The sequence below is a fragment of the Acomys minous genome (genome assembly GCF_964271855.1).
Source record: "Acomys minous genome assembly, chromosome: 2".
Taxonomy (NCBI): domain Eukaryota; kingdom Metazoa; phylum Chordata; class Mammalia; order Rodentia; family Muridae; genus Acomys; species Acomys minous.
Window position 1 is genome coordinate 122,800,465 of NC_140484.1, and position 119,249 is coordinate 122,919,713.

Consider the following 119,249-nt stretch of genomic DNA (forward strand, 5'->3'; position numbering starts at 1 on the left):
AGATCCTACCTTAATGTCTGTACATATATAAAGTTTGTGAAAGCGGAAATAGACTATAAAAGTAGATAGAGGACCTTGTAGTGGGGGAAAGGAGTAATAACAGGGGATGAGGAGGACATGGATAAGATGAAGGTGGAAAACAGGCTACTGTGGATGCACAAGCACAGGGAAAGGGGGCAAGAAGAGAAAACAAGGGTTTGGAAAATGAATAAAACCTAATTGTAAGCTAATACTTTAAATAGTATGAGTAGACAGCCTGTATTATCTATGAATCTCCTTTCAGGATAATAATGAGTCATTGTGAAAAATTTTTTTTATACAAAAGAAGCTCAGAACTAAGTTTTGAGTTTATATTAGTTTTTCAGAAAAATAATTTCCCTTTTTAATCTCTACTTTCCAGTCCAACTTTTGTAAGTCTGTTCATAGTGTTTGGTTGCAAAATACTTAGATATTTTTGAGGAGCTGAGGTGACAAGTATCTATAATTCCAGTATGAGAAGCCGAGATAAACAAAAGTCCAAGGCTAGCTTCAGCTATCTAACAAGTTCAAGGCCAGCCTGGGCTACACTACATCCCATCTCAAAGGTGACAACAAGAGGAGTCCTTTGAAGAAACAAATAAAATATTGGAAGTTTTTGTCTTTGGTTTTTGGTTATTGGAGACAGGGTTTCTCTGTGTAGCCTTGGCTGTCCTGGACTCACTTTGTAGACCAGGCTGGCCTCAAACTCACAGTAATCTGCTGCCTCTGCTTTCCAAGTGCTGGGATTAAAGGTGTGCGCCACCACACCTGGCTTGGAGATTATTTTCAACCATACTTTGTTTTATGTGTCGCAATATGATCTACATACTAAATAACACTATGTAGAATGACTTGATACACTTTTAAACATAAAAAAGAATAATGTGTCCAATACTGAATGGTCATCCCTGAAAACATATATACAAGTAGTATTTGATAGACTGAACAGGTTGTATTTATGTGTTTAGGAATACATACACACACATGTATGTAACAGAAATTAAGGAAAAAAGAACCCAGGCCAGGCATGGTGGCATATGCCTTTAATCCTAGAGCTCAGGAGACACAGTCAGGCAGATCTCTATGAGTTCGAGGCCAGCCTGGTCTACAAAGTGAGTTCAGGACAGCCAGGTTACATAGAGAAACCCTATCCTCCATATCAGTCAGGACTATTACACAGAGAACCTTGTCCTGTCTCGAAAAAATTAAAAAAAAAAAAACCTCAAGTATTTAATGATTCATTTTCTTTCAGTTTTAGACTCCAGTTAACATAAGTTAATTGCAATGCACTTCATTTGAATGTCACATTCAAAGCATAAAGATAGTAGACTCTAAGAAGGCAGGAGGAAGGGCCAAGCATGATGGCACACGCCTGTAGTACAAGCACTCAAGAGGCAGAGGCAGGGCTATCTCTATGAATCTGAGGCCAGTCTGATCTGTAGAGAGATTTCCAGGCCAGCCAGAGCTACATAAGAAGATCCTGTCTCAAAAATAAATAAGTAAATAAATAAAAATAGACTATGTCAAAGAAGCAACACCATTGTCACCGTTCTCCTGTACCCTCTGCTGAAAATCATACAATAGGACTTTGTTATGTATAACAAATGTGGTTTTGATTAATAATAAATATGATAATGATACTCTTATATATAACAGTATCCACTTATAAACAGGAGGGAAAATCAATATTTAATCTCTAGACCTGACCTGCTCCTCTAACCATCTCCACCCGTCTTCTGTTTCATATATGCTACAGTAAGGAACCTGGCATTCAAAGGCCTGCGTGCAAGCTTATAATTAATATAAGAGGGTTTATATGACTAGATAATGTCAATGTTTCTGAGCCCCAAATCCCCTTTTTGTCCACAGCTTTACGACAAGCAATGTTATAAAAGGAGCCATACATCCAGATAAAGAGGTGATAGGGCAGGGTCCTGAAGGGCCTCGCAGGCTGGCGCTTCTGTCTCCAGCAGGGAGGTAGAATGCGCCATCTGTTATAGCTTGGATGTAAAACGTCCCCACAGGCTTGTGTGTTCATATGTGCACTTGGTCCTCAGGTAGAGACACTATTTCATGGGGTGGAACCTAGCTATAGGAAGTGGGTCACTGGAGCAGGGGTCCGAACTTGAGGTCTGGAGCTTGACCCAGCTAAGCTTCCTGTTCCTTTCCCCTGAGGCTTATTGAGCAGTTAACACAGCTGATGGCACGGCTAAGAGACACGCAGGCTGGCACTTCCCTGACATTAGGAACTATACCCTTGAGCTATGAACCAAAACACACCTCTCCTCCTGTCTATTAGCTTCATGTCAGACATATGACCACAGTGGGGAGAAAGCCAACTCCCATCTCATTGCTTTGACGTGCAAATGGTATGTTTGCCAACCCAAAGGCTTCTTGCACCTCTTCCTCTAGGATATCATGGAGGTTTCAATTCATAGAAATGAGCCAGATGTGGTGGCGCACGCCTTTAATCCCAGAAGTTGGGAGGCAGAGGCAGGCGGATCTCTGTGAGTTCAAGGCCAGCCTGGTCTACAGAGAGAGTTCCAGGGCAGCTAGGATCTCCACGGGGGGCGCATATGAGATATTTACCTTATGTTTTATAACAGTGGCAAGTTTACAGTTATGAAGTAGTGATGGAATAATTTTATGAATGGGGGTCACCACATCCTGAAGAAATGTATTAAAAGGTCACAGGAATAGTATAGTTAGAGGCAAAAAAAAAAAAAAAAAAAAAGCCACAGTGGTCCTCAGGAGTTCATTATCTGAGGCCGAACAATCTTTTGAGAGAATATTTTCTATTATTTTGCCCACTCTTATTTTCTTCCACTTCCCTCCCCATTTTGTGACATCCTAAATCTTCCATCCTTTGCTCCTGCAATTTAGTTGTCGGCTGGTAGAAACATGCTGCCTTGCGTTGACAATGTTCTGGCTCCTTAAAAACATTCAGGCAGCCTTTTGGAGCTCACACATCCGTGATGTGCAGGATGTTGGTGGGACATATTTCCCGGTGTCCACGCTGCGTTCCAGAAGCTGAAGGGAACAGACCTGGCCCTCCCTGACTCAACAGGACCAAGGGCCAGGCATGTGACCAACCGAAGCTCAAGAGAGAAGCTGGCTCAGGGGTTCAGACACAGACAGCAGGAATATCTGGGAGGAGGCAGCCATACAGAGATGGCATGCTTTCCTCTCTACCTGGATTAAAGAGAATTGTTAGGGTTCATAACACCCACCTTTCACAGCTCTTTCCATTCCTGGTGTCTGACTCTCGCAGCTCCCATCACTGAGTAGCCTTGCCCGTGGACTTCCAATAACTCCCTTGAATTAACTCAAGTCAACATCTGTTGTGGGACTTTTCTGGGCAGAGGTCTGAGTCAGCAATTCTGGAAAAGCAAGTCTTACCTGTCTCCAGAGAGTAACCATAAAATCCTATTTGGCAAAAAGGTGTGACAATCCTGGTTCCCTTCAGTAAGACACTTCAAAGATGCCCCCGAATTAACAGGAGGATCCACTCCCGAAGCAGGCCCTCGGGGATATCCTTGGGTATGTCTCCTGCAATCTACAACCCAGGGCTTAAAAAACCCGGGGTCCGGCCTCCCGAGTGGGGAGGGCCTTTTTGTCCCCTTTATCTTCTCGGCCCCGAGCCTTTTGTCCTTTCCTCCGTTTTCTTAGGCTTCTCTCTCTTTTTTTTTTATTTAATTAATTTATTCTTGTTACATCTCAATGGTTATCCCATCCCTTGTATCCTCCCATTCTTCCCTCCCTCCCATTTCCCTTATTCCCCTCCCCTTTATCTTTCCTTTTCTCAACTTAGCTCGGACTCTATGCCAGACTTAATATATGAATTAAAACCTAGTTCTTTGTTTCTCCGCTGTCTTATTTTTGTCCAGGCGCGCTCCGCTACCCTGCACTTCCTCAAGCCCCGGGCTCCCTTTCCCCGCAGAGAGCATAGAACCTGGCTCCCCTCTGCGCCGCACAGGCGCCCACATTCACCCCCAACGATTCTCAATCCTCTCTGTGACCTGGTGGAGAAAAAACAAGCCTTCGCCCAGCCAGCTCCACCGGAGCGCTGGAGGAGTTGAGGCTGAAAGAAAACGCCGCTAGGGGGCGCGATGCAACAATCTGTGACTTTGTTGCTTACAAATTTATAAAAAAAACAACTGCTAGACTAGTGTAGTGGCATCAAAGGAGGCCAGCTATCTAAACGATCAGATTTAAAAGGCCGACTTAAATCCTAGCTTAAGTTTCCCATGTGGTTCCAGCGGAACTGCGTCCTGTTAACATGATGATCCTTAAAAAAAAAAAACAGAGAAAGAACAAATGCACAAAGGAAGATTAAACTTCCTAATGTAGATGTAATTCCTAATGCCTAATGCCTAATGTAATTAGAGTGTGTGGTCCTCGGATAGAAATTAATCCACCTAACAGCACATGAAATCATTTACTTTAGGAGAAAAAGCTCTGCAGCTGGGAAGAACTCCTCAGCTTGCTCCTATTGTCCCCGAGTCCCTCCCACCCCCATCCCTACCCTCCCCATCCCCTACTCCTACCCCCACCCAGACTCTGCACAAAGATCCTCTTCCTTAGAGGAGCAAACAAACACAGCAGATGGGTGTGCATGAACACAGCCAATGGATACATCCGGGCAAGAGAGTTTATGAAATACAAAGGGGCTGAAACTTGGTTCTGGCGCCGAGGAATAGCTTGCAGAAAGGGAAGAGAAGCAGGATTTGTTCTTGAGATGCTTGGCGCCTGAGCACGCAGTCTTACCTGGCTCTCACACACGCTGAAGATCAGTTGGAGCCAAATGCTGCTTTCTGCCTTGCTAAAGAGCATCTCCTGGGTTCTAGTAAGGGCTAGCTGATGCTTAAAGAACTTGGAGCAGAGAGGTGGCTCAGGGAGTAAAGCACACTTGCTGTGCAAACATGACAACCATAATTCAGATCCCTAGCCCTCAAATAAAAAGTCAGGTAAGGCCCAGCATAGCTCTAACTCCAGGGGAGAAACAGGAGAAGCCCTGGGGCTTATTGCTGACCAGTCTAGCTGAAAGCATGACCTCCAGGTTCAATGAGAGACCTGGTCTCAAGGGAATAAGAAAGAGAATGATGAAGCAGAGCACCCCTACATTACTGGGGAGATCCCAAAAAGGGATTCTCATTTAGGGTTCTTAGTCCTTTTTTTGTGGGGAGGGGGGCAGTTCTGCTACTTTATTTGACATTCAGCAGGTTGGTTCTCACCCACATTGAGCACCTGTAGATTTTTGAATGTGGTAACAGGCATGTAAGTTACCAACGCGTAGAGCTTGTCTGGTGAATCCTCATCTTCATTATGTTTTCTGGACAAACATACTCATATGTGATATGGAACATTCCTTATTCCTTTGGCCCAGACAGCGTTATTGAGCATGGTATCTACGTGCACATCTGGAGTGTACATCTGTTGTTGTTGTTGTTGTTGTTTGCTTTGGTTTGTTCTGTTTTTTTGGAGACAGGGTTTCTCTGTGTAGCCTTGATTATCCTGGACTCACTTTGTAAACCAGGCTGGCCTTGAACTCACATCGATCCACCTGCCTCTGCCTCCCGAGTGCTGGGATTAAAGGTGTGCACCACCACACCCGGCTCTGGAATGTGCATCTTAATGGCAAATTTCTAAATTTTTTGGAGTGCCCTAGGAGCACGCTTTTGGAAGCCCATTCCATGGACGGGCTTGTGAATGTTGATGGCATGGTCTTGGGTCACCACCTTGTTGGTGGAGGAACAGCCCTCCCTCTCCCCCTCTTCTTTGCCAGAGCCATTCTGCCTGGACCAAAGCTGGAAAGGGGGTTCTTAGTCTTGTTAATAAAAACATTCAGAAATGGACTCAGAAAGAAGTTAATTTCATTAGTCTAAGAGAAAAATAAGGGCAACAAACTATTGATCTCTGCAGTTTACAGGAGTTAAAAGATCTAGAAAAAGAAAAAAAAAGCTATGCCCTTTGAAGTCAGGTCCTGCGAAGTTGGCATGACTTAGCAATGGAGGTCAGCAAGCAGGCACATGACAGACCAAAGGAGTAGGGGAGCTCAAAGGACAACTGAGAAAGCCCAGAATGCTGGGAAAGCGTGACTGGGCTTTGGCCACTATCTGAAAGAAAAGAGACAGAAGGAAAGGAGAAAGCTATGTTCTCCTGAGTTTGGCGTCAGAAAGTGGACAAGCGCTTCTCAGTGTCTTCACGGAGAAACTTCTAGGGAAGACAAGTGTGGATCTCATTAGGGAAACAATATGCCGGGATCCTTAGCACTTCCACAGATAAATCAGCTTTCCTAGGGGGGTGGGCTCCTGGCCAGGTGATTGACAGGCCCAACTGGGTTAACCTCTTTTTCTTTTTCTTTTTTTAAAGTTTTTCGAGACAGGGTTTCTCTGTGGAACAGCCCTAGGTGTCCTGGACTCACTTTGTAGACCAGTCTGGCCTTGAACTCACAGAGATCCACCCAGCTCTGCCTCCCAAGTGCTAGGATTACAGTCATGTGCCACCATACCCTGCTCTGGGTTAACTCTTAAGGAAGTAGACAACAGTATGTAATGTTTTAATCTTTGGAACAAATCAAAGTGTCGTGTTCTACCCAAGCCAGAGACAACCCATTCTTTTGGCCAGGAGTTATGTTCCCCTCTTTAGTGTTACCAGGGCCCTAGGAGGTAGGGTCCAAAGCTGACCATCAGGGACAGATTTATCCTCTGTGGCCTCTAAGGCTGCTGTTCCCTGTTATACTCGGCACTGAAGTCCTCTTGACTCTACCTTCCCAGTGCCGGGGTCCCAGGCAGACACTCGCACACCTGGTGTTTTGGTTTCTTTTCTTTTTGCTGTCTTGACAATAGCAACTTCAAAGAAAGAGCATTTATTTGAGACCAAAGTTGGGGTACTGTCCACCACAGCAGGGAAGTCAAGGCAGGAGCAGACGCAGCTGCTCACATTATGTTGGCCGAGAAGAGACAACGAGAACAGTGCTGCCCAGCTCCCTCCACCCACTTATGCAGTCCAGGAAACGGCACTACCCACAGTGGGAAGGTCTTCCCGCCTCGATCAGGGCAACCAGGATAAGCCCCACAGGTGCGCCAAACGTCCGTCTCCCAGGTGCTTCTGGATTCTGTCGGGTAGACAGCTATGGTATCCTATTTTCCATGTGGGTGCTGGGAACTAAACTCAGGTTCTTGGGCTTGCATGGCAAGCCCCTTACAGACAGCCATCTCCACAGCCCCAGAAATAAAACCTGTAAACTAGCCGGGCAATGGTGGCACACCTCTATAATCTCAGCACTTGGGAGGCAGAGGCAAGGTCAAGCCTGGTCTACAGAGCAAGTTCCAGGACAGGGAAACCCTGTCTCAAAAAAAATATATATATACATGCATATAAGCTAGTGTGTGCCAGTAGAGCTGCCTGTGACCACATTTTCCTGTGGACCTTGTCCATTTCTTTAGCATCTTAACACTCATATCAACATCTGCTTTCCATACCACAGGAGCGCATAGGGAAGAATTTTGTCTTATTTATTTCATCTTTGTTTCCTTATCACCATACCACAACTGGGGTATGAAACATAATCAAATGCAGACTGTACTTCTTTTAGTGAAAGGTGACGGGTGGTCTGTCATATCGTGTAAATGTAAACATCACATAAGATTATTTTGAATTCTTGCTATAATCCTTTGAAACTTTTCATTAACAGTTTCATTTCCAGGTCTTATTTCAGAACCATCCACATGAAACTTTCTAAGTGGCAGTTCTTTCTGAGGGAGGCCTTTAGTGGTGTCTCTACCACTGCTCCTCACAGATTTAACGTTTACAGTGTTGGCAATTGTAAAGGCGGGTTTTTATCGTCAGGCCTTCCCACGTTGCGTATGGAAAAGCAAATATCTAAAGAAGCCAGCACCGCTCTTCTCACTATCTGAGTTCTCAAACAACCACCTAACAACAGCAGCAGCAGCTACTCCCGACGTCCTCGTTCCCTGGGCTTAATAAGTACATGTTGGTGTAACCAAAAGAATGAAGCAGATGGGTAAATAAATAAACCCTGACAAAAGTTCAATAAAAGTGCCAGGAGCTCTGTAACTCCGAGGCCAGTCTGGTGTACAAAGTGAGTCTAGGACAGCCAAGGATATTACAGAGAAATCCTGTCTCAAAGAAAAAGAGAGTTCAATTTAAAAAACTAGAATATGCATATCCTTTTAGGAGAGATGTCTGTCTTAAATAGGTCTCTAGCTATTTTAATTTTAAAATCAATTATTTTCAGTGATGAAAAGGTATCAGAAATATACCAATTTGAGTGACTGAGGTACCAGGATGTAAACCCCAGCGGGCTGAGGGTAGAGCTGGTGCTAGAGTGCTTGCGTGTGTTTTCCCTCCCATATGTCTCAGTTAATTTTCTATCACTGTGATAAAACACCATGATCAAGGTAACTACAGAAGAAAGAGTAGTTTGTTTGGGCAAACAAGCCCAGAGAAACAAGTTGGTCATGGCAGCAAACATGGTGGCAGAAACAGCTAAGTGGGAATGGTACAAGCCTCTTAAAACCTCAGAGACAGCCCGCTCCAGTGCAATTTCCACTGGTTTTGAACACTATCCAGAGACAGACAAGCCTGGTGAAATGACTGTTCACCAGGATGGGAGAGCATCTCCCTGGTGAAATAAAAAACTGACTGTGACTGGTATAGTGAGAGCCTGTGTCTGGTCTGTGGGGCCTATGATCAGCCTGTTATTTAAGGCTTGTCAAGGATGGAATTAACTAGCTATATGTAGCAGATTACATACCATGTAAACAAGCATGATATATACGACCCACCAGGCTATCTAAGCAATGTATTTCCCTTGCTTTTCAGGTCAGTCTATAGAAGACTTCTCTCTGTCTATTACTCTTAGTATGCCAATAGCATACTAAAATAAAGGGCATTTTCAAAAGGATCTTGCCCAGTCTTCATCACCATAGTGGTTTAAGCTCGTTGCACAAAGAACAAAAAAGAAAGAACAGGCGCACCCAGCAGCTACAAGAAAGGAGCTGGAGTTACCCAGACTGCCCGTGGCAGAAATTAGACAGCTAAGACTACAGAAGGGACTAAAAAACAACCAAAGGTGAGACTCACAAGCCCCAGTCACTGGAAGATGTCCCGAGAGCCACCATGGCTTGAGAGTTGAAGAATATGACATCCCAACTGTAGGAGCTTCAACTCCAGCTACTGGGTGCTAGCAGGGCTACTGGCACTCAAAGCCCATAGCAGTGAGCCTCTGCCTTGAGCACTGAGAGCTGCTTGCAGCTTTGAAGATCAGAACAATACTAACCCAGTTCTTGAGGCCATGAGCCACAGCCTCTGGCCCGTGTTTGGCCTGAGTAGCTGGAGCTGTAAGTCCCTGGCTTTTAAGACCAAAGCTACAAGTTCTAGTTCCCAGGGCCTTGAACTATAAAACTCTGGGGTTTTAGTTTGGCCTATAAGCACCACATGTTTAAGTTCAGGTGAGTCTCATTTAAAAAACAAAAAACAAAAACAAACAATAAAAGAACAGCCCTCAGTGAGCTAAAATTCCTTCCCTAGAAAGACTCAACCATCTACTTCTTTTCTGAAGGTCACAATGATAAACCAAGGTATCATTTCACCGAAGTCCATTTCTGGAAGATCCACTGAGTCATTAGGCTTACATACATAGTAATGGGGAAAGGAGGTGAGCATAAAAGATTGGGTGGCCTTAGAGCAGTCATACTGGAAGATGTACACCCAGTTTAGCAAGCAGGCAGGCAAAGCTGAGCTCATGAAGATGGTGGCAGCTTGGCTCAGAAGACAGTCGCTGTTTGTAATATTAATAAATCCAACTTGCTTGTTGCTTTGGGAAGAAGTTATCCACTTTCCACTGCCATCTTCATGTGAAGAGCCTGATCAGCTGAGTATTCCTAAGAACACTGGCCCAAATTCTGTTAGGAGCGGTTGTCTGGCCACCCAGAAAAGATACTTGTCATTTAGTTGAAAACACGGGCCCAAAAATTTGTCATCTTGGAGCTTTATTGCCAGGCTAGATGTTAAACAGCATCAATTAAGCTAGTTTCCCTTAACGGCTGTTTTTCTGTCTCTTCTAGGAGACCTTATTTCCTATGTTAACTGAGGCCATTACAGAAAACAATGCTGTTTTTGTTTGTAGCTTGGGGTGGAATCTACTAATCCCACTACTGAGGTACAACTTATTGTAATGATTATCATGAGCACACTATTGACAGTGAAAACTCTCAATGTGTCCCATGACTTTATTAGTATGTTGTAAGATGGGGAGGGGGTTGTGGGTAGAGTTGGTTCTCTCCCATGGGTCCTAGGGCTCAAACTCGGGTTGTCAGGGTTATGTAGGAAGAGCCTCCACATGCCTAGCCACCTCACTGAATCTAGAGTTCCCCATTTTAAGCTGGATTTTAAAGTTATGCATCCTAAAGTTGTTTTTGGAATACCTAAAATCTGAAAAATTCCAAGCTAACCCTCAAGTCTTCTCAGATCTTTCATCCACAAGTCAAAGAACCCCAGTGAGCTCAGGCATACAGACATCCCTGAAATTAGGGAAAACAGATTAGTCACAAGGACAGGAGAAACACTTAAGTCAAAATGTCTGAAGGGCCAAAAGACAGTCTCAGTCACTATTTGCATTCAGCACACTAGAAAAAAGTTAAGAGCTATTTAACATCTGTCTCAGAGACTAATTTTTAAAACTGTGAAGCCACTTTAAAAATATCTTATGGTTAGGCATAGAAGCACATGCCTTTAGTTCCAGCAGTTAGCTGAGATGGACAGATCTCTGTGAGTTCAAGGCCAGCCTAGTCGACATCATGAGTTCCAGAACAGCCAAGAGCCACATAATGAAACCCTATCCTAGTTAGAGAAAATTGCCAGAGAAAAAAATAAATGGGCATATAAAAATTTTTGCTAGCCATTTTAACTGATGATATATAAATGATGTTTTCTATATGGTCATAGCTTCTGACATAGATACCCAATATAAACAGGTTATCATGCATGGACACAGAACAAGGCTGTGTTAACTTCTACCACTGGCACAAAACCATCAGCTTAAAAGAAGGAAAATTATTTTGGTTCCCAGTTTCTGAGGCTTCATTACATGGTGGCTTGGCCCTGTTACTTTTAGGCCTGAAGAAAGGATGCACCATCATGGAGGCACACAGAGAAAGTTTGCTCACCTCATGGCAGTTGAGTAGCAAGGAGAGACGGGAAAAGAAGAGAGCCCCAACATCCTCTTCAAGGCCACACCCCAGATGACTCTGTGGCCCTCTACTTGGCTCCACTTCCCCCAGCAGTACCCGTGCTGGCAACTGAGCCAGGGCACACGGGCAACTGGAGAGCACTCGAGACCTATAAACGCTGTCTAACAGTCTACTTGCCGTTCCCTCTCGTTCTTGCAAAGCAATCAAGAGTTCTTTTATTTCTGTAGCATCTGTTTTTCCATGACCTCTGTGTACATATTTATTTCAGCATTTGCCTTAGTTTTTTAAAGCGCTTTAAGACATAACCTACATACAACTCCCTACTGAACGTGAACAGTGCTTTTATTATGCTCAGGGCTGTGCCAGCAGTATCACAAGTCTGACTTCAGAACATCACTTTCTGTTTTGTAATTTTGTTTGTTTTTCAAAACAAGGTTTCTCTGTGCAGCCTTTGTTGTCCTGGACTCTCTTTCTAAACTAGGCTGGCCTTGAACTCATAGCAATCCACCTGCCTCTGCTTCCCGAGTGCTGGGATTAACAGCGTGCACCAGCAGCAGCAGCAGCAGCAGCAGCAGCAGACCCACCACCACCACCAATAATTTTTATCTTTTTATTCTGGAACACTTCCATCCTCCCCCAAAGCCTCAGATCCAGTAACAGTTAATCTTATCCTCTGGCCTGCAATAGCCCTAAGCCCTAAGTGTCTAGATATTTTATGTAAATTAAATAAGCGTGTGAGCTTTTCATATTGGCTTCCTTCACTTATCATGTTTTCAAAATTGTCCATGCCATAGCCATGTCTAGTTCTTCATTGTTTTTTATTGCAAATAAAATATGCCATTTTGAAGACACAGTACCCCACATCTAGTCTCGGTGGATGGACAACTAGGTTGTTTCCCTGTTTTTAGGCTACTAAGAATAATGCTATTGATATCTACATTCTATTTTTTTATAGGAATATTTTTCTTAAAAAAAAATTGAGCCAATCAGTGGTAGCACACACCTTTGATCTCAGTACTCAGGAGGCAGAGGCAGGCAGATCTCTGTGAGCTCAAGGCTACCCTAGTCTACAGAGCAAGCTCCAAAGCAGCCATGGCTACATAGAGAAGCCCTGTTTCAAAAAAAAAAAAAAAATCAAAACAACAAAAAGATTTGTTATTTTAAAATATGTGTCTGTGTATATGGCTACAGAGGCCAGAGGTGTTAGGTCCCTTGAAGCTGGAGATACAGGTGATGCTCAGCCACTCAACATAGGTGCTGAAAATTAGCCCTGAGTCCTTTGCAAGGGCAATCTGAACTTGTAACCACTTTGTCATCTCTCCAGCCCACTACTTTTATTTCTCCTGGGTTCTTCCGTAGTCAGCACGAACTACTCTAAAGTAGTAATTAGACTAAAAGACCAAAAATAATTAATGTTCCCATTATTTTCTGTACCATTAGAAATTACTTATGTCAGGGCTAGAGGGATGGCTCAGCAGTTAAGCGCACGGTCTGCCCTTCCAGAGGTCCTGAGATCACTTCCCAGCAAGCACATGGTGGCTCACAACCATTGATAATGTGATCTAATGCACTCTTCTGACATACAGGTGTACATGTAAATAGAGCACTCATATACAATAACTAAAATATTTTTTAAATTACTTATTTCAAAACCAGGTTTATATATGCATCCTACACAAAAATCCATCTTGTGTATATAAAGTAAGTTTTGTAATCATTCAGATACTTAACTTTCTTCTTTCTTGTTTCCCTGGGAATAACTCTGCATTTCCAACATGCCAGGAATATATGCCACATCTGAGAGTTCTTGGAAGAGTGAAAACTAACTCACTTTGTTCATGCTATGCAAAATGCTATCGCAAGAGCAAGAACAACTCAGCAAGGTCATGCAAAATTTAACTCTTACCATCTAGTCTGGAAGCCAAACTAGTTTAAATGTATTGACCCAATACTGTCATACAGTCTATGTCCCCTTAGCAAGTCAAGGAAGTTTGTGTTAAACAACTTGTACCTGATCTACCAAGTCACTGAATAGGCAGAACAGATGTTTTCTTTGTTTTGGTTTTTAAGATTATTTACTTCTGCTTTGTGTATATGGACATTTTGCTTGCACGTATGTCTGTGTGCAGCATGCATGTCTGGCATTCGTGGGGGACAGAAGTGTCAGACTCCCTGTTGCTGGAGTTACAGATCATTGTGGGCCACTGTGTGGGTGCTGGGAACCAAACCCAGATCCTCTGAAAAAGCAGCAAGCGCTCTTAATGCCTGAACTGTTTCTCCAGCCCCAGAACTGATTTTGACTAGGTAAAAACAAGTGGCTGCACGGCCAGATTTAGTAGAGCTCTGAATCACAGTTTTACAGTTAGGGTTTGGCGATCTAGAGTTCTGGTTATACATACACTGTGAGAATAATCACTCTGGTTATGCCAGTTATATTGAAACTGGCCAATGCTTTTGTCTTGAGGAATAAAAGCTGTTGTATACTCACTGTCAAGGTAAATGACTGAACAACAATCACTTATAAACAAGAAGGATTGAGCGTAATATATGTGCACAATCATAACCTAATAACCTAGGCTTCTGGAGGAAGAAGGACAGAGAATTGAGAAGAATTTGGAGAAAAAGTCACATCACATGCAAAGTCTACCAAACTCTGACAATTCAAGAAATTTACAAAGGGCAAGGTTGGGGGTACAGCTCAACTAGCTCCTTGTTTCAACAAAATATGGCAAACTGATCCAACTGATAAGTCTGCACAGGTACATATATTTAAAAGACATTGTTAATACTCTGGATTCTTTCAATTTTCTCGATGTTGGTGATGAAGGGACAACAGCAGCTGAGATCCTACAATTAATCTTATACCTTTGAAGACAAAATACACTGTACCTATTTCCCAATGACCTATTTCCCAATTGGCAGAATTATCTGCCAAAACAGCACAAAATTAACTCAAGGCTCTGAAACTATTAAGTTCCCTTCCTATATAGGGGCCTGTGGCTCCTCTGTTGTACATACTCCTTGGTTAAGGAGTATAATATATTCATCTTTGATTAAGATGAGATCTTGGTGGTCGTCAGGCAATATGCTTCACCAGCATGAGTCCTTTTTAAATGAGACAAAAAGCTGTCTTCATATGCAAAGGTGCTACCTCCTACATTCTATACACAACTGCCCCCTAATGTTAACAACAGTATACAAAAAAGTTCACAGGTATTAAACATAGAAATTTTATTAAATAAAAGTATATCAATTAGCAGATATAAAAACTCACAACCAATCTTTCTTGGTTGAAAACCAACTAGCTAATCTTAAGAATTACTCCCTGAGCACTGGGCATGGTGGCACAAGCCTTTAATCCCAGCACTTGGGAGGCAGAGGCAGGTGGATTGCAGTGAGTTCAAGACCAGTCTGGTCTACAAAGCAAGTCCAGGACAGCCAAGGCTACCTTCAAAAAAGCAAAAACAAAAAAGGAAGAAAGAAAGAAAGAAAGAAAGACAGACTTCCTGAAACCAAATGTAGTGGTATTTGTATATCCTGTAATGCCAGCACTCAAGAAGCAGGGCTGAGCATCAGGAACAAGGGCATTCTTAGCTACAGAGGGAGTTTGAGACTAGCCTGGGCCACATGAGACTCTGTCTCAAAACCAACACCATCCACTCCCTAACAAAAAAGAGGAAAGAAAAGAAAAACTTCCTCAAGATAATGTTCCCATCTTAAAACACAAATTCAACATGTTTTAAAAAAGTTCCCCAATTATGAAATATTGGATTTAAAGTTAACTATTCTAAGCAGAACGTGGTAGATCAAGCCTGTAAGCACAGCACTTCGCTACACAGTGAATCACTGGCTGTCCTGGCCACACACAGCCCTTCAAACTAAACAACAAAGACAATTAACTACTTTAGCAAAGTAGTACATAAGCAAAAAGGTTACACATGCAATGGTATTTCAAATACTACTACCGTGAGTAGGATTTATTTTAAGAAATGAATGACAGACAATACAAAATGTTTGCCTCTGAGAAGTACTTCACTCTTACAAGGGAAAAAGTAATTAATACTGAACATTCCTTGTTCAATGTTTCTAATTTTTGTAAGGGTTTTAAGTAAGTTTCATAGTCAGTAAGCAGTTTTGAAAGGTAGGCTTCATGACCCTTTTGACTTCGTGCTTTTACATGACATGACAAATTATTTTATTCAAATTATGTTTTCCAAAAGAGAGGGTTCTGTGCTAGTCGTCTTTGAAAGTTTTCATACCTAGAAAAGAAAACCCAGATTTATATAAGAATGTTTCAATTACAGTTTCATAACCTACCAAATAACTTTTATCAACAATAATTTTATGACATTTCCAAAAAAACTACAATAAAAAAGGGAGAAAGCAACTCAGGAAGGTTCCACTACAAGAGCAAAAATAGTGACCTAAAGTGAGATGGGACTGGCAGCTCCGGGCAGACAGCAACAACCGCTCAACCTCCGCAAGCAGGCAGAGCCTATGGTAGAACATCAAGGAAAGACTGTGGACCCCTGAAAGCAGCTCGCTCAGACTCACAGCAGCACTGGGACAAAGCGCAAACCCAGTGTATTCTGGTGCCATTGCTACAGCAAAGTACCCCTTCCTACAAAGCTTCCTAAGCATCTCCCCACTGGGACATTTAAAGTAAAAAGAAACGCCTGCAAAACACAGGAAGTCAGAGAAAAGTGATAGTCATATGTTCAAGATGCAGTGCAAGCCACAGGATGCCCAGTGTGCTGACTTTCAATTTTGTTAATGTTATTTTTATTTGACGTGTAGGAGCAATTTGTCTGCATGCATGTTATGTGCACTGTGTGTGTGTGTGTGTGTGTGTGTGTGTGTGTGTGTGTGTGTGTGTGTGTGTTATCCTCTAGGGCCAGAAGAGGCCATCAGTTCCTTCCTCTGGAGTTACAGACAGTTCTAGGTGCTGGGAACTGAATTTTAAGAGCAGTAAGTGTCCTTAATCACTAAGTCATCTCTCTAGCCCCAGGGAGAAATGTTTTGAGCCACTGCTCAAGTGTCAATATAGTACATCTGACTCAACATACAAAATGTATCATCCCTAATAATGTTCCCCTAAACACAGAACAACTATGTTTCCATGTCTTTATGAATTTCTAATGACTACTATATAATAGGATGTTTATACGGTATGAACTATTCCAGATCTGAATGCTACAAACATACATTATTAGCCTGCAACATATAAACATAAACATTGATATCCACAATAAAAGACTATGTTTAGCGCTCAAAGAAGAAATCCATTCACAAACAAAATATATTAATACTAGAGATCAGAATTCCTCCTACCATTTCAGAACCACATTTGCTGGGATGAACATTTCAGATGGATTTGGTGTCATCTGGGCCTGAGAGAGAGCAAATGATGAAGCAAAATTGTAGAAGTTGTCCAACATCTTCTGTGTGAACTGAAAAGTTAATAGTTGGTGTTAGTGTGTTACATTAAATAAGCAGGTTACACCTCAATGCTTTTACTCACACGCACATGCATGTAACACATACATACACACACACAATAATAATGATAAATGTAAAACAAACGATCTTCCCAGCATTACTTTCCTAAAATACAAAACCAGCTCTGAAAGTCCCTAATGCATCGTTTCCCCAAAAGGAATTACCTCATTGAGGTTTAAAATCCGCTTATTTAGCTGGGAGCAGTGGTGCATGGCTGTAATCCCTGCATTCTGGGAGGCAAAGGTGGATGGATCTCTGTGAGTTTGAGGCCAGTCTTGTCTACAAAGTGAGTCCAAGACAGCCAAGGCTACACAGAGGAAACTCTGTCTTGGAAAAAACAAACAACAACAAAATCTACTCATTTAATGAGTTGGAAGTAATACAATTCAAAGAGCTACCAATATGAAATCCTTAATAGGGCGGAGAGATAGCTCAGATGTTAAGAGCACTGTCTGCTCTTCCAGTGGTCCTGAGTTCAATTCCCAGCAACTATATAGTACCTCACAATCATCTATAATATGATGTGATGCCCTCTTCTGGGATGCAGGTGTACATGCAGATACAGCACTCATGTACATAAAATAAATAAATAAATCTTTTTTGTTCTTTAAGGTATCATTAATATCTGCTGAGGGCTAGAGAGATGTCTCAGAGGTTAAGAATACTGACTGCTCTTCCAGAGGTCCTGAGTTCAATTCCCAGCAACCACATGATGGCTCACAACCATCTGATGCCCTTTTCTGGTGTGTAGGTGTAAATGCAGGTAGAACACAATACATGATAAATAAATAAATCTTTAAAAAAAAAAAAAAGAGCCATGCATGGTGGCGCACGCCTTTAATTCCAGCACTCAGGAGGCAAAGACAGGCGGATCCCTGTGAGTTCGAGGCCAGCCTGGTCTACAAAGTGAGTCTAGGACAGCCAAGGCTACACAGAGAAACCCTGTCTGGGGAGGGGGGGATGGACGGATGGGGGGAGAGGGGGACGGGGCAGGGGGGGGGAGACGGGGAGATGGTCACTAACAATGTTAGAAACTAAGTTCGCAGCAACCCTCCATATTAGTAACAAGACTTTTTAAATTTCTTTCCTTTTCTGACACAGATAGGTAGACAATGTGTAAAGAAAGGTAGCCAGCTGAGCGAGGTGGCACACACCTTTAATCCCAGCAATCTGGAGCAAAGGTAGGAAGATCTGTGAGTTTGAGCCCAGCCTGGTCTACAAAGTGAGTCCAGGACAGCCAGAGCTACACAAAGAAACCCTGTTTCAAAAAACCAAAAAGGAAAAAGAAAGGAAGAAAGAATGAAAAGAAAGGTAGCCAAGTCTCCCCAAATTAAACACAGCTCGTCAGGCGTGATGGCGCACGCCTTTAATCCCAGCACTTGGGAGGCAGAGGCTGGTTGATCGCTGTGAGTTCGAGGCCAGCCTGGTCTACAAATTGAGTCTAGGACAGCCAAGGCTACACAGAGAGACCCTGTCTCAAAAAACCAAAAATAAATATATATATATCATTGCTACTTTCAAAAAATTCTAATGAAATGTTTCACTATATTTGACAAGGTAGTACAACGTGATTAAAAGTATTTGGAAGAATACCTAGGTCTGTTCTGATGAGAAGAAACTTTTACTACTTACTAGACATTAAGACCTAACCGGCACCCAGTAGTGGTGGTGGTGGTGGCTGTCTCAAAGGACCAAAATTAAATAAATAACCAGCAGGTGGGCAGTGGTGGTGTACACCTTTAATAGCTACATTCAGGAGGCAGAGTCAAGTGGATATCTGTAGTTCAAAGCCAACCTGGTCTATATAATGAATCAGGCCAGCCAGAGCTATATAATGAGCCCTTTTCTCAAAATAGCAAAAAAGAATCTTTTTTTTTTTTTTAAGATTTAACTGGCAAAGAGGCAGGCAAATAAACTACCTGAGTAAAAGAATCCAAAATATAATTGAATATATGTGGCATGATACGTGACAAAGATGTTATTTACTCTAGGGTAGGAGGCTAAGTATTAAAACAATGTGCCAGGAAGAGTAAAAAACAAACAAAAAATACAAATAAATAAAACAAAAATAAAGGAATCCAATGCAAAAGAAGAATAAAGAAACTTCTATACTAATAGTAAAAGAAAACAATCCAAGCAGATTATGTATGCTACCCAAATAACCAATTCACAGTAGGGGGGAAAAAAAAAAGAAAAAAACAAAAACAAAAACAAACCCACTCTGGGGCGTATACCTGAAAGATGTTCTACCATACAAGGACATTTGCTCAACTATGTTCATAGCAGTTTTATGTGTAATAGCCAGCATCTGGAAACAACCTAGATGTCTCTCAACCAAAGAATGGATAAAGAAACTGTGGTACATACAATGAAATACTATTCAGCTATCAAAAACAAGGAAATATTGAAATTTGCAGGCAAATGGATAGAACTAGAGATGATCATCCTGAGTGAGGTAACCCAGACCCAAAAAGACATGCATGGTATATACTCACTTATAACTGGATATTAGCCCAACAGATGTCCTCTGAGAGACTCCACCCAGTGGGGGATCAGGACAGATACTAGGACTCTTAGCAGGACTCTGGGCAAAGAGCTGCGAGTTGTATGGAAGAGTTGGGGGATGGAAGGACGGGGAGGAGGTTGTCAGGAGCTCCACAAGGAGAAAGGAGACTATCAAGGCTGGCAGATCTGGATCTAGGGGGGCCTGCACAAACTGATGCAGCAACCAAGGTCATTGCAAGCAGAGAACCTGGACTCCCTATTCAGATGTAAGCAGTGGACAGGTCATTCTCCACATGGGGAAGTGGGAGGACGGGTACAGTGGGGAACTGACTCTGACACAAACTCTGGTGCCTGTGATTTGATCAATTTGATCACTGCCTCTTGGCGGAGAGGCCCTGTGGGAGAGGATGCAGGCTATCCAGATGAGACCTGACAGGTTGTGGTCAGATGGTGGGGAAAGTGGTCCCTACCTGTCAGAGGTCTAGGGGAGGGGAAGGGGTGGGAGGGGAGAGAGGGTGGGAACAGGAAGATAGAGCGAGGAGATTATAATCGAGATATAATGTGAATAAGTTATAATTTAAAAGAGAGCTGGAAGAGGAATGGCTCCAGAAGAAAGTCAAAGAGGTATAACTTATACATGCAGACTCTGGGTGTAAATTAAACCCAGAAACAAACAAGATATAAAAGAGAAGGAAGGAATCCCGAAATAGGCAGATGTGAGAGAATATAACAAACTGGAGGAGCGGGCTCTTCTATCTACAAGGACAGGTGTTATTTATTTTGTCTACTTCTTTGTAATTATCTGTGCTTTTAAAATCCTTGACACAGAGTAAGTACACAATAAAAATCTGTGGGATACCTAACTTTTTCTCTGTACTTTATATACTTAAAATATTTCGCTAGGCATTGGTGGCACACACCTTTAGTCCCAGCACTCGGGAAGCAGAGGCAGGCGGATCTCTGTGAGTTCAAAGCAAGCCTGGTCTACAAAACTAGCCCAGGACAGCCAGGGCTACAGAGAAACACTGTCTCAAAAAACCAAAACCAAAATATTTCATAATAAAATGCTCAATAAAAGTACAAGTGCTTTATTTAAAAGCTCAAAAAAATTATAAGCTCACAGAAGCAGACAGGAGAAGGGTGGATGTAAATGGTTAAGGGAAATGTGGAGGAATTGATCAAAGAGTGCCAGTGTGTATGTATGGCAGAAGATTATATGTTGAAAGTATATTTGAGGGGCCAGAGAGGTGGCTCAGAGGTTAAGAGCACTGTGTGCTCTTCCAAAGGTCCTGAGTTCAATTCCCAGGAACCACATGGTAGCTCACGACCATCTATAATGAGATCTAGTGCCCTCTTCTGGCCTGCAGGCACACATGCAGACAGAATACTTACTGTTGAAATAATAAATAAATAATTTTTTTTTAAAAAGAGAGTATATTTGAGACATGCTAAGACATCAGACCTTCAATGTACTTACACAAGGAAGAATGCAGTATCATGGACATGTTACCTAGCTTTAGTTACTTCACAAAATAGACATGTATTGAAACATTTTTTTCTCTTTGTTTTCTTTTGTTTTTGTTTTTGTTCTTCGAGACAGGGTATCTTGGACTCACTTTGTAGACCAGGCTAGCCTTGAACTTACAGAGATCCACCTGCCTCTGCCTCCTGAGTGCTGGGATTACAGGCGTGCACCATGGTGCCTGGCTTCAAAGCACTACCTTAAACACTACAGAAATATACAATGTGAGATATACCGCAATGGGGAAGGGGGCAAAAAGTTGAAATGTGTATGCATTACCTGGGTAAAGGAGTCAACAGAGGATACAGCAGCACTGCCTACAGGAGTCTGCTGAGCCAGACTGTCCAATAATTCCACTGAGATTCCAATCTGCGCAACAGATGGGGTTCGCACAATATTCATGGCTCCAAATGGGTGTTGGCTTCCTTCTCCTGAAAGAAATGTACAGGTGCTACAAATCTCAAAATAACTTGTTCTCATGCAAACTCCTCTGTAAATGAGGAGTCTCCCCTGATCTAACATATTGCAAAGTGTGACATTTACCTTTATGATTCTGCTAACTGAAGGATGTCTCTCCTCAGGGTCCCTTTCTACTGTCTATGGCAGTTGCTCTGGACCTGAAGGCCTGCTCCCCATCTCGGGTCCTGCTGCTCTAATTCTCCTGATGAAGCTCCCCTGAAAGGAAACTCACCCCAGCTGCCCTTTGCTATGAATCTGCAGCTCCCTCTAACCTACAAGTCTCCCCAGGAAAGTCACACAACATAGAATAAATATGTCCATCTTACAGATCCCATCACCACACACAAAAGTAAAACAGGATGTAAATCTTGTAAACCAGATCTCTAATGGTCTGTTTACGGTCATATCTTCATCTTTTCATGCACATGCAGTCATACACAGTACCTCAAAGCTTGGAATCTGAAGCCTTTAGTGGTTCATCATTTTTTAAGTGAGGAAGATCATCTTCTCTAGCCATAATATGCAAACATTCTCATTTTTACATTTATAAACTTTTAAGAATGACCAACTATAGGGCCAGTGAGATGGCTCAGCAGGTAAAGGTGCTTGCTGCCAAGGCTGCTGACTTGAATTTGATCCCTGAGACCCACATCGTGGAAGAAGATAACCAACCCCTACAAATTGTCCTCTGACTTCCACATACACCCTTTGGAGCACTCACACAGGCAGACAATAAGTAAATACATAAAAGTTAAATAAGAAGCCAGGCACGGTGGCACACACCTGTAATCCCAGCACTCAAGAGGGAGGCAGAAGCAGGTGGATCTCTGTGAGTTCGAGGCCAGCCTGGTCTACAAAGCAAGTCCAGGACAGCCAAGGCTACATAGAGAAATCTTGTCTCGAAAAAAAACGAAACCAACAAATAAAAATTAAATAAGAGAACTAGTGAGATGGTTCAGAAGGTGGAAGCACTTGCCACAAAGTCTAGCGATCTGAGTTGTAGCTTCAGGACTCCGGTCAAAGGAGACCACTGGCTCCTACAGGCTGTCCTCCAACATGCTATGGCACACATACACACAGGACAACATTTAAATATAAAAAATCAAATTAAGTGCTAGGTGTGGTGGCGCACGCCTTTAATCCCAGTACTCGGGAGGCAGAGGCAGGCGAATCACTGTGAGTTCAAGGCCAGCCTGGTCTACAAAGCGAGTCTAAGACAGCCAAGACTATACAGAGAAATCCTGTCTTGAAAAACCAAACAAAAACAAAACAAAAATTCAAATTAAACAACTCTTCAAGAATGACCAGTTTATGGTAGTAACCCTGATGTCAGCTGGCAGAACCAAGAGACAAGCACACATGCGTGTGAGGGATTATCTAGACTGGGTTAACTGAGGTGGGAAGGCCCGTGGCTCCAGTTTTCTTCTGCTGCTGTGAAAAAACACTCCAACCAAAAGCAACTTTGGGAAGGAAAAGGAAGGTTTAGTTGGCTTCCAGGTTACAGTCCATTCATTACAGGATGTTATGGCAGGAACTCAGGAAACAGCTTGAAGCAAAAACCACAGAGAAACACTGCTTGCTGATTTGCTTTCAGGTGTAACTTAGCATTCTTACACAGCCGGGACCTCATGCCTCAGAATGGTGCCATGGTGGACTAGGCTCTCCTGCACCAGCTAATAATCCACACAATTCCTCACAGACATATCCCAGACCAACTTATCTAGGACGTTGTGTCAACTGAAGATGGCTAAGGCTAGCCAAGGCACACACACCCCTCCCCAGCCTGACTGTGGTAGTATTAGTCAACAGGCGGGACTCCTGGACCACATTAAGAAAGGGCTGAGCACAAGTATTCAACTCTTTCGTTTGGTTTTGGAGACAGGGTTTCTCTATGTGGCCCTGGCTGTACTGAACTTGCTCTGTAGACCAGGCTGGCCTCAATCTCAAGAGATCCACCTGCCTCTGCCTCCTGAGCACTGGGATTACAGGCGTGTGCCACCACTGGCTGGCCAGTCATCAATTCTGATTGACTGTGGATATGATGTGATCAGCTCTCAAGCCCCTGCCACCATGACTTCCCATGATAACCCTTCCTCCCTTACGCTGCTTACCCCAGGTGTTTTGTCATAGCAAGTGGTCGAGTAACTAACACAACCCAATGATGTTTTCCTTTGGTTTTTGTTCTATTTCACTTCAATTTTCTTTACACATAAACCCATATTCAGGATATTTTCATTAGATACTCAAGATGTTACCAACTACTGAAAGCTAAACTCTTCTTAAATGACTAAGTAAAACACCGTATTTCCTTGTGGTCCTTAGAAACAGTTCACTCAGCTGAGGAGACTGCCATCTAAAGGCTCGGCATATCAGCCTTTGCTAACATGAGCATCCTCACTACCGTTCTTGAACGCATTTCTCTGTTGTCTCCCTGTGCATTTCTCTCCCTATAAAACTTCCTCTGTCCATTTCTTTCCTTACCATCATGAACAAAGTCGGAAAAGTGTAGATTCCAGATTCTGTTTAATAAAGCTAAACAAAGGCCATAAAAATCATGTCTCCAATTTCCTTTTATGTATTTTTTTAAAGATGGCATAACTGGAGCTGGGCATGGTGGCTGGCACATGCCTTTAATCCCAATATGTGAGGTGCAGATTTAGATGGATGTCTGTGAGTCTGAAACCAGCCAGAGTGAGATAGAGAATTCATCTCAAAAAAACCAAATCAAATATAAGACAGCATAACTGAAAAGTGTCCGTGAAGATTACGTGTCAGTGCAATGGCAAATCTGACTCACAGCCCATTTTTATATGACTGAGACCTAAGAATGCAGCTTATAATGTTTAGAGTTGTTTAAAGAGCAATAGGCTGTGGAGACCACCTAGAAAGACTAAAATATATACTATAGGACCCTTTGCCAAAAACACAGCCAACCTCTGCCATGAGCAATCCCATCATTCCCCCAGCTTTCTTATTATATGTCAACCCCTTTTCTCTTAGTATAGTTAAAAATTAGTGATGTGTTGAAAGTAAAATAATTTGATTGAAAGTCAGTGTATGAGATACTAGAATCCTAAGACACAGCCCCAGATACACCTTGGATTTCTAAAATGACCCACAGAACTTCTGTAATTGCAAGATAAAAATCAGCTCTTAGCCAAAAACAATGTATTAAGTAAAGGGGTTGAGAGGATAGCTCAACTGAGAAATTGCTTGCCTCACAACAACAAGGACCTGAGTTTAACCCGCAACGTGCTCACACAGAGCCACGTGTGATAGTTCACTCTTGTCATCCCAGTACTGGCCAGCTAACCTATCACAGTTGGTGAGACACAGGCTGCAGTGGAAGAGCCTGTCTCAAAAGCCAAGGTGGACATATCCTAGGAGCCACACCCAAAGTTGTTTATGTAAAGGTTCCCTCTGTACTTTGGAAGACTTGGATAAAAGAATAAAATCACAAAATATAATTCGTCTAATTAAGTGTTCAAGGGAAAAACTAAAAAGCTACAAGTCCAGTCTCAGATACTGTATGTACACACAGCAGCCAAGGAAGAAAACTGAAAATGCTTATGACAAAGGAAAGCAGTTGCCACATAGTAACATCTGAATATGACAATGTATGCTGCAGAGCTACATGAAAACATCTTAACAATATTGAACAGAAAGAGTAGAAATCAAATAAATATCTATATATGTACATAAAGATATATGTATATTTTAAATCTCTTTGTTCCATATTTATTAATAAGATAACAAGTATGAAAATACATTTTTCGGGGCTGGAGAGATGGCTCAGAGGTTAAGAGAACTGTCTGCTCTTCCAGAGGTTCAGAGTTCAATTCCCAGCAACCACATGGTGGCTTACAACCATCTATAATGTGATATAATGCCCTCTTCTGGCATGCAAGCATACATGCAGGCAGAGTACTGTATACATAATAAGTAAATAAATCTTTCTTTAAAGATACATTTTTCATTAACACAGTTTCAAAAGTATATTTTAAAACTTTATTGTCAGTAAATGTAAACTTAAATCATGATAACATACTTTCTGAGTTTTGAGATCAATTTGGGCAGTATAGCAACATCCCTTGACAGCTGAGCATGGCAGTATGTACCTATAATCCTAGTCCTTGGAAGGTAGAAGCAGGAGTTTAGGGACAGCCTGGGCTATATAAGACCATGTCTCAAAAAAACAAAAAACAAACAAAAAAACCCAAATGGCCAGGCATGGTGGCGCACACCTTTAATTCCAGCACTCAGGAGGCAGAGGCAGGCAGATCTCTGTGTGTTCCAGGTCAGCCTGGTCAACAAAGCAAATCCAGGACAGCCAGGGCACAGAGAAATCCTGTCTCAAAAAAGCAAAAAAAAAAAAAAAAAAAAAAGGAAAAGAAAACAACCAACCAACAAAAACTATGAAACTGGGGATACGACTCAAAGAAGAGAGATCTGAACTAGACCTAAGGTTTTATGTGCCTATAACCGCAACATGGCGTTGGGGGCATAATGTACAGAGATCCCTGGGGCTCTCTAGCAGGTGGTATTTCAAGTTCAGTAAGAGACCCAGCCCCTCAAGAATAAGGAAGAATGGGAGAAAGGACTGGCACCCCAAGTCCTACTCTGGCCTCACAAGTACATGCACAGGCAAGTGCACACACACCATACACAAACAACAACAACAACAAAGGGGGGGGTGGGACAGAGCCCAGGTCAGAAAAGAATGCACACACCAGGTAGTGGTGGTGCATGCCTTTAATCCCAGTACTCAGCAGGCAGAGACAGATGATTCTCTGCAAGTTGGAAGTCAGCCTGGTCTACAGGATAGGCAGGGCTACACAATGAAAATAAATAAATATATAAAAGGATGCACGCCCATTCTAGCTCATTATTCTACCTTCTACCAATTCCCATCAAATTCTTTGCTAAGAACCCTAATCCATTTTTAATCCTTACTTGATAATAAAACCACTCAGTGAAGTGAATGAAAAAGCATGGGAAGATGCAAGGTTCCCACTCTGGCTCACCAACACCACCCACCCATGAACACAAACAACAGTGCCATCTTGAGCTGGTTTCTGTCCCTTCTAATCCTCTTAACAAACTCAACTCAATTTTAAAACACTAGCCAGAGTTAGTGTAAGTGTTACTTTTCGCAACTGAACTGAACAAGACAGCATTAAAGCTACATATAGGGAAAGCTAAAAATAATGTCATTAAAAAACAGCAACAAGGCCAGAAGGAAAAGAATATAATTATAAAGAAGTAATTCAAGGCCAGATGTGATGTGCACACCTTTAATCCTAGCACTAGGCTTAGGCTCAAGGATCCGTGAGCTGGAGACCAGCCAGGGCTACACAATGAGACTGAGATCATGTCTCAAAAACATCAAAAGGGAGCCAAGCATGATGGTGCACATCTTTAATCCCAGCACTCAGGGAGGCAGAAGCAGGCGGATAGATGGGAGTTCCAGGCCAGCCTGGTCTACAAAGCGAGCCCAGGACATCCAAGGCTAACACAGAGAGACCCTGTCTCAAAAAAACAAAAAACAAAAAAAAAAGAAAAAAGAAAAAAGAAAAAATGGTAGAGGGGCAAAGGTGGGGAGGAAGAACAATAGTAAGTCAAATGAAGATTTATAAAGACAAACTTCAATATTTTCTAAACTTCCTTGATGACAGTCTTTTTTCATAGGTAGTAAATTATGTTACTACTAACTATGTTAATGTTACTGTTACAAAAGGCAAAGAAAAGTTAATTGTAGCAGATCAGAGGCTTGAGGTATAACACAGCAATGCATGATCTGCTTAGATCTTAGAATAAGGCTGACAGAACTGATATAAAAGGCTTTTGGGGACAAATGACAAAAACTAAGGCAGGCTACAAATCAGATGAGAGTACTGTGTTTACATAATATGAATTTGGTTATACTGTGTTTCTACTGGCAAGATCATGCCATGGGTCTACAAAATATAAGCTTACACATTCAGCAGTAAAAGAGAACGGTAAGTATAATATAGTTCTCAAAATGATCAGAAGAAAAACAAATTTATGTAGGGCCAGTGAGGTGGCTCAGCAGGTAAATACATTTCATTCTGTGCCTGACAAACTGACTTCAATCACACAGAACCATCTACATGTAGGAGCAGAGACACAATCCCCAGCTCCCACGCGTGTGCCATGGCACACACGCACATACACAACACACATTTAAAAAAGGAATAAATGTACCTAGATAATGACAAATATGGCAAAAATGATAAATGTGTGAAAAGAGCATAAGGAATCTTTGTACAATTCTTTTATTCTCCGTTAATTTCTTGTTCCAAAATAAAGTTGTAAATCTCTGGTGCAGGATTAAGAATGTCACTCAGGCCGGGCGTGGTGGCGCACGCCTTTAATTTTAGCACTTGGGAGGCAGAGGCAGGTGAATCGCTTTGAGTTCAAGGCCAGCCTAGTCTACAAAGTGAGTCCAGGACAGCCAAGGCTAACACAGAGAGACCCTGTCTCGAAAAACCAAAAAAAAAAAAAAAGAATGTCACTCAGTGGTAGAGCCTTATTTGCCTCACATTCATATCACACACACAATACCAAAAAAAAAAAAAAAAAAACCCAGTGCCTGCCTGTATATGTGTAAGTGCCTGCACGTCTGTATATTATGTGTGTGCATGGAGCCCATGGAGGCCATGGAGGCTAGGGCAGGCAGGCAGGGTGCTAGATCTTCCAGAACTAGAATTATCAACAGATTGTGAGCCGCCATGTGGGTGCTGGGAACTGAACCCAGGTTCTCTGCAAGATCAGAAACTGCTCTTAACCACTGAGCCATCTCTCCGGCCTTGAGAGCTGCTATTTTAAAAAGCTAAATTTCAAACTAGTAGTATCTCCGAATTGGGCTTTCATCAAAACAGTATAAAGGAAAATTCAACTACAAGGTACCTAATTTACTCTAAACGATTGAAACACAAAAACATAATCCTTTACTAGTAACAAGGTGTGCAGTTTACAAAACCCCACTACAGTACTTATTTGCACACTTATTGTCTCTTATGCCACAGGCAATTTGAGCAACTATTTCTTATTATTCTATTAAGTATAATCACACATTAAAAGTGCTGCAAACACAATGAAAACTTTGTCAGGCTTTATGTAAGTGTTCTTATATCTAACCTAAGGTCTACTCCCCCACCTGCTCTTCCAATCTTGGCCTCTTCTGTTTCCCATTCTCCACTGTAGATGGCACTGGGATGCTCCCTGACTGACGCATTGCGCTATTTCCTCCTTGTCTCTTGAAACACTTTACAAATAGTTAACCTACAGAGAAAAGGAAGGTTTGAAATTGAACTTTGTGTGTATGAAGGGTATGTGCATGTGGCTTTAACAAACTCTTCAAATGGTATATAAACTCTGCAAACACTTATCTTTGACAGACAAATGCACATAAATATACAGACATACATTGTTTATATTTTTTCTAAGTACTTACTTATTTTTGGCAAGAGAAACTGCTTTCTACTTCCAAATTCAGAATCAATATCTTAACCGCATAATTTTTAAAAACCATACCCATATTCCTGATCACAAATCAAAACATTTCATGATATTTCATTTTTTTCATAGCTGTTACAGGTGTTAAGACTTTTAACTTGGGGCTGGAGAGATGGCTCAGAGGTTAAGAGAACTGATTGCTCTTCCAAAGGTCCTGAGTTCAATTCCCAGAAACCACATGGTAGTTCCCACCCATTTGTAATGAGATCTGGTGTCCTCTTCTGGAGAGTAGGAAGAACACTGTACACATAATAAATAAATAAATCTTAAAAAAAAAAAAGACTTTTAACTTGAAACCTGTTTTCAGTTGACCTCTGAATACTGAAAGCAGTATCAAGTTTTCTAGAGATTCTTAAAAGTAATACCACAAAAGATAAATGCCACTTTTAGAACTCAGATATGACATTTAAAGAAGCAACTGGAAAAATCAGTAGTCAGTGTTAATATAACACGAGAGATGCACTAAGTATATGTGGAAACGGTTTTGAATTTTTTTTGGTTGGTTTTTTGTTTGTCTTGTTTTGTTTTTGAGACACAGCTTCACTGTATAGCTGTGGCTGTTCTAGAACGCCCTCTGTACACCACCAGGCTGGCCTCGAACTCATGGAGATCCAACTGCCTCTGCCTCCCTGAGTGCTAGGATTACAGGTATGCACCACAGATTTTAAATTCTTAGAGTACTTTTTATGTTAATAAGACAAAAACCAGTAAAAGGACTTTATTAGGAAAATTAAAGATGTAGTCAACTAAGACAATTCTCAGGACACCTGGAAATGAAATGCTTTGCTGGACCAAAGTAAGTCAAAACAAAAGTAACCAAATGGCCTTTTCGCCTCTTATTTGACTCTGGGAAATGTGGGAACTCCAAACTTTGGAGAAAATAGGCAAAGTACCTTAACAGAGAGAGCATCTGGCATCTCACTGCCTGACTTCCTTGATGCCTATAGAGAATGCCAATGTTGGCAGGGTACGGTGACACATGCCTTTAGTACAAGAGAGGCAGAGGCAGGCGCATCTCTGTGTGTTCAAGACCAGCATGGTCTACAGAGTGAGTTCCAGGACAGCCAAAAGTACACACAGAGAAACCCTGACTCAAAAAACAAAAACAATAGTAAGAATTGAGGCAAATATTTTTAATTCAAAATAATCAAAAATGTTTTGTCCTAAATTTGTCATTGCATTCAAAATTTTACTTCTTTTTGTTTGTTTGGTTGGTTTGTTTTGTTTGGACACAGCATGTCTCTCTGAAACCCTGGCTGCCCTGCAACTCATACTGGCTTGAGTACTTTAAAGTTTATCCATAAGCTATATTTCTTTACATTTTTTTAGTTTGTCCTACAGATTATAATTTACTTTTGCAACATTCCATGAATTTTTAAAATTTATTTATTATTATGTATATAGTACTCTGCCTGAGCATACACCTGCAGGCCAAAAGAGGCACCAGATCTCATTATAGATGGTTGTAAGCCACCACGTGATTGCTGGGAACTGAATTCAGGACCTCTAGAAGAGCAAACGGTGCTCTTAACCACTGAGCCACCTCTCCAGCCCAACATTCCATGAATTAATATTATAGAAGTAAACATCTATATATGTTGACAACTATGAAGTAAAATTTGGTAAATTTTATAACATCTTATCATTAGTTATTCTTGGGCATTTTGGTTTTTTTGTTTTGTATTATTTTTTTGGTTCATTTAGTAAAATTCTGAGCTGGACAGTGGTAGTGCATGCCATTAATCCCAGCACTCAGAGAGACAGAGGTAAGTGGATCTCTGTGAGTTCGAGCCCAGCCTAGTCGTCAAAGTGAGTCCAGGACAGCCAGGGTTACACAGAGAAACCCTGTCTTAAAAAAAAAAAAAAAGTAATAGACAGGAGGAAAATAATCAAAATAAAAAGGTAAAAGCAAAGCACATAAACACTAAACCTGAGCTGACCTAAATACCTTACTAGAAAGCTGACAGTTCTAATAATAAAAATGCCACAGCTACCTGATGCTACTTTAGGAAATCTCCTCCAGCCCTGATGAGTTTGGTTAGTTTTAGTCAACCTAATCAAGCTTAAAGACTCTGGGCATGAAGTAGTATCTCAAAGATTAAAAAAGTGGGCTGGAGAGATAGCTCAGAAGTTAAGAGCACGAACTGCTCTTCCAGAGGTCCTGAGTTCAATTCCCAGCAACTACATGGTGGTTCACAACATAATGTAATCTAATGTACACTGTATACATAATAAATCTTTTATGAATCTATTACAAAGATGATTCCAAGCTTCAGCTGACACAATGCTATGAGTCTGAGTATAAAATAAGCCAGCAAAATTCTGGTTTTGAGTTGCTACACAATTCAACCTACAATTTTATACTTAAGGCTCTGCTATCACGTCACACAGGCTTCTCAACTCCAAACCAGAAGTATTCTTCTTCCCATAGTTCATTGTTCTTCCTCCTACACTGCTTATTACTACAAATACAAACCAATATGTATTAAATCTTTCTCCATCATTTTTCAATTAAGGTTCTATTGTTTAAAAAACACAATAAAAATATCTATTTCACAGGGTGGCGGTGCACGCCTTTAATCCTAGCACTTGGGAGGCAGAGGCAGGTGGATCTCAGTGAGTTCGAGGCCAGCCTGGTCTACAAAGTGAGCTCAAGGACAGCCAGAGCTGTTACACAGAGAAACCTTATTTAAAAACAAAAAACAAAAACAACAACAACAAACTATTTCCGCATTATTTCTATCCTTTTAATCTAAATATAGTACAGTGAGATGGCTCAGTAGGCAAAGGTACCTACTAGCAGGCCTGACAACCCAAGTCCTATAACTTGTATCCATATGGTGAGAGAACCAATTCCCAAGAGTTGCCCTCTGGCCTCAGCATGTTTGTGCCCACACATATACATGTACATTACTTTTTAGTTGAAAATGTATCCTGAATAGTAATATATGTTTATATTATCCTTTAAAACACAGCACTGAGAACTCCCAAATGAATACCAAGCGAATGTGCTCAATGGCAGGACATTGCGCTCCTGACTGTCTCTTTTAACATTGGCTGGAATGCAGAGGAATGTTAATGCAGAACATGGCTGTCCTGGCAAGAAAATCCCATCCAAAGACCTTCTAGGTCTGTGTGATATGGCTGGAATTCAAACACGACTTTAATCCAGGAGACAGAGGCAAACGGATCTGAGTTCAAGGCCAGCCTGGTATAGAGCAAGTAGCAGGTAAAGAAAAGCTTTGGTTCAGGCATGGTGGTACATGCCTTTATTCCCAAATAAAGGTAAAGTTAGTTTGTGGAAGAAAGAATCCATGTTTGAAAGTGATGTTTAATTGAGTGGTAGGAAAGGTGAGAAATAAGAGAAGATTTGACAGAATAGGATACACCCAACTCTCAAGAGAAGAGAGAGGAAAGGGAAGCTACATAAGAGGCAGTTTTACAGAGAGAGGAGGCTGTTTACCAGGACAATAATAGAGAGATGGGTTGCAGAGAGAGAACTCAGGTGAGAATGGAATGAGCCAGAAACTGAGAAGAAACGAGAAGACTAGAGCAGATTGCTGAGTTAGTTTGAGGCCAGGCAGAGCAATTCCAGGCCAAGAGAGAAGCCAGATTAAATAAGTCAGCTGGGAGAAGAGTTTGAGCCAGAACAGCTAAATTGAACCAGCCAGCCCAGAACTCAGAAAGAACAAGTAAGGGTGAGCTTATTAGGCAGTAAGTCTCAGAACCTGAAAACATTCTAGGCCTAGGCATAGGCTACCAGACAAGCAGTAAACCTCCCACACAACAATTGAGCCAGGAAAATAAATGTTTCTTTTACACTGGAACTACTGGATATCCATTTCCCAAGAATTAAAGAAAAAAGAAAAAGAAAAAAAAAAGGACCTTCAAAACATACCTTGAGCTAGACAGAAACCAGAAACATAATCCATATAGACTATACCAAAACATAAACTTCTATTAACTAAATATACCACAAAAAAAAAAAAACTAAGGCATTTTCAGATCATGAATCTGATAAAGAACTCATGTGGACAACGCTCAAAATTCTCATTTCTAGAAGTAACAGAATATCCTGTAATCCAGCACCTGGGAGGTGTAGAAAAGATGAAAGTCTAACACCTTCTTAAACTATATGACAAGTTCTTCTGACTATGGAGGAAAGTGAGAGAGAGCAAAGGAGAGAAAGAGAGAGGAGAAAGCCTGCTTGAGAAAAAAAAAAGCAAAGCATTTGAGCACTCATCAAGTTATAGACCTCAAAAAGGCACATGAAAGAGTCGGTATAAGGGTGCTCAACAGAGGCCAACCTCGTCTACAAAGCAAGTTTTCAGGATAGCTAAGGCTACACAGAGAACTCTTATCTTTAAGAAGGGAAAAAAAGGCACATGAAGAATTCTCAGTATCATAAGACATTAGTAAAATTGTCATTAAAACTACAATGAGAAGCCAGGCAGTGGTGCTGCACGCCTTTAATCCCAGCCCTCAGAAGGCAGAGGCAGGCAAATCTCTGTGAGTTTGAGGCCTGCCTGATCTACAGAGCAGCAAGTTTCCAGGACAGCCAGAGCTGTTATACAGAAAAACCCTGTCTCAAACAAATAAGCAAACAAAACTAAACCCCCAGAAAATAAACTAACAATGCTGGAGACAGATCATACCAAGGGTTGGCAAAGACAATAGTTCCTTCAACTGCAAGGTACCCAGTCACTGCACTCCTCAGTGCTTCCCCAGAAGTAGATGTAAACGCCATAGAAAAGTTCATATACACGCTTACAAAACCAGTAGTTTTCATTTATTCCACAGTATAGGTGTGGAGGTCAGAGGACACCTTGCAGGAGTCAGTTCTCTAATCCCACTATGTGAGTCCTAGAGACTGAATGATTAGAATCATCAGGCTTGAAGGCAAGCGCTTTTATCTCCTAAGCAACTGTATGACCCAACTATCTAGAAATATCCCAACTGGGCAAGGCATGGTGGCGCACGCCTTTAAGCCCAGCACTGGGAGACATAGGCAGGCAGATCGCTGTGAGTTTGAGGCCAATCTAGTCTACAAAGTGAGTTCAGGATAGCCAAGGCTACACAGAGAAACCCTGTCTCAAAAAACCAAAAAACAAAACAAAACAAAACAAAAACCTTGTAATCCAACAACAGAAAAGCATGAACTAGTGATAGTGATACACACTGTAATATAGATGATTCCAAAATTAATTGTGGTCAACTGAAGAAGCTACCTCGAGGAAAAAGTACATATTATATGACATCATTTATGTGATTCTAGAAAATACAAATTATTTTATATCAAAAGAGAGGTCAGCAGTTGCCTACACTTGGGGAGAAGATAAACAGAATGGGTTACAAAGGAGAGCAGGACCTGCAGGGGGAGGCAGCAGCAGGGGGAGGCAGCAGCAGGGGGAGACAGTGAATAACAAGGGAGCCTGGACAAGCTAGGTCATCGAGAAAGACCGAAGAGCTTCAGAAACCACAAGGAGACAGGATGGATGAAAAGAACAAGAAACATGAAAAAGAAAGAATATGCAGTGGAAAGGAGTAGAGTGTGGGCACAAGGGAACAGCTCACCCAACAGGTCTCCTAGGTCTGCCGAGCCCTTCCCAAGAGCAATGACACGTCTCTTCCGGGGCCTCCTCCAAGCACCTGGAGCACACGACTCTCCTACTCTTCTCAGCGCTCTTTACAGTCACAACTACTCTTTACTTTTTCCTTTTTTTAACAGACTGAATTGTCTAAGCCCTTTTTCTCCCTGAGGAGTGTGTGTATATGGGAACCAGGGATCGAACTAATGCTGTCAGGCTTGCAGTTAGTGCTTTCACTGACAGAGTCATGTGGCCAGCTCTACAGAACTGTCTGCCTCTGTAAGAATATAAATGTTACTACAGACAAGAACGTAATTGTTGGGGCTGGAAAGATGGCTCAGTGGTTAAGAGCAGGCAGAGCATTGTATACATAATAAATAAATAAGTCTTAAAAAATAAAAAGAACTTAATTGCTATCTTTAAACATCCAGAGCAGCCACCTATGAAGTACCTATGTTCAGTATGTAAACATGTTATTGACATTGCCTGAATCAGCTTTTGCTTGGCCTCCATATGTAATCTCTGTAAGAAATGTATTTAAGTTTCTATACACTTCTATCTAGACTTAGGAGAAACAAGGATTCTGCAGCAGCAAACGGTATCCAATCTCAGCTTATTTTCAAATTTTAAGTGAAGATAATGCCCCTCGCTGTTAACAAAAGCAAAACAAGAACACTAGAGATCAGACATAAGAGTTGAAAACAGCTGTGTGTACATGCATGTTCCATGTGTGTGTGCAATGGGTGTGAATATTTACATAGGCAGGTATGTGCATACATGAAAAAGCATGTTTCATTCAAGTGTACATGTTCAAGTACGTGTGTGAATGCACACATATGTTTGTAGAAGCCAAAACTTAATCTTAGGTGTTACTCCTTGAGTCTGTCCATCTTGGTTTTTGCCACAGATTTCTCTTTGGCCTGGAGCTCGCCATTTTGGCTAGGCTGGCTGCCCAGCAAGCCTCCAGGATACAGCTGTCTCTGCCTCGCTAGTGCTGAGATTACAAACACATACCACCATGTGTGACTTTTTACATGTTTGCACGGCAAGCACTACCACCTGAGCCATATAGAAGTTCACATTTTTCATGAAGAATTCCAGTTTTATTTCCTATACAGTTGTATTTGTATCGATTTGTGTGTAAAACACAAACATGCATATACTATAAAATGTGAAGAAGAAGAAGAAGAAGAAGAAGAAGAAGAAGAAGAAGAAGAAGAAGAAGAAGAAGAAGAAGAAAAAAACCAGCTTCTTTCTTTATTAAAATAATCAGGAACTCAGACACGTTCAAAGTTAACGTGAGCATTTCCTTCAGGGCCAGAAGACAAGCACCTAGGAAGCTTTCACTTGCTGCTTGTCAAACATTTGCTGTATCTGTTCTTACTCAGAACACATGGCGGCACCTGGGTTACGCTGTTTACGAGAACACTATGACTATTGACAATATTTGAATATTACTCTTACCAGACTTAAGACCTGATATTTTGAAGATGGCACTTGGCTTCCCATTCGTGACAAATCCTAGGAGCTGCCACACTGGCACACCATTTGAATCAGGATAGGAAAAGTAGACAGATCCTCCCATCCCCTCAGGAAATGGGATTGTTCCCAGCATAAAAACCACAACATGGTTGATATTTTCATAATCAGGCAAGTCAAAAACAAACTTATCCTCTGCCACTTGCTGTGCAGCTGTTTGCACCTAGAAAATAAGAAACCAGTCTTAGTTTGAGAGTTTGATAAGTTATCATAACCTTTAGTACTGCAACAGTCACCAGTATAGTCTACTACGGTCATTACACTTACTATAATGCTTTTAGCCTAATATTATAATTACAAAACGACCAAATAAATGTATCAAAAAATAAAATCCAAACCCACATATTTAGCCCTAAAAGCTCATTTTAAAATATTGCTACATTCTCTCAAAAGTTCTCTGAATGGATTTTCACCTACAAAAACAAGTAACTATGATTTAAGAACATTGTAAACCTCTTGCCCACGGGAGACTTCTACAATCTGCTCTGAGGAGGACAGCAGACAGCATGGACTTCTCCAACCTTTCCCTAAGCCTCTGAATAAAGCTGTTCTAACAATTAAAATTTTTTAAAAAATTGTAAAAATGACCATGGTGGCACATGCCTATAATCCCAGGACTTTGGGGTGTAGGGGGGGGGGGTTCATTCTCAGCTACATAGCAAGTTTGAGGCTGCCTGGACTACATGAGACTCCACCTCAAATACAAAAGCCTTGTAAAAATGAAAAGTGTGAGGGACTAGAGCACCAGCCTGGGAGCCTGGATGGGACTGACCTAGGCCCTTTGCACATGTTAAAGTTATACAGCTTGGCCTTCTCGTAGGACTCCTAACAGTGGGAGCAGGAGCTGTCTCTGACTGTTGCCTGCTTCTGAGACACTTTCCTCCTACTAGGATGGATGCCTCATCCAGCCTTAATAGAAGAGGTCCTAGTCTTGCTGAAACTTGATATGCCATGGCTGGTTGATATACATGGGAGGCCTGCCCTTTTCTGAAGAGAAACAGGAGTGGATTGGAGAGGCAGCAGGTGCTAGAAGAACGAGAAACTACACTCAGGATAGAAAAACAAATAAATAAATGAAAAAAGAAAGTGTTCAAGTTAACACTATCAGGATTTTATCCTCAATCTGAAGGCTAGAGGGTCAGATAATTAAAATGGGTACTCAATTATTCTAAGATTCTGGGTTTGCTAATTCAGCCACTAAAATTTATTTATAACTCAAAGGCAAGGCCTGCAGGATTTCTTCCATCATACATTAACAGTCTCAGGGCAGAACAGCAACAAAATACTTAAGTTGCCTTACAAAATCATTTCCAGAAGGGTGTGGTGGCACACGCCTTTAATCCCAGTACTCGGGAGGCAGAGGCAAATGGATTGCTGTGAGTTCGAGGCCAGGACAGCCAAGGCTAACACAGAGAGACCCTGCCTCGAAAAAACAAAAAAAAAAAAAAAGAAAGAAAGAAAGAAAGAAAGAAAGAAAAAGAAAAAAGAAAGAAAAAAATCATTTCCAGCTAAAACGGAACAAGGCTGTGCTGTGCCTTCCTGTTTCAGCCTCCATGCTATATGCAAATGTCCTTTTTACAATCTATTTAGTGCCATGGTTTCCACTTTGTACTTTTGTGATTTTGATATTTAAAATGGTCACACTTTATAAAGTGCTTCTAGTGTTTCTACTTTTCTACTTGCAAGATGACTATGAAATGCCTCCATGGAAAAATACAGTTAGCCGGGCGTGGTGGCACACGCCTTTAATCCCAGCACTCAGGAGGCAGAGGCGGGCGGATCACTGTGAGTTCGAGGCCAGCCTGGTCCACAAAGTGAGTCCAGGACAGTCAAGGCTAACACAGAGAGACCTTGTCTCGAAAAACCAAAAAAAAAAATATATATATATACAGTTATACTTTTCTTCCAGTATGAAGTACAGTGGTGTTAGGCCAGGAGTTGAATATTAATCAGTCAACAATGTTTTTTGTTGGAAATAGGATATTGCTATGTAACCTTGGCTTGCCTGGTATTGGCTTATGTAAACCTCCCACACCTCTTCTGCTATCCTAGAACTCACAGTAACTCTCCAGCCTGAAGTGTTAAGATTACAGTTGTATACTATCACTCTTGGCTCACTAATACATATGTCTTTAAAGACAAACACATGGCCGGGAGTGGTGGCACTCACCTTTAATCCCAGCCTCGGGAGGCAGAGGCAGGAAGATTGCTGTGAGTTCAAGGCCAGCCAGGTCTACAAAGCAAGTCCAGGACAGCCAGGGCTACACAGAGAAACCCTGTCTTGAAAAACCAAAACAAACAAACAAAAAGACAAATACATAGGAAACAAAGTAATGACATGATATTTTTTAAAATGCTGTTGGGGGGAGAGGAATGGAGGAGAAGAGGGGAAACTCTGGTTGGATGTAAATTAATTAATTGCAAATTTAAGAAAAATAAAAGTAATTTTTTTTAAATGCTGAAACCAAAAGTTCTCAAGAACCTAATCCTGCTGTTCAACTAGTTGCAATGATTAGCATTTATCATTTAGTCTTCAAGGTAAAGAAAATGTTACTTTTAGGAAGAACAAGAGTTAGTGGTAAGGCAGGCATTGTGGCACATATATCTTGGAAGTAGAGTCAGGAGACTCAGGAGATCATGGCCAACCTTGGCTACACAGCAAGTTGGAAGTCTCCATGAGTTCCTGTGTGATGGGGTGGGGCTGCTGCTTGTACATAAAAATCTATCTTTGTTATGTATTGATGTTACTGAATCCATATACATCATGAAAAAGAAATAGCAATTCTGAGAGGACTCGGGTAAATTTTAGCTTATACAAGATTGAAAAAAATTTTTTTAATTTTATCTTTCTGGTTTTGTTGTAACTGCTATTCATCAAAAGAACAAATCCACATCACTACAACTATTCTTAAGTCTAAACACTGAATTGAACTGATTGATATGCAATCAGTTTTCTGTGCCCAGTATTTGCTGCTACTTAAATGCTTACTTTTTCTTCTCTATAATTTTCTATCCTATCAATACAAGAAGCCTTAAAAACCAGATTACTACTTAACTCCATCCATAAACTAAACTAAATCCCAAGATGTCAAGGCTGAATGTCAGGATCTCACACTGCTCACACCAGCCTCAAACTCACAACACAACAGAGAATGACCTTCGTCTCCTGCTCAGTCTGCTTCAGTAACAGGTGTCAGACTTAAACGTGCATGTCACCGTAAGCATCTGGGACTGAGTGTTAAGGTCAAGTTGTGATTACCTTTTATAAAATTTACTGACCCAACTTAAAATTTTGCACCATTAAAATATATACTTCCTGTAGTGCTAAATTCAACTACACCAAGTTTTAGCACATATATTTCTTAAGATCTATTTATTTTATGTATGTGAATGCTCTATCTGCCTATACACCTACATGTCAGAAGAGGGCATCAGATCACATTACAGACGGTTGTGAGCAACCATGTGGTTGCTAGGAATTGGACTCAGGGCCTCTGGAAGAGCAGACAGTACTCTTAACCACTGAGCCATCTCTTTAACCCCTTGTTTTTGTTTTTTCCAAAACAGAGTTTCTCTGTGTAGCCTTGGCTAGTCTAGACTCGCTTTCAGCACATGTATTTCTTGTCAGGCATGAGAAACTATGGTATTCACAAGTCTGGAAATAACCATAAGGCAAAGTAAGTATTTGTTTCAATTTTTATTGCACAGGCAAGAGACATTGTGTAAATCTGTACCCACATTCCAATCCCTCCTTTTAAGGATAGAATTTTATGTATGTGGCCCAAATTGGCCTGGAGTGAGCTATGTGGTCAAGACTGGCGCACGCCTTTAATCCCAGCACTCGGGAGGCAGAGGCAGGTGAATCTTTGTGAGTTCGAGGACAGCCTGGTCTACAAAGTGAGTCCAGGACAGGCAAGACTACACAGAGAAACTTTAAAAATTCTACCACTGACCTATATTCCCAATACCCCTTTTTTGAGACAGAGTCTAGCCTTCCAACTGCGCTCCTCCTCCTTTGGAACGGCTGGAATTACAGGTGTACCTGGCTGTGCTTATTAATGACAGGCATCTGAGAGTCACGTTCATCTCAAATGGTTTCTTTCATCTTCCAACTCCAGAGCTGGGATTTTCCAAGACTAGCTCACCAGTAGCTCACCTCCACAGGAACCTCTCAGTAGCCGGAGACAGAAAATAAGCTTTCTATCGCTAGTAGTCTGCGGTTTCTTGGAACCACGTGGTTTCTTAAGGGCAATACATTATCAAAAGCTGGTGAAAACGTATTGAGAGCAGTAGAACGCTCGCCTACCACGCATGAGGCAAAATTTAACAAAGAGGTTGCAATATTTAACAAAGCAAAGAGAAACAAAACAAAGAGATAGGAACCAGGTTTCAAGCCGTAAATGTAGGTGGTTTCTAAAGGAGCAAACGAGAGTCACTCTAGATTATTTCTCAACAATTCCTGGCACTCAGTTCATTACGTTCTACCTCTCTGGCTAAGCAAGTCTCTTTTGACCAATGAGGAAGCATTTCACCCGAATCCTTCTCTAGTTATCACAGATATGGCTCACACCTAAATTTCAGTCATTTCTACTAATCAACTTCCAATTATTTTAAGCATAACTTTCCACAGAGTGGAAATTTTTAAACCGGGTCAGTAAACTTCATAAAAAGGGCCTTTCAAAGACATCAACGGAAACTCATTGCCCGGGCACTTTAAACTCTTTGAAAAACTCTTAGCTTTAGATTGCAAATCTCAGCTTTTCTTCTAAGTGACATTATATATTTCAGCGAGTGTCTACACTATCTATTATTGAGTGTAAGTTCCTGACCTGCAAAGAGAGAATGAGCATCTCGCAAGTTAACCGCGGTTAGGGCGCAATGCCAGGATGAACGCCTCACCAAAAGCTTAAATAACGAGCAATTACAGCCCTCCGCCCAGTAGGCGGAACAAAATGCGCACTCGATGATAATGCAGTAATGTCTTGACAACCATTCAAACACGTCTAAGAGTTGGGCAAGCGTCCCACTCCCCATCGCACATGACCAGGCACATGATCAAAAGACAATGAGTGGGCTCCGCCGCGTTCCTAGCACCGTGCCACCACCCGGCTATCCGTCACCGACCCCATCCTGCCACCGCCCGGGCCATCCTCACCAGCCTCCCCGCCACCAGGCAGCCAAACATGGCAGCGCCCACGGCGCCTCCGCTCGGCCAGCGGGCACCTCAGGCCGGAGAACAGGAATTCCGCAGCCACTGTCCTAATTGAACTCAAGAACCTTCCAGGATTTGCAGGAGGGAACGCGCCTTTACACTACATAGCAACTCGGGAACGCATTCTGGCCCAGGCGACCTCTGACCCTCCCTTCCTAACCTGCACGCCTCTCAGGGACGAGTACTTCCGGGTCTTTCACTCATTTCCTCCTTCTAAGGCAATAAGGAAGAGCTAGCGTCTCCCCCCCTCCAAGACTACAAATCCCATCGTGCCATGCGCCGGCCTCCGGGAAGGCGAGCCCGGAGAATTTGAATGGTTTCCGTGCTTGTGTGAACGAAACTTTCTAAATGCGGTGCTGGGTGAAGGTGTTTCTGAGCGTTATGTAACGTTTTAGGAGTAACTGCGCCTTTGCCAGAATCGCTTCACCTAGCGACTTCCCTACAAAATCCGTATGGGGTAAATCTCTCCATTTTATATGTGAAGGAAATTGAAGTTTAGAGTGACCTAAAACTTGACAAAGCTGTGAATTTTGAAGTGTGAATTCAAGTCATCATCCAATTCTTGCGCTCTTTTGCCAAAAGCTATCTCAGAAGAACCTCTGTATTTTTATCTCATTATTTTTATGGCAGGCTCTCATGTAGCCCACATTGACCTCCAACTTGTGAACCTCCTTTCTCGGTCTCCAGCTTGCTGGAATTAACGTCTACAGGACGCCAGGGAGGGCCAGAAGTACTTATTTGTTTCCCCATAAGTACTAATGTTAACAAGCAGTTGTGTTTTTGTTTATATTTCTTGTAGCACTTTCCAGCTTCACTTTTGCCCCCCACCCACCCACCCACTAATGTTATGAAAAAGTGTGGACAAGCTTTGTAACAGCTTCTTCAGTTATTCATTTGCAAAATGAAAATGGTAGTTATCTTTTGGGGTTGCTGGGAGGAGTAAATGATAAATTAATTGCTAACTGCCTCTGAGAATAGCATCTAGTGCTGCTTAATTAATGGGACTTTTTTTTGAAGTGGCCCCCCCTTTTTTATCTTAGTTTGCCCCACTTTTGAGGAGCCAGTTTTTCGATACAGGGTTTCTCTATGTAGGCCTGGCTGTCCTGGAACGCTACAGACCACGCTGGCCTTGAACTCAGAGATCTGCTTGCCCCTGCCTACTGAGTGCTGGGATTAAAGATGTGTGTCACTACCACCCAGCTTTTTAGTTTTTTGTTTGTTTGAACGCTTGATTGCTTGTTGGTTTTCATTTTATTTTATTGAGACATGGTTTTGCATAATCTAGGCTGGCCTGGAACTTGCTCTGTAGTCATGATGATCTCACCCTCTCCAACCCCTAGACAGGGTTTCTTTGTGTATCCTTGGATGTCCTGGACTCACTTTATAGACCAGGCTGGCCTCGAACTCATAGTAATCCTCCTGTCTATGCTGGAAGTACAGGCATGTGCCACCACACACAGCTGTAATGGATGACCTATTTATTTATTTATTTGGGGGGGGGGGTTGTTGTTGTTGGTTTTTTGGTTTGTTTGGTTTGGGTTTTTTTTTTTTTTTTTTTTTTTTTTTTTTTTTTGGTTTTTTGAGACAGGGTTTCTCTGTGTATCCTTGGCTGTCCTAGACTCCCTTTGTAGACCAGGCTGGCTTCGAACTCACAGCAATCCGCCTGCCTCTGCCTCCCGAGTGCTGGGACTAAAGGCATGCAGCACCACACCCTGCATCATGGATGACCTTGAACTCCTGTTCCTTCTCACACCACCTCCCAAGTGCTGGGATTATGCATACCATCATACCTGGCCTAAATGTCTTTTTTTTTTTCCTTCTTTTCTCTGCATTTCCACAAAAGGCTCATAGGAAAGACAAAACAATAAGTAAAGGAAGTAGCATCAAGGATCTACAGCAGTTGATACTCATTCTCCTTTTCTCAGCTTTAATCAACCTTTGCCTTTTGCATAGAAAGGAAGGCAGGGTCTTTGCCCAGCTTGATCTATGGGAGCATAGGCCACCAGCCAGCCATAGCAGGGCTCTCTTCCCAAGAGCAAGATTTATATAGGGTGCCAGAGATCCCTTGAGATAGCTGAGCCAAAAGTGAAGACATAGGAAAAGATCTTTCTACTGGAGCCTCTAATTTCTTTACCAAACAAATCCCCGAACTTGTAGAATAGAAAGGCTGTATATAATACAACCATTGGCAGTCATACTACTGTTCAAAATTCATTCCACCAGTTACTGGGTGCATTAACAGACTGATTACCCTAACATTCCTGTGTGTCTTTCTCACCATCTTTAAAATGGAATATCTGAATTTACCTAATACGGTCGTTCGATGAAGTCTTACATATGACCTACTACAGTGGTTAGATATCCACTCAGTATCAGTGCTTTACACTGTAGCACACAGTGCACACACTGTCCAATGCCCGGTGTTTCTGCCATACCCACCTTAGAGTCTGTGCATGTGTTTGACTTTAGGAGCAACTCATACTTTTTGACTTGCATGTGCTTAGGCAACATTTTCATCTGTCCATAACATGTATGTGATAGTCAATCCTTTCTTTATATGACACTTATTAATCTATAGCCGCTGTTTATCATCTTAGTCCGTCTGTATCATGTATGACTTATTTATTCACCATTTTCTCCTCCCTCCCTCCCTCTCTGGCGTTTTTGAGACAGGGTTTCTCTTGTGTAGCTTTAGCTGTCTGGACTTGCTTTGTAAACCAGGCTGGCCTGGAACTCAGAGATGCACTTGCCTCTGCCTCCCTGAGTGCTGGGATTACAGGCATGTGACCCCTTGCCCAGCTTTATCCACCATTTCTGATAGATAATTTTAGTTCTAGACTGGACAGAGGATTATAAACAATAATTTACATGTAGAGAGATGGCTCAGAGCTTAGGAGCACTAGCTGTTCTTCCAGAGGCCCTGAGTTCAATTCCTAGCAACCACATGGTGTCTCACAACCATCTGTAAGAACTGGTGCCCTCTTCTGGCCTGCAGGCACACATGCAAGCAGAACATTGTATAATATATAGTATATATAATACATAAAATTATACAATATATGTATATGTAATTTTTTTTTTTTTTTTGGTTTTTCGACAGGGTTTCTCTGTGTAGCCTTGGCTGTCCTGGACTCACTTTGTAGACCAGGCTGGCCTCGAACTCACAGCGATCCGCCTGTCTCTGCCTCCCGAGTGCTGGGATTAAAGGTATGCGCCACCACACCCGGCTATGTATATATAATCTTTTAAAAAGAAATAATTTAATAACCTTTCTCTAGCCTGTTGAAAGCTAGTCTTCTGTTCACGTATCGTATCATATATTCTTTGTAACTTCTAAGGCCAGAACTAGATAAAGTGTATAGAAGAAAAAAGCCAGGCAGTGATGGCATACACCTTTAATCTCAGCACTCAGCGAGGCAGATCTGGCAGAAGCAAGCCTGGTCTACAAAGCAAGTCCAGGACAGCCAAGGCTACACACAGAGAAACCCTGTCTCAGAAAACAAAACAAAAAACAAACAAACAAACAAACAAACAAAAAAGGAAGAAAGTCTCTTTTTTGTTTTTTGTTTGTTTGTTTGTTTTAGGTTTTTTGAAATAGGGTTTCTCTATGTAACCTTGGCTATCCTGGACTCACTTTGTAGACCAGACTGGCCTCGAACTCAGATCTGCCTGCCTCTGCCTCCCCAGTGCTGGAATTACAAGCCTGCACCACTGGACACAGCTAACTGCTTTCTTTTTTTCTAAGAGTTGTCTTAGGCACACGTCTTTATTCCCAGCACTCGGGAGGCAGAGGCAGACGGATTGCTGTGAGTTTGAGGCCAGCCTGGTCTACAAAGACTGAGTCTAGGATACTCAAGGCTACACAGAGAAACCCTGTCTCAAAAAAAAAAAAAAAAGAGAGAGAGAGTTGCCTTGATCATATGTCTCTTCATGACCAGGAAAAGTGACGAAGACAATATCCACATCTACATGGTAGCAGAACCAAGGTTTAAGTTTAGTTTAGGTATACAATTTACACTGTAGAGTCCATAGTAAATAAACAGCTTTCTCCAGTTAAAGTAATCGTTACAGAAAGATATTGTATAACTTTATTTCTTCCATCTTGTTTTTAATCACAATAAAAATAACACAGCTTTACAAAAATAAATTTTTATTAAAAGCAGTAACGTCTGAGCAGGGAAGACAGTACAAAGAATGTAAACAATGTAAACATCACTACATTCAGCTCAGCCTGATTGAATGCTGAAAAACAAGTCTAATTGCTCTATTGTGCCCTTACTAGCAAGATACATTAACTCTAGTGTACACAGACAACATAGTCTAACTTTTACTAGGAAAAAATAGTTTATCGAAGTCGATCCCAACGCCAGATGCTGGCATCATCACAGACAGCTATGAGGATGCTGCTATCCCTGCTAAAACTTGTTTGTCGAATAGCAGCTCCACATTTATGATGAGTCAATGTTGTACATCTAGGGAAAAACATGACAAGAGGTTAAGTAACACACATAACAATATTTACCTTAAAGAGCAAATGAAAAAAAATGTAGTTTAAGACTAGCCTATCTTCATTAAGAATTCATCTCAAACTTCATCAGGTTTCATCACCGTTATAACAGTTAACTGAAACATTAATTATAAGTTAATTGAAATACTTTTTAAAAATACTTTAACTCTGAAACTTGTGTTGAATGATTGGGCCCAGCATGTATAAGGCCCTGAGTTTGATCCCCAGCACCACAAAAATTAATGATTCAAGTCAGGCATAGAACATTTCAGAAATTTCTATACTTACTTGGCTTTATGAGGATCTTCTACTTCTAAATCCCAAACATAAAGTTTGCCAACCTGATTGCCCAATGCAAGCATCTGTGTAAATATAGTAGAAAACACAAAATCAATACTGCACCAGGCTCTAAGGCAGTCCAGCAATCCTAGACAACTTCTTTGCTTAGAGAAGCCTCAGGGCAGACTTGATGGCCCACTTGACTAGTTTTTGCATCTATGTTGCTGATTTGTAAGTAGAATAAGAACAATTAATATTTCCTTGGCATCTTGAGAAAATAAGGCTCTCGTCTGCAACATTTCGTGGCTGGCGTAAGTTTGACCACAGGTATGGGACTCTTCTTCTACCGTAAGAGTTACCAGTGTGATGCTCTTCCAGAGCTCTGTTAAACATTCAGTTAATCTGCCTAACAAAATCACAGCAGCGGAGTCCTCTAACATTTTAGATAATAGTTATTTTACCTTCCATGCTAATGTTTCTGTTTTTATAGAAAAGGGCTATGTGAGATGATAAATACATTAAAATATTGTACCTTGGGAACAAGTTTTAGGAACACTTAACTGCTCATTTCTTTTATAATACTGCAGATAATGTGCAAGGACCCAGGAAGGCAGCCAAAGCAATTGACACAGGTCAGAACCACCACCAGTGTGAGAGGAGGAGCATCAAGACAGAACAGAAAAGGCTAGAACTACAGTGTTTTACAAGACAATCCCAAATGTAAAAGTATGTGCTACCTTTTGCCAGAAATCCATAGAAAACCTCATGTACCAAATGTCACACTGGCTGTAATCAAATCGCCCAAGAATAGTCACATTAGACTCACTAGGTTTAATTTTATCTATATCATCCTCCATTTTGCCAGGTTTCCAGCATACAATGGCATTTTCACAAGACTGAAAGAGAAATAAGAGATACATATTAGAACTGAATTTCAAAAATAAAAATAAAATTTTACTATTTTAGAATAGCAAGAAGTCTGCTTTCCAAGACTATAAACTGACTGTTTACCAAGTCCAGTTCTACATCCAAAGACAAGAAATTTCACTAGCAATAGAATTAAACAAAACAGAAGAACTGTACTGCTTGAAATAGTTTCTCTTCCAGTTCCTTTCTAAACATATTGCTCCCCAGACTTGAAGAGTTGCTATAAAAAATTAGGAAAAGATGGGTGTGGTGGTTCACACCTTTAATCCCAGCACTTAGGAGGCAGAGGCAGAGAAAGGCAGGCAGATCTCTGTGAGTTTGAGGCCAGCCTGGCCTACAGAGTCCAGGACAGCCAAGGCTACACAAAGAAACCCTGTCTCAAAAAACAAAAAACAAAAAATAAGAGGCTTTTCAAATCTGGCCACTGGGGTTCGCTCATATTTCCTGTTTCCCAATCCACATGTAACCAGGAGTGTCTCCCTGTACCTAGTTAACTACTAAAGCTTCACCCAGTGTGGGATCCACATGGTGGATGCGTAGAAGTCAGCATAGGAAACTGATTAGTTCACTGAATGAACTGTATGTTTGTTTTTTGTTTTTGTTTTTTTCAGACAGGGTTTCTAAGAACCATGTTTTAAAGTACCTCAAGACGTGGGGAAAGGAATAGGCCATGTATTATACAATCTCCCTGTGGCCATTATTTCAACCACTTCTACAGTGTTCCATACACCAAATGTTTGGCAATGTGTGTGCCCTCTACTTGACAGAAGTCAGCGATGCTGCTAAACTTCTCATTAACAACCTCTCCTCCTAGCCGGGTGTGGTGGGGCTCATGCATTTAATCCCAGCACTTGGAAGGGAGAGGCAGGTGGACCTCTGTGAGTTCAAGGCCAGCCTGGTCTACAAAGTGAGTTCAGAACAGCTAGACAAGAGAAACTGTCTCAAAAAACCAAAAACCAAGCCCCCCAAAACAAAAACAAACAAACAAACAAACAAAACAATAAAACTCCCAAAACCCATCTCTCCTCCAAGCCTGGGCAACCTCAACAGCACCTAGAGATCTTCATTTAGGGCAGTCTACGCAGTCACAGATGGCAGCCTATAGGGTCTTTGCATTTAAACAGTTTAACCATAAGCCAACAGAAAGATTAACATGGGAAGAGCACAATTTTCTTCTTTACTTTCTTCAGACTTGAAAATCCTAATGCTAAGTGACATTTGAACCTGCTTTTGAGAAACCATTGCTTAAGTCTTAACAAGTAGATTCCTGCCTCTCTTTATCCTCTGTAGTAATGTGCTAACTCACTGGCCTGGCTAGTACCAGAGGACGACTGGCAGCAAGCACATCACAGCAGAGGCCACTAGGCAAGCAGTGACAAGGCATTCCCCTCACCTCCTTTAAGGTGGTATCAGATGAGGTGTAGAGGAAAGCCTGACCGCCTACCTTCACCTGGCAACCTGCAAGGCCGTGCTGCAATGTTCCCTTCCACAACTGAGAAGAAAGTAAACAAAGCCTGCTAACAAGAGAGGACCCCAAGAAGATCCTGGGGCTGGCTTCAAAGCAGATTGCTTGCCTAGCAGGTGTGAGGTCCTGGGTTTGATATTCATCAGATGACAAATGATAAAACAAATTAATGGCTGGGTGAATGACAAAACGAAGTGTCTCCAGAGTCTTCTGATATTCAAAACATTCAGGTCCCAGTAAAAATATTACAGATGTGATGTCTAATCCTGATTATCAACTTCTTGGGACTTAGAATTGTCATGGAAACAAATGCCCTTACACAAGCCTGGTGTGGTGGAGCATCCACTTGTAATCCCCGCACAGGGGCAGGTAAATCTCTTTGAGTTCGAGGCCAACCTGGTCTACAAATCAGTCCAGGACAGCCAAGGCTACACAGAGAAACCATCTTGAAAAACCAAAAGAAAAAAAAAGAGCCCAATGTGGTAAGGGTTTTCCACACTGGGTGACTGAGGTGTCGCCCCTCCGCCAGTATGTGGCGCACCATCCCATGGGCTGGAAGCCGGGAGCTGAATAAAAAGCAAAAAGTGAAATGAGCAGCAGAATTCACTACTCTTTCTGAACAAGGATGCATGAAACCAGCTGCCTCACACTCCTGCTACAGGCCTTCTGCAGCCAAAATGAGCCCTTTCTTCCTTAAATTATTTTGTCAGGCTTTTTAAAAAACAACTTTAAAAAAAGATTTATTTATTTATGTATTTATTTATTTATTTTTAAAGATTTATTTATTATGTATACAGTGTTGTCTGCTTGTAGGCCAGAAGAAGGCATCAGGTTACATTATAGATGGTTGTGACCCACCATGTGGTTGCTGGGAATTGAACTCAGGACCTTTGGAAGAGCAGGCGGCACTCTTAACCACTGAGCCATCTCTCCAGCTCCCATGTATTTATTTATTAAGTATACAGTGTTTTGACTGCACGTAGGCTGCACGACAGAAGAGGGCACCAGATCTCATCACCGATGGTTGTGAGTCACCCCGTGGTTGCTGGGAATTGAATTCAAGACCTTTGGAAGAATAAGCAGCGCTCTTAACCTCTGAGCCATCTCTCCAGTCCTTGTCAGGCATTTTGTAGCACCAACAAGCAACTAATGCAGTAAACAGAATTAAAATTTAACTGATGTGCTCAACAAGAGAGACGAGAATCAAAAATTGTAAAGACAACCCAGTAGAGTATTATCTAACAAAAAAGGAAACAGATGAAGGAAGGAAGAAAGACAGTCATTTCAGGGGCCAAACAACAAGAAAAACCTAGTGCTAGAGTATGGACAACATAAGATCAGCACTGTGGGGTATGTGTAAAAAATATCTATTATAGTCGGGCGTAGTGGCCCACGCCTTTAATCCCAGCACTTGGGAGGCAGAGGCAGGCAGATCACTGTTGAGTTCGAGGCCAGCCTGGTCTGCAAAGTGAGTCTAGGACAGCCAAGGCTAACATAGAGAGACCCTGTCTCGGAAAAACAAAAAAACAAAAAAACAAAAAAACTATTATATTAATATAATAATAATGAAAGTTAGTGTCTCAAAATGGGAACAGATGAGGGCTGAAAAAAATCTGAATCATTAGTCATGTAGTCCAAAGTATGAGATAAAATATATAAATCTGCTACAGATTCAAGACTAATGAACTACAAATAAGGTAAATTAAAGAAAGTCCCATCTAGCCAAATCATACTCAGACTTCAAACTAAAGTCCTAGTCAATCTGAAAACTAAAGGAAAAGGAAAACTTTAAGACCTTTTTGCCCCTTAGACAGGGTTTCTCTGTGTAGCCTTGGCAGTCCTTGAACTCACAGAGATCCACCTTCCTCTGCCTCCCAAGTGCTGGGACTACAGTCTTACGCCACCACATCTGGCTAAAAGGGAAAACTTCGCAAGCAGTTAGGACGGAAGAACATAGATACAGTTAATACAGAAAGCGGGGAGGAGTAATGACAGAATATTTCATATCAGAAGCCATGGAAGCCAGAGAAAAGGCAAATATATTTTTTCTCCAAGCACTGGGTGAGAAGGCTCAGAACTCAACACTAAAAGTAAAACAAAACACTGATCCAACTAGAAAAGCAGTTAAAGATTCAAAGAGATCCCCAAAAGGATATGGGTGGTGTGATGGCTGTTCTTGGGAGTCAGCTTGACTTCATCTGGAGTTAACCAAAACCAGAATGGCTGGGCACAGCTGTGAGGGAACCCCTTAAATCATGTCAAGTAGAAAGACTCACTTCTACTCTGCCCCTGAGCTGGAAAGATCCACCTTTAATCTGGGCCACATCGTCAGCTGGCAGCCTACATAAAGGGCATGGAAGGAAGCTTTCTCACGGGGTTCTCTTGCTAGCAGGCTCATCCCTTCACTGGCGCTCTTTGGGGTTCTGCTGTATACTTAAGACCAGCTGAGATCTCTAGCCTGGTAGACTGAACAATTACTGGATTCTTGAACCTTCCAGTCATAGGCAGCCATTGTTGGGTTAGCTAAATCACAGCCTGAAGACATGCTAATAAATCCCATATATACATACATATTCATTCTATACGGCCTGTTCCTTTAGAGAAACCTAATAAAGGTATAAATAAAAGCACATGAAAAAATGCTCAACAAAATCACTAGCAGTGAATGCAAACCAAGACCATGATGAAGTTTCACTACACATCTACTGGAAAATGTAAAAATAATGGTAATACTAAATTCTGGCAATGATAGAAGAGACCTGGAACTCTCAAACATTGCTGGTTAGAGTATAAAATGGCACTCTGAAAAATAGTTTGATAGTTTCTTTAAAACTTAACCATTCATGGGGCTAGAGAGATAGCTCAGTGGTTAAGGGTGCCGCCTATTCTTCCAGAGGTTCTGAGTTCAATTCTCAGTAACCACGCAGTGGCTCACAACCATCTATAATGTTATCTGATGCCCTCTTCTACAGATAAAGCACTCATAAACAATAAATCTTAAAAAAAAAAAAAAACAGAAAAAAAAAACCTTTTAACCATTCATTACCCAACAACTGCTCTAAACAATAAAGTCCACACCAAATCCCGTACACCCCAAACTGAAAACAAATACAGCCAGTAATACTGTATTAAAGTAACTGTGATGAATCTTGATTTTTTTTCCTTTTTTAATTAATTTATTCAAATTACATCTAAATTTTTATCCCCTTGCTTATATCTTCCTGTTCCTCCCTCCCTTCCTCCCTCTTTTACCCTGTTCCCATTCCCCTAGGTCTGTGACAGAAGGTGACCTCTTCTCCCACCCTATGGTCACAGCCTACCAAGTCTCATCTTGGTAGCCTTCCTATTCTTTCTCTGCGTGCTACCAGGCCTCCCCACCAAGGGGAAGTGGTCAAATATGGGGCATCAGAGTTGATGTCAGAGTCAGTCCACACTCTCCACATGGCTGTGAATAATGTCCTGTCCCTTGGCTAGATCTGAGTAGGGGTTCAGTATTTACTGCATGTATTGTCTTTGGTTGGTGCAGTATCTTCAACAGACTCCCCTGGCTCCATATCCGACCAACATGATGTCTTTCTTGTAGGTTTCTAGGACCCTCTGGATCCTTCTATTTCCCTATTCTCCCGTATTTTTCTCACCTAGAGTCCCAATAGGAGGTCCCCGTACCTATTCCAATCTCCTGGTAAGTGAAGACGTTCAGGGGACATCCCTGTTGGGCTAGTGTCCAATTATAAGTGAGTATACGAATCTTGAGCATGGTGGCCCACACCTTCAATCCCAGCACTCGGGAGGCAGAGGCAGACAAGAGTTTGAGGCCAGCCTGGTCTACCCAGCAAATTTCAGGCCAGCCAAGGCTTCATAGACTCTACCCCAAATAAATAAACAAATACATAAAAATTAACTGATTAATAGTGATTAACAGCAATACCATTGGATACTTCTTAGCAGTGGAAAATAGGAACTACTTTACAGGCAGCAACTTGGATGGATTCCCAGTGAATCCTATCGAATAAAATAAAAAACAACCCCCAACTGTATGTAGCATTATTGAAATGACAAAGTTCATGTGACAAAATGACAGGGAACTAAACACAGCATGTCAATATTCTTGTTTCCACACATATACACATGTACACAGATACATGCAAACAAAAACCTATACATAAAAATTTAAAAATATATAATAAAAATGTAACTACTGAGAGAAGTAGGTGATGGTCATACTGAACCTTTAAAACTTCCTGTTAGTCTACTTCAAGATTAAAAGTTGTTTTGAGGAGGGAAAAATGGAACCAACAACAGTAAACCTCGACCCAAAAAGAAATGAGAAGGGGGGAGAAAAAAATCAAACTAGGCTGGTTCTACCTAAGAAAATATGAAACACTCTGGCATGTACATTAAGAAGCCAGGCAGGATCTCTCCAACTCTGACAAGCCTACAAGCTCAGGTAGCATCACCAATGACGCCTCTAGATGATCAATTACAAAAGGCCAAACTAAGCACAGCAAGGCATAAAGAACTGCTGCAGACACGGAAGGCTCAAGGACCTTACTGCAATAGATACTGTGTGTGCCACGTCTTCCATACTTTCAACTCTATGTTTATGAAACCCAGTGCAATGCACATGTATATTGTAGCTGCATTGTGGTGAATGACAAGAAAATTCTTTGCACATTTTCAGTACAGATGAAACACTTTTGTTCACATATTTCTGACCACCACAGACTGAATTAGGAGATGTGGATGCAGAGAACTGTGTGTCTGTATCCACCGAGGTAGAGAATATGTGAGCAAACTGTAGCCTGTAAGCAACGAACTCCAGCCACCTGTTCTTGCGAATAAGGATTTACTGAAGAAAACACAAAAGCATTGCTCTTGGCTTTAGTTATTATTTTCAGCATCGCTGATTCTCAGACAGCCGCACCTTCCAGGCTTGCTTTTCTTCTTACTAGAGCATAAAGAACTACATTCTACTGAGCTTCTTTTTCCTTAAATGGGTCTGCAGATCTGCCAAAGTATAAGACTTTACACGTATACTATTTGCTATTGATTTTAACTGTTTCCTGCAGAGTTCAGACACACACACAATGCAAGTACAACTTAATTCTAGTTTTCCGTACCTTGGAAAGTATCAAATCGCCTAACCATCGCACACAATCCACATAATTTCTATGTATGTCTCTGGTAGAAAAGTCAGGAAAGTGGATTTTCTGGGAAATAAATGGCCTGAAAGAATGGAAATGTAAAAGTTAAAAGAAAAAACTGTAGTAGGATCATATTGCTTTTCTCGGTTTGGAATTATAAACTTTTTAGTGCTCAGGCTCAAACCTTCACACATCAGGCAAGCAGTCTGCCAATTGAGCTCCATTTTCCAGTTCAATTTTTAAAACTCTGTAACCTAAAATATAACTACTGATTTCTCTATGTTCCTAAATAAAGTATACAACTTAATCTGCTTTTTAGATCTAAAGTATCCATTTTTCACTTTTATTTTCTTTCATATTCTTTTTCCAATACGTTTTACTTTCCTTTTTAAACTTGGGGTGGGTGAGATGGAAAAGCACTTACTACACAAGCCTGACCTGAGCTCAATGTCTGGAACCCACGTGAGGGTAAAAGATGAGAAATGACTTGTCCTCTGACCTCCTTTTGTTTGTTTGTTTTTTCAAGACAGGGTTTCTCTGTGTAGACTTGACTGTCCTAGACTCACTTTGTAGACCAGGCTGGCCTCGAACTCAAAGCGATCCACCTGCCTCTGCCTCCCGAGTGCTGGGATTAAAGGCGTGCACCACCACCGCCCAGCCTGACCTCCATTTTTGCTAACATAATTGTGAGAAATTAATAAAAAAAAAAGATATTCTGGAGGTGGTAAATTAAAAGCACACCTAAAACTTCTAAACTAGTAAGTGATTCTATGGCCTAGGTGTTTTTTTTTTCTTTTGTTAAGGGGACCACCTCCCACAGCATCACACTTGCTGGACAAATGTTCAACCAAAGCCCCACCCACCCCTGTTATTCACCTTTTATATTAATTATAAAACAGTGATTGTGATTAATTATCTGAGGCGACCATGTTTTCCTTTCCCCTTTCCCTCATGTATAAAAAAGCAGGTTAAGCTCATCTTCTAAAACTAATTCAAAGTCTAGATGTCTTGTTAAGATGGTAAAATCCTATCAATGACTGGACACAAACACGTGTGTACACCTGTGCCCATGAATGTGCATGTACAGGCCAGAGGAGGACCACAGGCGGCTTCCTATATCGCTCTCCACCTTTAACTGAAGCTGAAGTTAGTAACTTCCTAGGCTTCCAGGCTAGCAATCTCCACTCCCTAGGCCTGGGTTTACAGGGAGGTCAAAACCACACCAGGCTTTTACATGGTTGCTGGGGATTTGAACTCAGGTCATTTCCCTTTTACAGCAAGTGCTCGCACCCATCTCATCAATCCATCTTGACTTTTTTTTTTAAATAAAGGTTTTTCAAGGCAGGTTTCTCTGTGTATCCTTGGCTGTCCTGGACTCACTTTGTAGACCAGGCTGGCCTCGAACTCACACTGATCCGCCTGCCTCTGCCTCCCAAGTGCTGGGATTAAAGGCATGTGCCACTACGCCCGGCTTTGAGATGAATTCTTAACTATTACAACTTCAATTGCTTTTTAGTCAAATGCAAATTATAAATTAGAACCCTTTCAAAAAGACCGGGGCAACTCTGTGAAATATAATTTGTACCTGATGTTGACAGGTTGAAATTGTATTAATTCTTAAAAGCCAATGTATGTTAAATATGTTTCATTGTTTACGAAAGCTTGCAAAATTAACCTATTAATCTGACTTAAAACCCTGAAAATAAACTCTTTGCTAAAATAAAATTAAAAGATAACATATTTAATATGATGCTTATGGTCAAAGTATAACACATGTAAACATGTTTATAGTGAAAGTGTTACTGACAACCCAGTAGGTACTAAGAAGGCAGTTCTGTAAAACCTGAAATGCTTCAAGAGAAACAACTGAAGCATGTCAATAATACACATTCTCTAGCCCGTGGTATTATGGAACAAGACTCCACAACTTGAATTTTCTCTATTTAGTGAAGGAAGCATTATTTATAGGAAAATAATATCCATTATGTAGATCTCATTATGTACATAGTCCTAAGTGGCCTGAAACTTGCTCTGTAGACCAGGCTAGCATCCACTCTTCCAACTGACAGAAATGCCCTTGCCTCTGCCTCCTCAGTGCCGGGATTAAAAGCGCACACCACTATGCCCAGCAGGAAAGGATTTTAGTCTTGGTTTTTCCGAGATAGGGTTTCTCTGTGTAGCCCTAGCTACACAGGGCTTATTTTGTAGACCAGGCTGGCCTCGAACTAAGCGATCCTCCTGCCTCTGCTTCCCTGAGTCCTGGGATTAAAGGCGTGCACCACCACACCCAGGCTGTTCAATTTTAAACTTTTATACTTTCAACATAATGAGTTAAGAACATGCATACATAAATCAAAAACAGGTGAAATGTGCCACCAAATTAGATAAAAACAACTCAAATAAGACTGAAAACATTTTAAATAAGGATTCCATTTCAAAGAGGTGAATCTGATGGCAGGAAAATGATATGGGGAGGTTAGAGTAAGGGCTTCTAAAGCAACAGTGAGGAGAGGAAAGCACACTTTCTCAGCAACACAAAGCATTAGAACTGTCACCTGTTAGTTTTATTTGGGTTATAGTCATAAGACTCCTTAATCGCATTCATCATTCTCTTTGAGTTGATTCTCCAAAGTTTAAGAGAGTGATCCATACCACAGGACATTATTTTTTCACCCAAGAGATCATAATCCTAGAAATGAAACAGAACAGTGCCAATAAGTAAGTTACAGCCTTAAATGCTACCTGGGTTTCACGTCGGTACATCCTAGGTCACAGATTCTAGTATATTCCATTTAAAGGTTTAATTACTTTGTCACCACCAGAGTGTAAAACAAAAAGCAAAAGTATTTCGGTTCATGTATTAAGAGTACATCTACTACATGCACTTTACTAAATCCCAGCATGGCTCAGTGACGATGGGCATGAAGTCCCTCTCCTGGTGGAGGAGCTACTGGCACCTGCCTGCTTTGGGGAGGAGTCAGTTCTTCGGTGGTGTAACACCTGGTGTATTCACCACACTTCCGTGCAGGCTCCATGTCTAGGAGTAGTCAGCTAACACAAACTGTACTGGATTCTCATGCCGAGGGAGGAAAAGATGGATGTGGAGAGGTGGGGAAGGCTCTAGGAGGAGTTGGGGGAAAGGGGTGAATATGAACAAGATACAACATAAAATATCACATTAAAACATCTAGTGGGGGGGACTGGAGAGATGGCTCAGCGGTTAGGAGCACTGTCTGCTTTTCCAGAGGGCCTGAGTTCAATTCCCTGCAACCACATGGTGGCTCATAACCGTCTATAGTGAGATCTGGTGCCCTCTTCTGGTGTGCAGGTGTACATGCAGGATACTGTATACATAATAAATAAAATCTTTAAAAAACAAATCATCTAGCCAGGCATGGTGGCACATGCCTTTAATCCCAGCACTCAGGGAAGCAGAGGCAGGCAGATGGCTGTGAGTTTGAGGCCAGCCTGCTCTACAAAGCAAGCCAAGGCTACACAGAGAAACCATGTCTCAAAAAAAAAAAAAAAAAAAACCCAACCCAAACCAACCAACCAGCCAACCCCAAACATCAACTATTGGTCTTGCAGGCTACCCAGGGAACAAGCACTCCAAAATACAAGAATAAGCACTTCATAAGACTTCCTCAAAATGAATACTTCATTTCAACTTCAAATAAAAAATTGAAATTAAAAGGTGATTTTAAATTAAAAGGAAAAAAGTTGGATTCGGTGGAGCATCCTTGTAATCCCAGCAACTCAGGAAGCTGAGCCTGAACGATGGAGATCAACACCAGCCTGAACTATGTGGTAAAACGCTATCTCCAAACCCCGACCCCTACCACCACCCCTACCCCCACTCAAAGGAATGACTCTGTAGTATTCTTCCTCGATAATCACGGCACTCATATAAAATCCGAGTCATTTTTATAAAACTGAAACTGGCAGGCCACACTTGCACTATCCCTTTATGTGCAGTGTTAGTCTTTATGCTAAGCGGATGAAATGACTGCCTGGTAGCTGCATGAAGCAGACACATATGCCTACAAAGACAATAGTTCAACGAAGACAATAGTTCAACAGGAGATAATCACACTATGTAAACTGAGGTCATCACCCCAGCTTCAACTTACAGCACTCAGGACTTCATCTCTGTGCCCTTCCACACCTCCGAATATTGCCACAAGCGTGTCCGTTTGGATATTCCATAATCGTAAAGCATGATCTGGTATAAACACAAAAAAGTTAAGATAAATGTATTACTCATCTACCGCAAACTTTTAGTAGGTAAACTTGAATATGTAAAAGCTACAAAAATTTAGATTATGTGCAATAATGACAGATAACAACTTAAAGTACATCACATGTAGAATACTAATGTTAAGTTCCAACCTACACATTGAGACTGCTTCAAAAACAAACAAAAACTGCAGCAGACACTGAGGATGTTGCTCAGAACACTTACCTAGCCTGCCTAAAGCCTGAGGTTCAAGCTTCGGCACTGAGGAAAGCAAAATCCCCCTCCCCTTACACCTGTAACCTCAGCACTCTTGGGGAGGGTGACCAAGCAAGAGGACTACCTAGACTTCAAGGCCAACGTAGGCTAGAGAGAGATCCTGTCTCAAACAAACAACAAAAATATAATGGACAGAAGAATGGCACAGCAATTAAGAGCAGTTGGGCTGTTCCAGAGGAGCCAAGTTCAGTTCCCAGAATCTACAGCAAACAGCTCACAATGGTCTCTAACTCCAGCTCCAGGCGCTCTCTGGTCTCTGTAGCCATCTGCCTTCATATGCAGATGCCCACATGCAAACATACACGTCTACAAAGTTAAAAATAAGTGAAATATTTTTTAAAGTACAGACTTAAAAGAAGTAGAAATAATAATAATAAAAAAAGTAGAAATATAAAGAGATGAGGTAGTAGTGTAGAATAAATTTTAGAAAGCTAAGAAATGGCTTACAACAGCCAAGAGGGGGTAAAGAAATGGTTATGCAGTTAAGAACACAGGCTGATCTTCCAGAGGACCCAGTACTAACAAGGCAGATAACTTTAACTCCAGTTTCAGGAGATCTAACTCTCTTCTGGTCTCCCTGGGCACCAAGTACACATGTAGTGCAGACTGCAGACAAAAGATCCATACACAGTAAAATGCAGGCAAAAGATCCATACACAGTAAAACAAAACAAGAAAAGCTGCAAAATCTTTCCAAGCCCAGGTAAACTTTTAACAGCAGTGGATGCACAAGGAGTGATGCCATGCTTTTTTTTTTTTTAAAGATTATTATTATGTGTATAGCACTCCGCCTGAATGTACACCTGCACACCAGAAGAGGGCATCAGATCACATTATAGATGGTTGTGAGCCATCATGTAATTGCTGGGAATTGAACTCGGGACCTCAGGAGGAGTAGTCAGTGCCCTTAACCTCTGAGCTACCTCTCTAGCCTGCTTTCTATTTTTATTTTTATTTTTATTTTTTTTTTAAAAAAATCTGGAAGTATTTCAGAGTTCATGCCTGAGAACATAGCCATTCAAGGAATGTTAACTGGGTGCAGTGGCTCACACCTGTAACCTCAGCACTGAGAAGGCTGGGATTCAAGGCTCTATGTGGATTTGTGGCTACTCTGGGATACAGAATAAGAAATTGTCTCAAAAACCAAAAAACAAGGCAGGGCGTGTATGAAAGAATTTTATAGATTCAAAAACAAAATCTCTTAAAAATAACAGCATGGCTCTTCGCTGCAGTGCTCCCATTATGTGTGTGTGTGTTTGGGCACGTGGGTGCCATGGCATGCATGTGGAGGCAGGTCTCTCCTCCCACCTTCACGGGTTCCACGCACAGTCAGGCTTTACTGACTACTGTGCCACCTCATCAGGCCCCTTTTCAAAAAGTTAACATGCAGCATTTCTTTAACATTATTGGAGAGACTGGTGGGAAGTGAACTATTATAACTTTTTAAAAATTCTACTTTGGTGACATGTCATTCAGTACTGATAAAGCAACATAACTATTCACACAAGGATAAGGTCCTAGAACTACCACAGTGCAGTAAGTGACTAGGACGGCACATCCCATTGTGTCCGGAATCAATAGGCAGAGGCTTATGTTTGAAGTCTTGGTTTGTGAAATGCTAATACAGGCTTTTTCTTTTTACCACTAAAACTTTTTGTTCCTCTTTTAATTTTGATTATTTTTCCTTAGAACCCAACTTGTCTCTTTCAAACAATTATTCCAAAACAAACTAAACTAGGGGAACATTTGCTTCTTGTAAGCTTACCTTTACTTACTGACAGGAGGAGGTTTGGGTCTCGTGGGTGGAATTTCAGCTCATTGATAGCATTTCCATGGCCAACATAGTGCTATAATAAATTTAAAACATTTTGTTTCATCTCAAAAGCTAGTAAGTTAGTCAGGCGGTGGTGGCACATGCCTTTAATCCTAGCACTCAGGAGGCAGAGGCAGGTGGATTGCTGTGAGTTCGAGGCCAGCCTGGTCTACAAAGTGAGTACAGGACGGCCAAGACTAAACAGAGAAACCATGACTCGAAAAAACAAAAACAAACAAATAAACAAACAAACAAAAAGCCAGTAAGTTCTCTTTCATAAACCTTAAAAGAAACATAAGGCTGGGGTAAGATTTAGTGGTAGACCACTAGCCTAGCAAGGCCCAAGGTTCTAAATTTTTTGTTTTGTCTTGTCTTTTGAGACAGGGTTTCTCTGTGTAGCCTTGGCTGTCCTGGACTCACTTTGTAGACCAGGCTGGCCTCAAACTCACAGCGACCTGCCTGCCTCTGCCTCCCGAGTGCTGGGATTAAAGGCGTGCGCCACCACGCCCGGGGCCCAAGATTCTATATGCAGCCATGCTGCCCTCTGCCCCCAAAACAAACAAATCCACCTAAAGTAGTTCTCAATCTCGCCTACACTTCAAAATCACCAACAAGCTTAAGGAAAAGAAAATGGGACCAGTTAGCCAAGACTCAGCTAACAGCACTGGTTTTGAGATGCAATGAGCCCTGGGTTAAAAACAGCAACTGTAAAGCCTGCCTTCCTATTAGCGTTCTTGGCTTTGCCTTCCTGTTCCTTACAAGGCGCCCTGGAACCCACAACTCTTAGTTTGGGTCCCTTGGAGAAAGCTGTTACTTTTCTGTTAAAGACTCTCAAAGCAAGGGAAAGAGAGAAAGAAGTTAAAAAACAAAACAAAGGCAGGCACAGTGGTGCACGCCTTTAATCCTAGCACTACGGAGGCAGAGGCAGGCGGAATGCTGTGAGTTCGAGGCCAGCCTGCTCTACAAAGTGAGCCCAGGACAGCCAAGGCTACACAGAGATAGCCCGTCCCGAAAAACCCAAAACAAAACTAAAACACCAAAAAGTGTGTGGATATCAACCTTTCCTACATACTCTTTAATTTACATTATCCAATTTTCCCAGGAGGTTCAAAGGGCTAATCTAAATGGAGTACGGGGACTGGCAAGACGGCTCAGCATGTAAAGGTGCTGGCATGCCTGAAAGCTGAGCTGGATCCCCATGACCCACTTGCAAGAAGGGAAGCAACACCTGACCTCCATAAACATACACTCATTATACACCTGCTCCACACACCCAAAAGTGAATAAATGTAATAAAAAAAGAAAATAAGCAAGGTACATTCAAATTAAGTATTTAATATTGATTGCATTTGTTTTAAAGTCGTTTTATGAAGTTTTACCAGATGTGTATTCAAAAGCAGAAAATCTACATTTTGACCAGAAGACGCACCTTTATGCACTGCATTGTTATGGGATTAATTATCCTTATTATGCCTCTAGATCCAGCAACTGCTAGCAGAGGATGGCTGGTGTTGCTATCATAGGTCCATGCACAAGTATAAAAGTTTTCATCTGCCTAAGAAAGCCAGTTAAGAAATATAATTTATTTTGAAAAATAAACATATCCTTGTTTACAACAAAAATGAACCTTCCAAACAACTGCTAAAGTTTTGGATATTAAGTGCTTATTTTTTTTAATACAGAAATTGCACAATGATAGCCAGGTGTCCCAGACTCAAGAGGCAGAAGCAGCAGGATGTTCATAAATTAAAGGCCAGCAAGGCCCAATTCTCAAAAAGAAATATTTACAGTGTCACTTTTAGGTTAAAATCCATACCAAATGAGCTCCCTCCTTGTATTTCACTCCACTATACCTCTCTTTTGCCTGCAACTACTCCACTGGCGGAGTGCCAAAACAGCAGTTGAACACATAGGCTTGACTGTTCTCCAATACAACTTGATTTACAAAGCTAAGTGGTTAGTCTAAAGGCTTTCCTTTGCTGACCCTCTATCCTGACACTGCTATGAACCTACAGTTGGCTCATTTCCATCTTCCTAACCTGGCCACAGTTCACCTATTCCTGTGTCATCTACAGAGTCAGTCACTTGCCATATTTCTTCAAATGGATCTGGAAGAAACATCTTATCAATCAGCTTTTAAAAACTCCTATGAGGGAAGATGGGAGGGAGGGAAGAATGGGAGGATACAAGGGATACATTGAGATGTAACAAGAATAAATTAATAAAGGAGAAAAAAAAACCTCCTATGCGCTATCTTCTGGCTTTTAAGTTAAGACCTTACTTTTTTTCATAACTCACTTTCCAATATTTTATTTCCTAAATTACACTTAATTTTTTCCAAATACTTAGAATGACTGCCAGCTAAGTTAAGTACTAAAACTATACTAAAATTATAAAGCTCTAAGCATGTTCAATAAGCAAGAGGTTTTGGGTTGGTCTTTTTTTGTTTTGTTTTGTTTTTGAAGACAAGGTTTTTCTGTCTCTATAGCCTTGACTGTCCTGGACTTACTTTGTAGACCAAGCTGAGAACTCACAGGGATCCACCTGCCTCTGCCTCCCAAGTGCTGGGATTAAAGGCGTGCGCCACTATTGCCCAGTGAAAGGTTTAACAGGTCTCTGTTAGTAACTGCTAACACGGACTTCTAATGCTCCCGCTTTCATTCATTTTGCACCCACCCACCGCACCCACCTCATGACAAAGTCAAAATCAGGGAGACACTAGGATCCCCCACTGACAACACGCTTAGCTAAAGAAGGATGGCAGCAACTTTATGGAATTAGTTTTTATAAGTTTTAGTGTACTTATCAAAATAACTGTTTTCCAGAGATACAAAAACCCTCAGAAAAGGATACATCAGCGTCCACATAGGACTGCAATAACCGGATTTCCCCTTGTGAATGGCATTCATATAAGGTAACCTAAAGAAGTAAAAACATGCATATCATCCCAGATAAAGAAACATCCTCTTTGTCTCTTAAATAACTTCACAGCATTACAAAAACTGCTTTATACAGCTCTGTATGCTTACCAAAGCCATTGAAAATCCTCACACATCTTATGTAATACTAGACTATATTTAATAGCCTAGTAATAATAGTTTCTATTTTCAAGCACTTAAATATACATTTCATCCATTTAAATCACAACTTTTCAAAATGAGTTAAAGTTAAAAACCTTAAAATAATTATGGCTTATCCTCTTTTAAATTTGTAACAAAACATCTTTGGTAACATGAAACAATGACTAATTAAAGAACTTCAAGTAATATATACATGTACTGAAACATCATCTGATACCCCATAAATATGTACAATTTCTTATGATTTAGTATAATGAACACTGTCAATTAACAATCCTCTGTAACTCCAATTCCAGAGAATCTGATACCCCGTCTGCCTGCCCTGCAAGCACATGGTGCACAGACATACATGCAGGCAGTCCACTGATACACATAAAGTGAAACTTTAAAAATAAAGGTAAAGAGCTAGAGAGAGGGCTCGGTGGTTAAGAAAACTGGCTGCTCATCCAAAGGTCCAGAGTTCAATTCCCAGCAACCACATGGTGGTTCTCAAGCATCTATAGTGGAATCTGATGCCCTCTTCTAGCCTACAGGTGTACCAGCAGGCAGAGCATTGTATACATAGTAAATAAATAAATCTTTAAAAATAAAGAAATAAATAAAATAAAGGTACAGGCTTCTTTCTTATTTGAATGATAAACAGTCAATTCTTTTGCCACTCAACTTATTTATAAAGGAAACTATAAAATCTGCTTCATAACAAATGTAAATAAAGATGTATTTTCTAATCATTAGTGCTAACCCTGTCCACTTTTCAAAAGCTTCACTCTTATGTAGAGTTAACATCTGTTAACCCACCTATCCAGAATTTATTTTCAAATCATTGCATTTCAATACTGTAAATGTAACAGATGCAAAATCATCACTATTGACAACCTGCCCATTCGACGCTCACCCTGTTGCTCCCCACGGTTGCAAACACCAGAGGATCCCCTTCTTTACTGTGCCAGTTAAACTGAACTCCAAACAACGGCTGGTTATGATCTTCCTGTAAGGTAACCATGAAATAAGAAAAATTTTAACATATTTTTGAAAACAAAAAAACTTAGCAAACTAACCTTTACTTCACCTTCTTTGGTTTTTCCAGACAAGACTTCTCTGTGTAGCCTTGGCTATCCTAGAACTCACAGGGATCCTCCTGCCTCTACCTCCTGAGTGCTGGGATTTAAGGTATACACCACCACACCCAGCTTCCTTCACCTTCATCTGCCCCAAATTCATCCCATTCCCTATTTTACATACTGTGGTGGTTTTAATAAGAATGGCCCCCACAGGCTCATATATTTGAATGCTTAGAGAGTGGCATGGCACTATTTGAAAGGACCAGGAGGTGTGGCCTTCTTGGAGGCACTGTGTCCCTGGGTTGGGCCTTGAGGTTTCAGACGCTCATGCCAGGCCTAGGCTCTCTCTTCCTCCTACCTATGGATCCAGATGTAAACTCTCAGCTACCTCTCCAACATCATGTCTGTCTGCATTCCGCCTTGCTTCCAGCTATAAGGGGCTAAACTTCTAAAACTGTAAGTCCCAGTTGATGCTCTCTTTTACAAGAAGTGCCATGCTCAGGGTATCCTTATAGCAAGAGAAGACTGTCTAAGACACGTATCATACACACAATGACTTCTGACATTAAAACTACACAAGCTTACAGCCGGGTGTGGTGGCGCACGCCTTTAATCCCAGCACTCGGGAGGCAGAGGCAGGTGGATCGCTGTGAGTTCGAGGCCAGCCTGGTCTACAAAGCGAGTCCAGGACAGCCAAGGCTACACAGAGAAACCCTGTCTCAAAAAACAAAAGAACATAAAAAAAAAAAAAAAAACTACACAAGCTTCCACATCTTGAGATGCGTGATTGTTTTCTAACGAACACTTACATCACAAGTTAGGAAACAGCTATGTACCCTGAGAACAGCCTGGTATCTGCCTGATTTCTACCCAACCTTCTTTTTTTTTTTTTTTTTTTTGAATCATAATAAAATTGAGATCCTTTGTTAGATTCATTTTAAACTCTTGAGCCCAGAGGGCATGGTATTTCTCTGTCCCCTTGCTCTTTTTTTGGGCTTTTTTTTTTTTTTGGTGTGTGTGTTTGTTTTTCAAGAGAAGGTTTCTCTGTTTAACTGCTCTGGCTGTCCTGGACTCTCTTTGAAAACCAGGCTGTCCTCGAACTCACAGAGATGCACCTGCCTCTGCCTTCTGAGGTTATTTCTCTTATATAAGACAAGCAAAAGGCTATGGATTTTATTAGGCTTAACTTTTGTCTTAGAAAATGGGCCACATCACCCTCCATATCTGCCACTACCTTTTTTTTTTTTTTTTTAGTTTTTTTTTTTTTTAGTTTTTTGAAACAGGGTTTCTTTGTGTTGTCTTGGCTGACCTAGACTCACTTTGTAAGACCAGGCTGGCTTCAAACTCACAGTGATCCCCTGCCTCTGCCTCTCAAGTGCTAGAGTTATGGGCGCGTACCACCATGCCCGACTCTGCCCCTACTTTTATTAGTCTTATACAGACAAGTTTAAGTTATCTTAAGAAATCTTTAAACTTAGGATGGATTTGGATCACTGTAGGAAAATATCACCCCCTCAAGACTATCTGGATAGTGTAAAAACTGTCCTCCATCATCTGACTGGTCAGTAAAGAGCTCAACAGCCTATACTGGGAAGGACAGTTGAGGCAGGACTTGGAATCCCAGGAAGAGAGTCCCAGGTGGAGCAGAGAGAGGAGAGAGAGGAGGTGGCCGAGAAGGTCACTATGAGAGTCTCTGGAGGACAAAGATGGAGCAGGCAGAGTGTGACTAGACGGCCAGGCTAGCACAGACAGATTAGACTAGATGAGAACATGTCCAGCTGTAGTGCTTAAGGCCTTTTATAATAATGGACCGCAGACTCATTTATTTGGGAGCTAGAACGGGCACATAGAAAGACCATACTGCTGATCTCTCTGAGTTCCAGGCCAGCCCAGTCTACAAATCGAGTCCAGGAGAGCCAAGGCTACACAGAGAAACCTTGTCTTGAAAAAACCAAAAGACCATACAATTAATTTTACATGGATGGTCCGACTTCATCTTTTGAATTGTGTCATTTTACTACCTGTTTACTGACTATATTTGGGTTGGGTTTTTTTGGGGGGAGGGTTAATTTTTTAAGATAATTGTATATTATAGCTATTAATTCCCAGTCAAATATATAGCAAACAAAGTTCTTCTCACAAAGTTAAACCTAAATTTATGTAAGATTATATATACATATATGTACATATACATGTATTTTTTTTTCCTCAAAGGGAAAAAAAGCCCACAGAATTTAGAAAACAGTAAATGGATGTATTTAAACCATGTAAACACCAAAAGTCCTTACCACCAGCGGTCTCTTTTTTGTAAATTAATTAAAATGCTGTTGAAAATACAGTAATTTAACTCCTACTTCTTGTTTCCCCCTACTGCATATTTAAGTAGTTAAACTGGGCACAGAGCTCACAGCTACAATCACAACGCACACAAGACTGAGCTATAACTAGCTTGAGGCCAGCCTGGGTTACATAGTCTTTGTGTTTTATTTGAACATGCCCACAATAAACTTCCTGGTGAAAGACTCCCCCAAGTCTGATCCAGGATGACCAAGTCAATCTGCACTGAAGTTTCCATTCTCATCTCTTCATGCAGTTGCTTCTGTCTGACACCTGCAGGAACCCCCTCACCATATGACAGATCACAACTGTTTGTAATTTCATCTGCAGGGGATCTGACACCCTCACACAGACCAACATGCCTGCAAAACACAAATACCTATAAAATACAAATAAATAAAAATATTTTGTATTTGTGTGTGTATATGTATAAAGGCTCACTTACCAGGCACACTATCAGAGAACAACTTTAGAAATCAATTCTCTTGTTCCACCATCTGGGTTCCAAGCATTAAACTCAGTTGTGAGGTTTGGCAGCAAACACCCTTACCCACTGAGCCATTTGGCTGGCCCACACCCAAAAGTTTTTAAAACGTCATATTGTTTTCTTTTCTTTCTTTTTTCCCCGGTTTTTCGAGACAGGGTCTCTCAATTGTAGCCTTGGCTGTCCTGGACTCCCTTTGTAGACCAGGCTGACCTCGAACTCACAGTGATCTATCTGTCTGCCTCTGCCTCCCAAGTGCTGGTACTAAAGGTGTGCGCCACCACGCCTGGCTATATTGTTTTCTTATAAGACAATTACAAGCAAAAGTTTAGAATGTTTTTAAAACTATAAAAAATAAGATGTGTTGAAGTTTACTAGAGTCCAGTTAACAGATCACACTTGGAAGATTTTAGTAACTAATGCCAGGTATGGCTTTGGTTAAAGTTGTCTGGAATATAAAGAGTAACATTTCTTTCTTCTTCTTTTTTTTTTTCACCTTTTCTTTTTTGAACAGAGTTTCTCTGTGCAACATCCTTGGCTGTCCTAGACTCACTTTGTAGACAAGGCTGGCCTCAAACTCAGAGATCCGCCTGCCTCTGCCTCCCAAGTGCTGGGATTACAGGCACGCACCACCACGTACAGCATTTCTTAAAGCTTAAACAAATAAAGCAACATCAGCCTGAAACTCAAGTATTATACATTTAAAGAAAAGAACAACAAGAACTAAAGTTCACATGGCTAAATATACGATAGATCACAGCACTCAGCATAAACACACAGAAACTCCTTTAAAACACATGTCCCTGAGAAGTCTACAGCCTAGTGCCTCCTGTACATACCTTGAGGCTGTTCACACATTTGAAAGAATATTTGCATTTCTTCGACTTCCATTTTCCCTTTCCCCAGCTTTTCCTTCCAGGTGCATTCGGGGTATTTGTAGGTGTGTCAGGGCGTTCAGTGTTTGTGCCACTCTCGATACTGACAGCATCGTCCTGTGAGCAGGGAACCAGGGTCAACGTCATTAAACAGAAACGCGCATGGAAAGAGAATGATTGGGCTGGAGAGACAGCTCAGAGGTTAAGAGCACTGGCTGCTCTTCCAGAGGTCGCGAGTTCAATTCTCAGTAACCACATGGTGACTCAGAATCATCTAGATGAGATCTCGTGCCCTCTTCTGGTGGGCAGACTAACATGCAGGCAGAGCACTGTATATATACTAAATAAATAAATCCTTATTTAAAAAAAAAAAAAAAGGCCGGGCATGGTAGCCCACTCCTTTACTCCCAGCACTCAGGGAGGCAGAGGCAAGTGGATCAATGTGAGTTTGAGCCCAGCCTGATCTACAAAGTGAGTCCAGGACACTCAAAGCTAATGACTGAATTAAAAGTGCGCAAAAAGAGAAAAAGGGAGGCATGTACTTGGCTAAAGTTGGGAATGTTAGGAAATAAAGTCCAGTTATACATTAGAACACCTGTGGATACTTTACACTAGAGAAAGTGGGGGGAAAAAACTACTGGGAAAGATAAGTGAAGCAATTTTGGCTTTAAGTTAGACTTTAAGTGACACTAATACAATGCATCATGCACTCTTACACAGCTCTGTGCGGAAGCCACCATCAGACAAGGAAATGCTGAGAAAAACTAACTGCTTTCTTGCTGCTAAAGAGCTGCTAGGACTCAATAGTTCACTAACGCATAATTCAACACAACTGATCGTGTTTGTAATTTGTTTAAGTGCTACTCAAGTTGAAGCAAAGGCACATGGCCATTAGGAGCAGCTGGTAGTTTAGTTTTTTCGAGACAGGGTTTCTCTTTGTAACCTTGGCTGTCCTGGACTCGCTTTTGTAAACCAAGCTGTTCTCAAACTCAGAGATCTGCCTGCCTCTGCTGGGATTATACTTGTGTATCACTGTGAGCAGCTAAGACCTCTTATTTTAGATGTAGTTCTGAAAAACTTCTGTTAGGCACATTCTACTTAATTAACACACAAGCCACTTAGAATTTTTTAAAAGTCCTACAAGTGTCCATATTATGTATAAACACATTTCACCTCATACTTTGAGGACGACTACAAACATATTTGAACTCTGTACACTATAATCTGTCCAACTGTAGATATAGCTGCAGGAAATATTGAAAGTCATCTAACTTCTTATCTTTAGCTCAGAACCCTACTTAAGTCTTCTTTGGAACCAAACATTTCCATCTATTACCCTGGGGCAGTAGTCCCCAAATCCATTCCAGGGGAACCATTTTGTCAGAGTGAGTCACACTGAAGTCCATGAAGTCTACACTCCCTTTGTGGTCTTACTGCTTCCTAAAGTTGGTATATAATAAAAGGTTAAAAATAAATTGAAGTGTCAAACAGTATTTAAACATCACTAATCCATCTAAAAACATTAGTTCTTAATGTTTTTCAATCTTCACAATGGTACAAAATTAAATGCCTTTTATGAAAATACAATATTCTATACTATACTATGGTGCCTCACTCCTATAATCCCAGTACTTGGAATGCTGAGGCAGGAGACTAGCCACGAGTCCGAGGGCAGCCTGTGATACGCACACACACAAAAGGTGGCTTATAATGTTTGGATTGCAATTTAATGTAAATGTACACAATTCATTTTTATGGAAATTTAAATGTTACATGTTTAAAATCGGGCTCCAAAACTGAAATCAATTTAGCCAGGCATCTGTTTGCCTAGCAATTGGGGGGGTAGGGGTGAAGGCAAAAGGATCTTACCAGGATGGGCATAAGACCCCAATTTAAAAGGGGGGAAAAATCACATTTTATCTGTTTCTCCTTACATCAATTGTTCTTTATATAAAAAGTTCTGATTATTTTGGATTTTCAGGTAAAGAATTTCATCCTGTGCTACAATTACTGCAGATCTTGAAAAATCTGTGCTTTACTAATGAGCTTTATGCCTCCAGACTTTAATACATACATACATACATACATACATACATACATACACAGGTTTTATACTGATCTTGTTTGTAATCTTATACACTTCATCTGTATATCCACAGTATTCTGCAGGGCATGGTGGTGAAGGAATGCACTTTAGGTACTGGGTAAAGGTAAAACGACAAGAGGTGTAAGGGCAGCCTGGGATACATAGGGAGATTCTAACTCAAAAAAGGAAGTTTTATTTCCAGAGGCCCCTAAAAGGTTCAATAATGTGTCAAGGAACACACACCAAAACGTATCGTTCCTATTTGAAAGGACCAAAAAGCTAAACCAATTATTCAGTTATGGATAGCTAGAGAAAGCATCAAAAAATATACCTTGGGAGTCTGCTAAATTAAAATGAGCTTTCTCTTAATTTTTTTACCCTGACAATTCCCTCATTCTAAACAAATCTGACATTTTCATTAAATTCTGAGTAGTTATTAATCATGGGAAAAGAGCAAAGCTGCACCTCTACATTACGCAACCACAATATAAGTAAATAATTACCACAGCACGTGCACGGTACCTTTCACAACACTTGTATAGTACTTTTTTACGGGGCAGCATTTCTCTAAGCACTGTGACTTCACTTAATCGCCACACTTGCTCAAATAAATCAGACTTTTACCACGGCTGCCTGAAATCTTCCAATCCCTTTACATTAAGTAATAAAAACTTTCAAATCGTCTCCTCCCTTGTGCCTTAATCAAAGGTGGCTCCCCTCCACGACCTTCTCGAGTCTGATCCTTCCACAGTAAAATCGACATGAAGGCAGGACCCATTTCCACGGAAAAGAGCATCCATAACCCCAGTCACGTAAACCCAACCCAAAAAAATCTGTACTTTCCATCCTGAAGATTCCGTACTGCTGCTCTACAGTGACACAGCCCCTTGAATCCTTCAGGAGGACCTAACCGACGGCCCCTTCCCACCAACTTTCCTTGGAAAACAGCATCTCTTACCTGGAGCATGCCTTTTAAACTAGTACAATCTCAGAGGCGCAATCACCGTCGAGTCCCCAAAGGCACACTCCCCGTCCCACGCAACCTCGAAGACCCTTGGGAACCTTAACCCGCTCCTTCGTCAACTTTCTGCCAGTTGGAACCCCTCAGACAAATTGGACTTCCTCACACGCCCGCGTTTTCCCGAGCGCCAGGTGACACCTTTTCCCTTCCCCCCCCCTCCCCACCCCGCACGGCCGCCCGCCCGCCCGCCCCGCGCGCAGTTTCCAAAGAACCCGAAACTTCCACTCCACGGTCCCGGGACAGTCAGGACTGCACTCACATTCTCGTCTCCCGAGAGGTCCGGGTTGCTGTTCTCGTCACTGCTCAACTTCTGCTTCTTGGCTGCAGGCATGTCGGTTCCCGCCGGCGCTGTCGACACTTCCCTCTCAGACATATTCCTCCGCCTCCCTCCAGGTTCCTGCCGCCTTGGGCGGGGCCTCCGCCACACCGCCGTCAAGCAAGCCCGGCCGGAGCCTGCCGCAAAGCTACCGGCTCCGCCACCTCCGCCGCTCCCCCCACTGTCGCAAATCGCGCCCAGCCGCCGAGGCGGGCGTGCGTGCGACCCCGCCACACTGCTGAAAAAGGGGCGCGCGCGCGCGCGCCCTCCCGCACGGCTTCCTGGCTGCTTCCCGTCCCCTGCTCCGGACGGGCGGTTTTCCCGCCGTCCTCTCGGCACTTTGCACCGAGGCGTCGGATCTGCTGGCTCAGAGGGCAGGATGTCTTACGTTTCCCCTTCCCCCACCAGCACCTAAAGAAGAGGCGGAACTCAAAGGGCTGCTCCCTCACCCCCTGCCTTGTAAAGACGTTTCGTCCGCATTTGGCTCAATCCTTCGATCTCCGACCCGCTGCTAGCGAGCGAAAGTGTGTGGCCCGGGCCAGACCACCACTATCCCAGGGGGAGGGGGAAGGAACGAGGAGTCACCTCTTGTTTTAGGTGTCTATGCCAAGGGTCCCTGGTGCTGGGTCTGGAGGACGACATTGCGGTAATGTTTACGCAACTCCTCACAGCCTAGGCTCCTCTTCAAAGTTAGAAATTCAAAATCTAGAGGCAGTTTTGTGCTCTCCACCCCCATCTGGCACATGGAAGGCGCCCACCCGGAAGTGCGCATGCGCTGAGGCGTATTCTCGCGCTGGGTTACGGAGACGGGCCTCCTCCTGCTGGCCCCTCCTCTGCTCCGTTCTTGTTTGCTGAACCAGGTGGTCCTTCTACCGGTTTCTAAAGCCCTGGGGAGGATTTCGAAAAGGCACCAAATCAGTGTCTCAGGACACGCCTAAATTCTGGGCAGATGTTTTATCTAATGAATATTTATTACAATGAATGATTATCTTCAACCAGTTGGTGCCACTATTGGCTTGAGTAAAGCTATATTTTAAATTACACGTTTAGATTTAAGTAAAAATACTTTGCGATTCATGATGCATGCCAGTAGTCCAACATCTGAGAGGTAACAGCAGGAGTATTGTCTGATCGCCTCAATCTCTACATCATCCCGGTCTGTGTAGCAAGTTCTGAGGCAACCAAGAGCTATTTATTAAAAAACCTGTACGAAAAGCAATCTTAAAATTTTATGGTTCATGGAGGCGCACCCCTTAAATCCCAGCACTTGGGGAGGCAGAGGCAGGCGGAACGCTGTGAGTTTGAAGCCAGCCTGGTCTACAAAGCGAGTCCAGGAGTGCCAAGGCTACACGGAGAAACCCTGTCTCCCCAAAACAAACAAAAAAGTATATATGGTTCGGACAGATAATGATGGCTCATGCCTTTCATCCCAGCACTAGGGTGATAGAGGCAAGTGGATTGTAATGAGTTAGAGGTCAATTTGGTCTACACAAGGAGTTCTAGGACAACCGGGCCTTGATAATAGGTCCTGTTTCCAAAAATAAAATTACACAGTTCTAAGTTGCCATGATTTGTGGTCAAAATGTTGTTATTAGCTGTTGAAAACGGAGGGAGGCTCTAGGAAACTGACATGGCCTATAAATCAATGTAAGCAACTGAATGAAATTGTGAGACTTGGGCAAAAGGCGATTTTTCATATAGAAAAAGGTAACTGAACTACTAGTTGACTGTATGTGTCTGTGTTATATAAAACCTTTGTTAAAGTAACTTTTATTCTAGCTCAATTTTTGTCCGGAAGGCATCCTGCTTCCTGCTGGCCTAGGCCTAGTACTGGAAACGTTTAGCCTTCATACAATCTAATCTGGGCCTGGAGTGTTTTCAGCCTCTGAGACTTACTGCTTTTTTTTTTTTAAGACTTATTTATTTATTATTATGTATACAATATTGTACCTGCATGCACACCTGCAGGCCAGAAGAGGGCCTGCCTCACAGATGGTTGTAAGCCGCCATGTGGTTGCTGGGAATTGAACTCAGGACCTCTGGAAGAGCAGCCAGTGCTCTTAACCTCTGAGCCATCTCTCCAGCCCAAGACTTACTGCTTAATAAGCTCACAAGCCCCCTCAGATATAGTCTTGACGGACAAGTGACAACAGATTTGTGAGCCTTGTGGATTTGGTGGGTGCATCATTAAGCCACATGAGTGACTGAATGAGGAGCTTCCTCAGTTTTAGGACAGAATTATTTCTGTATCATCATCTGTAGAAGACGTAGAAACAAGTCATTTGCTAGTACCCTCCTATTAATGGGTGGGTGTTATTTTCTCTTAGACCTTGGTGTGTCTCACGATGGAATGTCCCATCCATTACATACCAACTTACTTGAAGATTTCAACATTTTTACAGTGAACACATCAGTTTTATTATCTGCAGGACTCTTCCTTTTTCTTTTCTTTTTTCTTTTTTTAGTTTTTTGAGGCAGGGTTTTTCTGTGTTAGCCTCGGCTGTCCTGAACTCATTTTGTAGACCAGGCTGGCCTCAAACTCACAGCGATCCACCTGCCTCTGCCTCCCAAGTGCTGGGATTAAAGGCGTGCGCCACCACGCCGGGCAGGACTCTACCTTTTTGAAATGAGAACTCTTGGCTGATCTGTATGAGAAAAAGAACCATGACACGTAGGAGGCTCAGCCAATTGGAGTCACTGCCTGGCAACTTTTACTGCTGATGTAACCTGGGAGAGGGGCTTATGACTTGTGTTCCAGGAGCTTCAGGAGCCTTCTATATTTCCATTGATTGCTGGCGTTTTATAAGTGTTTTATAAATGCAAATCCCAAATGTTCTGTTTTACCTATAAAGACTCAGGAGCCAGTTGCTGGAGTGAATACCTGCTAGCTCAGAGAGGCACAGAAATCGCCCAGCTGACTTTCCTACTCAGCTCACGTCCCAAAGGAAAAGGCCCAAGAGGCTCACAGGTTCAGCTGACAGCCCAGGAGGAAAAGCTCAAAAAACCCAAAGCCAAGGGCTTGCCAGCTCAAAGCTCAAAAAGTCAAAGGCCAAGGAGCTAAAGTGTTAAAGGCTAAGTGCCCAAGAGCTAAGGCGCTAAAGAGCCCTTCTACTTCTACACGCTGTCTTTAAAGACCCTTCAACTCAAATTCCTTCCTATTCTTTAATCCCTATCAGCTGGTTTCCAGCTCTGCCTCTTGACCTAGGACTAACTTTATTAAATCATGTGTACAAAAAGCTCTTGGACTAAAGGTGTGTGTTAGGGCTCAACCACACCAAGCAATGAAGGAACCAGCCTCCTTAAGGACCCCCAGTAAGGCCAAAGTCTGGGAACATGTAAAGGCTGGCTTACCCAGGCCTCCCTTAAGGACCCCCATTAAGGCCAACGTCTGTAAATCTTATCTGCTTAAAGAGTCCAGTTTGTCCCAAGGACAGCCCGCCCATGCTGAGAGTCCAGTTTAACTCAAGGACAGCAAGTTTTGTGTTACAGCTTGTGTTTAAAATTTCCACTTTCCCAGAAATTTACCTCTAGAGAGATCTCTAGTCTGTTCCGGAAGTCCCCACTAAGAGATGGAGTTAGTTGTCGATGCAAACACATAGGAATTTATTAAGCCGACATGACAGGAGTCTGTCCAGCTCTTTCAAGCTGAAGACCCCAAGAAACAGAGGCATGGGCCTTTTATTGGTTTTAGACAAAGAAATGAGTTTTAGAGTATTTGGCTGGCATTTGGGCAGAAAAGCTGCAAGAAGGGAGTTACAAGCCTTGGCGTTTCATGGTGGGGTAATAGGTGGAGGGACAAGTTGACCTATGGAGATGATTGGTTGAAGCAGTCACAGGGGGGGGGGGGCAGGGGGGCGGGGGCGTTAGGAACTTTGTTAGCTGGGAGGGGTAAGTACGTTCCTGGGATAGTGGGAACGTTTTAAAGACAAGCTGTAACACCACAAACTGGCTGTCCTTGAGTCAAGCTGGACTCTTCAAGGTTTTCCGTGTCCCTGTCACACATCTGATATCAATGTCTGTCCTTGAGTCAAGCTGGACCTTTTAGAAATGTACATGCTTTGGCCTTAATGGGGGTCTTTAAGGAGGGGGACCTGGTTCCTTTATTCCCCCTCCTTCTTGTAACTGCTTCAAGATTGAAACAGGTCTAGAGATTGTTTAACATGATCTGAGAGTCTTTTATAGTTTTATATTTGTGTCTTAGGACCATAATTTGCACCTTAGAACGTAGGGACTGAAGGTCAGTATACACTAGGGTTGTCAATCAAGGAGAACTATTGAACAAACATAACATAAAGTCTATTATATGAAGGTGTTTTAAGGTTGTCTATAAAAAAGTGTTTCAAGTTAATAAATGCAAGTGTTTAAAAGTCTAAAAAATGTTTAATATTTAAGGGTCTAAAAAAAGTTTAAATGAATCCCAGCACTCGGGAGGCAGAGGCAGGCGGATAGCTGTGAGTTCGAGGCCAGCCTGGTCTACAAAGTGAGTCCAGGACAGCCAAGGCTACATAGAGAAACCCTGTCTCGAAAAACCAAAAAAAAAAAAAAAAAAAAAAAAAAGGTTAAATGTTCTGGCTGCTTATTAAAAAGGAGTCTGTCCAATCTGTATATCAAGTCTTCTGGACTAAAAGAAAAATGTTCATGCTTTTACTGGGTTTCAAAGACATAAGCCTACTCTAACTGTCTTATGGACACAATTTTAACTTCTGCCCCCAGTCTGTATTTGTCTCAGCAGATTTTCACCTGGCTGACTGTAGGGGACGGGCTACATGGCCAATGTTCTTCCATCTTGTCAGAGCCTGGGTTCCTATTTCTCCAGCAGTCTGTCGTTTACCTGAAACCAGCTGACCCTGTTGTGGTTTGGCAGTTAGACTAAAGATAAGATTAAGATGGAGCCACCCAATTGTGGTTTATTGTGGGGCTGGTCATTCTAAGACCCCCGAGCTACTCCTTTCTGGCTCTAAACTAGCTTTTCCAGTAAGACTACTGGTAAGATCAGATTAAAGGCCAGCTGCCTGCCAGCAGCAGTTTCGGGAACTTTTTCCTGACTAACCACATCTTTTACAATGTCCCGTTCTCTCTGGAATTTCTCCCTCTTCTGTGATTATATCAGCTGTAAAGGTAGACACCTGCTGGAGCATTCCAGAGTTAGGTATCCATAGCAACCCTCACTTAAGCAAATACCCATGCCTCTGTGCCTGTAAAAACTCTGTGAAAACTTTCAATAAACAGGGTTTGATCAGAATCCAGACTTGCCCCCATTTCTTCGTGTCTTGTGTTCTGTCCCTATACAGGAGAATTCTCCTCCCGAGCGTTAGTCGAACCCCGGCAGGCCGGGTCAGCTAACAGACTCCATCCAGAACGGCTGAGATACAGACTTACGGGAAACTGATGTAAGCCAGTCCCACAAAGATGACTGCTCCCTGTCTCTTCAACTAAATCAGCTGAACAATATAAGTTGGTTTTGGTTGGTTGGTTTTTTTTGTTGTTTGTTTGGTTTTTTTTGTTTTGTTTTGTTTTCTGAGACAGGGTTTCTCTGTGTAGCCTTGACTGTCTTAGACTCACTTTGTTGACCAGGCTGGCTTCAAACTCACAGTGGTCTATCTGCCTCTGGCTCCCTGAGTGCTGGGATTAAAGGTGTGTGCTATCTTGCCTGGCTTGAGTCTCATATATTTTGATTGCTTCCTGGGCCATGTGAATCTTATGCATTGAGTCATAGATTCACACTTCCTTCCATGAGGAAATGCTTCAGCTAAAAATAAGTTACTGGGCCTGGAAGATGGCTCAGGGCTTAAGAGCACAATTCCAGGGTATCTTCTTCTGGTCCCTAGCCATGCACATAGCACACGGACATACACTCTGACAAGACACCCATACACATAAAAATAATTTAAAACACAAAACCTTAAAAAAGAAATGGCTATGTAACAACTTGGAAATTAGAAAGAAAATGCTGAGTTTATGTGCAGTTTATGGTAATTTCAGGTGAGAAGTGTCATAAAACAGAAAATGAGACTGGGTACACCAGTGTCCCTCAAACTGTGGGTCATGACCCCTCTGCGTGTCAGCACCCATCAGATTTCCTGCATATTAGATGTGTACATTACGATTCATAACAGCAAAATTACAGTTGGAAAGTAGCAATGAACTAATTTTATAAGGAACTGTATTAAAGGGCCATAGCATTAGGAAGGATGACAACCACAAGTACAACGTCAAAAATCCTAATATTCTTCCAGCAAAAAAAGAGAGAGGCCGGGCGTGGTGGCGCACGCCTTTAATCCCAGCACTCGGGAGGCAGAGGCAGGCGGATCGCTGTGAGTTCGAGGCCTGCCTGGTCTACAAAGTGAGTCCAGGACGGCCAAGGCTACACAGAGAAACCCTGTCTCGAAAAACCAAAAACCAAAAACCAAAAACCAAAAATAAAAAAAGAGAGAGAGAGAGAGGTGCTGGGCTAGGGAGATAGGCTCTGTGGGTAGGAGCACCTTCAGAATCTGAGTCCCTGGTGGCTACATAAAAAGCTAGGCATCATGGAATCCCAGTGCTGTGGAGGACAAACAGTCACTGAGGCTTCTGGCTGCCAGCCTAGGTCCAGGTTCAGCGAGTGACCTTGTCCCATGCTACCCTGGCCGGTAGCTGAGTTGGTCAGCCCACCAGCTCTCCTACACCCATACCATCAGCGCGAGCTCTATGAGTAAGATTTTATCTGCAGTTCCCTCCTATAAAGTAAGAAAAAGATCCAGGAAAAACATAATTTAGTTGAAAGTGACTGAGATGCAGGGCATTCCTTTCAAATGTATCAACCCAGCACAATTCCTATTATAAGATGCTAGGACAAAAAGGACCCAGGGAATTTTGTCCAGAGGTCATGTCAACTGAGGGGCGGTTACATAGCTTATCTAATTTAATCTTTAATTTTTACAGCATCTGTAGGGGACAGGCTGTATGGCCAATGTTCTTCCATCTTGTCAGAGGCTGGGTTCCTATTTCTCCAGCAGTCCGTCATTTACCTGAAACCAGCTGACCCTGTTGTGGTTTGGCAGATAGACACCTATTGTAGTTTATTGTGGAGGGCGGTCATTCTAAGACCCCCGAGCTACTCCTTTCTGGCTCTAAACTAGCTTTTCCAGTAAGACTACTGGTAAGATCAGATTAAAGGCCAGCTGCCTGCCAGCAGCAGTTCCGGGAACTTTTTCCTGACTAGCCACATCTTTTACAGTTTCCCTTTCTCTCTGGAATTTCTCCCTCTTCTGTGATTATATCAGCTGTAAAGGTAGACACCTGCTGGAGCATTCCAGAGTTAGGTATTCATAGCAACCCTCCCTCACTTATGCAAACACCCATGCCCGAGTGCCTATAAAAACTCTGTGAAATTTTTCAGTAAACGGGGCTTGATCAGACTCCAGACTTGCCCTCATTTCTTTGTGTCTCCTGTCCTCCCAGTCATCTGCCCCCTCCACAGGTACCCATTGAAGACCCCACAGGACGGAACAGGTATCATTTTATTTATAGATAAAGAAGCTGAGGCAAAAAAGTATCAAACTGCTTCGAGTCACGAAGGTAGCATGTGGGACAGTGAGGTCCAAATCCATACAGTTTAACTCCGGGTCCTGTTCCTTTCCCAGGACCGTATGGCTCTCCACGAAGCTGGCGGTATGGATGTTCACTCTCTTTTCACCCACTTCCCCTCTTGCGGCAGATCTGGCACAGGGTGCCTCACACACCCCAGGCAGCTGCTGGACCGTGGAGCTGCCTTGCCTTCGTGTCTCTCTGTCTTCCTGCTTCTCTGTCTTTCTGGGAATAAGCATGTATTAGATTTGAAGTAAGAAAAAAAATGTTGTTTTAACTTCAAAAACACTCACAATAATTTACTTTAAATGGCCAAGTTCTCCTTTATTCACAGAAAAACAAAAGCATCTCCATGCCTAATGTTGATTTTAAGAAGTAAATACATTGCCTTTTAAAGATAGAGTCCTGGTACATGGTACATGTGTGCTTGACTCCTTTTTTTTGTTTTGTTTTTTGTTTTTTGTTTTTTTGAGACAGGGTTTCTCTGTGTATCCCTGGCTGTCCTGGACTCGCTTTGTAGACCAGGCTGGCCTCGAACTCACAGTGATGCGCCTGCCTCTGCCTCCCGAGTGCTAGGATTAAAGGCGTGTGCCACCACGCCCGGCGTGTGCTTGACTCCTTGAAGACAACAATTACTGCTAAATTAAATAAAGGTTTTTATCTTAGGACCTAGAATATGCCAGGTGCAGAAAAAAAATAGGACTTACTGTTGGATTGCAGGATTTTGTTATTGTTTTAAGACTTTCCGATCTCATCAGGAAGTGGTGGCACATGCTTTTAATTCTAGAAGAGGCAGCCGGATCATTGTGAGTCTGAGGCCAGCCTGGTCTACAGAGGGAGTTCCAGGACAGCCAAGGTTACACAGAGAAACCCTGTCTTGAAAAACCAAAATAATAAATATATAAAATTTTGAAAAAAGGAAGACTGAATTTTTCCACAGTTGGAAAGTTTCTTAAGCAGCCCTAAGTCACTGTTACCTAAAAGCCAAAGTCAGCATCCAACAGGAAGCAAGACCTTCTTTCTGTTAGGCTGAAATTCACACTAGCCCCTGAGAAGTACCACCTGGGTTTCCATTTCTTTGTAAAGCTTGTTTCTCCCTTTTCTACCTATGTTTGTATTGTTCTATTGTGTATGATTTGTCCTATTTCATCAGAGACTGCTGTTTTTGTTGGAGTAGGTTGGTATCCGGGAAGTTTTTATATTGAAAGGGTAATTACATAGATTAAATTACACAGATTTGACAAAACAGCAGGAGGCCCCTCTAACCAAGGCTCTCCTTGTGGAGAGCCACAGATAGCAGCGCCCCCTGCTGCTTCCCCGGCGCAATGCGCCCCCTTTTGCGCATGTGCAGTGAGCAAGCCCCTTATGCGCATGCCTGAAGGCATGGCGTGAGGTGGTGTGATCCGAATGCACCAACCAGGAGTGGTGACGTGGCAGTTACTGATAGGACAGGCACACTATAAGAGGTTCTGTGGGAGCTTTTCCCGGGGTCACTCCAGGATCCTGAATAAAAACTGCTGCAAGAAGAATTCCCGGTGTTGGTGTCTTTCCTGCTGGACGGGAGCGGCATCGGCATCTCCTCTCCTCCAGTAATTGTTTACTGTTAGGACAACCCAGGGAGGAACCTTGTACATTTCTTAGGAATTTCCTGACTCCAGCAAACCTCTTCTCCCTCCCTCCTTCAGGCACTGTTTAAGTCTGGATCCAAGGCAAGTGAACTGAATCAGAAACAAAGAACGTGCTTCTCCAAATGCACAACTTTAAAGGTGCAAAAGAAAGCATGCTGGGTAAAGTTCATGAACTTGGGGGTACATGTCAAATGGTACTCCATATCCACGGTAAATGGTGAAGATAATGTTCATTACTTATATTCATCCTTATCTTATGCCAAACAGCAAAGATGTATATTAGGGCTCTCCACAGAAGAAAAACTAACATGCATGCATGTATGTATGTATATATGTATGTATGGACACATATATACATGAATTTTATATGTGTGTATGTGTTCACATTAACACATACATTTAAAAACACACACACACCTTACTCCACCACTATTTATAAACCTCAGCCAGGGGAGAGTCTCTCTCTGCCTTTAAAAATATGTATTAATTTATTTATATGTATGTATGTATGTATGTATATGAGTGCTCTATCTGCATGGACAGCTGCAGGTCAGAAGAGAGCATCAGATCACATTACAGATGATTGTGAGCCACCATGTGGTTGCCAGAAATTGGACTCAGGACCTCTGGAAGAGCAGACAGTGCTCTTAACCTCTGAGCCATCTTTCCAGCCCCTGCATACATATTTTTTAAAGAATTAATTAAAAAGCCGGGTGTGGTGGCACACGCCTTTAATCCCAGTACTGGAGAGGCAGGAGAATTGCCGTGAGTTCGAGGCCAGCCTGAACTACAAAGCAAGTCCAAGACAGCCAAGGCTACACAGAGAGACCCTGTCTTGAAAAACCAAAAACCAAAAATAGAAAAAAAAAAGAATTAATTGAAAAAAGAATTAATTTATAAAAGTATGGAGACTGTAAAGTTCAGACTCCATAGTTACTGCCTAAAGGCTCTCTACTGCCACAATGCCGTCTTTTTGTTTGTTTGTTTGTTTTGTTTTGTTTTATTTGTTTTTGTTAACTCGACACAAACTTAGACATATGCATATACAGAGAACCTCATTTGATAAAGTGCCTCTATCAGAGTGGCCTTTGGGCATGCTAGAAGGGCATTTTCTCTCTCTCTCTCTTTTTTAAAGATTATTTACTTATTATGTATACAGTGTTCTGCCTGCATGTGTACTTGCAGGCCAGGAGAGGGCACCAGATATTATTATAGATGCTTATCAGCCACCATGTGGTTGCTGGGAATTGAACTCAGGACCTTTGGAAAAACAGCCGGTGCTTTTAACCTGAGCCATCTTCCAGCCCCAAAAGGCATTTTCTTAATTAATGATTGATACGGGAGGGCCCAGCCTGCTATGGGTGGTGCCATGCCTGGGCAGATGCTCCTGTGTATAACAAAGCAAGCTGACCAAGTCAGGAGGAACAGGTTAGGAAGAGTCTTTCCTCCATGCTCTCTGCTTGAATCCCAGCCTTGGCATCCCCTGATGTTGGAATGTAACCTATAAGCAAAGCAAACCCTTTCTTCCCAGAGGGGTGTTTGTAGCCATAGCATTTTATGCCAGCAATAGCAAAGTAAGTAGGACACTTCCCAAGTCTTCAACTATACACAGGACCATGAAAAGGAGGGCACAGGGCTGGCCATGGTGGCCCATGAAAAGGAAGGCTTAGAGCCCAGCACTCGGAGGCAGAGGCAGGCGGATCACTGTGAATTCAAGGCTGGCCTGGTCTGCAAAGCGAGTCCAGGAAAGTCAAGGCTACACAGAGAAACCCTGTCTTGAAAAACAAAAACAAAAACAAACAAAATAAACATCATCAACAGCAAGAATGATAATTATAACAAGTAGATGGGGCACCTATTAACTTCCATGACCTAGGATAACCCCTTTCCCAGCTGTTCTTATCTCCACATGGTCTGCATATAGGTGATGTCCCACAACAGCTGTACAGCACATGGCGCTATGATGGCCTCACCTCTCAGCTCTGATGCTCCCACCTCCTGAAATGCCATCCTTCATCATCAGTTCCATCAGAACCAGTGTGCCTGTCCTACTTACTTTTCTGTTGCTGTGATAGAGCACCATGACCAAGGCAATGTATAAAAGGATGTTTGATTGGGCTCTAGCTTCAGAGTTAGAGTCCATGATGGCACAGCAAAGCAACAGCCTAGAGCTCACACATCTTGATCTAAAAACCACAAGACAGAGAGCACACTGAGAAATAGAATGAGTCTTTTGACAACTCAAAGCCCACTTCCAGCGCCATTCTGATTCAAATCAACCACAATGCCCTTTCTTGATCTAAGATCCTTATTATATCTCTTTTGTGCTACTGATTATAGTAACAGTGGCTTCTCTGTGTTCCTACATACAGTGTACAGTGCTGACTATTTAATATGCAGCACTACTTTAGTCATTACTGAAACATAAATGGATGTTATTATAATCTCATTGAATGATGAAGAATTTGAGACACGCAAACTACCAGTTTCTAAGTTAGGTTTAGCTACGGAGTCCTAATTCTTTTTGTTGTTGTTGTTGTTGTTGTTGTTGTTGTGTTTTTTGAGACAAGGTTTCTCTATGTAGCCTTGGCTGTCCTGGTCTTGCTTTGTAGACCAGGCTGGCCTTGAACTCACAGTGATCTGCCTGCCTCTGCTTCCTGAGTGCTGGGATTAAAGGCATGCGCCACCACACCGGGCTTCTTCCTTCCTTCCTTCCTTCCTTCCTTCCTTCCTTCCTTCCTTCCTTCTCTCTCTCTCTCTCTCTCTCTCTCTCTCTCTCTCTCTCTCTCTCTCTCTCAAGTCTGAGTCTCCAGTGTCCCAGGTTATAAATGTATATGTTTTATTTTTAAATTACATTTAGTGTGTGTGTGTGTGTGTGTGTGTGTGTGTGTGTGTGTGTGTGTGTATGTGTGTGTGTGCATGTGGAGGTCAGGGGACATTTTATGAGTTGGTTCTCGGCTACCATGTGCGTCCCAGAGATTGAGTTCAAGTCATCAGCTTGGCAGCAATGATCTTTACCCTGTGAGACATCTTCCTGGCTCTGCATGGCCAGTTTATGCAGTCCTGGGCCAAACAGAGGCATAGCATGTACTAGGGAAATGCTCTACCAATTGAGTTATAGCCTTAGTATCCCGTTTTGATCCAGTTGCTTCACTGGGCCTCAATCCCAGACCAGCCTATCTGTAATGCATGCAGACTCCACTGCTGGTTCCTCTTGACATCCACAGTGCCATCAAACCCAACGGGAGCATTCTGACTGCCTGACATTAGAGCTCTGCTTCCTGCCCTTATTTGTATTGACTTCTTTAGGGGATTAAAAAGATAACAAGCTCTTGGAATTGGCTGAACAAAGACAGAAACACTCTTATAGTTTGGGGCTTCAGCATAGACGGTATCAGAGGTTTAGAAATCCATATAAGGAAAGGGATTTAAAATAATTTTGTCTGAACCAATTTGGAACGTACGCAGTTTTGACACACTTGTAGGGCTCAATGTTACATTAATACTGGGTAGAAGAAAATCCCCGTTCACGTCAGCCTGAAACCACACTTTGAAGGAAAGTGCCTGGGGCTTGATGCCCATGGTCTTCTATTCAAGCCCAGTTTTACTTAAACAATTATTATTATTATTATTATTATTATTATTATTATTAGTTTTTTGAGACAGGGTTTCTCTGTGTAGCCTTGGCTGTCCTGGACTCGCTTTGTAGACCAGGCTGGCCTCGAACTCACAACGATCCGCCTGCCTCTTCCTCCCAGCTCACTAAAACAATTATTATTGACCCAAGATGGAGTATACCAAAAAACAAAACAAAACAAAAACATTTCTAAGGTGTCACAGGCCCATGATTGTAGTTTTTCCAATATCTTTATAAGGTGTCTGCTATCTCTGCCACTCAACTTAGGTCATATTTGTTTAAAAACAAAAACAAACAAAAAACAGTACAGATCACGTGTAAAAGTAAGAAATGCCCTAACAAGCCCTATAGTCCTCTCTGTTATGACAATAGTAGAGGGTGAAATATACTATTGAGTTTGCTGGGGCCTTTGTTATATGAAAGTCCTGAGAATGCACATCTCTAAATGTCTTTTTGTCAGTTTAGGCTAAAGGCAGACACTTTCACCCAGTTTCCGAAGCTATAGCACAATCCAGGACTAAGATGAGAAGGTTGAACTTGGGTCATTAGGCCTGTGCACAAGCACCTCTATTTACCCTGTCAGTTGTCTTACTGGGCAGGTTTAATTTAGCTCAGACTATCATTGACATTTCTGGTTTTCTTTGAACTCCTGACCCTGCAGTCTCCTCTCAAGTACTGGGATTACAGATATGCGCCACCATATCTGACTTGTGGTTTGATTAAATTTTTGTTGGTGGTGGTTTTTTATTTTTAGATACTTTATTATTTTTATTTTTCTTTGCATATACATTTATATTATTACACATATATACAATAGACTACCTATAGCAAGAAGAACCAGGAAACAATCAGGAATTACATAAATGTCACATTCATAGTCTTTTGGCTATTTGTATTTGGCACCCTTGAAGAAAACATCTTTCCTATCTTGGTGCATCTAAAATTCTGAAAGTAAATCAATATCTACCATTTCTTGTCATTATCAACTTAAAATACCTATCTAGACCTAAGAACATCTTAACCTCTAATTCTTGGTTTGTTTACTTTTCATCTTAATTTTCCGTGCAGCTCCCATGGTCTAGTGCTTCCTCTTTGTTGCTGGCCTTGATCGCTGCGGTCCTCCTGATTGGTCTTATCAAGAGAACTTCCGATGATTTACCAAAACAAAAGTCATCAGGAGCGTATCAGTGCGGCATATGTGGGCCTGGTGAGGGGAACAGGATTCTCTCTGCACTTGCTGTGCTGGAAAGCAGCAGCCGGTGGCCGTGCTGTCAGTCTTGACTGTCTGGTGCTCAGAGATGGCCCCTTGGATTGTTTCTCAGTTCTTGCATCTTGTCACTAATCGTTTCCTTTGCTTTCATCTTGGTAACAGCCTAGCAGAGATGGTCTTGCCGATCAAAGTGCTGCTTCAGGCCAGGGCTCCTGGAGTCCTAGTGGTTGGTGACCCAGGTGCATGCTCTGGTACTCCGTGCTGATGCTCTTTGAGATGCTGGTGAGTATGATCTTTAACTTCTATCATCGTTGCCACTATACACTTGCAGTCATTGTCCCCTGTTGCCAGGGTTACTGGCATTACCTTCACACACGTGGCCTGAACAGAGTCCCCTCTGATGGCCTGGAGACCCTGGAAGAAGAATCAAAGAGCAAACATGGGAGTTGAAGACTGCTGTGTGTTTTGAGGATCTCTGTTTTCTATTTTGCTTCCTGGTTGTTCTGGGACCCAAGAAACCAAAGATGCAGGTGCTATTCGGTGTGGTTTATAAGGAGGGCTTTCTTTCTGGGCTGTAGATGACCTTTTCTATCTCTTCTGTGGAAGAAAGAAGGAGCTTTCTACTTCCTATCACCTGGTCAGGAACAGCTTTGAGCATGAGTGTGTTAGGGGGTCTGCTTTGGTCCCTTAAAGTGTTGACTTATGGAGGCTAGAGAGGTAGGTGACTCAGCACTTAAGAGCATGAACTGCTTCAAGGCCAGCCTGGTCTACAGAGCGAGTCCAGGACAGCCAAGGCTACACAGAGAAACTGTGTCTCGAAAAACCAAAAAAAAAAAAAAAAAAAAAAAAAAAAGAGCATGAACTGCTCATGCAGAGGGTTCACATTTGCTTATGAGCACCCAAGTCAAATAGCTTATAACTGCCAGTAACTCCAGCTCCAGGGAATCACCCCAGATACCCTCTTCTGGACTCTACAGGCTGTTGGGGGGATAATCTGATGTATTTTGATGCTAATTACTGCTTGCTGTCTGACCCACCTTTTGCTTAATAAAAAGCCACCCCTCCTGGGCAGGGCAGGAGATAGGTGGGGCTTAGAGAGGAAAGAATTCTGGGAAGAAGGACAGCCAAGAGGAGAAGGAGAGAGACCTGAAGTGAAGAGAGGAAGGCCGCCATGGGTTAGCTGGGAGAGAATCACGTGGCCCGCAGCGTGGATGGAGAATCTGGCCCAGATGAAGAACGTTAGCAAGTATTTGGGATTATGGACGGGAGGTAACTTGATAGAAGTTGTTGGAAGCAGATGTCATGGGATTGAGGCAGGGATCCCATGCCTGCCACACTATGGGAGGTATTTAGAGGATTGATATCTGCCCTGCCCCAGGTTAACTAAGGCTATTTTAAAATATAACAAGTGTCTGTGTCTTAATTGAGTGCTAGCCAGGCCTACAGATAATACAGGTAATACAGATAATTTTTAAAAACAATAATAGGCACCCACACTTGCATATACATCCATCCATATAGACATAAGAATAAAATAAAATAATTTTTTTTTTGGTTTTTCGAGACAGGGTCTCTCTGTAGCCTTGGCTGTCCTGGACTCACTTTGTAGACCAGGCTGGCCTCGAACTCACAGTGATCCGCCCACCTCTGCCTCCCGAGTGCTGGGATTAAAGGCGTGCGCCACCATGCCCGGCTTTTTTTTTTTTTTTTTTTTTTTTTTTTTTTGCTTTTTCGAGACAGGGTGTCTCTATGTAGCCTTGGCAGTTTGGAACTCACGCTATAGGCTAGGCTGGCTTCAAACTCACAGAGATCTGCCTGCCTCTACCTCCCAAGTGCTGGGACTGAAGATGCATTACCATATGCAGTTTAAAAACTGCATCCATCCATATAGACATAAGAATAAAATAAAATAAATCTTTTTTTTTAGATTTTTCAAGACAGGGTTTCTCTGTGCAGCCCTGTCTGTCCTAAATTTGCACTGTAGACCAGGCTGGCCTTGAACTCACGGAGATCCACTTGCCTCTGCCTCCGAGTGCTGGGATTAAAGGCATGCACTACCTTGCCTGGCTTTTAAAATAAATTTTTTTAAAATAGCAACTTATATCTAGTTTGCTGTGCTTGAACATGTATTGTGATAGGGTAAGCATTGGTGTATAGAAGCAAAGTTTACATGTAAACTCCTAGGTCTTGTGGATGTGCCGTAGTTGAAAAGCATCCACCTTTCCATGGATGAGGAGCTATCTGGAATGCATTGGAATATCCAGTTCAGCCACACAGTCCTACGAGTATGTGGAACTTCTAATTATCGAATAAATGACTCAGCGTAAGACAATGTTAGAACTGGATGAAAGTGGGAAGGGCAGGCTTGTAATTACTAAGTGAAGACATGCTGATGTCATTAATTTGTCAATTTAAGAAGTTAGTGGGAAATAAATTGCAATGAAACGCAAGTGCAACCTAATGATTTATCATTACCTTTGAAACTCAGTTAACAACATTGTTGGCCCCGTCATTACAAACTACTTATTAACTGCATATACCCTGGAATTTATGCGCTTGAATTCATTGCCACGTTGTGGTATCATAGAAAGATATTTGGTCTTTGTCCAGGTTTCTTAGTGGAGAGATCCTAAAATCCTTGGAATTTCCTGAGTAATAAGGGTGATGGGAGCATTTTTTTCTTATGGAGCCACTTTTGCCTCCTAGATAGCTTCAGGCTAGAGACTGGCGACTAGGAAGTGTAAGCCTTGCTTTGAAATGTAGAATTATAGTCCAGTCTCAGCTTCAAAGATGGGAAAAGGCCTGGAGATTGAGTGAATTCACTACTGGCCAGTGACTTGGCTACTCATTCTTATGTTACAAAACCTCCATAAATGGCACTAAATGACAGGGGTAAGCAGCTTCCCAGTCAGTGACCACATCAAGGTGCTGAAAGAATGGTGTTGGTACTCCCCAGAGGCTTCGGCTCTTGGGAATCCCTCTGCATCTCACCTGGTCTATTTCTTCAAGCAGATAATCCTTGTATCATTTATAATAAACCGGTAAGCATAGATACATTGCCTTCATGAGATCTGTGAGCCATTTCTGCAAACTATCAAACACCACGGGCGACCAGAAGTACGGATGACCCAGGACTTGCAAATGGAACTGATCACATCTAATTTGTAAAGACAATGGAATTTCAGCTTCAACTAGAGGAAAACACGCCCATGCTCAAGCCTGTCTTGTTTTCTCCTTCAACACCTTTTTCAACCCTCATGATTAAAATTGTTTCTAAGAACATCATTTGCTTCATACTGGCCAGTGCGGGGACTTCTGATCCTCCTCGAAGCCAAGGAGCTCATCTTATCTGAGTTAAGATCCCCAAAAGATAAAGGAAATCCTTAGGCCAGCCAGGCCAGGCAGCAGGAAGGTGTCTTCATTCCTGAAGTTGCTGACATCGGATGCTTTGTAAGGTGCCCCAGCCAGGCGGGGTTTGACTAACGCTCAGGAGGAGAATTCTCCTGTATAGGGACAGAACACAAGACACGAAGAAATGGGGGCAAGTCTGGATTCTGATCAAACCCCGTTTATTGAAAAATTTCACAGAGTTTTTATAAGGCAGGGGACAGGGAAGCATATTGCTATGGCAACCCAGCTGTAGGCTATTTCAAGATGCGAGGAATTCCAAGCAGGTCACAACATCCTGCCACACCGAACATTTTGCTATCTTTATCTAACCTAACTGTTAAACTACAACAGGGTGGCTCCGTCTAAGTCTTATCTTTAGTCTTGCTGCCGAACCACGACAGGGTCAGCTGGTTTCTGGTAAATGGCAGACTGCTGGAGAAATAGGAACCTGGGCTCTGACAAGATGGCTGAACATTGGCCATATAGCCCGTCCCCTACAGTAAGGAAAAACCCTAGTTTCTTACACTTGAGTTCTGTTATCCCAGTTCTATCCCTCCTCAAGTACACTAACCCCCAACTGGGTGTACCTGGTGCTCACCCAACTGTGACCATAGTGATGAAGAAAACGACAGCATCATGTGTGTCCAGGCTGATAGGCCGTGTGGAGCGAGTCACTCTGCTGATGTCTTCATAAAGGCTGAAAATCGACTGTGAAGAGTCGGGTAGAAGAGGTTTCCTGGAGCAAGCAGCACACCCAAAGGCTCAAGGGGCAACAGCAACACTTAGTTGCAAGGACAGTGGGTAGTTTAGGAACCCCTTAAAGAGGGACAGGAGAGATGTCTCAGCAGTTAAGAGTACTTGCTGGTTTTGCAGAGGACTTGAGTTCAGTTCCTAGTACCCACATTGGGTTGTTCATAACTACCTCTAACTCCAGCTCCAAGAGATGTGCCCTTTTCTGGTCTCCATGGGCACCTCCATCTACACACACAAGCCCTCATACAAACACATAGACAAAAAAAAATTTTAATTGCCTAAGATAAGTCAGGAAGACATGATAAAAATAGCTAATTCAGAGCAGCATTTCTTTTTTCTTTTCTTTTTTTTTTTTCTAGGCAGGGTTTCTCTGTGAGGTGTTGGCTGTTGTGGACTCACTTTGTAGACCAGGCTGGCCTTGAACTCACAGTGATCCTCTTGCCTCTGTCTCCAGAGTGCTGGGATTAAAGGCGTGTGCCACTATGCCGGGGTGTACAATTCTTTATTACCACACTGTCAGCAAATGTTTCTGATGCACCACCCTCAATAGATAGAGGCAAACTTTTCCAAGGTTAAAAAAATTATTTTTTTCTTAATTTAGTTCTTTGTCAGTGTCCCACCTGTATCTATAATGCATTCTAATTACTTCCCCCCTCCCCTTCCCCCTTCCCCCCTCCCCCTCCTCTTTTCCCCTCCCCTCCTCCCTCCCCTTTCCCCCTCCCCTTCCCCCCTCTCCTTTGCCCTCTCCTATCTCCCTTCCACCACAAATAATTCCTGCTCTTCCTTTTCATTCCCTTTCCCAGAGTCATGACTTTTGGTTTGGTTTTATGACCATTTATAACCAGGACCATCTCTGTGTGGATTGGACTGGACAGTGCGTAGGAACCTGGTGGATCAACTGGGATTGCTGCAGGATGTTTTCTACTGTGGGTAAAAAAGGACCTAACACTATGCATGCACACATGGAACAGGCTCTATGACTAATATAATGTACTCTCTTAAAATATATTAGTATTTTAATTTTTGTTTAAGTGTATGTGAATGTATGCCATGTATGCCCCAGATCCTGTGGAAGCCAGAAGATGGTGTTAGATTCTCTGGACTGGAGTTACAGTTTTGAGAGGCTCCGTGTGGGTGCTGGGAACAGAACTCTGGTACTCTGGAAGAGCAGCAAGTGCTCTTCACCACTGAGCCATCTCTCTATCTCTCTGAATTCTATTTTGCCCAGTCAGCCATCAGTGTGCTTGGGTGGGGAGATGATCACATGATTTCAGAGCACATAACCCGGTGCTTTTCTTCATTAGAGAAGCCGGGGTTCAGAGGGTTTGGTAGTCATTTATGTCATTAACAGCACAACGGGACTTAAGTGAGGTTTGCTGACTCTTATGCTCATGCTGTTTCTGGAATACATGGTGATGTTGTAGGACGACGCCATTATGTTGTAGGTAGTTTTTCCTCCCATCCTGGAATAATGACTCATGGGACTCATTAAATATACAAACAGACCGGTGGTGCATGCCCATAATCCCAGCACTTGAGGAGGCAGAGGGCAGGTGGATCTCTGTCAGTTCGAGGCTAGCCTTGTCTACAAAGTGAGTCCAGGATAGCCAAGGCTACACAGAGAGACCCTGTCTTGAGAAACCAAACACAAACAAATAAATTATACAGACACACAGGCCATGTAGCTAGGCTCTTCTCTGACTAGCTCATTTATATTAACCTACATTCTGCCGTGTGGCCAGTTACCTGAGCTCAGGCACCACGCATCCATCTTCCTCACATCTTGGCAGCTGAATTGCCCCCGCCCCCAGCTAGCCTGTCTCTATCCCAGAATCCCTTTGTCTACCACATGTCCCACTCCTATTTTCTTCCTACAGTATAGACCATAGATTTTTTTTTTAGCTGAAAGATGTTGTATCCATACAGAGACAAATTCCTTTTACACTTCTCATAACTTTAGCCTTCCAGGCATTTTATTTCTCCTGTTTTTATTTCTCCTCTTTATGTTTTTTCTCCTGCCATCTCCTTTTCTCTTCCCTTTTCATTCTTTGCTTTTTCCCTCTTTAAAAATGAAGTTATGCAGCCGGGCTCGGTGGCACATACTTGTAATCCTAGCACTTGATGAGGCAGAGGCAGGCAGATCTCTGTGAATTCAAGGCCAGCACGGGCTAGAAAACAAGTCCAGGACAGCCAAGGCTACACAGAGAGACTGTCTCTGGAGGAGGGGGTGGGAAAGAAGGGGATGGAGAGATGGCTCAGAGGTTAAGAGCACTGGCTGTTCTTCCAAAGGTCTTGAGTTCAATTCTCAATAACCACATGGTGGTTCATAACCATCTATAATGAGATCTAATGCCTTCTTCTGGCACGCAGGCACACATGCAGGGAGAATATTGTATAAATAATAAATACATATTTTAAAGCTGGGCATGGTGGCCCACGCCTTTAATCCCAGCACTCGGGAGGCAGAGGCAGGTGGATCACTGTGAGTTCGAGGTCAGCCTGGTCTACAAAGCGAGTCCAGGACAGCCAAGGCTAACACAAAGAGACCCTGTCTCGAAAAAAAAAACCAAAATAAATACATCTTTTTTTTAAAAAAGAAAACAAGCTGGGTGTCGGTGATGCACGCCTTTAATCCCAGCACTAGGGAGGCAGAGGCAGGAGGATCGCTGTGAGAGGCCAGCCTGGTCTACAAAGTGAGTCCAGGACAGTCAAGGCTACACAGAGAAACCCTGTGTGTGTGTGTGTGGGGGGGGGAACCAAACAAAAAAACCAAAAAAGTTGTGTTTGCTTATAAAAATAAGATATTTGAAATCATCTTTCAACAACTTAATTCAATATTATTTAGTGATTCTCACACGTGCTAGAAATTGTGTAATTACAAGTGGGGATATTTTTTTTTAAAAAAGAGATAACTTCAATCTGGGCACTTGACTAGAGCGTTGTAACCTGATTTATAGGATCTCAGAGGTGTGTGGTGGAGGGTGTTGCATAAATTAGACTTTTGAAGAGTAGGAAGATTTAACTTAAAAGGGCTGAGAAAAGGGACAGGAAACATGGTGTGTTTTGGATGGTGGAGAAATCAAAGTCAAAACTGTAAAACACACTGTGTTACTTATGTCTCGGGCCAACGATCCTCTCAATTGTCAAGATCAGAGTAGCTAAGAGCCGGTGCTGCCAGACAGATGTGAAAACCAGTGAAACCAAACAGCACATTTACAAAGGCTGGTGGTAAGGTGGGAAACTCAAGAACCAGTCCAAGGAGACGCACTATCATACTTCTGCCTCAAGGGGGAGCCCAAGATCGCCATCCTTCATTTCAAGAGCTGTCTAAAAAGAATCCAGAACAAGATGAAATGGCAAAGGAGGAGTGTTAGAAGAGGTACAGAGGTTAATGGAAGTGAGCGGAGACATTTTCCTCATTAATGATCTCTGAGGACCCGTTGGGTGACTCTTGTAATGCTTTTACATTTTATCTCGTCCCTGTCTTTGATTGATGGCTGGGACGTTAAGTCACTAGCGAGAAAAGTATCTTTGGAGGCTTTTGTCCTGTTAGCTACTGCGGCAGAGACTTGCTTGGGTCGGTACCTGGCCTAAGCTCGCGGGGGGGGGGTGGGGGGGGGGGAATGAACCTTTGCTCACAGCATCATCTGTGCACTGTTTGGGGAGAACTGTCGAGAACCTTGTGTGTGACTCAGGATCCTCTCCTGATTGTTTCCATTTGCTAATTGTATGAGGCTGGGAGAGAGAACCAGAATTTCGGAAGCAAAGAATTGATGATCGTGATTATTTGTATTTGTTTGTTTTGTTTTGTTTTGTTTTTTGGAGACAGGGTTTCTCCATGCCGCCTTAGGTGTCGTGGACTCACTTTGTAGACTAGCCTGGTCTCGAACTCACAGAGATCAGCTGCTTTTTCCCTTACCGAGTGCTGCGATTACAGGCACGTGCCACTGCGCCAGGCTGATGGTCACGATTCTTGATGAGAGGATCTTACCCAAGCTTTGACTAGTGATTATGAGGCAGAGCAGGAAACCAATTTCCAGTGCTGGGAATGGTGACCTTGAAAGGCCAGGAGTCGTGCAACAATTTTTAACCCCAGTACTTAGAGACAGAGACGGACAGATCTCTGTGAGATTGAGTCTGTCCTGGTCTACACAGCGAGCTCCAGGTGAGCCAGGACTACATAGTGAGGACCTGTCTTAAAAACAACAAAACAAGGGGGTTGAGAGATGTCTCAGGGGTTAAGAGAGCTGGCTTCTCTGCTAGAAGATCTAGGTTCAATTCCCAGCACCTACATGGCAGCTCACAACTGTCTGTAACTCCAGTTCTGGGGGCTCTACCATCTTCACACAATGCTCACAAAATAAGTTATTTTAAAAAGAAACACCAAACTACAGAAAAACAAGGGTGGAAGGTAAGCAGAAAGAAAAAGAAAGAGCTGGGCAGTGGTGGTGGAGCACGCCTTTAATCCCAGCACTTGGGAGGCAGAGGCAGGTGGATCCCTGTGAGTTCGAGGCCAGCCTGGTCTACAATGTGAGTCTAGGACAGCCAAAAAGAGAGAGAAAGAAAGAAAGAAAGAAAGAAAGAAAGAAAGAAAGAAAGCAAGCCAGCCTTTGGTTAACTTAGCTACTCATTTGAGAGTCTCTGCCCATCAAAAAGACAAGGCAGAATTGACCTCTTCAGAGCCTAGAATAACCTTCCCAGAATTCTAAGGAGCACAAGGTGAGACCTGAGATAAGTAAGTGCCTCATTTATAAGGGAAATGTGTTCTTGGGTACAGATAATTTAACTTGGGAGAGAGGAATTAGAATGCCAGGGGCAGCTGACCGAACTGCTGCGTGCTTGTGAACCCAGCAGTCTGGAATCTGAGGCAGGAGGAGCTCAAGTCTGAGGCCAGCCTGAGGTACATACCCTGAAGGCCAGCCTGAGCTACGTACCCTGAAGGCCAGCCTGAGCTACGTACCCTGAAGGCCATGTCTCAGAACAAACAAACAAACAAACCATCAGGTAATTCCTGCAACCAAATGATAATCTAAATCTAGGATTGTGGAAAGGCAATTAATCTGAAGGAAGAAAGGAGATTTGTGAATGGCATAGAAAAGAGAGACACCAATAATATATATGTTCAGTTTTATTAGTCCAGAGTGGTGCCTAACTGTGGCCCTCTGCAGCCTGCACACTATTAGACACACCATCACAGGCTGTGTCAGAATTTCGCAGTTTTAATCCTTTTTTTTTCCTGCATGCAGAGAACATTTTATTTTATTTTGTTTATTTGAGATAGTGTTTCTTTGTGTAGCCTTGGCAGTTCTGAACTCACTTTGTAGGCCAGGCTGGCCTCAAACTCACAGCGATCCATCTGTCTCAGCCTCCCCAAGTGCTGGGATCAAAGACCTGTGTGCCACCATGCCCAGCTGCAGAGGGCATTTTTTACATTTTTAATTTATTTTTTGGTTTTTCAAGACAGGGTTTCTCTATGTAGCCTTGGCTGTCCTGGACTTGCTTTGTAGACCTGGCTGACCTTGAACTCACAGAGAGCCACCTGCCTCTGCCTCCTGAGAGCTGGGATTAAAGGCATGCACCACCACCCTGGGCTTTTTTTTTTTTTAATTATTTTTTTTTATTTTGCAGAGAACATTTTAAACATTCCTTGTATAACACAGTTACTTCTCTTGATTATTTTCCAAGTGTAAATTCCTAAAAACAGAATTGGTAGTCAAGGAGTGTGCATATTTTAAGGGTTTCGATATCTAGTTACAAATTACCATATGCTGCATAAACGGCTATGATGTCTAAGTCTTGGGCTTCTTTACTTCCTTGGTAATTATTTCAATAATATTTTTGCGGAAGGGAGATATACCCAAGCACATACCCTAGCCCAACAGCAGGCACCACTAGGATGAGAGAATACGTGATGGAGAGATGGGAAAGAGGGAGTGTGCAGTGGAGAGATGAGAGAGGAAGCAAAGCTGAGTGGTGCCCACGCTGTGGAGAGAGGTGGAACTGGAGATGCGATGCTGATAGGGAACAGGCAGATATGAGGAGCCTGGGCAACGACTTGAGACCATGAAGTGGTCTAGGCCTGGGTTGCTGCCAAGGGCCATGTCTGGTCTGTGGTCCTGCTGTAGCTGGGATCTGTGTCAATGTCCATGACCTGAGTTGCCACCAAAGGCCATACAGATGTCCATGGTCTGTACTGCCGCCTGAGACCATGTACATGTCTGAGGGCCATGCTGTTGTTGGGGGACACACTATTCTGAGTGGCCTGCACTGCCACCGGAGGCTAGGGTCTGTGTTGATATCTGAGGCCCATATTACCACCAAAGACCATGTGGATGTCATGGTATGGGGCCAAGGTCATGTTGATGTCTGAGCACTGTGCTGAGCTGGCTCTGGTGGCTTTGGTGGGGGACAGCTATCCCTGATAGAGTAAATGCCAGAAAGCTGGCCCTGCCTCTCACCAGCTGTGACACTCAGAAGAGCAGGCCCTTCCTCTCACCTGGATAGTACTATAGAGCTGGCTTTGGTGGTTGGGCAGCATATGTGAGATCGAGGTAGCTGGCCCTACCCCTGGGCAAAGTGGGAGAGCTGGCCCTGAAGGCACAGACGCAAAAGCGTGGTTGGGTTGACCAACTCAGTTTTCACCCAGGCCCAGATCCAGGGTTCTGAGTTGGCCCACCCCAGCATCCACCTCATCTATGAACTGCTGGGCCAAGTAAAGGGGCCAGTCGTAGGGACCGTTGCTGCAGGATTTCCATAACACAGGACAACAACGGGATCTCAGAGACGACCCAGTACTGCTAATGTAGCAGAAAGCCAGAGGCCTTGAAACAGACCAATTATTCATTGCAATGAACATTTGCAAGTAAAGATGTGTGGACAAAACAGTATATTGTGTGACACATCATGACACACTACAGCTTCCAAGACAAGATGTTTTATTTTGTTTTCTTTTTGTTTTGAGGGAGAGGTTGCAAGGGCAGAGGGTGGATACAAAAGGGCAGGGAGATGAGTGGGATTGGGGTATATGATGTGAAACTCACAAAGAAGCAATAAAAAATTAAATAAATAATATTTTGGGGGGCTGGAGAGATGGCTCAGAGGTTAAGGAGCACTGGATGCTCTTCCAAAGGTCCTGAATTCAATTCTCAGCAACCACATGGTGGCTCACAACCATCTATAGTAAGATCTGGTGCCCTCTGCTGGCTTGCAGGAGTACATGCAGGCAGAACATCTTATATATAATAAATAAATAAGTATTTAAAAAAATAATACTCTTGAAAGGTAATTGGACATTTACATTTCTTCCACAAATATATAATGCATATTTATTGCCCATTTCTAAAAATTAGGATGTTTTGCCATTACTTTATTTTGTATACTTTTCCTTTTGTTGGTGAGACTCTAATGTCTGGACTGTTTCCAGGTTCTTTTTTTGTTTGGTTGGTTTGTTTGTTTTGGTTTTTCGAGACAGGGTCTCTCTGTAAGCCTTGGCTGTCCTGGACTTGCTTTGTAGACCAAGCTGGCCTCGAACTCACAGCAATCCACCTGCCTCTGCCTCCCTAGTGCTGGGATTAAAGGCGTGTGCCACCACCGCCTGGCTTGTTTCCAGGTTCTTGACGTCATCTTCATAGAACTGAAGAAACACACTCAGTGTTCTAGTCAATGTTCTCTTTCTGTGAAGAAACATAATGACCAAGGCAGCTAGCTCTTCTAGATAAAGCATTTAACTGGGGCTGGCTTACAGTTTCTGAGGTTTAGTCTGTTATCATCACGGTGGGAAGCATGGCGACACACAGGCAGACATGGTGCTGGAGAAGTGGCTGAGAGTTCTGCATCTAGATCCACATGCAGCAGGAAGAGGAAGAGAGAGCCCTTGGGCCTGGGTTGGGCTTCTGGAACCTCAAAGCCCACCCTCAGCGACACCTTTCCTCCAACAAGGCCACACCTCCTAATCCCTCTCAAGTAGTGCTACTCATTGATGACAACACATTCAAATATATTAGCCAGTGGGGGCCATTCTTATCAAACCAATATACACAGATTGAAATCTGTCAACAAAAATTTATTCAGAAGAAAAAGGTAAGTGTAGGTCAGACACACAGCAAGAAAGCATCAGGCTCCTTGAGTTCTTGAGTTCCAGGGTATCCGCTGTTATTTGGGGCTTCCTTTTATGGAGTCCAGGAGGTGGAGGAGTTTGGAGAGCAAAATCAGTGTCTCTCTGTTTTGATGGACAGACTTGGCCTACGTAAACATTTCTTGATTGCGTGCCCTTTCCCATGGTACATCTGATTTTGAGCATATGCATATTTAATTATGCAGAAGCATAGGATGATAAGTAAGGGAATTGTCCTTAAAAGTTCACTTTTAGGACAGTTTGCCTTATTGTGCACACATCTAAAACCAGGTCCGGCCAGATAAACCCCACAAGAGCATTGAATGGAAACTCACCCCAAAAGGGGAGTTTCCAAGAGGTGGTTAAGGAAGGGAAACTTAGTCACAGCTTGAATCGGGAACAGCTCCTTCCACGCAGCCCAGGGTCCTAGGTTGCTAAGTGCCTTGGTAGGGGAGAGAGTGTGCATCATCCAAGCCAAGTAAAGTGTCAGGTTGCTCTCTGCTCATTTGAGTGTCTTATTTTTGCAAATGTTCTTCTCACTTTCATGCTGTTTACCTCACAGCATTTTCCTTTAAAGACAGTCAATGTATGGCTATTGTTTCACTTTTGATATTCTTCTGTTTTGTCATTTTTGCATAGAAATTCTCTGTAAGATTCTCAGATTTATGCTTATTCTATGGGAAGAAAATTCATTTTATATCATTATAAGTCAATGGAGTCTAAATTTAAAGGTCTATTTTTTTAGATTTTTAAAAAATAGCTTTACATTTACAGAAAAAGACAGGAGTACAGACTACCTATACACTACCTTGTCCTGTTCCTGTGTTGCTTGCCCCCATTATTAACACCATGCTTATGTTTGACTTTGGTGCTGGAGATCAAATTCTTTACCCCTGAGTTACACTCCCAGGCCTTTAAAATGCTTTGTTTTGATTTTGGGATAGGGTCTCCCTGAGTTGCTTAAGCTTGCCTTAAACTTGCTTTGTAGCCTTGGCAAGCCTTGAGCTCTGGATCCTTCTGCCTTGACCTCCTGAACAAGGAGGTCAGCAAGGAGCACAGCTTTGTGCCACCAGGCTCCTTTACCCCTGTGGTAGATGCTACAGGTGACATGTCAATATTGTTATATTGTTATTAATTGAAATTTTATATTCACACTGTAATCCATTTTTGTTGTTGTATGTTCTCTGAGGTTTGAGAACTCCTCAGAGCTGGGGGTTGGTCTGGTGCTATGTATTTAAATGCTAAATACTCCCCGCCCTGCCGCCGCACAAGATCTGGTTGCTTACAGTACACCAAGTGATGTTGTGTAAATCTTGCTCCCCAATTTAAAGTTCGTTGGTTAATAAAAATAGCTGGAAGCAAAAGCCAGGCGTGGTGGCACATGCCTTTAATCCCAGTACTTGGGAGGCAGAGGCAGGCAGATCACTGTGGGTTCGAGGCCAGCCTGGTCTACAAAGTTAGTCTAGGACAGCCAAGGCTACACAGAGAAACCCTGTCTCAACAAACAAACAAACAAACAAACAGCTGGAAGCCTGTGACTGGGCAGAAGAGAAGTAGGCAGAGCTTAGATTCCTGGGCTTGGGGTGAAATGGGGACCACAAGTTGGGAGAGAGAAAGAGAGGAAGCCAGAGAGAATCGCCATGGGGCAGTATGGATCATGATCAAGTGGCCATGAGCGCTGGCCTGGTGGAACGGAAGCAGCCCGGGCAGCAACAATTATGGCAAGTACTTGGGGTGTGTAGCTGGGTGTTGTTCTGCATCAGGTGGTAGCCTGGGCTATCTCAGGGTGTGAACATCATATTGCATCTTCTGAAGGGCTGCAGAAACAGAACTGCCTGAGATTCCTCATTTATCCTGGGGAAGGACAGGCTCCCCTCCTTCCTGGAAATTTGCCGTTGAATGCCCTGATCTCAGGCTGTTTTCGGTGTACAGAACAGCCGTCTCACTGGACTTGCCTTCTGGTAGGTTTCCCGCTGAGCAAACCATGGAGAGCAAACCAGTAATCAGTGTTCCTACATGGCCTCTGTTTCACTTCCTCCCTCAGGCTCCTGCTGTGAGGTCCTCACCTGACTTCTCTCAATGATCAGCTGTAATTGGGAAGTATATACCAAATAAACTCATTTTTTCCCCAAGTAGCTTTAGGTCATAGTGTTTATTACAGCAATAGAAAGTCATAATAGGGCTGAAGAGATGACTCAGAGATTAGAAACACTGACTGCTCCTCCTGAGGTCCTGAGTTCAATTCCCAGAAAACAACATGGTCGCTCACAACCATCTACAATGTGATCTGAGGCCCTCTTCTGGCCTGCAGTGTACATGCAGGCAAAGCACTGTTTACAAGATAATAAATGAATAAATCTTTGGAGGAAAAAAAAAAGAAAAAGAAAGTCAAAATAAGTAGTCAAAACAGTGGGCTTCATGGCACATTTTGTTTATGTGTTTGTTTTTGTTTTTCAGGACAAGGTTTCTCTGTGTTAGTCTTAGCTGTCCTGGACTTGCTTTGTAGACCAGGCTGGCCTTGAACTCACAGCAATCTGCCTGCCTCTGCCTCCTGAGTGCTGGGATTACAGGCGTGCGCCACCGTGCCCGGCTCTTCATGGCATTTTTATACATAGGTGCCATTATACTTTGTTCTCGTTCATTCCCCACTGTCAATCATTTCCTTCTACTGATTAATAATGTGTCATTGTCTGGGTGTAGCACATTTTAATTATTCATTCTCCTGAAGGACATTTTGGTAGTTTCCAATAATGAATAAAATGCTGTAAACATCTGTAGGCAAGATTTAGAGTAGGCATTAATTTCCAACTCGTTTTGGGTAAATATAAAGGAGTGTTGATTCAGTTGACTGTGAGTTAAGATATATTGAAAGTAAATTTGATTCTGTAAGACTTATATTTTAATCTTAAGTATGGTATATATGGTCACTTTTTCTACTTAATGAGTCAGTTTGTCTGACATCATCAGAAATAATTTCTTAATCAAAAAGATCTGAATTCTCAGAACATGTGACCTGGACAACCATTGTAGACTAGAGGAAAATCTGAACAAGCCAAATTGGGGCATCCATAGTTTTTTTTTCCTCCATTCACACTTCCTAAGAAAACATAACACACGTTACTGTGGCTGTTACTTAATGTTGCTATTAGTTTAATGGCACGGCCTAATACATTTTTATTATTAGGCTTACGATTATTACCCTTCGCCACACCTACCTTCCTCTGGCCCTGCCCTGGTATTGGCTTTTTATTGGTCAAATGGGGAAGCAAGGTTACACAGCACTATTTGGCCAACACCAGAATGTGCTTGTCAGGGCAGCAATTAGATCTTGGGAGCTATTAATTAGCATCAGAATACATATCACTAGGCTGACCCCCAACAATTTTATTTCCAAACCGAGGAATCTGTACCCCCTGTAACTGAAACCAGTGCTATGGTTCTAATTTGTAATGTATGGTCCTGTTTACCCAGAAAGCACTCAGTCCTGGGCAGAAGAGAGGGGGATTGGATCACTGCTATTGGGAGAGTTGTATTGACTCTGTTTATAGGGTTGTGATCAGGGCAATAAACATAAGGAAGAAATGTCTGGTGTGGTGGGCCAGGAACCCATTTCCTGGTGTGGGTTTCCAGAGCCCATCTATACATGGGCAGGAAAGGCCTGAGGAGGGGAGGGCTTTGGTTTGTTTGTTTGTTTGTTTATTGTTGTTTGAGACAGGGTTCTCACCATGTAGCCTCTGGTGGCCTGGGGCTCCTAGAAGATCACTTGCCTCTGTCTGCGAAGGGCTGGGACTAAAGGTGTACACCACCACACCTGGCTTGAGAGGAAGGTTCGGAAAATGGCTTTGAGAATACCAGTTTTTGGCTTTATGGGATAACTACCATTTTGAAGTTCCATGAATAACCCCTTAACCACAATTTTAGCAGCTTCTTATATTATTTCCACTCCTCTAATCCATCCTACCTTACGAGAAAACAGAAGGACACGCCACCGCCCCCACTGCTTGATCTGGCTGGCTTTATTCAAAATCCGCATCATTGGTCCCCATAGATATCCTCCTCCTCCTCCTCCACCATCCAGCTGCTGGGGCTCGAGCTCAGGGTTTTGTACAGCCAGGCAAGCTTTTAGCACAAAGCTGCCGGTGCAGCGTTTCGTCACATTGCCGGGCTCAGAAAGACAAGTACAACATACCGGAGCCCATCTGTAGGAGCTAAAAAGCAACTGGTCAGCTAGGATATATGGTGGGATGGAAGGAAGTTAGAAGGCAGGAAGGGAGGAGAAACATACATTTAAAATAATTAGAATCTGAAAGTCCCTAACACAAGGAAGTGATTTTTGAGGATATACGTCAATTATACCAATTTAGTGTTTTTGTTTGTTTGTTTGTTTTGGTTTTTTTGTGGCTGGAGAGACAGCCGTGAGTGCTGGGAACTGAACTCATATTTTTGGTTGTGAGGCTAGCCTTTAACGGCTGAGCCTCTCCAGCCCCCAAGTTTGATTATTGTGAAGTATATAGATGTATTGAATTACAATACGATACTCCACAAATAAGCACAAATGACATTTCAACTTAAATATTATTGATGCTTTTCTTTCTGCCTGGGGAGTGAGTCTTTCTTCTTCCTTCCTTCTGTATTCTAAGTTCACACACACTAGACAAATTTATAATCTTGGAGATTATCCCTCCCTCTTCATTTCCATGACCCGTCAACCGCTAGGTGCCCTTTACCCTACCGTACTTAAGCTGCTGAATCCTTCCTCAAGACCCCGACCTCACCGCCTCCAAAACCTCAACCCTTACACTCTGCCAGGTCTTAAGCAACTTGTTCTCTTCCCTCTGCTTTTGCTATTACGCATCAGGGATGGCAAGTCTTTGATGCTTTCTTTATATCTCAGTCCATGAGCCTCCTGGCTCCTGACTCTTTCAGTGTCACCTAAACATTTCCTAATGACCCAAATGAAGTCAGTGGCTTTCTTTGTCTAAGGGTATAGAGAAATCAGTAAGTTTAACCTTTTGCTATCTTGGGAAAATGTCTCAGTGCTTTTCAATGTTTTCAGGGCATTGCTATGAATACTGTTCTCATAATGAAGGTTTCAGAGGTATTGGCTAATCTATGGGAGAACTGGTTGGAAAAGTACAAAGCACAGTAGCTTCTTAGTATGTCAAATCTCTTTTTGCATCTCCCGTATGAAGAAGCTTATGAAGCATTTAGGGTCTTCCCAGGTAGTACAGGACACTCTCCCTAACCTAAGACCTTTAAATGTATTATATCTAAAATTCCCCCTTCCCACAATATTTTTTGTGGAGTCAAATAGAGCAACATTTGCAGCTTCCAGGAAATCTTTCCATGGTCAATATTCAGCTGTAGCCCCTATCTTGGATAGTGGGGGTGGGATTCCCACTGATTTCGTAGGAGAAAGGGAGCAGGGAGAATCTTCAAAGAGAATCAGTCCTATAGTTGACTGCATTTTCTGGAAGATAACAGCTTAGCTAGTGGTGATATGTCAGATTGGGAGATAAAATAAATAAATAAATAAATCACCTTGAGGTTTGAGGGTTCTGTCTAGAGGCTGCGGATTTCCAATGTTTCCAACCGCTTAGACTGAGAATGTTGAGGATGGTGCAATGATAAATGAGACCTGGTTGCCAGGGTGGCACACAATAGTCCCAACACTGAGGTGGCAGAAGCAGATGGATCATTATGAGTTATGATTATGTCTCATAATGAGACTGATTTATATAGTGAGTTCCAGACCAACCAAGATACACGGTAAATCTTTGTCTCAAAGAAAAGAAAGGATGAGGGGGCTGGAGAGATGGCTCAGAGGTTAAGAGTACTGGCTGCTCTTCTAAAGGTCCTGAGTTCAATTCCCAGCAACCACACAATGGCTCACAGCCATCTATAATGTGATCTGATGCCCTCTTCTGGCCCGCAGGTGTACACGCAGGCAGAGCACTGTGTCCATAATAATAAAGAAATCTTAAAAAAAAAAAAAAAGAGGAAGAAGAAGAAGAAGAAGAAAAGAAAAGAAGAGAAGACAAAAGAAAAGAAAAAAGAAAAGAGAAGGACTAGAGAAATGTCTCAGAGGTTAAGAGCACTGACTGCTCTTCCAGAGGTCCTGAGTTCAACTACCAGCAACTAATGCCCTCTTCTGGCATATAGGTAGAACACTTTTATATAAAATAAAATAAAAATCTAAAAGAGAGAGAGAGAAAAAAGAAAAGAAAAAAAAAAGAGAGAGAAAAGGTACCCAGAAGTAAGATCCAGAAGTAAGATCCAGAGGCACACTAGACCAAAGGAGTCTGATGGAAGGCTTGCACAGATGTTGTGCCAGGAAGACTCCTGATACAGACAACCATAAGCAAAGGAAAGAACATCTGAAAAACCAGGACTTTTATGACCTGGGATCCAAAACTCTAGTCCTCAAGATCGTACATCTAGTGTTCCTACTCACTGCTCTAACCTCATAAGCTCTTTAATATATATATTTAAATGTATTGGGAATTGAACCTAGGGCCTTACCTACACTAATTGAGTGCTTTAACACTAAGCTATATCCCCCAGCTCTCTTTTTACTTTTTATTTTGAGACACAGTTTTACTGAGTTGTGCAAGCTGTGCTTGAACTCACTCTGCAGCCCAGGCAGGCCCTGGACTCGTGAACCTAAAGTCCCAGCCTCCTAAGCAGCTGTGATTAATGGCCTACAATACTAGCCCCACCTCCTAATAGCTTTCTGTTTTAATGGCCTAGCAAGAGGTAAACAAGACTAACCTTCCTGTGCTATTATCAAGAATGTCAGAGAGGAAGACATGATACTTTTTATAGATGATTATTGATTAGGATTTTATAGAAAGAGTAAGTAAAACAAAATTCCAGGTTCATGACCTCTTGTAGGCAGAAGGATCCTGAGCTGGCAGAGCTGCACCTCCTATTCTCCCAAATCCACTTATTTTGCTCTGAGCATTCACAACCCTCCTCCTTAAAAACACCTTTATTGAGTCTATTTTCCAAGTTCCTTAAATTTGTTTTGTTGTTGGTGAAGGACTTGAGCAGGGAGCGTTCCTTTCAGACTGGGTTAGAGGGCATTGCATTTGAGTTCTGTTACTCGTTGTTTGAGAAAGAGAATTCCCAGACATCAGTGATTCTGACTAACTTGGGACTGACAGGGCAGGCCTTCAGAGGACGGAGAATTCTGTAAAGCTTACGTAGAGCCGTGTGAAATGTTAGGTGTAGGTGGGGACACTTACTTCAACCCTCTCTACCCACCCAAAGGCAACCAGGGCGGAAGATCGATATCTTAGTGAGGAGATGAGTGAGCTGGAGTTCCCCGCTTAGATCACTGGAGAAGCCCCAAGCCAAAAAGAAGATGGAGAAACCCTGTGGGTGACACCAAATCTCTCACCCAGCCCTCCCACTGCACTGGGCATTCCCCGAGAGAAAGGTTCTGCTTACACACTGAGCCCTGTGGGCTGAGCTCTAGCTGTCCTCACTGGGGGATTCAGCCTCTTCTGATTAAGATGGAGAGGGCCTCCGTGACTAAGTGAGGGGGCAGGGGAGGTGGTGGTGAAGCAGTGAGGTGTGGCAGTGTGGATGTCATGGCCGTCTCTCATGAACTTGGGAGAGGAGCTAAAAGCCCGAGAGAGAGAGAGAGAGAGAGAGAGAGAGAGAGAGAGAGAGAGAGAGAGAGAGAGAGAGAGAAGAGAAGAGAAGAAGAAGAAGAAGAAGAAGAAGAAGAAGAAGAAGAAGAAGGAGAAGAAGAAGAAGAAGACGAGGAGGAGGAGGAGAACATATGAATGTTAAAGTATTAAAAAGGCCAGAAACCTGACAGAGCATTAAATGCCTAAGTAAGGAGAGGAGATACCTGCCTTTTTCAGGTGTTGTTCCATTGCCAGCCTACATTTCACCTCTATATTGCATGTGTGTGAACACTAAATAAATAGCTCCAGTGAGAAATACACGTGACAGTACTTTATGAAGTTTAAAGCTATAATGATGATAACAAAGTAAGAGCAACAACAATTAAAAAATACCATTTTGAGGGTGACACATGTAGACACTAGTGTAAGCAATACTTTACATATGTCCATCTCACTTAATCTTAATAATTTGTTATGTTTTATTATTCTCATTTTACAAGGAGAAAAAAAAGGGTGTGTGTGTGGGGGAATGAGGTTAAGTAACTCATTCTACGTTTAACTCAGCAACCATTTGCAGTCATGCCTTGGCAAATACCTATCAGTCCAGTGGCTTGTTTCAATCGCATCCAGCAAGTGTAAAAGTGGGTAGAAGGCAGACAGCAGCAGAACTCAGGTTTGATGAGAACTAACAGTAAGATAGGATGAGAACAAGTCAGCACAAAGTGGTTTTAAAGGTAAAAAAAAATGGCACCCATGTCAAAAGTAGAACACTGACTCCATGTGCCTATTCCCAGGAAGTATACTAGCATAGCCCCATCACCTCAGGTCCAGACAGCCTGCCAGGAGCGCCATTCTTTCAATTCTACCATCTCTGCTTTGTTTGTTTGTTTGTTTGTTTCCTATTGATGCACCCAGAGGCATTCCCTAGCTCTGGAGTTTGACACCAGAGTTCAGGGCATCTTTCTCCACCACATTGCTCGGTTTGAGAGGATTGCTCACACTGAGGGGGTGCGGCGTCCTGAGAAGGTACGGGCACAGAGTCGCAGTTCTTGCCAGTCTGTGGTCCTGCTCTTGGACTTCAACCACACCCCTCCCCCATTCAAACTTCCATTAATTAGCAATTCCTTAAAGAAGGTTGTGCAGTGACATGGATATTTTCTCAAGATAACTGGCTTACTTGTAGTACAGTCTAATAATTCTGGAGTCTGGTCTTGAATTTGGCCCTCGCTTGCTTTTTAGTTATCAACTTAATACACTTTTTGTTTTGTTTTGCCTTTTGAAGACGAGCCTCTGCCTCCCAAGTGCTGGGATTAAAAGCATGGGTCCACAAAGCTACCACCACCACCACCACCACCTACTGCCTGGCTTCAACTCAATATATTCTTACCCAACTTGGTTGAATGAGTTAACCAGAAAGTTGCTAGTACTCTAAATTATGGTCTTTAGAAATAACGAGAGGAGAGGAGAAAGCATTGGGACTCAGGCCTGTAATGCCAGCACTTGGGAGGCAGAAGCAAAGGACTGGGAGTTCAAGGCCTGGTTATGTTACACAGTGAGTTTGAGGTCAAGCTGAGCTATGTGAAACCGTAGCTCAAAAAATGACAACAAACAAGAAGCAACAGGAGACTAAGAAAACAACTACTAGGGGTGTGTGTGTGTGTGTGTGTGTGTGTGTGTGTGTGTGTGTGTGTGTACATGTGTGAGGAGGCAGAGGCCAGAGGGCAACCCAGGGAATCATTCTTCAGGTGTTGTCCATCTTGCTTTTTTTTTTTTTAAACAACAAAGCCTCACAGTGGGCCTCAGTCCTCAGTGCTCACCATGAGGGTTGAACTGGCTGCCCAGTGAGCTCTGGGTTCTACTTGTCTTTACTTCGCCAGTGCAGAGATCACAAGCATGTGTTATTACAGCTGGCTTTTAAATTTTACTGTGTAGATTCTGGTGACAGAACTTAGGTCCTCATGCCTGCAAGGTAAACACTTCACAAACTGAGCTGTTTCTTCACCCTGGTGTATTAGAGCAAACCTCTGACGATGTATGTGACATGGGCTCACTTTCTTCAGTAGTCATTTTTAATCATTCAGATCTGACTTGTAGACTTAACAGTATTTAATGACAGCCTGCTTAGTCTTATAAAAGGTTCTTGGGCTGGAGAGATGGCTCAGAAGTTAAGAGCACCTTCTGCTCTTCCAAAGGTCCTGAGTTCAATTCCCAACAGCCACACGGTGGCTCACAACCATTTATAATGTGATCTGATATCCCCTTCTGGCCTGCAGGTGTACATGAAGGTAGCACACTGTATAAATAATAAATACATATTTTTAATAAAAGATTCTTTAGAGTAACCTGACACTAGTACAGTGTGAAGAAATGGCCCTGTGCTTTTAAAGAAGACAAAAGCTAGGTTCATATCCTGATGCATCCACCCATGGGCCGTAGGAGCTTGGACCTCTAAGTAACCATCTATTTAGCTGTACAGCAACGGCAACAACAAGTTGCCCAGTGGTGGGAGAGGGAGCATACACACACAATAAAAATCATTGCTGGGAGTGGTGGTGCACGCTGTAATCCCAGCACTCAGGAGGCAGAGGCAGGCAGATCTCTGTGAGTTCCAGGCCAGCCTGGTCTACAAAGTCAGTCCTGGACAGCAGCCAGGGCTGTTACACAGTGAAATCCTGTCTCAAAAAAATTATTTCATATCATTTTGAGAATACACACACACACACACACACACACACACACACACACACACACACACACACATAGTCTGGTATATAATGGAAACTCGTTATATTCTGTTGTAAAAAATGGTTCAGTTTGGGATCTTCCAAATCAAGGTCATGTAGATGTGTGGACATATAACATGTCATTCTTGCTTTGTAAGTGTAACAAGAGGCTAGCTCACCTGTAAGTATCTGCTCTCTCAGCTAGATGGCCAGATGATCACACTGACACCATCATTACTTCTTTCAACTGTACAGGCTGGGTGTGGTGGCAGAAGCACGTGGATCTCTGTGAATTTGAGGCCAGCCTACTTTCCATAACGAGTTCTAGGCTAGCCAGGGATACACAGTAAAACCTCATCTCAAAGAAAAGAAAAGGAAAGGAAAGAGAAGAAAATAAAATCTACTGCACATCAATTGTAGGGTTAAAAATGCTAAGATACATGTATATCTCTTGAGAGGGCTCCATAGCATTTTGTGAGTACTCTGTTGAGAGAGAGAGAGAGAGAGAGAGAGAGAGAGAGAGAGAGAGAGAGAGAGAGAGAGAGAGAGAGAGAGAGAGAGAGCGCAGATGATAAGGCAGAGTAAAGAGCAATAAGATGAGGCTGAGAGACACTTCAGTTAAGAGCACTGACTGCTCTTCCAGAGGACCCAGGTTCAATCTCTAGGACCCTCATGGAGACTAACATCCATCTATCACACTAGCCTCAGGGGATCTGGCACCCTCTTCTGACCGCCATGAGAGGCAGGCACACAAGTGGTACACAGACATTTATGCAGGTAAAACGCCTCTCACCCCAGTGAGACGCTCACTCTAGCTGTCAGGGGAGGTGAGGTGTGGATGATGGCAATGAATATATGTGAGTCCAGAAAGGGGAAGCCTAGGATGACCTTTGTGGGGCCTTGGGCAGTCTGAAAAGAAACAAAGAAGCAGATATCAAAAAAGCAAGGCGGCTAGGCACGGAACGAATACACTGTAGCACGTTCCTTTAAATCTGTGTTCTGTGGGGCCTTCTCAAATCACACGGCCATGCTCAGCATTTTCTCAAAGTTTGAATTATTTCCAGGACTACCATGCAGACAGAATATGCTAGAAAATGGAGTACATGACAGAAGCAAGAGGTGATGTGAATTTTCAAACAGTGACATTTGCTGGAAGGAAATGAAGGAAATGAATGGAATAGAGAAAACAAAGCAACTATTAAAGCTTGACATGGAATATTTGAGGAAAAGGAATGCAGTGTAAACCAACATCTACTAAAAACACTATTCCCAACTCCTTATGTACACACACACACGCACACACACACACACACACACACACACACACACACACACACAGAGAGAGAGAGAGAGAGAGAGAGAGAGACAGACAGACAGACAGACAGAGACAGAGACAGAGAGTGGATTGGGGGTGGGGAAGGAATGTTTGTGAAATTCTGTGAATACTTGTACTAGTGCTTTGATTTTTCCTAAGTAAACACATGTATTCAAGACATCTATTCTTGCTAACCAAATACAGGCATTTCCTCACCTTCATAGCAACCCATTCTTCAACCCTTTGGACACCAACAGCATCTCCAACAACTCACTTGAATACCAGGAATTAGCATCGGGAGTCCAGGTTTACAGCTCAGTTGCACAAGATCATTCTCCTTGCAGACGCCAGTCACAATGTCAGATCACCCAAATGTCCCCATTCTCCTCCCGAGGGAGAAGTGATGGGTGGGAATTGTATGGATTTACAGTGTGCAATGTGCACACATTGGCAGGTGCACCCACCACGTGTGTGCTAAGACACTTAGGAATCTTCAGGCATATAATACATATATTAATACCTATGGCCACCACGCTACACAGTAGAACTCAGGAACCTGGTCGCGCAGTCCAGCTAAAATTGGAGTGATTCTTAGGCCACTATCTCTATATTCCGCCACGTTTCTCTTCCTTCACCTCTAGACCCTGGCAACCATCATTCTCCATCTGCTTCTTGAGTTCGCCCTTTATAGTTTGCACACATAAGAGAAACCTTATGGCGCCTGACCTTCTACGCCTGGCTTATCTCCTGCCAGTTTACGTGCACTGTCACAAATGGCAAAATTCTATTTATTTGTTTATTTTTGGTTTTTCGAGACAGGGTTTCTCTGTGTATCCCTGGCTGCCCTGGACTCTCTTTGTAGACCAGGCTGGCCTCGAACTCACAGCAATCCACCTGCCTCTGCCTCCCAAATGCTGGGATTACTGGTGTGCTGGGATTACTGGGGATTACCATGCCCCATGGTAAAATTTATTTTTAAGAGCATGTGAATCGTTTCCTCTATCCACCTGTGGACAGATAATTGGTCCCATATCTTGGTTACTGTGAATAATATTGCAAAGGTGATGCGAACACAAGCATTTCTTTGGCATGTTGATTTCATTTCCTTCGGTTATGTATTATTAACCAGGAGTGAGATTTCTGGATCATATAGTAGTTCTGTTTTTTTAATTTTTAATTTTAATTAAAATTAATTTTTAAATTTTGAGGCACTTGCATACGGTTTTTCATATTGCTTGTGTCAAGTCACACACTGACTAAGAGTGTGTGAGAGCTTCCTTTTGCACAGTCCTCACCTACATTAAGCCTTCGCAATAATGGCTATTCTAACACGTGTGAGGTAATATTTCACTCTGGTTTTCTTTCTTTCTTTCTTTCTTTTCTTTTTTTGGTTTTTTGAGATAGGGTTTCTTTGTGTAGCCTTGACTATCCTGGACTCACTTTGGAGACCTGGCTGGCCTCGAACTCACAGCGATCTGTCTGCCTCTGCCTCTCAAGTGCTGGGGTTTAAAGCATGCGCCGCCACGCCCAGTCACTTCTTTCATTTTTAAAGGTTTCTTTATTTTTATTTTATGACTACGAGTGTTTGCATCTGTGTATGCCTGTATGTGTACCATATGCACGCCTTGTGCCCACAGAGGCCAGGAGAGGTATTGGGTCATCTGAAACTGGAGTTGTACAGTTGTGAGGTGCATGTGGGCACTGGGAACTGAACCCAAGCCCTCTGCAAGGGCAGTGTGTACACTTAACCACCGAGCTGCCTCTCTAGGGCCTTGTTTATTTGCATTTCTCTGCTGATTAGTAACGTTGTGAATTTTTTATATACCGTTTGGCCACATTTACATCATCTTCTTTGTGAAAATGCCTGTTAGGTAATTTGATGGTTTGGATATGAATTTCCTTCCAGAGGATTCATGGTGCATTGTTCTGTAATGGCCTCTAGTGTGGTGCTCAGAGGTGGGGCTTCTGGGACATGTTGGATCAGGAGGGTTCTGCCTCCGAACATGGGTTAATCCACTGGGATTCTTGAGAGATGGCAGAACCTTCTGAAGATGGGGCCTACTCAAAGGAAACGGGACACTGAAGGTATACAGTTCTGGTCTTATCTCCTCCTTGCTTCTTTTTCTTTGTCTCTGCTTTGGTGCTTGATAATTTGCTAGGATGTTTGTAAGCTGGCTGCCCTCAAACTCACAGAGATCCATCTGCCTCTGCCTCCCGAGCGCTGGGATTAAAGGCGTGTGTCACCACACCTGGCCTGGAAGGCTCGCTTTTTTTCCCCCCCTTTCCTACTTTTTTACTTTTTTACTTTTTTCTTTCTTTCTTTCTTTTCTTTTCTTTCATTCTTTCTTCTTTCTTGGGGGTGGGCATTCAAGACAGGGCTTCTCTGTACAGCCCTGGCTATCCGGCCACTTGCTCTGTAGCCCAGACTGGCTCTAGTTTACAGAGATCTGCCTGCCATTGCCTATTTAGTGCTAAGATGAAAGGCATGGGCTACTGCGCGGCTCCCAGTTTATTTTAAATGAACAGCTAAAAGTGCAGAGGACAAGGTCCAGAGGAGTCCTAAGGGACGAGGACTTCTGTCAGTAGAATTATGGCAAATGTGTTTGCCAGCTGAGGAACTCTCCAAATCCTGTCATGCTGGACTTTCATGAAGGTTTCATTAACTAGGTGCGTTCGCTAAATCATTCTGCCCTCCGTGATTGAGTTCAATCTCCGGCCCCCATCCCAGAGTTTAGCCTGAAAGGTCTACACTTCAGATCAAGGCTTTTCTATCTTTTAGTCCCTATCCCGAAGCTGCCATGGACTCCCAACTACCAGGCGTCTAATTAGCATACAAAAGAACTTATCATTTCAGCAGTCCTAGCATTTTAGGAACTGTGTGCCAGGAACCAAAAATACATAAATGTGTCCCTATTATATGCCTCCATGGAGAATGGATATGTTAACCTTTTACCGGTGCTGTTCTATAAGCATGAGGAAATCAGCTGCAAATCTGAGTAAGGCCATATAGATGAAAGAGTACAGATTTATGCTTCAACTTGCAATGCATATCTAGTCAGATGAGACGTAAGCACTTGCGTAAGGTACACTTGGTGTCTGTGCTGTGAATAAAGAGAAACCTGGCAGGGCTCCGCAGCTCTCAGCCACGTGGTCTTCACGAGGAGTCTCTATTGCCTCCCTCACTTTTTGCAGGGCATGGAATTGTCTCATGGTGGCACCATTGTGACAGGCTAGTCACACTGTTCCATGACTATTTCCTTAAAGCCTTCTCTCAAGCAAGTTCAGTAAATACTCTTAAGCACTGAGTCATCTCTCTGGCCTAACAGATTTCTTGACACAATTTTTTTGCCCCTGTGATGAGACTGTCTCATCATCCTACATGTATAGATTCCTGCTGTGCCCGCAGCAATCCCAAGCAGCTGCTTCCTGGTCTAAAAGGGTCTGCATTCCAGCCCACTAGGGTTCTGAGGACATAGTTTATGTGCGTGTTTCCAAGTTGCAGTCCATAACTTGTGTTTCTCCTCAGCAGTACAAGTAGTTAGAACTAAGGCTAGATCACCCACGTAATGGCAAAAGTTAACGCTAAAGTCTGCAAGTTACTAGTAAATTGAGGTATGTCCTTAAAATGACTTCCCATTTTCTGTCAGCATTGCTGAAGGTATAAGATTGAGAAAGGGATGCGGATTCTAAATGTTCTCAAGGGTTAAAAGCATTTCCCTTATGGCTACGTGGGTACATGGATGGCAGGAAGCTCAAGGCTTGGTCTCTTCCACTTTGTCAGTTGGCTAAGTGGGAAGGTATGGAGCTGGCATGGAGCACTACGGAGTGAAAGAAGAGGTTTCGTCCTCTGAGCTTTGTTTCTGCTGCTCTCCCTCTGAGGACAGGACTTGGTCATCTATGGTATCAGAGCTGCCCATCTTTTGTTTTCTCTTTGCATAGGCCTGCATCCTGGTAAAGGCCACGAAGGGCTGGAGGTAAGGCGCTTTAGAGCACTTCCTTTGGTTCCTACAAAATAGTGCGGCACAGGATGATGTGGTTTCAGCTCTCATCCTTCAGCCGATCTTCCCTGTCTCCCAGTTGCTGTTTGGGCCAGAAAGTATTGCCGTAAAATAATAGGGACCTCTATTTCTTTACGTTTCTCAGAATCAACGTTATTCCGATTATTTTTAATAAGAATTTATTTCATTGCATTTATGTATTACTTATTTGTGTGTGTGAATGCACCCGGGCATGCGAATGAGTGAGAGCGCATTCCATGGCTCAAAAAAAGAGGTGAGAGGGCCGCTTGTGTGAGTTGATTCTCGCCTTTAGCCGTGTGGGACCAGCGCCTCTACCCACTGAGACATCTAGCCAGCCTTATTCCAATTCTTGAGGATACACAGCCCCAGGCAATGAAAATGAACTTTCCGCCGGGCGTGGTGGCGCACGCCTTTAATCCCAGCACTCGGGAGGCAGAGGCGGGCGGATCGCTGTGAGTTCGAGGCTAGCCTGGTCTACAAAGTGAGTCCAGGACAGCCAAGGCTACAAAGAGACCCTGTCTCGAAAAACCAAAAAAAAAAAAAAAAAAAGAACTTTCCATGACATCTAAGAGGCGGCAAGAAGTGGATGGAATCTGGACCGAGGGCCACATCCCTCTTGCCGTTTGGAGTGTCACCCACTGCCATCTCACCAGGCATTTTTGTTGATTCTAAGTGTAGCCCACTGGTTGAGGTGGAACATGGTGGCACGCGCCTTTAATCCCAGCACTTAGGAGGCAGAGGCAAGCCAGGTCTACAGAGTGAGTTCCAGGCTAGCCAGGACCTGTTACACAGAGAAACTCTGTTGTGAAAAACAAACAAGCAAACACACTGGTTGACCTCTCAACCCTTCTGGGCTTGCTTGCTCCTGCCCCAGACTGTGTCAGAAACAATTGTTTGTATTCTTTCTCTACTAGGCCTAAGTCCAATATTGGGATAAAGGTCCCTGGTACAGGCACCTCTGAGTTTATTTGCTTTTCATTTGTGTGTGTGTGTGCTTTACTTTTTAATTTTATGTGTTTGGGGGTTTTGCTGGCATGCACATCTGTGCACCGCATGCATGCCCTGTGCCTATGGAGGCCAGGAGAGGGCATTGGGTTCTTTAGAACTTGAGTTACAGAAGGTTGTGAGCTTCCACGTGAGTGCAAGGAACCGAACTTAAGTCCTCTGGTCGAGCAGCCAGTGCCCATCACTGAGCCATCTCTTTAGCCCCTGAAATTTTTTGTTTTAGCTATTATTCTATCTCAGTAGAATAAGGTCTCTTTTTGAAGAAGAAGAAGAAGAAGACGAAGAAGACGAAGAAGATGAAGAAGAAGAAGAAGAGGAGGAGAAGAAGGAGGAGGAGGAAGAGAAGGAGGAGGAAGAGGAGGAGGAGGAGGCAGCCTCTGGGCCCCTTCACCCGAGTCAAAAGGTACTGAGTTCAATTCCCAGGAACAACATGATGGCTCACAAACAAACAAAAACCCACTGTACCACAAGGCAGGAAGTGAGAAGTACAAAGATACTCAGAAATATTTATTTGTTTTTCTTTTCTTTTTTCCTTTCGAAGAAAATGCCCATTAAAACATCTATTCTGTTACAGGATGCTGTCGTCAATGTGAAAGAGATGGCTGCTTGGCTAGAGCCACTCGGTCACACAAAGTCCTGAGCAATGGCCACCTTGGAATACTCCCCTTCCCTCTCGCTTAGGCTGGTTGGGACAGATTCCCATTGTCCTTATTGTCCTCAGTGAGGACCACATTGTTGGAGTCAAACTTTGAGGTCATCCGGGAGCCGGGCATGAGATGTCCCACAATGAATATTTTCTTCTTCTGCCCCCGGTGGCCAGCAGGATCCGGCCACCCACCTTGCCCACCCAACTTTTGTTATCCACATGGATGCAACAAAGAGGCCTGTGGTATGGCAGTGTCCCCAGGGCACTGTTGTCCATTACATGCACCCAAGTCATCCTCTCTCCGTGGCTCCCAGAGGTGCTGAAGGAGCACTGACCTAATGCTCTGTTGACCCGGGTGAAGGGGTCCCAGAGGCCAGTGAGGCCAGCCATGGGATCCCCAAACAGCAACCACGTTAGCAGCCTGGGAATCAGTCTCCTGCCAGAAACCCTGCTGGCAAGGCCCCGTTTGTTTGTTTTTCAAGGCAGGCTTTCTCTGTGTAGCCTTGTCTGTCCTGGAACTTGCTCTGTAGACCAAGCTGGCCTCGAATTTATAGAGATCTGCCACCCAGTACTGGGATTAAAGGTGTGCCTGGCCAAAAAAAAAAAAAAAGTATTTTAATATATTTATGGCATATTTCTTTCTTCTGGATGTGAACAAAAGTCTAATAAGTATAATTGTGGGCCAAGACCTACTTCAGTGTAACTAAAATTAGCAGTCAATTTCATAAAATACAGTATCTGTCAGCGGGTTAACAATTTCTGGCTCTGTACCGCCTACAAATCAAGGTAATCTATAAGAGAGAATATCATGGATAAAAGAATCATGTACAAAAACAAAACAAACAATAAACCCTTAATGCAGGGGTGGTCATGATCATCTGATCAGAGATTCAAAGAGCATTCTGTGGAATTCTGAAACAAAGACAGAGTGGTTCTCACCAGAATTATTCAGCCAACAGTTCATAGGATGGCTTAGACTGAAAACTCCGGGGAACTAACTAGTGAGAGTCAGAAAGAGCAAACAACAGATTGGGCAATATTTGCTGTTTGTCTGCGGGTTGTTTTGTTCTGCGGCTCGCCTTACGTGCTGAGCGATAAGGAAGTGAAACGTACGAAGGAAGTGCACAGCACACAGAGAGGGGCTGAGTCTTCCTAGAGACATGAGGGAAGTGGGCCCTCAGGAGCAGAGATGCAGAGAGAGCTTTAACTATTGCTTTTTTGACCAATGGAAAGAGCTGGAGATAAAGGGCCAGTGCTTACGAGGCACATACTGCCCAAGCAGAGTCCACATCTCAGCATCCAAGATCAAGCACAGCTTGTAACCAGTGTAGAGGGCATTCAATGCTTCTGCCATCCATGGGCACCTGCCCTTGTGCAAGAACACAGACACACACACACACACACACACACACACACACACACACACACACACTTAAAGATAAATAAATAAATAAGGAGAGAAAGAGCAAAGCATCAAAAAGAATGCATTCCTGTGGGGATTGTGTTGTGGGGTATCCACCAGAGATTACTACTTGGACATGAATTTAAGCCAATAGAAAGTCTTTATTAGCCAGACAATGACTGCACTGAATGTTTGGGATCCCAGTGTAGCCTCCAGCCTTTCTCAAGGTGAGCTTTTAAGTACAAAAACCATATTCTGGGTTGACATAATTTCAGTTAACAAGAACAGTTAGCCAGAAGCAGAACCACAGAAGCCAAAAAGACAAGGTTAATACATTTAGAGGCTTTCCCAGGACCATGGACTTCCGTGGATTAGTTCTTCATTCCCTGCTTTCAGTTTGGCTGGTGGTGCTGTCTACATGCTGAGTTTCATGGGCTGAGTGGTACTTCCATCATGGAGTCAGTTGTGCTGGGATCTGGGGCCCCATTACAATTGTGCTCCGGCACTGCTGGTTGATAGCAAGGACACTTAGTGATGATACAAACACAACAGAGTAGTTGCAGATAGATGTCCAAGGGAAAATGTCTATTGGGTTTTCATTAGAGTCACACATAGCCCCAACCTTTGTATTCACAGACAGCAGGGGAACGTGCAGCTCTATTGAAGACAATGTGTGCTGTGACTTGTTTTGGCCAATTAAATGGGAGTGAGTTTGGGGTATGGAGGAGGAGGAGGGCAGTTCTGGAAAGCATTTACCTACCACACATCACGGTCTGGATTTTGTCCCTTGAAACACAAAAACAAGAGGACGGGGGGGGGGGGGAGGAATAAAATGAAAGGAAAGTGCTAAAGAAAACTATTTTTCAGACACTGAGATTTGAGGTATTGGTATTAATTAACCTATCTTTACTAATATAATTATTCAGATCCCCAACAAGAATGCTAGAGGCAGGAGGGTCAGGGGAGAGTAGGGCAGAGTCAGGGGAGATGGATTACATTATAAGTATAGAATAACCTGGACTTATTAAAAGCTTTCTGTATGGGCGGTCAAAAGACTCTACAAACCTGGCCTGCCAGTAATGCTCACACTTCTCACCACCTACAGAAACATGCCTGATTTAATATAGTCTCCCAGGAAAGCTATCCAGATACGTTCATGCCTACAAACGGAATGGCGAAATTCCCCAGAAGTGGCGGCAGTACCCTTCCTCGTTCCATTAACAAAATCTGCACTCTGGTGACCTCAGATTACTTCCTCTTTAGATTCTTCAGTGTTTAGTCTTGCCTTCAAAATTCCTGCCAGATTAGCTGCTCTCTTCATGCACATCTCACCTGACCTAGTTCAGGGGGCAGACAAGTGGGGGGACAGGAGACATGAAGAGATGAGGGCAAGTCTGGATTCCGATCAAGCCCCCATTCACTGAAAGATTTCACAGGGTTTTTATAGGCACAGGGGCATGAGTATTTGTATAAGTGAGGGTTGCTATGGATACCTAACTCTGGAATGCTCCAGCAGGTGTCTACCTTTACAGCTGCTATAATCACAGAAGGGGGAGAAATTCCAGAGAAAGAGGGAAGTTGTAAAAGATCTGGTTTAGTCAGGAAAAAGTTCCCCGAACTGCTGCTTGCAGGCAGCTGGCTTTTAGTCTGATCTTACCAGTAGTCTTACTGGAAAAGCTAGTTTATAGCCAGAAAGGAGCAGCTCGGGGGTCTTAGCATGACCATCCCCCCACAATAAACCACACAATAAACAGGGTGGCTCCATCTTAATCTTATTTTTAGTCTAACTGCTGAACCACAACAGGGTCAGCTGGTTTCTGGTAAACGACAGACTGCTGGAGAAATAGAAGCCTAAAGGTGCAGGCTCTGACAAGATGGCTGAACACTGGCCATATGGCCTACTGTCCCCAACATCACTCAACTCATATGAGACCAATGTCAACCCCATCTTCAATATATCTTCCACACATCCATGTACCATAAGCTAATCTTCTCTTTCTTCTTTGTTTAAGATGAAATGTCTTAGGGCTGACCATTAATCTCAGCACTCAGGGAGACAGAGGCTGGCGGATCGCTGTGAGTTTGAGGCCAGCCTGGTCTACAAAGTGAGTCCAGGACAGCCAAGGCTACACAGAGAGACCCTGTCTCGAAAAAGAAAAAAATTAAAAAAAATATTAGGGCCGAAGAGATGGCTCACCAACTAAGAACAGTGGTTGCTTTTCCAGAGGACCTGAGTTTGATTCCCAGAATCTACATGACAGCTAACAAACATCTGTAACTCCAGTTCCAGGGGATCTGATATCCTGTTCTGACCTCCTTGGGTACCAGGCAACTACATGGTGCACAGATATTTACCCATACACATACCCATAATTTTGTTGGTTTTTTGTTTTTGTTTCTGTTTTTTTGTTTTTTGAGACAGGGTCTCTCTGTGTTAGCCTTGGCTGTCCTAGATTCACTTTGTAGACCAGGCTGGCCTTAAACTCACAGGGATCTGCTTGCCTCTGTCTCCTGAGTGCTGGAATTAAAGGCATGCACCACCATGCCTGGGTCTAGAATAAAAAAGTTAACATGTGTCTAAAGCATTTAAAGAATAAAATCTGTGTATTTTATTTCATGTTTATGTGTGTGCTTGTATGTCAGGGCTTGTGCATCCCATGACGTGCATGTGAAAGTCAGAGGACAACTCTGGGGAGTTGGTACTCATGTTCTACCTTCTAAGGCTCCATCATGAGCTGCAGTTGCAAATTCAACAGCAGCCGACCATGACCTGCCCACCCAGCCCTTCCCACAGCTCACTAGTCCTTGCCTTCTGAATGGACCATTTGCTGTGTCTGAATGCTCCTGTCTCCTTATTTCAACGGATGCTTTCATCTCTAGCTCCACAGTATCCTTCTGTTCATCTTTTCATTCAAGACTCCCACGTGGCTCTCTCCCTTTCTCCTTCTTACATAGCACTCGGTCACAGAGTTCAAGTTCTCTTTGATGTCACACTGAGTAACCAGTCAGTAGAGGCTGTGTGACTTGGCCAATGCTCCACTAATAGTGGCAGCTGAAACAAGAATCTTAATTGTCTTCATATGTATACAGATACTAGGGTGAAAAATTATTACTTTGCTAACCTAAACGGGACAAAGGAAACATTCTAGGTGTTTTAAACCTAGTCTCCTTCTAACCATATCTTACTGTCTGTCTTTTCTT

At 42.7% G+C, this 119,249-nt stretch overlaps 2 protein-coding genes across 6 annotated transcripts; both read right to left on the minus strand.

Annotated features, from left to right (window-relative positions):
- Positions 1–15,178: 15,178 nt before the first annotated feature.
- Positions 15,179–41,276, minus strand: HIKESHI (heat shock protein nuclear import factor hikeshi). 4 transcript variants are annotated; one of them, XM_084773391.1, is made up of 5 exons: positions 41,258–41,276; positions 35,811–36,048; positions 21,040–21,191; positions 16,566–16,684; positions 15,179–15,493 (listed from the first exon to the last, which is right to left on the minus strand). In XM_084773391.1, exons 2-5 carry the CDS (start codon positions 35,959–35,961, stop codon positions 15,439–15,441), a joined length of 477 nt encoding a protein of 158 aa, XP_084629517.1. In that variant the 5' UTR covers positions 35,962–36,048; positions 41,258–41,276; the 3' UTR covers positions 15,179–15,438. The 4 variants fall into 4 exon arrangements, with proteins under 4 accessions (XP_084629517.1, XP_084629516.1, XP_084629518.1 ...); XM_084773390.1 differs by lacking the exon at positions 41,258–41,276 and adding an exon at positions 41,041–41,251; XM_084773392.1 differs by lacking the exons at positions 35,811–36,048; positions 41,258–41,276 and adding an exon at positions 41,041–41,251.
- Positions 41,277–45,230: 3,954 nt separating this feature from the next.
- Positions 45,231–71,670, minus strand: EED (embryonic ectoderm development). 2 transcript variants are annotated; one of them, XM_084771990.1, is made up of 12 exons: positions 70,948–71,670; positions 67,546–67,698; positions 63,720–63,812; positions 62,598–62,663; positions 61,174–61,299; positions 59,697–59,778; positions 57,550–57,641; positions 55,975–56,108; positions 53,396–53,501; positions 46,710–46,779; positions 45,893–45,966; positions 45,231–45,569 (listed from the first exon to the last, which is right to left on the minus strand). In XM_084771990.1, the coding sequence occupies exons 1-11, from the start codon at positions 71,059–71,061 to the stop codon at positions 45,899–45,901; spliced, it is 1,104 nt and encodes a 367-aa protein (XP_084628116.1). In that variant the 5' UTR covers positions 71,062–71,670; the 3' UTR covers positions 45,231–45,569; positions 45,893–45,898. The 2 variants fall into 2 exon arrangements, with proteins under 2 accessions (XP_084628116.1, XP_084628115.1); XM_084771989.1 differs by having other exon boundaries at positions 46,621–46,779; positions 70,948–71,581.
- Between the last annotated feature and the right edge of the window lie 47,579 nt (positions 71,671–119,249).

Coding starts and splice junctions, on each gene's coding strand:
- EED (XM_084771989.1), bottom strand. CDS start 71,061: ATGTCTGAGAGGGAAGTGTCGACAGCGCCGGCGGGAACCGACATGCCT. Junction 57,642..59,696: donor CCTCCTGTCAGTAAGTAAAG/GTAAGCTTACAA, acceptor TGTTTATACCAG/ATCATGCTTTACGATTATGG. Junction 45,570..45,892: donor GAAGATCCTCATAAAGCCAA/GTAAGTATAGAA, acceptor GTTTTTCCCTAG/ATGTACAACATTGACTCATC.
- HIKESHI (XM_084773390.1), bottom strand. CDS start 41,070: ATGTTTGGCTGCCTGGTGGCGGGGAGGCTG. Junction 21,192..35,810: donor AATATCAGGTCTTAAGTCTG/GTAAGAGTAATA, acceptor CATTTCTTTCAG/GAGAAGGAAGCCAACACCCA. Junction 15,494..16,565: donor GCAAATGTGGTTCTGAAATG/GTAGGAGGAATT, acceptor TTTCTTTTCTAG/GTATGAAAACTTTCAAAGAC.